At 43.1% G+C, this 144,179-nt stretch overlaps 3 protein-coding genes across 11 annotated transcripts in view; all 3 read left to right on the forward strand.

Annotated features, from left to right (window-relative positions):
- The first annotated feature begins 8,051 nt into the window (after positions 1–8,051).
- gtf2h2 (general transcription factor IIH, polypeptide 2) lies at positions 8,052–96,591 on the forward strand. Of its 5 annotated transcripts, XR_016114779.1 has the most exons (16): positions 8,052–8,132; positions 9,498–9,570; positions 9,652–9,729; positions 14,524–14,560; positions 26,088–26,174; positions 26,258–26,308; positions 34,599–34,653; positions 47,362–47,467; positions 47,567–47,657; positions 53,620–53,818; positions 55,727–55,790; positions 56,124–56,227; positions 57,997–58,099; positions 65,894–66,112; positions 86,248–86,287; positions 93,656–93,740. XR_016114779.1 is itself a non-coding variant. In XM_088995117.1 (15 exons), the coding sequence occupies exons 2-15, from the start codon at positions 9,515–9,517 to the stop codon at positions 93,764–93,766; spliced, it is 1,182 nt and encodes a 393-aa protein (XP_088851243.1). In that variant the 5' UTR covers positions 8,052–8,132; positions 9,498–9,514; the 3' UTR covers positions 93,767–96,591. The 5 variants fall into 5 exon arrangements, 3 of the variants coding, with proteins under 3 accessions (XP_088851243.1, XP_088851246.1, XP_088851245.1); XM_088995117.1 differs by lacking the exon at positions 65,894–66,112 and having other exon boundaries at positions 93,656–96,591; XM_088995120.1 differs by lacking the exons at positions 57,997–58,099; positions 65,894–66,112 and having other exon boundaries at positions 93,656–96,591.
- Positions 96,592–96,739: 148 nt separating this feature from the next.
- On the forward strand, positions 96,740–120,760 carry dhfr (dihydrofolate reductase). The gene is made up of 6 exons (XM_088995129.1): positions 96,740–96,899; positions 103,523–103,572; positions 115,183–115,288; positions 115,725–115,848; positions 117,537–117,652; positions 120,641–120,760. The coding sequence occupies exons 1-6, from the start codon at positions 96,808–96,810 to the stop codon at positions 120,720–120,722; spliced, it is 570 nt and encodes a 189-aa protein (XP_088851255.1). The 5' UTR covers positions 96,740–96,807; the 3' UTR covers positions 120,723–120,760.
- Positions 120,761–129,105: 8,345 nt separating this feature from the next.
- pdzd2 (PDZ domain containing 2) overlaps positions 129,106–144,179 on the forward strand; it is a 107,553-nt gene continuing 92,479 nt past the window's right edge. For all 5 annotated transcript variants that reach the window (XR_016114778.1, XM_088995113.1, XM_088995116.1 and 2 more), the window contains exon 1: positions 129,106–129,459. The gene's annotated coding sequence lies outside the window, so the exon portion shown is untranslated. The remainder of the gene's footprint in view (positions 129,460–144,179) is intronic.

Genomic DNA, 144,179 nt, shown 5'->3' on the forward strand with positions numbered 1-144,179 from the left:
GGTAATGATGGCATCATCATCATCAACAACAATGCCTCATTTGGTATTTAAAAAAACCAAACTAAACAGAAATTGACTTATTCAGGATCTCAAGACATGCAATATGGAAACAAGTTTACAATCGTGTCGTTATGGGCAAATATTTGAGAGCATGAATGCAATTTTTGAAAACCAGGAAGATGCTCGATAAAAAAAATATATAATAATGAAGCCAGCTTGATATATAGCCAGTGTTAAAGGCCAATTTTTAATGGTTGGAGATTGACAAGTGGTAAGATAGACATCAAGTTACATTTTTGTTTTTCAGTTTTACTTTCTACATTATCCAGTAAAATCCAGTTTGTTGTGATGGTTTTTTTCTTGTCCGTATCAAATGATGTACATCTGCTATGCGCTTACTGTGGGCCTTTATTGTTGTCATGATCTGGTTGGCGACCAACGGGTGGCGCTGTCGGCCCCGCCTGCACCTGCACAGGTGCTGGTCGTCCCGATCAGTGGCGGACTGCCACGTTCGGATTGGCGACCAACGGGGAGCGACGTCAGCCCTGCCTGCAGGCTCGCAGGTGCTGGTCGTTTTAATCAGTGACTCAGGCAATAATCAGGACTCCCGGCACGACCATCCGGTGTCGGTTCATTGTTTGCTGCATGCTTTGTCTGCAATTGCATGCATTGTATGCTGTGCATGTGTTTGTTAAACCTTGGCGGACTTTTACACTTGGTTTTCTTTTGATACTTTTTTCTGTTCAGATCATTTTGATGTTTTACATTTTGTTCCTGCTGACCTTTATTTTAATGCAATTTGTCAAACAACCTCTTGCTCCCTCCTGCCTGCTTTTTGGGATCCGCACCCGCCACCACCACCACCTCGCAAAACGTGACAATTGTGCTTTGGTCCTACCATACCATTTTCATCTGCTTATCTGGGAATGTAAACTTACACTTTCCTTTCCCTCGCTACTGCCAGTGCCCCCCCCTCGCCATCCCCAATCCCCGTTAGTATTTCATTCTACTCAGGATTGTTGCTCGTCGCACTTTCGAGTGTTGGTTATTTTATTGTCCGTTTGTGTGGTACGCGGGTCCTTTTTTTGCCCATACTTTCACATCTGTCATATTTATTTTGTATTTATTCTGGTCCGCTTTGGAACCAGCGCCTTCAGTTTGTCTATTAAACAATCTACACTGATCTATTGTCTCTGTCGCTTGCTTTGGATTCCTAAAGCAAGCGACCTTTTCATCGCTGGGGTGCTCTAGTTTCCCCCAGTGTTTATTTGGTCCAGGGATAACGATGGGCAAACCATTAAAATGTCTAATCCCCTCCACTTTTAAATTTAGAGCGCAAAACAAATTAATAACTACTGTAGTCCTTAAATCAGATGTAAAGAATAATAACTTGGTGGTTTGCATGGGAACATGTGAAATTTGGGTTCGGAGTTTAGCAAGCATCATGGTGCTTGATTTGCTTTGGCTGGCTGAATAAAATGATGTGGCGGCCCGGATTTGGCCCCCGGGCCTTGACTTTGACATTGGTGTTTTAATTGTAAAGTGTCCTTGGCTGCTTTGATGACTATGATGACATATTTATGAATATGATGTTTGGCAAGAAAAACTAATAAATTAATAATAAAATATTTATCGTTGGTTTTGTTGTAATATCCAAACAGCATGTCTTTGTAGTGAAATATGAACTGAGAAGTGATTTTACTTTGAACATATTTGACAGTGTTTCCAGAAGCGAGTAGTTTCGGTGTCGTCGACGCCAGGAGCATTCCCCTCCCCTCCTGTCTCTTCCTCCGCTGCTCCTTGGAGCGGGCACCTCCCTTCCTGGCTCTCCTGACTCACGCACCTGTTCCCCATTTCCTTAATTGTGCCTTCTGGCTATAAAAGCCACCCCTACCGTTCAGTTGTTGTCGGTGTATTCCAGGAAGTTCCCTGTCACCCCTCCGCACGCAGGGCTGTTTTTTGTCGTTTCCCTCTACCTTGCCTTATTTTCTGTTCATGCCATATGTGTCTCAGTAAAGACTTTTGGAATCACTGTCTCCACCGTATATTTTGGATCCGACCTTAACCACTTTCCGTCGTCCCTCGAGTCCTGTAACCACTCCTCGAGCGGACGTGACATTCGGGACAAGTCCAGAAGAGGTGAGTTGCAGTTTCAGGCTCAGCTTCACAAAATGTACAAGATATATCCTGTAAAGACCGATTCTTATGTTCAACAGGATAGCAACGGTGCAAAACTTTGTAGGTTATTTCTTTGTTTGTTTGTGATGAAAAAATTATATGGGAGGGTCCAAACCTTTTCCCATGGGATATTTGGGACATACGTTTTCCAGTGATGAACAATGTAAGGAACCGTCACAAAAGATTTTTGAAACAAATGTCTAATTGCACGGTTCCGATTTCGAGCAATTGATGAGAAACAGTTTCCCCAGGGTGGTTTCTGTCACTGGAATTGGCGGTGGTCTGTCAGGCGTAGCGGAGTGACCCTTGAACAGGCTTATGATACCACTTGGGATGGCATCCATAACGATGGCAAAGTCCTTAGGGGTCACAGGGATTTGATGCGTATTGAGAAACTCAGAATAGTTCATTAAATTATTGTTTGTGTTAAAAAGTTGCTTTACATAAATGATACCCAAGTAAATCCATCTCGACAAAAACAGTGATTTGTTTTTGTACAAAATATGATAGTTATTCCAGATCATACATGAATGTGGAGAGAAAGAATGGTTATACATTAGGCACCAGGCTAATAAAACTTTGATATTTATTATAATTATAATAATAATTACATTTCAGCAAGAAAGACAGACCACCAAGTCAGGAAAACATGGATTTTGGAATGAAATTCCACATTGCATCAGGGCTACACAGATAATTAGCAGCCAGTTAATCTTAAACGTATATATATGATAAATGAACCCTCTGCTTTTCGTGTACATATACCATCAAGTCTGCTAACTTGGTGAAGAAAGAAATGGTTATTGGTGTCCTGAGCTGACTCATATGGCTCACTGGAGACTCAGTGAGAGAAATGTTTGAGCCCGCCGCGGAGAGCAGAGTTGGGGGGTGTCATGATCTGGTTGGCGACCAACGGGGGGCGCTGTCGGCCCCGCCTGCACCTGCACAGGTGCTGGTCGTCCCGATCAGATTGGCGACCAGCGGGTAGCGACGTCAGCCCTGCCGGCAGCCTCGCAGGTGCTGGTCGTTATAATCAATGACATTTAAAAGGACACCTGGCACGATCATCCGGTGCCGATTCATTGTTTGTTTGCTGCTTGGTTGCAGCATGCATTGTGTACGTGTTTGTTTAACCTTGGCGGACTTTTACACTTGGTTTTCTTTTGCTACTTTGTATTTTTTCCATTCAGATCATTTTGATGTTTTACATTTTGTTCCTGCTGACTTTATTTTAATACAATTTGTCAAACAACCTCCTGCTCCCTCCTGCCTGCTTTTTGGGATCCGAACCCGCCATCACCACCTCGCAAAACGTGACAGGGGGCAGCGCCGTGGAAAGCAGTAGCAGATAAGTTGTTGCAAGCCGGTAACTCCGCTCCGGAGACATGGGTCGAAAAGCCCCCTGGTGTTCATGATTTGATTAATGATGATGATTTGGTTTTGTCTGGGGCAGTGGTAAAACCAAGTTAAGTGCATGTGGGCATGCGCACAGGCATGGAAAATTCAGACAGAAAAATACACTAGCTTGGAGCATGAAACGTTGAAATTAAGAGGAGAAGTTGATAAAGTTAGAGAATCAGATGTTACAAACCAAAATAACATTGCTGGAGTGCAAAAAGGCTAATTTACAGCAGATGTGTCAGAAGGTTGTTGCCAGCACTAGGCATGTTACTCGAGAAGGCTATTGCTAGCAGGAGGCATGTTACTCGCAAGCAGAGGAAAAATCTCAGGGGCGATGAGGAGAAAATATACAAGGACTGATCACCCTTGTCTCTGTGTGTCGGTGCCTGTGTGAGTCATTGTGTTGGCATGCGGGTCTGTGAGTAAAGCTTCGAGCTTGACTGTCTGTGAGTGAAGCGCCAGTTGTTTTCAGCCGTGAGCGCATCTGAGTGTGATTGGAATTGCGATAACGTGTTGTAATTCATGTAATATACAGTGGGATTCAAACAGCAGACTTTTGTAGATGCAATATGCAAGTTCTCCTCACCCGATCGAGGGTTGAAGAAGGAGAAACCACAAATGTAAATTTGAATTGCTGTCCTACTGAACGAACCCAGTTATAGAGTCCGCCCTATGCGTTGAAGAACTGGACCAAATTCATTGAAGCAATAAAAAAGGGGGGGGGGGTAGCGCGATGCGCGTTTCGGGCCACAGCTTTCAGGCAGTATTTAGGGGCGCCCCGAATGTATAGAAGTTGACAACACGCTTGTTTCTGACGGACGTGTTGGAATGTGGTCAATCCTACTCGGACATTCAAAATCAAACTGCCTTCGATCTGAGGTGCCGAAATAACGTTGATGAATTAATGATATAATTGTGTTTATTAAAAGAGGTGAATAACCTTATTCTGAAAGAGATGCTGGCTGAATTAAAACGTTATTAAAATATAAAGATTGGGCGAAGGGCAAATTTAGCATATTATGGCCATATGGTTGGAAGCAAGAGAAGTGCCGGAAGGCAAGAAAACTGCCAAAATTATTTTGACACGGACCGCATTTTTGTACAGAGGAAAATGCGGGTTGGGTCCGTAAAAAGTCCCAAAGTATCGGTTTTTAGATTTCAGGGTAGGGGTAATGTGAGTTAGAATTTTACAGGAAAGAGAGAGACAAAAATCATATTCGTAATGGATGGCATTCTATTGGAATGTGTGTTGTGTAGAATTGTGATTGATATTGATACATGTAGAAGGATTATGATGGTTCGAGAAAATATGGTCTAAACTGAAGCAAACAATACGATGAATAGTTAGAAATTATTTTTGGGTATGTGGGAAGGTATGTTATTTGTGATTTGCCCTTTTAATCTGGAATGTTTTTGTATATTGTTGATTTTTGACTGCCTCGCTTGGGCAGCTAATATAGCAAAAAAGACAAGGTCTATAATTCATCATTGCCTCAGTGGGAAGAAATGTGAAGACGGGATGCTTTGGTAAAGTTAAAGTGTAAAAACAATGATGTTTTGAGGTTTGAATTAATGTGTTGCATTTGAAAATTGATGATGTGAAAACTGCCATTGAAACGTGTGATAAATGTCAACATCAGAAGATTGAGGGTTCAATTTGTTGGGGAAAAAAACGACTGGTTGATATAGACCAGGGATGTCAAAGATACGACCCGCGGGCCAGAACCGGCCCCCAAGCAGGTTAGATCAGGCCCGCGGGATACTAATTTAGAAGTGGAAAAAATGCACGAACGACATGGAGTTCATATTTTTTAATGAGGTGCAATTCAAGGATTGGCCACTTGAGCCAGAGTGGTGTTTTTTCAACGGCGGTTTCAACACCCTCATTCGCCAAAATGTCATTATCCGAACGGAGAAAAATAGATAAGGAGTGTAGAATTTTCAATGAAAAATGGACCACATCTTTTTTTTTATTGCGTGGGAAACCTTTGTGTTTGCTGTGTCACGCCGGGGAGTGGATGTTGAGGCTGCTGGTGGGACGCCCGGCGGAAGGGGCGTGCCATCTGAACCGTGTTGTTGAGTCTTTACGTAGGGGCATAAAGGTGACAGTTTGTGTCTAGCGTAATTACTCATAAGGGGAAATATTGTAATCTGCTGTGTATTCTATCATTAAACGTATGGGAAATGTTGTGAACTGCTGTGCATTCTATCATTAAACGTCACTGATTATATATATATATATATATATATATATATATATATATATATATATATATATATATATATATATATATATATATATATATATATATAGCGCCATAAGCACCATTTTGATTGGATGATCTTGATTTAGGTCCCGTTGATGCCGAAACATGTAAACGCCCCCTTTTGAATAAGTGGACGAGTAAAAAATCCACTTGAATGGTCAGAAGGATTCGCCTTTGTGGAGAGAACAGGTTCTAATTTGATAGATTTTAATTTGCAATGAAACAAGACCATCAATGTAACAGTCGAAAGTCGAAGTCAGTCGCACTATGACAAGCTCCCCAAGTCATATTTCCTGTTTTTTCATGCGCCAGTTTGAAGCATTTTTGCTCCACCTTTCATCATTAATGTTAAAGGACAACCAAGGTCACTTTTTTGTTTCCTAACTGACATCAGAAAAACGTTTTATAGAATCTAAAATACCCAAAACAGTATGCAACGCAGTATGATATTTTATTCAAATGCAAAACACCAATAAAATGACTTAAAGCACAGGTGTCAAAGTCAAGGCCCGCGGGCCAAATCCGGCCCGCCACATCCTTTTTTTCGGCCCGCGAAAGCAAATCAAATTCCATGATGATTGATAAAATCTGAGCCAAAATTTCATATTTTTGGATGTCAACCACAATAAAACTCATTATTCTCGACTTCAGATTTGAAAACGAGTTATTCGTTAATTTGCTCTGTTGGTAATATTTGAAGGGATTTAAACATTCTAATGGGTTCCCCAAATTCATAACGGCCCTCGAGAGGAAACCACAACTACAATGTCGCCCGCGGCAAAAAATGACTTTGACACCCCTGACTTAAAGTGTCCAAAAATGCAAAAAATTGAGCTGCGAATTGGGCATTTTCAGAAAGTCCCGCCCCCAGTTCTTGCATTGCTGGAGAATCAAAACAATGGCTTCAGATTCGGATAATATGCATTCTTGTTGCAGATCCAGTTATGATAATGATTCACATAATTCTGAAGAAGTCATTTTGAGGCAAACGGGCGGGGGGAATGTCTCACCCAAAAAAAGGCAATAAAATGGCCACTGAGATGTGAGGAATGAATCAGCCCGTTTCCACAGGCTGATATATTCTTTCAATTGAGCTTGCACTCCCTCTGCTGGCGGCTTTTGGATGTAACACACGGTTAAAAAAAAAAAAAAAAAAAACAGTACAGCAAAATACATTGACGTGATGGAAAGACGCGACAATGCGGCTTTTTTACGGTCAGGAGGCAGTCCTTTTCTGACGTCACGTGAGTACTCGTCACCAACTCAAAAACAAGACTTCCTGAATGTTCAGTGCGAGTCTTAAAACGTAAAATATAGCTATATGTGGTGGAAAAAGCCCAGTAGAAGTCATTTGAAGCCATTTTACAAATTATGGACACAACTTGTCTGGAGACGTCGGTTGTCCTTTCATGAAGTTGCACGAGATGAGCAAGGGCACATCCGTAAACAAGTACAGTGTGTCGATGAGAAGGTTTCTTCAGCCGTCATCTATACAAATTTGAAGGTTTCGGACGTTTCGCCTCCTATCCAAGAGGCTTCGTCAGCGAACTAAAATCTGACTGGTCTTATCGGCCCTATTTATATAACCCTAATGTCTAGACATGGCGGCGCCGGACACAGCTATGATAGGTCCCTACTCTCAGGTTGGGGGGAGGAGAGGACCACTTCCTGTGGCCCCACTGATTGTTCCTACATTCCTGACTAACGACTGGCCTATTTACCCCACTCCCACCGGTATCACCTCATCAGCATTATGAATGTTGCCTAACCTGTTTTGCCTAAGCAGGCTAATGTATGAACGATCCAAATTGAACCTCACCCCACCAGACCGGTTTAATGAAGGATTTTGTTGTTTTATAAGAATCGCTTCTTTTACCCCCCTTTCAAACCATCTATGTTCTTTCGCTAAGATTTTAACCTCATTTTCGTCAAATAAGTGGTTGCTAGCACAGTGTACAGTGTAGTAGTACAGTGTGTTTTATCTGATGACTGTGAACCTCATTCAAAAAAGTGGAGCTGTCAAAACATATTGGTACACGTAGCGGGCAAATGAAGTTCTCCTCGCGCGATCAAAAGATATTTCTTTCCATTTTATTTGGTAATTAATAAATGTCTACTTGGTGAACCTGATAGTGCCTTATGAGCGGAGTGGAATCTTTTTTCGCAGTTCACGTTTCGCACGGATTGTAAACGTCAAGCACCATTGTTGAATTGAATGAGCACACTAGATAAATGAACAGGAGATAGAAACAGCCTCTTGGATTTAGGTGCTTTGTTGGACTGGAGGTGCGTTCGGTTTTTTCCCTCTTCACCAGAACGAATTTTATTATACTAGATGGGAAATATGTTGTGTTCGATACCCCTTTAATTACAGAAATCAAAATTTACGATCGCTGTACAAATGACGAAAGATTTAATGACAAAAGGCGTAGTTTTTATTTTGCTCTCTCATGTTAGTGGTGGAGCAGTGCTTGCATTTATAGTTTAGCATCAGTGGCGGTTTACTCTGCACTCTTTGACTTCAGGATATTTCAAACCATCACAACATTGCATTTGTCCAACAGTTTACAAAGATAATGCTCCAGAGATGCATAGGATTATTTTCAATGAGGGAGAAACGAGTACCATCCCGAGAGGTGTTTTTTGAAGCTCTTCTTGGCGAAAAAATATAAAACCCTCGCAAATACACATTGGTTTGTTTTTGTGTGTCCAACCTGCTTTTTTAACTGGGTTGCTGTACATTAGGGGTCTCCAAAGTCGGTCTACGAGGGCCGCTGTCCTGCCTGTTTTCCAGCTCTCCGAGGAGCAACACATCTGATTCAAATGATCAGCTCATCAGGTAGCTCTGAAGCAGCATAAAAATGGTCCTGATGATTTGAATCAGGTGCTTTGCTCCTGGGAGAGCCGGAAAACAGGCAGGACAGCGGCCCTCGAGGACTGACTTTAGAGACCCCTGCTCACATTATACATGTGAGTGTATCTGTGACACCCCATTTAAAATCAGTTGATTGACAGGTAAAATATTCAAACAGACTCAGTTGGGGTGGAAGAGTCAGCCACGAGTAGAAATGTCTCTTCAAAATAAATCGACCGGTTTTACTTAGCAATTTGTATTTCAAGCATTTACAGCAGCACGGACTTTTACTTATTTGCCTAAATTGTTAATTATAATGAAGTTATTCTTCGACAATTGTACAATGAAATTTCCGTTGATTTGATCAATTGTGTCACTCAAGAGTCTGTGCCGCTTATTTTTTTTCAAAAGCATTGAACATTTATTGGAATTGTGGTAATTTCCCTGGATGTCATTACTTTACACACAAGCTGGTAAACAAACACCACAAAAAGCAAAAAAGAAACGATTAAAAATTGAACAAATATGTGACAGCTACCTCTTAGGCATTCAACCACTGGTAACACAAACATTAATTCTTATAACTTAATTAAGCACATTGTATCACATTTTCCCCGTCAGGATGAATAAAGTATATCAGTTTGTCTGTCTGTATATCAGTTTGTCTGTCATTGGTATTATTGCGTTCAATGTTATAAACACTGACGGACAGTCTTCTTAATTTGGGATTCATTGCAAACTAACATACTAATCACAAAAAATGTCAATTTCACAATTGGTAGTCCTTTGTGTTTTAGTGAGAATATCAGTCATAATGGAGGAAGAACCAGAGAGAACTAAACGCTGGGAAGGTGGTTATGAGAGGACATGGTAAGACCTACATTAGGAGACAATTTTTAAATAGTTTTTCATGCATCTTTATTTTTTATCTATTTATTTATTTTAATCCAGGGAAATTTTGAAAGAAGATGAATCAGGATCACTCAAAGCCACAGTTGAAGAGATACTGTTCCAGTCCAAACGAGACCGGTATGTTGTTGAGTGCCACTCACCTACCACAGTTTTATTCCAATATCAAAATGTTTTTTTAACATTTGAGAATGAACTTTTGCATGACTCAGTGTTTCTGTAAATTTTGCTGGGTGGTCATCATTCAGTCCATCATTATGTCATTCTGTCATTGTTCTTTTAACGACTGTTTTGTCATCCCTAATTTACATTTTGTCACCGCTATTTTAAGACTGTCCAAAAAAAAAATCACCTAGGTAGAAACACAATTTCATTAATTTATAAACAATTTTAACACAAAAGAAACAAAAAACACTACTCAATTTCGCTCTCCCATTTGTTCGTTCATTCATCTTCCTGACCGCTTTATCAGAATCAGAATCAGACTCATCTTTATTGCCAAGTATGTAGAACACACAAGGAATTTGTTTCCGGTCGAACACACTGCACTAGTATCATCATCAAAACAAATTGCAAAGAGGCACTATACAGTTCAATTTGGGCTACTGTTCAAAGAGTTAATGGCTTGGGGGAAGCAGGGAGTGCTGGAGTCAATCCCAGCTGTCTTCGGGCACAAGGCAGGGGACACCTTGAATTGGTTGCCAGCCAATCACAGGGTACATAGAGACAAATAAAATGTTGGTGGCATATATATATATATATATATATATATATATATATATATATATATATATATATGTGTATATATATATATATATGTGTATATATGTATATATGTGTATGTATGTATGTGTGTATATATATATTTCTATATATATATATGTGTGTGTATCCCAAATATTAATTTCTGATAGGAAACCATTAAAATGAGAATAATCCGTTCCCAGGTCTCCATAAAATATAATTTTCAACTAAATAAGCCTTAAAATTACACACAATATAACCTATTCTATGTATAATAAATGTGCTACTGTATTGTAATGAAAGAAATGCACTGTATATAATAGTCAAGTCATTCACCTTTGTGATGGTCGATGGCTTAATGGAATGAGGTCGAGGGAATTGCTGTTTGGAAGGAGTCACATTCCATAAGGACTGTAATTTAAGAAATAAACTGTACCGTATAATAAAGTCGTTTTATTTACCTTTGTGATGGTCGCTGATGGCTTGATGGGATGGGGTGGGTGGGAGGCGGGGCCAGGTGGTGGTGGTGGGGGGGGGAGTTACTGTATCAGAATCAGAATCATCTTTATGTGTGTCTGTATGTGTATATGTACTGTTGGTAACTCAACATCCAGTGTGGCTTCTTCTGAAAGTCTTATCATTTTTGCTGACTAAAAACTCGTTCATATTTCTCAATGATCTCCTTCTTCTTCTCGACTATAATTTTGTTTTGTGTCTTCTTCGGCTGAACACGGGCCTGTGGTGGGGTCTTTTTTGGTCCCATAAGAGCAAAAGTATCTGTGATAAATCCTTGAAGACGAACGACGTGTGCACTCAGAGAAAGGGGGTGTGGAAAGGTAGGCCGGCTGTGGCTCTGTTCGGTTGTGGGGTTTGGTGTTCTTCCACCGAAAATTACTCCGCCAGCCATGGTGGGGCAGCGTTCCATGTGTATACCGAAAAGTAGTGCGTATGCCAAGGTTTAATTTTCATAAATTTAATGTTCGTAAACCAAAATGTTCGAAAGGCAAGGTGTTCGTAAACCGAGGTCCCACTGTATATAGCTGTATATGTATACGTTTTTTAGCGATGAAAAGGTTTCTTCAGCCATCATCTTTTATTTACTCACAAGGACATTAAAGAGAAACAACTAGCCTTTTTGAATTGTAAAGTAATTATTAAAGGGGACAGAGCGCTAACAACAGAAGTCTTTCGGAAGGCCACGCACACTGACCAAGACTTACTTTTTGAATCTAACCAGTAGGAGTTATCAGTACAGTCCAACATAGGGCTAAACTAATACCAACAAGCATCAATGGTAGAGAAAAGGAGTCAAAACATGTCAAGAGAGCACTCACAGACTGTGGTTACCTTCAGTGGTCTTTTAACAAATGTCAAAAGAAAAGAATAGGGAATTAAACCAAAAATCCTGAAGATACCAAAAGGAGATGAGTAGCAGTACCTTCCATTTCAAGGGTTTGAAAAACTACTAAGGTTCCTTTGGCAACACAAAATTCCTACTTATTTTAACCGATAAATATCTTAAGACAAAAATGTGTGCATCCAAAAGATAGGCTGCCAAATGAAAAACAAAGTAATGTAGTTTATTCAATACATTGTAAAATGAAGATTGTAAAGAGCAATACATTGGAGAGACTAAACAAATTCTAAATAAAAGACTATCAACGTCGCAGGGATAATACGAGTGGACCTCAAACTGCAGTACACATGCACCTAAAACCTAGCAACCACTCATTTGACGACAATGAGGTTAAAATCTTAGCTAAAGAAAATAGATGGTTTGAAAGAGGAGTAAATGAAGCTACAGCGATACCTTGGGTTCCCAGATCGTGTGTGTGTAAGGCGAAAAGTGTGTATTGCAAACATTAATATCCCATAGGAAACCATTGACCAAATGAGAATAATCCGTTCCCAGGTCCCCATAAAACATTATTTCCTACTAAATAAGCCTTAAAACTACATAAAATATACCTTATTTTATGTATAATAAATATGCTATGGTATTGTAATTAAAGAAATAAACTACTGTATAATCCAAGAAAAGGTTTCTTCAGTCGTAAGCTTTGGCAGCTTTATCGTCACAACTGGCTGCCTCACCATGACGAATGATACTTAAAATCCCTGTACAACGCTTAAAGTTCTCGAACAATCCGTGGCAAGCCTTGGAATCATCAATGGATGACGAACTTCCAGGTTGCCTCTTGACAACGTCCAAGTGAAGTTGCCATGCTTTCTCGGCGATAATTTTACCTAGTTCTTCATCAATTGGGTTCTGTTTAGCTGGGTCTATAGCTTTTTTCATAAATGGACCACTCCTGTGCGACTGAGAACTTACACAGACTTTTTGCATAACGTTTCTCAAGGAACTCTGGGTTGTACATCTTGCAAGTTGTGATATTGCAACAGATGTAGGCAGACACACTAGAAAGTTCATTAATAGCTTGTTCCCTTGCTGGTCTCTTCTCTTCAAATTGTACAGATGGCTTGTGCAGGTTATTTGTGGAGCCTGGTTGATGGGATATTTTCACTTTGCAGTCTACACTCTGCCTTTGAACTATCAAAATATTTGAAACAAGTCCAAATTTGTTTTCTATCCATGTTCTCACCTTTTCACTTTTGTATTTTCTTTGTTCATGTGCTCACTCACTTCCTCCTCCTCACTGCTGCATGTTTCCTGCTGTGTGTCTCCACCCTCCTCTACTACGGATCTTGACCAATCATGTGAGGGTTAAACCGAATACTGGGGGGCGGCGACTAGAGGTCCAAAAAAGTAAGCTGCCATTTCCAGCTTCTTGTTAGCAGCGGGCTCTCTTCATTCACTTCGGAGATCCAGCTCCGAGAACTGGCTCGTTCGCGAATGTCATTGTGACGCTCCATGTGTTTCCCAAAAAATAGTTTGTATGCCAAGATTATATTCTCAAGAATTTGACATTTGTAAGGCGAAAACTCACTAAAGCATTCCTAAGCCAAGGTATCACTGTATTTTTATAAAACAGCAAAACCCTTCACTAAATCGCCATGATGGTGTGAGGTTTCATTTGGATCGTGCTTACAACAGACCTCTTAGATCGTTACCATAACCATAATCAGTCAGGAATAAAAGAAGTAATCGGTGTAGCCTCCGGAAATAGTCCTCTGCTACCCCCAACGTTGGGGCAGGGACCTATCAAAGCAGTGGTCTCACACCTCCACTTTTGGACATTCGGGATATATATATATATATATATATATATATATATATATATATATATATATATATATATATATACACACACACACACATACAGGCCAGTGCTCCCAGCCCAAAAAAGTGTGTGTGTGTGTGAGTGGCAGGGAGTAGTCCTCTGCTCCCCCCAACCTGAGAGCAGGTACCTATCATAGCAAAGTCCGGCACCGCCATGTCTGGACAGTAGGGATAAACTACCAGTGAGACTTTAGTTTTCTGACGAAGTTTCTTGGATGAGAAGCAAAACATCCAACACCTTCAAAGAAGTACAGATGACGGCTGAAGAAACCTTTTCATCGATGGACCACTCCTGTACGACTGAGATCTTACACAGACGTAAAACTTTGTTCATGTCATTCGTTGAAGGTGAGACTTATAGTCAGTTGCACTATATAGTCGTACCATGTGGTACCACGAGGAAAGCGAAACACGACACTCAACACCCTTTTTATTTTCCAGCAGCCTATGCATTTTGTTTTTCTACTTTCATTCCTTTCATCACTTTGCTGCTGTGAAATGTAAATTTCTCCACTGTGAGACTAATAAAGGCAAATCCAATCCAATCCAAAAGCACAGACCCAAATCCAATTTGACAATCATCGATCTGTAACTTGAAAGAACACCAGAGTGCCTCAAAATTCACCTAGCACGGTTTCAACCAGATGAACCCGCGTGAGTCTTTAGGGTTAGTAAGGTTTTGACCAAAAGCACAATGGTATCCTGCACTGCCCAGGATGCGTCCCAGTTCTTTCTTTGTGGATTTTTGCAAAAATTGTCACTCCCTGCATCATTGTAACACTGGACAAAAACCCTGACCTACAAAGTTGCTGCAGAGGCAAAGTTTGGGCTTCCTTGTGAATCGACCCCAGATAAAAGCGTGGGAAAGTGGAAGGATGGATAATTGAAGTGGTATTTATTTTAATTATATCCAATTTCTTTCTTGACAGGGTAATAAAAAGCACTGGCCAAATAAGACTTGGAATGGTGAGTTAACCCCTTCCACAACAATTAAAAAAAGTTCCTTTTTCAGACCATTTTTTAAAAAATTTCGGTTCAATATAGCAGTGATTTGCAACCACTGTGCCGCGGTACACTCGTGTGCCATGAGAGATCGTCAGGTGTGCCGTGAGAAACTATCTAATGCCCCTCTTTCAAATGTAAAATTTTACAAACATTCATAATTTTCTGACAATATTATGTCATTGTCCTGTGTCCGTGCTGAAAAGACTGGGCGGGTAATAATGGGTTTAACGATATCGTACTTCCCTGATTCATGGCTTTTCAGGATGTTGATGGCAGAGGATGGTTAAATCAGCAGGAAGCCAGGTGTTGGACAAAATAAGTTAGTTTAATCTTGAAGACAGCCGGGGCATCGCGGTATAGGAGGAGGAGGAGAAGGAAGGAGAGAGAGAGAGAGAGAGAGATAGAGACGCGGACTGGGAGAGCATTTATATGATGGACGGGGTGCGACGCAAGGGAATGTGACGTAATGGGATGTGACATCATGTAAGGGAAGGCAAGATGTGACTTATCAGGAAGTCCAAAACGTAAACAAAGATTAGAAAGAGGCTTAAAGATGTTCGTATAGCGAATTACCCCAACATATCCCCCTGTCACAAAAATCTAACATTGGTGGAGGTGACCAGAAAGAAGAAAGGAAAAAAAAAAAAAGAAATTCACAATGGAAACAATCTCAAATTAAAGTCATGTCATTCGCTACAACAGTCAAATCTTCATGGTATCCTGGTTGGTGATCACCAAGAGGACGAGGAGTAACGAAATTGTTTGTAGCATTGGTCGCAAGCAGGCCCCAGGGTGAGCTGGTGAATGGGAAAGAGGGTGTGATCTGTCGACGCGGCTTCAGTGACGTGCATCGGGAATATTCTTGACGAACGATGTCCTCGCGAATTCAGACGAAGCTTGTGGCTGCTAAGACTGCTAGCAGCTCCGCAACTGGTCCATCCCACGTTGGTGTGGTCCACGTCATCCTCTTCAGACCACCGTCCTGTGGAGAACAAAAGAAGACTTGTGCCAGGTCACGTTGAAAGGATGGTTTCATTCTACACATCACACTTTCTTGGCGTTTCTTTCCCTATTAAATTCTGTCTCATCGTTTAGGCTCTGCAATGCATTCTCTCACAGAAATGGCAGTAAATCATTGTTAGATGTTAGTTGGTTAGTACATGTTAGTGAGTCTGCATTTCTGGAGGGCACAAATTTCTTGGGGAATGACGTTCCAGCCAACATCACCCATTAGCAAAAGTGAAAATTTTGGTAATGATGATCTGAGCTATCGTCACTCCCCCCTGTTGAGACAAGTCTCCACTTGCCAACTGGTAATGTGTTTGCGTGGAAAACACGATCCATCTTTGACATTGCACAGATTATCAATTTATATAAAACCATTTGTCAATCATTGTTCCAAAATTTTGGAGGCCAAATCTTGGCATGTCTCTCAACACCCGAATGGGAACTAATTCATGTGGCCTGTACCACGAAAATTTTGTATGTCGAGCACAGCTTCTCCTGCTGTTACCCCTCTGCTGGCACCCAAGCAAGTCATATCTGCAAATATTTTTTGGGGGTAGACATGTGCATGTCTCCACATTGTTTGGGTGGAGGACAGCCTTCTACAATTCTTTAGCACAAGTCGACATGGTCAGCAACATTATGGCAATCTGCGTAAATGGTCATCATACTCACATTTTGTCATTCAGTTGGAGGGCACCAGTTAACAGTCAGTTTCGCTTCTGCATAGGAAGGGCATCCTTCCGCGCAACCCAGCTTCATCTCCGGTCACCCTGGCACGGATTCCCCGGGAGTTCTCCCCTTCTGAAGAATCTCCTTCTCCCAATTCTGAAAGAAGCTGGTTAGCGTGGAAGCCCTATACAATATAATATCTGATTCCGCCTGAATCTCTGACTGACATCGGTGCCCACTCAACTCATTTGCCAATTTCACTCTTACCAACCCGAACGGCAAGAAATGAAAAATAAGTCAATTCATAATAATAATAATTCATAATCAAATTAATCTCAACAGGTTACCCTGCCTTTTTTGTCGTAACTATAAACTACTTTTGAACTGACAAATGTCATCACTCTGCGCAAAGGCAGCCAGAAAAAGTCAGTCAAAGTCAGCTTTATTGTCAAATATGCTAATATGCATGACATACAGCACAGATGAAATTAATGTCCTCTCGGACCCAGCGTGCAAGGCATGCAAGGCACTTATAACGTGGCTAAAAAGACATAAAATTGACAACAGACAATACATACAGTAATTTCTGAATGTAAAGTGAGGTAGTGTCGTCGGGAAAGTGAGGTAGTGACATATGTAAAGTGAGGAAGTGACGTATATAAAGTGATGTAATGTAGTAATGCAAAAACAAACAACAAGAAAGGGTTGAAGTGAGGTCTTGCAGAAAAAAATGAGAAAGAACAGAAAAAATAGCGCTCAGGATGATAGTACAGCATGTGGGAAGGGGCAGGCTGTGGTAGGGCTGGGAGGGGGTTGAGTCTCCGGACTGCCTGGTGGCAGAAACTGTCCTTGAGCCTGCTGGTCTTGGCTCGGAGACTCCGCAGTCTCCTACCCGATGGCAGCAGGCTGAAGAGGCTGTGGGAGGGGTGGGTGGGATCGCCAGCGATCCTGATGGCTCTGCGGGTGAGGCGGGTGTTGTAAATGTCCTGAAGGGGGGGGGGGGGGGGCGAGACACCGATGATCTTCTCAGCTGTCCTCACGATGCGCTGCAGGACACTGTGCAGGCGCCGCACCACACAGTGATACAGCTGGTCAGGATGCTCTCGATGGTACCGCGGTAGAAGGAGGTCGTGATGGGGGTCGGGGCTCCAACTCTTTTGAGCTTGCGGAGGGAGTACAGGTGCTGGTGGGATCTCTTGGCCAGTGATGCCGTGTTGTGGCCCCAGGACAGGTCTTCGGATATGTGCACTCCCAGGAACTTGGTGCTGCTCACTCTACTGCAGCACCGTTGATGGTTAGTGGAGCATGCTGGGGGCGCACTCTCCTGAAGTCCACAACAATCTCCTTCGTTTTCTCCACATTCAGACGGAGATTGTTGTCCTTGCACCACGTGGCCAGGCGGGTGACCTCGCCCCTGTAGGCTGTCTCCTCACCGTTGTTGATGAGGCCCACCACAGTCGTGTCATCCGCAAACTTTATGAAGAGGTTGTAGCTGAGTGATGATGGTGAGCAGTCATGCGTGAGAAGAGTGAAGAGTAGGGGGGCCCCTGTGTTCAGCGTGATGGTGCTGGAAGTGTTGTCTCCAACTCTGACTGCCTGCGGTCTCCCCGTCAGGAAGTCCAGCAGCCAGTTGCACAGGGAGGTGCTGATCCCCCCAGTTTGCTCAGTTTGTCGGTGAGCTGTTGGGGGATGATTGTGTTGAAAGCTGAGCTGAAGTCGATGAACAGCATTCTGATGTAGGAGTCTCTGGTCTCCAGGTGGGTGAGCGCTGTGTGGAGAGCAGTGGAGATGGCATCATCGGTCGAGCGGTTGGGCCGACATGCAAACTGGAAAGGGTCATGGTTGGGGGGGAGGGCAGCCTTTATATGTTTCATAACTAGCCACTCGAAGCACTTCATGAGGATGGGAGTGAGTGCGACCGGGCGGTAGTCATTGTGGCAGGTGGGGGATGACTTCTTAGGGACCGGGATAATGGTGGTGGCTTTGAGGCACGTGGCCACAACAGCCTGGCTCAGAGAGGTGTTGAAGATGTCCGTGAAGACATCCGTGAGCTCCTCAGCGCAGTCTCTCAGAACACGGCCAGGAATGCCGTCTGGCTTTTCTTGCGTTGGTCCCTCTGAGGGATCGCCTCGCGCTGTCCTGGGACAGTGTCAGCACCTGTTCGCCGGGAGGTGGTGGGGTCTTCTGTGCTGGAGTGCTGTTGTCTGGCTCGAAGCGGGCGAAGAAGTCATTCAGCTGGTTCAGCAGAGTGATGGTGTTCTCGCAAGTCTGTGGAGAGGGCTTGTAGTCTGTGATTGTCTGTATCCCACGCCACAGGTTCCTGGTGTCTCTGCTGTCCCGGAAGTGGTTGTGATCCTCCTGGAGTGCTGTCTCTTGGCAATCCTGATGCCACGTGACAGGTTGGTCCTGGCTGTCCTCAGGCCCTGCTCATCGCCAGCTTTGTAGGCAGCGTTCCGAGCCCTAAGGAGCCTGTGGACTTCACCCGTCAGCCATGGCTTCTGGTTGCCCCGGATGGTGACAGATCTGGTGACAGTCACGTCATCCATGCACTTCCTCATGTAGGAGATAACAGAGTCTGTGTACTCTTGGAGGTCTGTGGTGTTGTTGTAGGTGGCTGCTTGTCTGAACATGTTCCAGTCTGTGTTGGAGAAGCAGTCTTTGAGTGCCTCTGACAACCCTTCAGGCCACACCCTTATCTGCTTCTTGACTGGTTTGACGACTTTTACAAGTGGCCTGTATGCGGTCATTAACATGATAGTGGAGTGGTCCGAAGCTCCTAGGTGGGGGAGGGGGTAGGCTTTGTAGGCTCCTTTGTGTGTGGTGAAAACATTGTCCAGAATGTTCTTACCTCTTGTCGGAAAGTTAATGTGTCCATGGAGTTATGGATACACGCTTTTCGGGTTGGCATGGTTGAAATCGCCAGCCAGGATAAGGAAAGCATCTGGGTGGGCTGTTTGTTGCTCGCTGATGTGCTGGTAGAGTTCATTCAATGCCGCATTCCTGTTGTTAATTGAGCTCGGGGGGATGTAAACTGCTACCAGTTCAGTTAAAAATACATCTGCTGATGCACAAACTTGGACACATCATCAGTGTTGATTCCTAGAATCACTGGGTGTTTCGGGTCTTTCAACAGACACTCTCCTCCAGGCGATCCGGCCGGGGTTTGCAAGTCCCCGGCCTGTGTCCAAGTGGCATGCTACTGCTCCACTGCCCCCACGGCTCTCCCCTCCTCAACCAGAGCCATCTAGTGGCTCTTTCTGCTGCCTCCACGTTGTTGCCTATGGCTCTTCTGCGGTTTGCACCTGTTATGCCCAGTGTGCCATAGGCTTTGCTCAGGGAGTGGCTGGCAAATCCCCGACTGCCCACCTCCACCGGCATACACCTCGACCTCCACCCGTTTCTCCGACATTCCTCCACCAGCTCCTGGTACTTCTCCCTCTTCCTTTCCTGAGCCTCCTCCATCCTCTCCTCCCAGGGAACCGTCAGCTCCAGCAAGAAGAGTTGCTTTGTGGCCTCAGAGACCAAGATGATGTCAGGTCTCAACCTGGTCTGGGTGATGTGTGCTGGAAACTTCAGTTGCCTTTCCAGGTCAACTGTCATCACCCAGTCTCGGGCCATGGAGAGCAAACCAGCAGAGCGGTTGCTTGATGTATTCAACTTTTGTCCTTCTTTAACAAAGTGAATGGTCTTCGCAGTGGCTCGGGTGTAACGGCTTGCCGCAATCCCCTTGCTGATTGCTTCAGCGATGGATTTGAGGACCTGGTCGTGCCTCCACCGATACCGACCCTCACCCAGGGCCTTGGGGCAGCTGCTCAAGATGTGTTCCAGAGTCCCAACCTTGGAACACAGGGGGCATGCTGGTGTTTCTGTGGTGCCCCAAGTGCAGAGATTAGATGGGCTTGGAAGGACATCGTACACCACCTGAATCAAGAATTTGATCCTCTGTGGGTTCCATGACCAGATGTCCTTCCAGGTGACGCGGCGCTCCATCGCCTGCTCCCACTTCATCCTGGCGCCCTGCTGCCGCATGGCCACTGCTCTGCTGGTTCGTTCTTCCCCGACTGCAGCTTGGACCTCCTCCTGCACCAGCCTCTGCCTCTCCCTCGCGCTGGCAGAGTCATAGCGGGTCGCTGTTCGGCTCCCCAGTCCAGCTCTACCTTGCGCCACTGCTCCAACAATGGTCCTGTGCCTCAGTCGAGTTTCTGCACGATCAACTGCCTCGGCTGCCCTCCAATTCCTCCCAGTCCTCACAACGATCCCTGCCCCGGACACTTTGGCATCTCTGGATCCAGAGTACTGCAGATGTTCCCGTGCCCGTGCTACGATGAATTCCTCCCTGACTGAGCTGAAGGGGAGCCTGAGCTTGTTGGTTTTCCCGTACAGCCCAATGCTACTTAGGCTGCGGGGCAGTCCCAGCCATCTGCGCAGGTAGCTGCTCACTCTTTGCTCAAAACCTTCCACCACGGTCATGGGGACCTCGTAGATTAGCAGCGGCCAGAGGATTCTTGGGAGGATCCCATGCTGGTAGACCCAGGCCTTGAATCTTTCCGGGAGCCCAGACTTGTCCACTGTTTTTAACCAGCCCTCCAGTTCAGCGCTGGTTGCTTTGATGGACTCGCTGTCATTCAAGCTGCAGTTGAAGACCTTGCCAAGGCTCTTCACTGGCTTCTCAGACACTGAGGGGATCTGGTGTTGTACCAGCCTGAAACGGAACTTGTCTGTGACTTTCCCCCTCTTTAGAACCAAGGACCTGGACTTTGCGGGTTTGAAGCTCATGCGTGCCCACGCCATGATACGCTCCAACCCTTGGAGGATCCACCTGGCTCCTGGTACAGCTGTTGTTGTCACTGTGAGGTCGTCCATAAAGGCTCTGATGGGAGGTTGCCTTACTCCAGACTTGCTAAGAGGGCCCCTGCATTCTGGTTCAGCTGCCTTGACCAGCATGCCCATAGCCAGTGCGAATAGGATGACTGAGATGGTGCACCCAGTGATTATGCCTACTTCCAGCTGGTGCCAGTGAGATGTCAGCTGGCTAGTGGAGACTCTCAAGCTGAACTTGCTGTAATAATCCAGGATGAGGTCTTTCACCTTCCGGGGTACATGATACTTCACCAGTGCAACCTCCACCAGTTTGTGGGGTATGGAGCCATAGGCATTGGTGAGGTCCAGCCATAATACTGCCAGGTCACCTCTACTTTCTCTTGTCTCTCTGATGAGCTGGGTTACCACGCCTGTGTGCTCCAGGCAACCAGGAACGCCCGGTACTCCTCCCTTCTGCACTGACGTATCGATGTACTTGTTGCTCAAGAGGAAGCTGGAGAGTCTTTTGGCTACAATGCTGAAGAAGGTCTTGCTCTCCACACTCAGCAGGGAGATGACACGAAACTGGTCGATGTTCTCAGACCTCTCGTCTTTGGGTATGTATACTCCCTCCGCATACCTCCATGTCTGGGGGATCTTTCCTCTCCTCCAGATCACCTTCAGGGCCCTCCAAAGCCGATGTAAGAGCTTTGGGCAGTTTTTATATACCTTGTACGGTACTCCGCTTGGGCCTGGTGCTGAGCTCGACCTTGCTCTCCGCACCACTTCCACCACTTCACTTAGGCAAGGCTCCTTGAGGTTGAAGTCTGATGTAAGCTCTGGTGGTGTTGTCAGTGCATCGCATGGACCAAGCGGTTGTTTCCTGCTAGGGTCACTGTACGTAGCCTTGAGGTGGTTGTTGATGGCCTCCTTAGAGCAGGTAAGGTGACCAGCCCTCTTCTGACCAAGAAGCTGCCTGGTCAACTTGAAAGGATTGGCCAGAAAAGCTGTTCCCTTTCTGGCTCTCTCTTTCCGCCTTCTTCTGTGGAACTCTGCCCTCCTCGAGGTCAAGAGTTGTTTCCTGAGGATTGCTCTCAGGTCCGCTAGGCCAGCTCTCTCAACTTCCCTTGCGATCTTATACTGCCTCTTCAACAGCTTCAACTCTTCCCTCAGGCTCTGGATTTTCCTTGCTCTGCGGCATGGAGCATAGGCCGTTGGCGTGGGCTTTGGTGCCTGAGTTCCAAATCGCTCAGCCGCGATGTTCACTATGAGGGTGGTCATAGTTCTCAGCCGCTGGTCCACATCCCCCTTGGATGTCGCTTCCAGAACCTTGTCCACGTCCTCATCAAACTGCTTCCAATCAGTTCTCTTCGAGGATTGAGGCCACTGGATCCTTGGTTGGGCCGAAGGCGCTCCGCCAGGTGGAACTGTTGAAGCTTGCTGGCTTTGAAGGCTTTGTAGGTTGTTGGGAGGTGATGCAGTCTCTTGGGGGCTTGGGGTGGCATGCGAACTGTTGGCAGCGGGTGTTGATGACACTTGGAGGCTTCGGGCACTGTGGGTTGCCTCCGGGCCTGGCTCCTCCTCCGTCTGACCAGAAGTAACTTCTGTGCGTTGTGTCGTCACTGCCGCGGACAAACATTTCATCCTGCCTTGATGGATTTTCAAACCCTTCTGATTCTTGCAGGTTTTACCGCAGATGCACTGTACTGTCATCGTCGTTAATCCGTTGTCCGGGTTCGTCATTCTTAGATCCGTCCTGTTGGGGTGCTCATACTCCCCCCCTCTCGGGCGCCCCTGGGGGTGTTTTCCTTTATTCATGTCTGTAGCTTGTTTCGGGTTCCTCCTCACGGAAGATAAGGTTTGGGCTGCCAACCCTCCCCTCCCCGGGTTGCCGTCTCTCCGGCTGTCCTCTGTCTCTCCAGATGGCACCACCCTTTCGTGGTCGTCAACCAGCCTATTCCTGGTTGTTAGAGTTCATTCAATGCCGCATTCCTGTTGTTAATTGAGCTCGGGGGGATGTACACTGCTACCAGCAGTATGGTACTAAATTCCCTCGGCAGGTAGAATGGCCGATAAGCTCCATCAGTGATGAACAGTGTTTGCATACCACAACAGCGTTGCGGCACCAGGCATCACTGATGTAAATACAGAGTCCCCCGCCGTGAGTCTTCCACCCCCCCCCTCAATGAGCGCTCTGTCTGAACAAGGCACAACACTCACCCACGGTCTTGGAAGTTGAGCGGATAAGTCTGATGTAGTCCATTTTATTGTGCAGCGAGCGCACGTTAGCCAGCGTGATGGTAGGAATGGTCGGCCGGTGGGGGGTAGCCGCGAGCCTAGTGCGGATACCTCCACGCTTTCCCCTCTTCTGTTTCCTCATACAGCGCTTGTGGCGCCTCCACTCTGGGTTGGGTGCAGGAGTGGGGGTCGGTGGAAGAGTGGGGGTCAATGGACGAGCCGACTCCCTGAGCAATCCATGCTTGCATAGCACTTCTGCTTCAGCTGGTTTTGGTTTTAAAAATGAACTGCCGATGTCGAGCAGAACCTCACGGGAGTAGGTATGCCTCGGGTGTAGCGAGGCAGACGGAGACAAACATTTACACGAGTGAGACAAACATAATAAACACGAAAAAAACAATTTGCCAGGAGAGAGGAGCCGCGACCTCTGCACTGTGAACCCGGTGTGCTAACCACTCGACTACCGAGCCGCCAACACTTTATCCAATCTAACAAAAATACTTTACTTTTACCTTCAAATTTACTCAAGTTCGACTTCTGTTTATTCATTTGTTTGTTGGCTTATTTATTTGTTCACTCAGTCTAATTTGCCTACCTATTTAATTTAGTTTTTGTTTCAAGTGGACGGTATTCATCAAATGGCTATGGGAAAAAGTGTTATGTCATTCATGAAGACTTTAAGGTGGCATGGTTGGACAGGTTTCCCGATGAGAGAGGATGACAGGATAAGATTGCATGGCACCCCCGTCGAGTCCTCTTGTAAGGACAAGGCAGCCTCTCGTTCTGTGAAAGAAGAGAGAACTGGGCGGCAGTATTACAATGCGGCAGGAACAATGTTTTTTTACACAATATGTTCGTGAATGTTAACGCAACCGCCTTATTCATTTTATATCCGTTTATTTACCTATTCGGCGAATGAATCAATTTGCCAATCCTAGAATATGGCTGTGAAACTTCCCCCACCCCTTTAGGGCAGAGAAGTAAGGAGGAGGACTAAATAGGGCCGATACGACCAGTCAGACTTTATTTCGCTGACGAAGCCTCTTGGATAGGAGGCTAAACGTCCGAAACCTTCAAAATTGTACAGATGACAGCTGAAGAAACCTTCTCATCGATGGACCACTCCTGTACGACTTTGAGCTTGCACAGACGTATTAGAAAGAGATGTTTAAACATGTTTGTATAGCGAATTACCCCAACATTGCCTATTTCAGCAAGTAAATGCCAAACCACATTCTGCATGTGATACAACAGGATGCATGTATTAGACTGGCCTGCCTGCAGTCCAGACCTGTCTCCCATTGAATTATTATGGGGTCTTATGAAGCGTAAAATACAACAATGTAGACCCCAGACTGTTGAACAGCTGAATCTGTAAATTGAGCAAGAATGTGACATTTTGCCTTCAAAATTTCAAGAATTCGTATTCTGTTTTCCCAAGTGTTTGTTCAATGTAACACGAAAAGATGAGGTAGTGGTAAACATGAAACTACCAGCTTTTTTAGAAAGTAGTGCAATCATGAATTTATAACTTCATGATTATTTTCAACAATTACATGTCTCCAATAGATTTTGATTTGATTTGCAAATCAAATTATTGTTTTTAATTATATTTAACACAATGTCACAATGATTCATTCGAAGATGTTCAAGACGACCAGGAAAATTTAAGTACTGTATTAGTTCATGTAGCTTGAAATACCTCAGTTGCCTCCTCTAGAATTTTGAAGGAAACAACCCTGATTCAACATTTCACTGTGACCTACCCAATATTATAGGCACGTTTAGCAGCCCGATACCTTAAATACTTTGAGCCCCATTCAAAACCTGAAAGGAAGTTTGACATTTTTCGTTTTGTTTCAAAAATTGACCCGATTTTTAGCTGTTAATAGAGGTAATATTTTAGCAAAAATAGGGTTTAATCGGACATACTTCATTTTCAAAAACATTCCAATCCCAACATGTCAAATGTGTTTTTTTCTTTCTAAAAAAACACTAGTTTTACAAACACGCTCGATGTGCCTGATGCATTATTGTATTTTTTAAGGTTTTCAAAAATAAAACTTGAGAAAAAAAAAAAAATATTCAGAACCAACGTGATTTTCAAGCCTTTGAAGGTTTGGCATACATACACCTTTGAGAAACTCGTTGAAACGTTCACTAACAGTAAAAAGGTCATGAAATTAAGAAAACAAAGTTGGTTCGATTTCAGCGTTTAAGAGATTTAAGAATGCGAATGGGGCGGCCTGGTAGTCGAGTGATTAGCACACCGGCTTCACAGTGCAAAGGTTGCCGGTTCGCGTCCCGGTCTGGCCTCCCTGTGTGGAGTTTGCATGTTCTCCTCGGGCCCGCATGGGTCTTCTCCGGGTCCTCCGGTTTCCGCCCACAATCAAAAAACATGCATGGCAGGCAGATTGACCACTCCAAATTGTCCCTAGGTGTGAGTGTGAGAGTGACTGTTGTATGTCTTTCTGTGCCCTGCGATTGGCTGGCAACCAATTCAGGGTGTCTCCCGCCTCGTGCCCGAAGACAGCTGAGATCGGCTCCAGCACCCCCCGCAACCCTAATGAGGAATAAGCGGTACGGAAAATGAATTGATGGAAGAATGGGAATGAAGAATTATAAGGAATTTAATTCTTTCAAATTCAAATGGTGCCTAAAATTCATGAATGGAAATGAAAGTGTTTTCCCTGAAAATTGTGAAGCAATTCCTCACTGGTTATCGTTTTGGGTTAGCCTGTTTAATTTTATGGTCAAACTGTATCTCTTGTAGATGCGGCATCTTTTTCTGGTGATTGACTGTTCTAGAAGTATGGAGGATCAAGACTTAAAACCAAACCGCCTTAGTTCAACTCTAAAGGTTTGACAAATGGTTATGTTTTTTCATAAATGTCTGCTGTGACTCAAATGACTGTTAACTTCATGCCCTTCTTTTTGCTTCAGCTGATGGAAGCTTTTGTTGAAGAATATTTTGATCAGAATCCCATCAGCCAGGTGAGTGGTGGTGGCAAAAAAGACAACTCTATTAGAATCCCACTAAATTGGGAACGGTAATCATTGCATGACTATTACTACAACTATTGCTTCCAAAATGGCACTGTGAGGAGTAGCACAATGGAAAAATCTGTTCAATGGTTAGATTTAAAAAAATGTACATGTGCACAGAACATTATGGTAATTTGTTCCATGTTCGTATATCACTTGAACATTTGGTAAATTACTTTCTAGCCTTGCACAACTGTTTTACGAGGATTCGCGGCATAGACGCTTCATTCATTCAAGATCAAGTTCAAGGTCATCTTTTGTCAAATATGCCCTGTCCTTAACACACAGCAAGGATTAAATCTATTTCCTCTCAGTCTTCCATGCAAACATGATGTGCCTTAAAACACACAGCTAAGACAAAATAGCAACTAGAAAAGACAAATATATAACCTAAACAATAAACACAGCACTTATGACCACATGATGAAGTCAGGTGGCACATCTGGCAACATGCAGATATCTGAGGCTGGGGGTTGGTCATAGTCTGTGACAGGTGGTCGGGCAGAAGCGGAGGGGGGGTGCAGGCTGAGCAGGGAGGGAGTTGAGTCTTCTGACTGCCTGTTCTCCCCGTCAGGAAGTACAACACACTGGGTGGTCCAGTTTGTCAATGAGCTGCCGTGGCATTATGGCGTTCAATGATGAGATGAAGTCGATGAATAGCATTCTGATGTGTGATTTATTGGTCTTCAGCTGGGTGAAGGCTGAGTGGAGGGCAGTGGAGATGGCATCTGCAGTGAATCTGTTTTTCCGATATACAAACTGGTATGAATTCAGTGTGGGGAAGAGGGCAGATGTTATGTGCTGCATGATTTACCACTTGAACCACTTCAGGAGGATGGGGGTGAGTGCCACCCGGCGGTAGTCATTGTAGGTGGAGGAGGACAACTTCTTGGGACTGGAATCATGGTGGTGGGTTTGCGTCATGTGGGGAGGGGACAACAGCTTTGATCAGTGAGGTGTTAAAGATGTTGGTGATGATGTCTGCGAGATCCTCAGCACAGTTTCTCAAGACATGACCATGAATGTTTTCAGGAATGGCCACTTTCAGTTCATTTTATCTGCTGAGGGAACACCTCACACTATCCTGGGAAAGCGTCAGCACTTTGTCACCAGGAGGAGGTGCGGTATTCTGTGCTCGGTGTTGTTGTAAAGCGTGTGAAGAAGTCGTTCAGGTTGTTCAGCAAAGAGATGGAGCTGTCGCCAGGGTGCGGAGAGGACTTATAGCCCTTGATATTCAGGATCCCCCGTCCCAGGTTCCTGGTGTCTCTGCTGTCCTTGAACCGGTCTGCAATCCTCCTGAATATTGTCTCTTGGCCAATCTGATGCCAAGGTTGGCTTTGTAAGGTCCTCGAATCGTTCTGTCGACGTTATACAGAATATTATTACCTATTGTGGGAAAGTAGATGTGACCATGCAGTTGTGAAATCACGCACTGGGGGTTTGCATGATTTAAATCTCCAGGAAAGATGCCAAAGGCAAAAGTGTCGGCTGATTGCTGCTCACTGATATGCTGATGAATCATAAAACACTGGACATGATGTTATTTTGTCCGTTTGTGCCAATGGATGGTCCACACATGAGATTTAGCCTTGTTGTTGAGAGTGGTGTGGGAGCTGTGTCTCAGGGATGGGAAGGTTGTGAAATTTGGGACACGTCATCAGTAGTGCTCCAAAGAATCATTGGGTGTTTCGGCCTGTAATCACAAGACACCCTCATCGATGGTGGCCAGCGACAGGTTGATCATGCCCACGCTTGTGTCCCATGCCCAATCAGTTGTTCAGAAGCTGGTGGGGGGGGGGGGTCTTAGGTTGCTGACCTATGAGCCCAACAAGGGTCCTTCCTCTTCATCCAGATCCAGTGGATGCTTCTTTCTGCCGCTTCAGAGAGTGACATAACTGTGTGCCGCAGAGCCTGTCCATGGATGCCCAGGTCTGTGATGTAGACAGCCTTGAGTGAAGGGGACCAGAGCACAAAGTCTGGTCTTAGGGTGGTGGCTGCAATGTCCGCTGGAAAAACCATTTGCTGGCCAATGTCATTCCGCATCTTCCAATCCCGGGCCCTGGCCAGCTGTCCAACCTCTAGTTTTGCAGGAGGATGTTTGGGCTTTTTCTCTCCCTCTCGGATAAAAGTCAATGGTGCTGTGCTGGAAGTGGTGTTTCTCGTGGGTAAGGAGTTGATGGTATTCCTATTGCTCTGAAGGACAACTGCCAAACTCTTCAGGACCTGGTTGTGCCTCCAGGTGTAGCGGCCTTGTGTGAGGCTGGTCTTACAACCGGTCAGCATGTGTTTGAGAGTTCCTGGAGTTGGACAGAGGTCACAGGTTGGATCTTCGCCATACCATTGGTGGAGATTTTTTGGAGATGGGAGCACATCATTGATAGCTCTGATGATGAAGCTGATGTTGCTTGCCTCCATTTCCCAGAGATCCCTCCAGCTGAGCTTTCGCTTCTCCAGGCCTTCCCACCTCATCTGTTGTCCCTGCTTGGCAAGAGATACAGCCTTCGCAGTTCTTCCAGCTCCCTCTTCGCTCTTCCATCACCATTTTCCTTCTTTCCAATGTTGAGGCCTTACGCCAAGGCGGTTTGTTTGTAAGGCCGACCCCTCTTCCTAGCTGGACGTGTCCCACGATGTCGCTGTCCCTTAGGGCTGCTGTGGCCTGCTGCACCGCGGTGGATGGCGTCCATTTCCGTCCAGTTGATAGGGGGGGTGCAGCTTGACTGATCTTCCGGTCCCTGGAGTCTGTAAGGGTCATCTGAAGTCTCACTTTAGAGCACTTGCACTCTTCGGTGAGGCTTGTGATTGGAAGCTCGAGGACCCCTTTTCCCATATAGGCTGATGTTTGACAGACAGCGTGGAACACCAAGCCATCTTTTCACATATCTGGTGATGGCTCGCTCCATCTTCTCCACCGTTGAGAGCGGGACCTCATAGACTGTGAGTGGCCACATTACCAGAGGGAGAAGTCCAAACTGCAGACACCAGAGCTTGAGCTTCCCTGGCAGTGGAGTCTTGTTGTTGTTTTCCAGACTTTTGCTGATGTTCTGCATTAGTTGCTGCACTTGATCTTTGTCTCTTAGGCTTGCATTGTACCACCTGCCCAGGTTTTTGACCGGTTTCTCAGACACCGTTGGTATTGGGTCATCACCAATGCAGAACTTCACATTTTTTAGCTCTCCCTTGACTATTGAGATGCTGCGTGACTTGTTTTGATTTTCATCCGGGCCCATTTGATGTTTTCCTGCAGTTTTCCAAGTAGCCGCCTGGTGCAAGCTGCAGTAGTGGTCAAGGTGGTCATGTCATCCATGTATGCCCGGATAGGTGGGAGGTGTATCCCATTCCTAGTTCGCTCACCCCCCACCACCCACCTTGAGAACCTGATGATGACCTCCAGGGCCATTGTGAAGGCCAGGGGTAAAATCGTACAACCTGCCATGATGCCGACTTCGACACGCTGCCATGATGTTATGAAGTCAGGTGTTGTGAAGCACAGTTGCAGGTCTTCGAAGTAGGCTTTTACCAAGGTCGTAATCGGTAATGAAACCTGGAAGAAGTTGAAGGATTCCCAGAGAAGGTTATGGGGAACTGAGCCAAAGGCATTGGCCAGGTCGAGGAAGATGACATGAAGATCTCTCTTGTCTTTCTTTGCCGCTTGGATTTGGAGCCAGATCATACTGGTGTGCTCCAAGCAACCAGAGAACCCAGGGATGCCAGCCTTCTGTACAGAAGTATCAATGTACTTGTTCTTCTCCAGGTAGGTGAAAAGTCTCCGTGCTAACACACTAAAAAAGATTTTCCCCTCAACGTTGACAAGGCTAATTGACCGGAATTGGCTAATGTCTGTGGCATCCTTCTTGGGAATTAGTATGCCTCCGGCCCTTCGCCATGCCTTTGGTATTATCCCTTTCTGCCACACAATCCTCATGAACCTCCAAAGATAGCGCAGAACATCTGGTGCGTTCTTGTAGAGCTTGTACGGAACTCCATTTGGCCCGGGGGCTGATGCTGATCTGGCATGCCGTACTTCAGGCAGAGACAGACTTCTGCTGTTGGTTGAATCAAGTGGGATGTATAATGCTATCAGCAATATACAATATATACAATATATATGCCTGTAATGGGCAGCATCTTCACAGCCCCGCTTTGTTTAACGGAAAGGTCAGTGCTGTTGGACAGTTTGCGGCTGGATGGATGCATGGCTTGAGGAACTCGCAATAAGAAGAAAGGAGCGTCAGCGCAGAGCGCCGATGCGTATGTGGAACTGTTGCGGCTTGGAATTGAAGCAGATTTATGTGGAACAGGAGATGTGAGAGAATCTCTTTTCGTCAATGGATGCTACAGCTGTGTGTTTGCTTTCAACATTTAGCTTGTAGTCGACGTGCACATTCCACCATGATGTCCCTGATCCACTGGTGGAAAGACGCTTTGATCCTCTCCTCTTTCATCTAGAACTGCTTCATGTCATCACAAAGAGGGTACAGCAAGTCCTGAAGAATGAATGTCTCTGTGTCTTTGTTTTGTCATATTGTCTCTATGCTGTCATATTATTTGTTATTTAGTTTTTTTTTTCTTCTTTTGACTTCAAGACGGCGCCGCGAGAGTGGCTGCCTTTCCAGCAGCTCATGTATTTTGTTTTTCTACTTTCATTCCTTTCATCACTTTGCTGCTGTGAAATGTAAATTTCTCCACTGTGAGACTAGTAAAGGCATATCCAATCCAATATGACACTAAATTCCCTTGGCATGTAGACTGTCTCACCTTTGAGAACCATACACTAAACCATTGGTGAGGAGTGTGTGCAAACCACAACAGTGTCCCACCACCATGCATCACTGATATAAATGCAGAATCCACCGGCACGAGTATTCCCCTCCCTTGACGAGTGCTGTCTGTATGTTAGCTGAATAGCCCAGTCCGAGATTCTTTCGTTGAGCCATGTCTACGCAATAACAAAGATGTAACAGTCACTCACACTTTTGGAAGTGTTCTCAAGAATGCAGTTATAGTCCAGTTTGTTCAGAATCAGAATCAGAATCATCTTTATTGCCAAGTATGTAGAACACACAAGGAATTTGTTTCCGGTAGAACACGCTGCACTAGTATCGTCGTCAAAAAAAAAACAAAAAAAACTGCTAAGTGGCACTATACAGTTCCATTTTGGCTACTGTTGAAAGAGTTCAAAGAGTTAATGGCTTGGGGGAAGAAGCTGTTTAAATGTCTGCTGGATTTGGTGCGCATGGATCGGTAGCGCTTGCCTGAGGGGACTAGCTGGAAAAGGTGGTGGGCAGGGTGCGGAGGGTCCAGTAGGATTTTCCGCGCCCTAGTTTGGATTCTTGCAGTGTGCAAGTCATTGAGAGTGGGTAGGGCGGTGCCAATGATTTTTTTCCGCCGCCCTAACTGTCTGTTGAAGTCGGATTTTGTCCATTTTTGTGGCGGCCCCGAACCAAACGGTGATGGAAGAACACAGGATGGATTCGATGACAGCCGTGTAGAAATGTTGCAGCACCTCCTGTGGCAGGCCATTCTTCTTTAGCAGCCTCAGGAAGTACATTCACTGTTGGGCCTTTTTCAGGATAGAGTTGGTGTTGACCTCCCACTTCATGTCCTGGGAGACTGTGATTCCCAGGAACTTGAAGGTCTCAACGGTTAACACCAGGCAGTTGGATAGTGTGAGGGGTAGCTGTGGTGATGGATGTTTCCTGAAGTCCACGATCATCTTAACTGTCTTCAGCGTGTTCAGCTCCAGGTAGTGACGGCTGCACCAGAGCTCCAGCTGATCCACTTGTTGTCGGTACGCAGACTCGTCGCCGTCTTTGATGAGACCGATGACCGTGGTGTCGTCTGCGAACTTTATGAATTTGACAGCTGGGTGCGTTGAGGTGCAGTCGTTCGTGTAGAGAGAGAAGAGCAATGGAGAGAGGACGCATCCCTGCGGGGCTCCAGTGCTAGTGGTTCGTGTTGTGGATGATATATTTCCCAGTCTGACCTGTTGTGTCCGTCCTGTCAGGAAGCTGAGGGTCCACCGGCAGATCGTGGGGGACACACCAAGCTGGAGAAGTTTGGGGATGAGGAGTTCTGGGATGATGGTATTGAACGCAGAGCTGTAGTCCACAAACAGGATCCTTGCGTAGGTTCCTGTGTTGTCAAGGTGGTCGAGGATGTGGTGCAGTCCGATGTTGACTGCATCCTCCACAGACCTGTTTGCCCGGTAGGCAAACTGAAGAGGATCTAGCAGAGGTCCGGTGATGTTCTTTAGGTGGTTCAGCACGAGGCGTTCAAAGGACTTCATGACCACAGACGTCAGAGCAACAGGTCTGTAGTCGTTCAATCCCGAGGGTGCTGGTGTCTTTGGAACTGGGACGATAGTAGACTGTTTGTGCAGTGAACATACGCTAGCCAGTGATGGTTGGGATAGACCGGCGATGTGGGCTAGTCGCTAGCCTGGCCCGGATACCTCCACACTTCTCCTCTTCTGCTTTCTGATGTTTGGTCTTGAACTCAAATAAATTGTCCTTTGGGTACCATTCATTCACCCTCTTCATCGGAATTGGACAATCATTGGAGCTAATAGTCAGATGCTGCTCTTCCTGCTCAGTCACAATTGGACATCCCACCCAAATGCACCATTCAATCATATTGCTGCGGACCAGATGCAGCAGCATCTGGGTTGGATTGGGACGGGGATTGGATTGGATATGCCTTTATTCGTATCACAGATTCGTAGTCAGATTGACTGGAAAACTGAAACCTTCGTCCTTTGGCTCAGCCCCTTCTTCAGCACGACAGAGCAATACCAAGTTTGCATCACAGCAGACACTGCACCAAACCGTGTATCGATCTCTCGCTACTTCCTGCCCTAATTTGTGAACAGTGAGGCATCATGTAGCAATGATGCTTTCCATCCAAATGGATCGATTATGAGTCAAAGCATCATGAGGCCTCATTTGTTCCGTTGCGCCATTACATGTAAAATAAATGTCACGACAGAGAGAGCAATTAAAATGCTACCATGGATTTGATGGGGTCAAAATGTACGGAAGAGGATTAGTGCCAATGAAGAAAAAAAATAATTTGGCATAATTCTCACTTTTATCTCAGAATTCAGACTTGAGAATCCTCACTATATCATCAAAAAATAAGTCAAAATTAAAAGATAAAACTGAGACTCGTACCAGTGTTATTTTTTTGTCTTAGCTCGCCCTAATCCTCTTGTGTAAAAATGCCAGGGAGTGGGTGTGCTACTTGAAAGAATAATTGCTTTACATTAGACATTGACACACAAACAGAACAAGACGCACCTTTTGATGGGTTAAAAGTGATCGTTCGTTAGCAAATTACCCCAACACCTTTCATTCATTTTTACTGAGGGAAAGGTGTCCTGTTGTTCCCCAAATTCTTGAGAACAAGGTTTATACTTCACCTTTTGAAATATCAGCAAGTTGAAGAAAGACATTCAAATGAGGGATACACTACTATTGTAATTTCTACCTTTATAGGAGAGATCTGCTCCTATTGATCCCAGACAGGGGATGTTCTCCTTTTTTTTGTTGTGGACTCTGCGTCTGATCCAGGACAAATGCGATTGAAGATGCGAGTTGGGTCTGTCGGTGTCTGCCGTTAGCTCATTGTCATCTTGGTACACCATTTTCTTTCAAATGACCCGCGAAACTATGAGTTGGCAAAGTATAACTTTTCTACTTGCCATCCACTGTTTAAACCACAGGTTTCAAAGTCAAGGCCCAGGGGCCAGAATTTATGTGGCTCGCAGAAGCAAATTAAACATGGCAACTTCCATGATGCTAAATTATGTACCAAAATGTAAAATTTACCACTAATAAATACCACAAATAAATACAGTAAAGTCTCGTTATATCGATATCGGATATATCGATAGTCCCGGTTATATCGATAATATTTCTATGCACGCACGGAGAAAATTGCATGCAAACAGGGTCGGATATATCGATAGTCCCGGTTATATCGATATTTTTTCGGACTCCCTTGAATATCGATATAACGAGACTTTACTGTAATAGACACTGTACGCATTTTCTTGTTTCCACACACCCAATTTCAGTCACATAAAGAATAAATAAAATAAAGAATCTTCACTTCTTTATATGATTTCAGTCATAATGGTCCTCCAAGGGAAATGGTAACTGAAATGTCGCCCGGGATGAAAATGAAACTTTAAAACGCAACCCACCAATATAGAGTGTTGTTATTTATGTATTATTTCCAGGTGGGAATTATTATTACAAAGAATAAAAGGGCCGAGAAGATCACTGACCTATCAGGTAAGTCCTGAATGTGTTTCGAAGACGTTGGGTGTAGTTTGTTCATTTGATGAACAATTGAGGATTAAAAAAAAAGTGAAGGAAAAATCTTCGCTTGTTTTAAATTATGAATTTCAAATGAAAAACAAATGAAAAACAACAATTTAATTAATGTAATATTTTATGATTCATCTGGTTTTAAAACATTAAAGAGCATCTACCCGTGATATGGCTTGAGTAATCTGAAAGTGATCCGTGCGTTTTTGATAGGAGAGTACATGAGTAGGCCATTCTAAACATTACTCACCAGTGATGAAAAGGTTTCTTCAGCCGTCATCTGTACTTCTTTGAACGTGTCGGACGTTTCACTTCTTATCCAAGAAACTTTGTCAGCAAACTAGTCTTACTGGTAGTTTAGGTCCTATATATATATATATATATATATATATATATATATATATATATACAGAGTGTGTAAGGCGAAAAGTGTGTATCTCAAAAAAAAATCCCATAGGAAACCATTAAAATGGGAATAATCCGTTCCCGGGTTTCCATAAAATATACTTTTTAACTAAATAAGCCTTAAAACTACACACAACCTACCTTATCCTATGTATAATAAATGTGCTGTTGTATTGTAATGAAAGAAATACACTGCACTGTATAATAAAGTCACTTTATTTACATTTGTGATGGTCATTGATGGCTCTTAATTGACACCTGTTGCTTTCTGACTTGTAAGGTCTTATGAAACTGAGGCATCACATTATCATTCATCATGTTGATGATTCTTATAGCCTTTTCTGAATGGAACTGTTCAATAAAAGCCTGCACATCAACTGTTGAATGGCCTGCTTCTGCTTGTCCTCTTGAAGGCAAATCAAATTCTCTGTGTTGATGACCTCATTATGGTCAGCAACAAGCTCCTCGATGTCATCTGCATTAACTTCGAGTCCCGTAGGTGCTGGCAGAGATTTTATGACAACAAAAGGAGCGAGTCCGATGATTCCACGGACGTGGAATAAAACGCGACAAAAGAAGGCGGGCGGGGCGAATAAAATGGCACACTCGCGTCTTACAATCACCTCGTGCAAAGCAAACACTTGGAGCACAAGCAAACATTTGCAGCACAAGACATAGCGATGATCTTTCGTCGTAATCATGTCACTGGTGAGGTGACAGTGACTCGTTGAAATGAAATGAAATTGCAGAACGACAATGAAATGAAGTGTCGCAAACGTAGGCCACGCCCGAGCTGTCAACTCGCACGTGACAATTTAGCGTGACTATTGACACGCTATTCCGGTGTGTGTGAAAACACTACCTCTGATTGGCTTACCATGACACATGACTCTACCGTTTAGCCAATCACAATCATTTCTATCACATCTTGACAGGGGGGTGCATTCAAGTGTAGCAACACAAAATCGTTGGGAAGTGTTTGTCACCGCTCATTCAGTTAGATAATGGTTTCCAAACAGCCTAGAGTCTTAAGAAGTCGTGCGCTATTCTCGAACCTGAACGCACCCCAAGTCTTGGATGACAAATAAACAGAGCAGAGTAGACGTGTACGGCTGGTAGTTTCTTCAATTTATTCATAGTAACGCACCACATTTGAACTGAGGCTGAACACGAGCCTGTGGTGTTTATTTTCCGGTCCCATAATAGTAAAATTATCAGCAAAAAGCTCCAAGTAGGCAATCGACCTGTGCATTCAATGAGAAGGGTAAGGAAAGTAGCGCCGCACTGTTCGGTCGTGCTTCTGCCAAAGATCACTTTGGCCAGATCCGAAGGTCGTGTGCTTGATGGACCGGCCGTGGTGGGTGTGTATTATGAAAATAGTATGTATTATAAGGCTTAATTTTCATAAATTTGACGTTCGTATGATGAAAAGTTCGTATTATAAGGCGTTCGTAAGTTGAGGTCTCACTGTATATATATATACAGTAAAGTCTCGTTATATCGATATTCTCGGGAGTTAGAAAAAATGTCGATATAACTGTACTGTCGATATATCCGTCCTGCGCTGTACTGCATTAACAAAAGCCGCCAAAAGAGGGCATCCAAGCGCCATCTCAGAAACGGAGCTGGCCATGAGCTCGCCATTTTGTGCCTCTTTTTTTAAGGGGGTGAGAGATGTTCCCCGAATGTTGCCTCAAAATGGCACATATAATTCTTTAATCGATTGCAAACATGTATGCTTTCCTCTTCAGTGCTTTCCTCTACAGTCTATTTGAATCATATTAAGAACTGGATGTGTAGCAAGAAAGCATATTATCCGAATCTGAGACCATTGTTTGGATTCACAAGCAATGCAAGACGTCTTGGCGTGAAGTCATTTTTATTGGTGTTTTGCATTTGAATAAAAAGTGACATTGGTTGTCCTTTAATACACAGTATAGAATGTATGGTAATTTTCAAAATCACGCTTCAGCAGAAACAAGAAACATTGTTGCAAAAACGATTGCATTCATATACAGTACAGTGGGCATGTACATAACACAACAGGGAAACTGCAACGCTTACATCTTACTGTATTATGTATGCAATTCAAAAAAGTCATCAATTTTCTTCTGCTTCCCATTTTTACCTTTTAACACAAACACTTCAATCTCGTCTGCTACACACGAGCTAGCGTCTGAAAATGGAAATGGCTCTGCTACGGGAGTAACAAACTCACGTGACCAAGTCGACCAATGGCGAGGCCGATGGCGTGACCAATGGCGTGTATCGATATAAACATAGCAAAATGGCCGGCGGGAGATGAAAAAGAGCACCGTAGTAACCGGATTATCGTAAAAACCACGAATCATTCTAAACGGAAATAATTAGATTGGATTGGATTGGATTGGATTGGATTGGATTGGATATGCCTTTATTAGTCTCACAGTGGAGAAATTTACATTTCACAGCAGCAAAGTGATGAAAGGAATGTAAGTAGACAAACAAAATACATGAGCTGCTGGAAAGGCAGCCACTCTCGCGGCGCCGTCTTGAAGTCAAAATAACAAAAAAAAAAACTAAATAACAAATAATATGACAGCATAAAGACAATATGACAAAACAAAGACACAGAGAGACATTCATTCTTCAGGACTTGCTGTACCCTCTTTGTGATGACATGAAGCAGCATAATTATACATAAAAAGACTAGAAATGTGCAAGGGAAATGAAAATAGTGTTGTAATAAGCAGTATCAACATAAACGATATCGATGTAACGAGACTTTACTGTATGTGTGTGTATATATATATATATATATATATATATATATATATATACAGTAAAGTCTCGTTATATCGATATCGGATATATCGATAGTCCCGGTTATATCGATACTATTTCTATGCACGCACAGAGAAAATTACATGCAAACAGGGTCGGATATATCGATAGTCCCGGTTATATCGATATTTTTTCGGACTTCCTTGAATATCGATATAACGAGACTTTACTGTATATACAAAAATGGAGTTGGGTGAAAGAGGAGTTTGTTAGGAATGTCTTAGAAGTAAAAAGAGTGTCAGATAGAATGATCAGACTGAAGCTAAGGTTGAAATTACAGTTAATCATTAAATCAAAACTTGGTTCAGACAATAGCAAATGTAACCACAAGGGTACACAAGCCAGTGTTTTATTATGCCAGTCCGTATATATATATATACAGTAAAGTCTCGTTATATCGATATTCAAGGGAGTCCGAAAAAATATCGATATAACCGTGACTATCGATATATCCGACCCTGTTTGCATGTAATTTTCTCCGTGCGTGCATAGAAATAGCATCGATATAACCGGGACTATCGATATATCCGATATCGATATAACGAGACTTTACTGTATATACAGTAAAGTCTCGTTATATCAATATTCAAGGGAGTCCGAAAAAAATATCGATATAACCGGGACTATCGATATATCCGACCCTGTTTGCATGTAATTTTCTCCGTGCGTGCATAAAAATAGTATCGATATAACCGGGACTATCAATATATCCGATATCGATATAACGAGACTTTACTGTATATATATATTGCTATGATAGGTCCCTGCTCTCAGGTTGGGGGGAGCAGAGAACTACTCCCTGCAGCTCCATTGATTGTTCTTGTTGTTCTGAGTAACACCTGGCCTGATTGATTCACTTCCTCCGGTATCACCACATCAGTATTACTAATCCTATGTTGCCTAAGCAAGCTGTTGTACGAACGATCCAAATTGAACCTCACCCCACCATATCGGTTTTTATATATATATATATATATATATATATATATATATATATATATATATAAGGCCTAAACTACCAGTAAGACTTTAGTTTACTGCCGACACCTTCAAAGAAGTACATATGACGGCTGAAGAAACCTTTTCATCGATGGACCACTCCTGTACAACTGAGAGCTTACATAGACGTATTACTCACCAGTGATGGAACATTGTGTGAATGGTGTAGAACAGGGGCGTCAAACTAAATTTTGTCGTGGTAGACATTATACTGTAGATACGATTTCCCTTGAGGGGTGACTTGTGTGAATTCATAATAATGTTTGACCACCTATACACATTACATACACAGAGTACAGCAAATAAACGGATAGCTCGTTTTTACTTCAGAAGTCAAGAATCATGGATTGGTCAAAGGTTGAAATCATTACAGTTAATCATTAAATCAAAACTTGGTTCAGACAATAGCAAATGTAACCACAAGGGTACACAAGCCAGTGTTTTATTATGCCAGTCCCATGCCCGGATAAATACCATGGGTTGTGTCAGGAAAGGCATCCAACGTAAAATTTTGGCTAAAACAAACATGCGAATTCATCTCAAGCCGGATCGGTCGAGGCCCGGGTTAACGAGTGTCATCGACGCTGTTGACTTACAGGGAGCCGGTGGAAAATGCACTGTTAGTCGAAGGAGAGGAGGGAGGTGTGCCCGTAGGAAAAGAGAGAAATGAAACATTATAGGACAACCGACACCTCCGGACAAGTTGTGTCCATAATTTGTAAAATCACTTCAAATGACTTCTACTGAGTGTATTTTACAAAGATTCCACTGCATATAGCTATATTTTACCTTTTAGGCAGGCGCTACCGATCCATGCGCACCAAATCCAGCAGACATTTAAACAGCTTCTTCCCCGAAGCCATTAACTCTTTGAACTCTTTCAACAGTAGCCAAATTGGAACTGTATAGTGCCACTTAGTTTTTTTGACGACGATACTAGTGCAGCGTGTTCTACCGGAAACAAATTCCTTGTGTGTTCTACATACTTGGCAATAAAGATGATTCTGATTCTGATTAAGACTTGCACTGAATATTCAGGAAGTCTTGTTTTTGAGTTGGTGACGATACCTACTGTGACGTCATGGTAGGTATTGTCCCTGACCGAGAAAGCGACACACAATCCATTTTGGGTACTTTGTTTGGTCTGAAAACTTCGTGTTGATCCGTTTTGATGGCGAAATTAGAAGGAATACAACTAAATAACGCGATGGTAAATCGTTGTGTGTTTCACCAAGACTACTATTTGATACGAGCTGACACAAATTCCCAGCAGACAAATCAGCCCATTTCCAACGGAGCTTGGGCACCAAATTGTGCAATTTCTGGGACACTACATTTCAGTCCATATGCCTCAAAATGAGACGGAATGACTTCTTTAATCGATTGCGAACATTTATGCTTTCCTCTTCAGAACTATTTGAATCTTATTCATAACTGGATGAGTAACAAGAAAGCATATTCTCCGAATCTGAAGCCATTGTTTTGATTCTCGAGCAAGGCAAGACATCTTGTCGTGACGTCACGAACGGAAACTGGCCATTTCCGGTTTCATTTTGAATTTGTTTTTGGACACTGTCATTTTTATTTGTGTTTTTCATTTGACTAAAAATATCAGCCTCCGTGTTTTGGGTATTTTAGATGCTATAAAACGTTTTTCTGATGTTAGTTAGGAAACAAAAAAAATGGTGTCAGTTGTCCTTAAAGTGTATTGGACTGATAGTAGGGACTTTCAAAGTAGTTACAATGACAGGAAAAGGTAGAGAGTTGGTTGACATGATGCAGAGGAGGAAGTTAGACATACTGTGTGTCCAGGAGACCAGGTGGAAAGTGAGCAAGGCTAGAAACTTACGGTCAGGTTTCACGTTCTATCATGTTGTATACAAAAATAGAAATGGAGTTGGGTGAAAGAGGAGTTTGTTAGGAATGTCTTAGAAGTAAAAAGAGTGTCAGATAGAATGATCAGACTGAAGCTAGAAATTGGAGGTGTGCTGTTCAATGTTGTTCGTGGTTATGCCCCACAAGTAGGATGTGAGTTGCAGGAGAAGGATAATTTTTGGTTGGACTTTGAAGTCATACAGAACTTCCCTAGAAGTGAGAGGGTTGTCATTGGTGGAGACAGTAGTGTGATGGCAAGATGGAAAGCATACTTTGAAGAATTGATGAATGAGAAAAGTGAGAAAGAACAGAGTAGAAGATGTGACTGTTGTGCACCATGATGTAGTAAAGATTAGCAAGAATGAAGTGAGGAGGGCGCTGAAGACGATGAACGGTGGAAAGGCACGTGGGCCTGATGATTTACCAATCAAGGTATTGAAGTGTCTAGGAGAGATGGCAATAGTGTTTATCACTGGGTTGTTTCACAAGACTTAAATCAGGGGTGGGCAAACGTTTTGGCTCAGGAGCCACGTTCATTCCTAAAATTTGACAGGTTAGGAGTGGAAAGAAAACCACCAGATCTCTTACTGATCTCGTTTTGTAGCAAATAGTCCAACTCTGTTATATTCTGTATATGTTTTAAATTTTAAATTGTTTATACACTTGTACTATATGCTGCAGTTTTTGAGCAATATAGCACTTTGTTGCTTGTGTTGCAACATGTATGTTGTTAGGATACATCAGTGGTGGGCCGTCAGGGCCAGCAAGGCCTTCTCTGCTGGCCTAACATAATCAGACAGCATTATCATAATTATAATAAAAGTCAATTTCAGTAAAAAGGTATATTTTTGAAATATATATATCATTATTCTACATACTGTTTTCTTGATGTTATATTGTAATGCATGAGAGGCTAGCTCTCAGCGGGACAGGACAAGGAGCGCAATGGGCGACAGGTTTGAGTACAAACAAAGGTTTTAATAAAGGGTTTCGGGGGGAACTCACAAGTAACAAAGGCAAGAATAGTGTCTCTTCCAATATTTAAATCATAATAAAGTCTCTTCTGAGGTGAAACTGAAGACGGAGTTCTTTTCCATGAGTTTCTAGGCCTCACCCCTCTTGATGTCCTCCTCATGTAGCCTAGCCACCTTTAGCAAGGTCCGAATCCAGTGTCCTGTCGTATGGTCCCAACTGGCAATGAGTTCCACGCAGCAATCAGTTTCTCCACAGAGCACAGTGACAGAGCTTGTTTCCCCCGGGGCTCACACTCAGAGGCTCTGCGCCTTAAAAGCCTTGGATTGGATTGGATTGGATTGGATTTGCCTTTATTCGTCTCGCAGTGGAGAAATTTACATTTCACAGCAGCAAAGTTATGAAGGAAATGAAAGTAGAAAAGCAAAACATAGGAGCTGCTGGAAAGGCAGCCACTCTCGCGGCGCCGTCTTGAAGTCAAAAGAACAAAAAAAACTAAATAACAAATAACTTGACAACACAAAGACACAGAGAGACATTCATTCTTAAGCACTTTCTGTCCCCTCTTTGTTACATAAAGCAGTTCCAGATGAAAGAGGAGAGGATCAAAGCGTCTCTTCACCAGTGGATCAGGGACATCATGGTGGAATGTGCACGTCGACTACAAGCTAAATGTTTAAAGCAAACACGCAGCTGTAGCATCCATTGACGAAAAGAGATCGTCTCACATCTCCTGTCCCCCATAAATCAGCTTCAATTCCATCCCGCGACCGTTGCATATACGCATCGGCGCTCTGCGCTGACACTCCTTCCTTCTTATCGCGGGCTCCTCAAGCCATGTATCCATCCAGCCGCAGACTGTCCAACAGCACCGACCTTCCACTGAACAAACCGGGGCTGTGAAGATGCTGCCCATTACAGGCGCAAAAAAACACAATGGCCCCAGAGCTGTCCAGCGATGACATTCGAATGTCACCGACATTCCTCCCTTTCAAAAACCGTACTGGTATATTCATGCTGCCGAAAAGGCGCAACCGCTCAGCACAGTCTCCTCCTTGATGAATGTCATGGTCAAAAATGCTGAAAAACAATCCGTATCCGTTCCACAAGACGCACAACAACACAAAGTGACAAAAGAAAACACAAAAACAAGACAAAAACAACAAAAAAAGCAAGGCTCATCAGAGCACTTGCTGGCGGCTGCCTACTTGGGCGTCATCTTGAACTCCTGCCAATCAAGCCGTGATCAGCCACAGGTGTGGTGTTTGAATTGCTGTCTTCCACCAGATGGGGCCAAAACACTCTCTGGGTGAAGCCATCTTAGGGGAATGTATTTGCCATCCAGAACCCAGCCTCTCGTGACATCACACATCCCCCCCTTGAGACCGACGTCCTCGGCGGGGTGAAGGATGCGAAACAGGCAAGGAAGGCCTCCCTTCGGGAGAGGGCATCCGCATAGCCTTGGCGCTTGCCAGCCCTGTGGACCACAGAAAAGTTAAAGGCCTGCAGGCTCAAAAACCACCTGGTTATTCTGCTGTTGGCCTCCCTGTTTCTGGCCATCCATTGTAGAGGAGCATGATCAGAGACCACAGTGAAACGTCTACCTAGGAGATAGAAGCGTAATAACTCCAGCGCCCATGTAATGGCAAGACACTCCTTCTCCACTGTGGAATAGTTCTTTTCTCTGGGCAACAGCTTTCGGCTAAGGTAAAGGATGGGATGTTCCTCTCCTCCATGTACTTGCGAGAGTACAGCCCCCAGACCAACTTCTGATGCATCCGCTTGAACAATGAAGTCCTTGCTGAAGTCTGGTGCCACCAGGATCGGACTGGAACACAGCGCCCGTTTTAGACTGATGAAGGCCATTTCGGCCTCTGGGCTCCATTTCACCAATCGGGAGTGTTTTTTGGTCGTCAATTCTGTCATGGGGGCTGCTATAGTAGCAAAGTCAGCGATAAAGCGTCTATAGTAGCCAGCCATGCCTAAGAACGACCTCACCTGCTTCTTGGTAAGGGGTTGGGGCCAATCTTGTATAGCCCGTAGTTTTGCTTCTTGAGCCTTCACCAGCCCCCGTCCTATAGTGTAGCCCAGGTAGTTGGTCTCGCCAAATGCCAACCTGCACTTTTTCGGGTTTGCTGTGAGACATGCTTTTCTGAGGGAGTCAATCACAGCTTGCACTCGGGGTAAGTGACTCTCCCAGTCGGGACTCTGTATGACAACATCATCCAAGTATGCTGCCGCGTACCTCTTGTGGGGGGTGAGAATCCGATCCATTAGGCGCTGAAATGTGGCGGGTGCTCCATGGAGACCAAACGGGAGCCTGGTGTACTGGTAGAGTCCCTCAGGTGTGGCGAAGGCTGTCTTCTCCTTTGATGCTGGGGTCAGGGGCACCTGCCAATAACCCTTTGTGAGGTCGAGAGTGGTGACCTCTGTCCCAGGGCGTCAATAAGATCATCAACACGAGGCATCGGATACGCATCAAATTCAGACACCTCATTCAACTTCCGATAGTCATTACAGAATCGTATTGACCCATCTGGCTTGGGAACCAACACGATCGGACTTGCCCAGGCACTTTGGGACTCCTCAATCACTCCAAGTTCCAGCATTTTCCTTATCTCCTCCTGAATAGCGACCTTACGGGCCTCCGGCACACGGTATGGGCGCTGGTGTACTGTTTTTCCAGGTATGGTGCGTATCTCATGTTGCACCACCTCTGTGTGCCCAGGTATGGAGGAGAAGACGTCTTGGTTACGCTCGACCAATTCGAATGTCAGCTGGCGTTGGTGTGGGGACAAACTTGGACCCATCTGAACTTCTTCTCTTGCCGGTTCCTTAGCTTCGCTGGGGGGAAGACAACTGAACAGCGCCTGTCTCGCATGCCATTTCTTTAGGAGGTTAACGTGGTAAATCTGCTCAGGTTTCCTTTTACCAGGTTGCCTCACCTTGTAGTTTACCTCCCCCATGCGTTCGAGGACCTCAAAGGGCCCCTGCCAGGATGCCAGGAATTTGCACTCCACCGTTGGCACCAAGACCAGCACTCTGTCCCCTGGCTTGAACTCTCGAGGCTGGGCAGGTCTATTGTAGGAGGCTTGCTGCTGTCGTTGGGCTGCGATAAATGCCCTTCATCCTTTCCCTCATGTCCCCCACATGCTCGATGAGGGTACGTTGTCAGCACGGCTGCTCTTCCCAAGCCTCTTTGGCGATATCCAGCAGTCCCCTGGGTCTGTAAGAGTACAACAGCTCAAAGGGTGAAAAACCAGTAGAAGACTGTGACATCACAATACCCATTTGGTTACGCTCCTTTCAGTGTTGTAGTTTTAGGTCAGAGTTTTTAATCCAATCAGAATTCAGCTAGTTTGTGTTGCCAGGCTGTATGAAATCTTACCGACGCCTTCAGAATCAACAGTGAGGGCGTCTGTGCGCTGTACATGAACGGTCACATGTAGTTGATATACAGTTGCGATAGCCAATCAGATCACGAGTTGGCACAGTAAGGCCAGATAGAGGGCCTCGCGTTGAACATGACGTACGCGTCCTGTGATTGGATACTCACTTTACTTCAGCCCTCAGCGGAGGCAGCGCTATGCAAATCAACCAAGCTGACAACAGATCAGACCCGGAAACTTTAGCAGAAAAACCAAGTAAATCTACTCGCTTTTTTAACCCACAATGGCTGAAGGAGAGGACAACTCACTGTCGCATGTAGGTAAGCCTATTCTCAAGAACAAATTAAAAAGATTTGTTTACTTTTATTTTCAACAAATAGTTCATTTTGTGCACGTCTTGTTGTTTTTCTTATATTAAACTGACATTTTGTAATTTAGCGTAAAATCTTGTTAAAGATTGCATATTCTTGGTGGACTTCATAAAACTTTGTGGACAAATGATTTTAAATTTCCTTTTATTTTTAAGTGTTTGCAGTATCACGTATAGTGACAAGTTCTAATTGCTGATGCAGATTTATTGATGTGTAATTGCTCCGGAAAATAGCCTGTGTTGTAGACGATTAAGGTGATGCCACGCCCAGTACTGCGTGCGTGTGCTTTTGTAAATGATATCTCCAGCCGTTGTGTCATAAATTATGGTACGACGAGGGATATTTGTTCAAGTCGGACTAAGCAGGACTTCACTGAAGGCCTAGGTGTGAAATGCACGGACCGCCACTGGGATACATGGATGTTCATACAAGACATAAACTGTACAATTTTGTTGTCTCACTATTCTCATTCGTAAAAATATGTTACTACCTTAGTGGTTATGTTCTGTTGATGCTTGAAATGGACTGAAAAACAGAAGCAGTTTTTTAAATCAGAAAAGTACTATCCAAAGAGATGGTGACCGTAGCTCTTGTCACTAATCTCATAGGCGCCAATTTGAAAATGATTTCATTTAAACGACAACCGACACCATTTTTTTGTTTCCTAATTGACATCAGAAAAAACATTTTATAGCATCTAAAATACCCAAAACGCACAGGCTGATATTTTTGGTCAATTGAAAAACACAGAGACAAATGACTTAGTGTCCAAAAACAACTTCAAAATGAAATCGGAAATGGCCAGTTTCAGAAGGTCCTGCCCCCTTGTTCGTGACGTCACGCCAAGACGTCTTGCCTTGCTCGAGAATAAAAACAATGGCTTCAGATTCGGAGAAGATGCTTTCTTGTTACTCATCCAGTTATGAATATGATTCAAATAGTTCTGAAGAGGAAAGCATAAATGTTTGCAATTGATTAAAGGAGTCCTCACATATCAATTCGAGCCGTCAATGGCATCTGGACTGAAATGTAGTGTCCCAGAAAATGCAAAAGATGGTGCCCAAGCTCCGTTGGAAATGGGCTGATTTGTCTGCTGGGAATTTGTGTCAGCAAATATCAAATACTAGTGTTGGTGCAACACACAACAATTCACCATCGTGTCATTTATGTGTTTTCCTTCTAATTCCGCCATCAACACGGATCAACATGAAGTTTTCAGACCAAACAAAGTACCGCAAAATTCATTGTATGTCTTCTTTCTCGGTCAGGGGCGTTCCCTCCGTGATGTGACGTCAGAAATCGTCACCAACTCAAAAACAAGACTTCCTGAATATTCGGTGCAAGTCTTAAAAAGTAAAATATAGCGATATGCGGTGGAATATTTGTAAAATACACTCAGTGGAAGTCATTTGAAGTGATTTTACAAATTGACACAACTTGTCCGGAGGTGTCGGTTGTCCTTTAAGCATATAAGAACAAGTACCACTATGAAAAGTTGATTTTGTATCCACTTTTTATTTACATACACAATCAAAAGTTCACATTAAAATTTTGTCAGATTATATTTTTCTTCTCTATGTTAAATAAATGAATGAATACACATAGCCAAAGTACGTGTAATTCTACCAACGTTCCTGTGATCTTGCCGTATCTCTGGGAGAGGAGGGGGGGAAGTCCAAAAATGCAGTGCCAATTTTTTTGGACATACTAAAAGGGAAAATATGTCACATGGTGTAAAGCAAAGGGTCTGCTTGATTTGGGCAGAAATTACTTTCCTTTAGGTTGATGTGAATGGACAACTGACTTGCCATAATTGTATCTATTTGGTCAACAAACAGGGAACCCAAAGAAGCATATTGCTGTTTTGAAGAAAGCAGTGGACACTGTGTGTCTCGGAGAACCATCCCTGTACAATTCCCTGAACCTGGCCCTACAAGCCCTGAAGTAGGTTGAGTGAGTGTGTGCATGTGTGTGTGTGCTTGCGTGCATAATAATTAGATCTTGTGATGTAATTTATAAATTACATTTTATTTTAAAACGAAGACACATGCCAGGACACACAAGTCGGGAGATTTTGATCATCCTCAGCAGCCTCACCACGTGCGACCCAGCCAACATCTATGAGATGATTCAGGTGATATCATACTGGACACTTTCCGCTACACTCTCTTTAAGTGTACGTTGATATGCTTAGCTGATGACCACTTTAATTCTGAACCAAATTTACTTTACTTTTCTGCACTATCAGGCACTTTGGATTATAAAGTGCAGCTTCAATGAATTATCTATTTTAAACTGTTTTCATATATAGGCCGCACTAGATTTTAAATTGAATCAGAAAGAAGATACAATAAACGCTGTGGTTTTGCTATGCATCCATTAGATGAGCTACACTAAAGGAATACAATACAGCTTTATTTAAATAATGCGTTCAGAACAGCTGCAGCTGTTACAGTACACACGCATACATAAAACCAATCAATACAATCAATACAAACGACATTAGAGTAAAGTCTGGTTATATCGATATCGTTTATATTGATAATACTGCTTATTACGACACAATTTTCATTTCCCGTTGTAAGGTCATGAGAGGTTAGCTCTCAGCGGGACAGGACAAGAGGCGCAATGGGCGAAAGGGTTGGATACAAACAAAGGTTTTTAATAAAGGGTTTCAGGGGGGAAATTCACAAGTAACAAAGGCAAGAATAGTGTCTCTTTCAATATTTAAATCATAGTAAAGTCTCTTCTGAGGTGAAACTGAAGACGGAGTTCTTTTCCCTGAGTTTCTAGGCCTCACCTATCTGGACATCCTCCTCATGTAGCTTAGCCACCTTTAGCAAGGCCCAAATCCAGTGTCCTGTCGTGTGGTCCCAACTGGCAATGAGTTCCACGCGGCAATCAATTTCTCCACTGAGCACAGCAACAGAGCTTGTCTCCCCCGGGCCCACACTCAGAGGCTCTCTGCCTTAAAAGCCTTGCCTGCCAATCAAGCCGTGATCAGCCGCACGTGTGGTGTTTGAATTGCTGCCTTCCACCATATGGTGCCAAAACTCTCTCTGGGTGAAGCCATCTTAGGGGGATGTATTTGCCCTCCAGAACCCAGCCTCTCATGACATCACACAGTGCACATTTCTAGTTTTTTTATGTATAATTAGTTCAGTTTAGTACGATTCATGGTTTTTACGATAATCCGGTTATTACAGTGCTCTTTTTCATCTCCCGCCGGCCATTTTGCTATGTTTATATCGATACACGCCATCGGTCGCGCCATCGGTAGGTTGAGGAGAGGCAGAAAGGAAGATAGAGATCGACGCGCTGACGAACATATCTAACATCGGTGGAGGGGAATAGAAACAAAAAAGAAAAGAAAATCACAAAACAAAACAATCACAATGGAAACAATATCTAATAAAAGTCATGTCATTCGCTAAAACAGTCAAATCTTCATGGCATCCTTTGTAGCATTTATCGCAAGCAGGCCCCAGGGTGTGATACGGATGAGCGGGTGACTGGGAAAAGGGTGTGATTTGTCGACGCGGCTCCAGTGACATGCTTCGGGAATCTCCTTGACGAACGATGCCCTAGTGAATCCAGACGATGCCTGTGGCTGCTAAGACGTCGTTCTCTTCAGACCGCAGCTTTGTCCTGTGGAGAACAAAAAGAGACTTGTGCCAGGTCACATGTCGACAGAATGGTTTCATTCTACACAACATATTTTCTGGTCGTTTCTTTCCCTGTCAAAGTCTGTCTCATCGTTTAGGCTCTGCAATGCATTCTCTCACAAATGGCAGTAAATCATTATTAGATGTTAGTTGGTTAGTACATATTAGTGGTTAGTGAATGCATTTCTGGAGGGCACAAACTTTCTTGGGGAAGGACTTTGCAGCGAACTGCACTCATTACCGAAAGTAAAAATTTTGGTAATGGGGATTTGAGCTATTTATCCTCACTCCCCCTTGTTGAGACATGAAAAGTCTCAATTCGCCAACTGGGAACGTGTTTGCGTGGAAAACATGACCCGTTTCGCAGATGTATCAATTTGCAAAGCACCATTTGTCAATCACTGCTCTTGAATTTGGAAGCCAAATTTTGGCATGTCTTCACCAACACCTGCATGGGCACCAATTCATGTGGCATTTGGCATGAACATTTTGCACGTTGAACACAGCTTATTTGCTGACGCCCAAGCAAATCATATCTGCAAATTTTGTGTGGGGTACGCATTTGTATGTGGCCACATTCTTTGGGTGGAGGACAGCCTTCTACAGCTCTTTAGCACGAGTTGGCATGGTCAGCAAACATTATGGCAATCTGTATAAATGGTCATCATACTCGCCTTTTGTCATTCATTAGGAGTGCACCGTTGACCGTCAGTCTCGCTTCTGCATAGTACATCCATCCGCGCCAACACAAACCAGTTTCATCTCCGGTCACCCTGGTATGGATGCCCAGGAGTTCTCCCCTTCTGGAGAATCTCCTTCTCCCAATTCTGAAAGAAGATGGTTAGCGCGGAAACCCTATACAATATAATATCTGATTCCGCCTGAATCTCTGACTGACACCGATGCCCACTTAACTTATCTGTCAATTCCACACTTACAGACATTAAAAGGCGAGAAATTCCTCTAATGTGCACTGCATTCAATTACTCTAATGTGCACTGCAGTCAATTCATAATAACTAGTAATGCAATTAATCACAACTGGTTACCCTGCCTTCGATGAGAAGGTTTCTTCAGCCGTCATCTGTACTTTTTGAAGGCGTCGGACGTAACTGTTAACTACTTTTGAACTGACAAATGTCATCACTGCATGCAAAAGGCCAGCCAGAAGATAATTTAGCATTTGCGGCTGACTTAATAAACACTGGATCTCCGCCATCGCATCCCCAACGTTGAATATTTTTCATTTGATCAAGCACGATTGTCACAATTCGTCGCTGGCTAGATGGTTAGATGAGAAATATTTTAACAGCATTCTGAATGTCGACACCTTTGGAAATCAAAACTATTATCAATAGGGGCTTTGTCATTGATCCCAAATCATTAGTTGGGTGTGTTGTCGAAAAATTCCAAATGACAAAATCAAATATGGCGGAACTTAGAACTATTTAACTCTGAGGCGGTTGGATGAGAAATATTCTTACAGCATTTGAAATGCGTCTCATCTTGTCTTCCTAAAAACCTCTAAAGTCGTCCTGCAAATTGAATAATTTCTGAACCACCATCCTGGCTCTGTTTGCGAATTGTTGCGCCTCACATCGTCTGCAGGAAAAGCATAATTACAAAAGTTAGTCATCATATTTTGCAAACCAACCTTGTACTCTTCTAATCAGTTTCTCCGCTGGGATACTAATAAAGGTAAATCCAATCAAATCCATTTTGTTATCGTCATCAAATTCAATATACAGTAAAGTCTCGTTATATCGCTAGTACTGCTTATTACGATACTATTTCTATGAACGCAAGGAGAAAATTTACATGCCGCAGGAGCGGATATATCGATAGTCCGGTTATATCGATATTTTTTACGACTCCCGAGAATATTGATATAACGAGACTTTACTGTATATATATCGCATGTATGAATCAAATCATCTGTCCTTTGACTTCAGGGGGATGACAATTGTCAGGTCAAAAGAAGCGTAATGACCATTTCACGACCATTATTTTAATAAATCTATAAACTTTTATGAAAAGTCCCACGATATCAACTGGTGAATCTCTATTAAGTAATTAATCACCATTTCACAATCACACAGCAACATTTACCATGTCAATTCATTCCAGGTTGATATGAATGTTCATCAATCAGTCTAATTTGCCTGCCTATTTAATTTACTTAGTTTTCGATTCAACTGGGCGGTATTCATCAAAGAGTTATGGGAAAAATAGTGTGATGTCATTCATGAGGACGTCGAGCGGAGACGAAAGTCTCCTTGTTGCATCCGCTGGCATCCTGGCCGCGGTATGTGGCATCGTTGGGCAGGTGTTTCGATGTGACGGGATAGTCATCTGGATGGCCCCCACTAGTCCTCTTGCAATGACATGGCTCTTTCTCCAGGGCACATTCTCTCGTCCTGTGAAAGGAGAAAAGAGAACTGCGTGGCAGATTACATGCAGGCAGGAACAATGTTTTTGCACAATGTGTTTATCAATGTTAACACATCCGCCTTATTCTACCCATTTGGCGAACGAATCATTTAGCTAATACTAGAATGCGGCTGTGAATCTTGAAAACATTTTTCCCAGGTGTCTCCAAAAAATGTTTTCATGTTGATCATAATCACAGGCGTCCCCAGAAGATGATCATATGGATACAATGAAGCGGAAGGTCTTGATTTGCTCCTGGCACTGTGCCCACAGGGGTGCTGCCTGGGGGGAGTGCGGGTGCCTGTGGGTAGGGGCTGCTCCCCCCGCCTACGATTATCTCCCTAACCCACCTGAGCCCAATACCCCAGGCTGGCCTTTTGTCTTTTAAAAAATGGCCTCCCCTCCAGCCATCTGGTCGTTCGCATCACGAACTGTCTGAGGCGTTATCAGTGCAGACGCTCCGCATGGTTCCAGTCATTCAGCCCAACACACACACAAAGCACAGCCACCACACTCTCTTTGTCATTGGCAAGTCACACACACACACATATACATACATAGAGATACATACACATACACACATAGACATACATAGACACACATAGAAACACACAAAGACACACGGCCCCTCCAAAATGGCCCTCCTCCACCGACCCGATCCCACCAACTGTCCTCCCCAGACATTGAAACTCCCTCGGAACCTCTGCACACCACATGGCATGCAATGATGATGAATGTGCTAATGTTGATGAATGCATTAATGTTACATAAAATCCACGATCTAGCGCAGCTGCATTTAAACCAAAAAATAACACATAATCATCCAGTTCGAGAAATTAACCCTCACGCGTACCCCCCGGTTTTATTAACCCTTGTCAGCCAGGCGTACGGAATCCGACTCATAATCCATACAGGCCTTACGAATTTTGCGTAGTAAGTCTACGCCCGCCCGCCTGGTCCACTTTACGACATTCACCTGCCAACAAGCCCACCGATCGTAGATCAACCGTAATTAGAATTCCTTGGCCCAAAAAAATCTTATGCAATCCATTCATTCAACATAGCTGCATGCCGGTAGAACTCACCCGTTAAAGCAATCCTGAGCGGCGAGCATCAAGAAGAGAGGCGGTCCCACTCGAACACACTCGAAGGAAAAAGGCTTCGTCCTCTGGAAGAAATGGAGGCCAACCCTCCCCCTCTCGACCCCGGTCCGCTAGGCCCCAGAGTTTTTTTCGGCACCAATAATGATGGCTTAAAAGTGATCGTTCGTTCCTGGTTCATCGCTCTTGAGAGTGTTAGATGTGGGATGGTGAAATCAGCAGGAAGCCAGGTGTTGAACAGAATTAGTTATTTTAATCTTGTAGACAGCAGGGAAATTGTGAGGTAGGTTGAGGAGAGGCAGAAAGGAAGAGAGAGATCGACACGCTGGGAGAGCATGAGTGGGGGTCGGTGGAGTAGGGATCAATGGACGAGCCGACTCCCTGCGCAATCCATACTTGCGTAGCACTTCTGCTTCAGCTGGTTTTGGTTTTGAAAATGAACTGCCAATGTCGAGCAGAACCTCACGGGAGTAGGTACGCCTCGGGTGTAGCGAGGCAGACAGAGACGAACATTTACACGAGTGAGACAAACATAATAAACACGAAAACACAAATTTGCCGGGAGAGAGAGGAGCCGCTGTGTGTTCACGCGCCGCCATCTTGAACAAAACAACAACAACAAGGGTCTGTAACGCCACATATAAGGTGCATCATATTATGGGGAATACTGTTGGGTTTTGGAAATGGAAAGCTCGTAGGTGTGCCTTAAAATAGGGCACATTTATAGTAAAGGGTTTTGTTTTAATCGACATTCACTTATTGTGACTTAATGCAACACAAAAAAATCATGAGTTAAGTCAGAATTAAATTTGTAAACTGTAAATGTTGAATGCCCGTAAGAACAATTCTTCTCGTTTTTTTTCTCATTGCTGTTTTTAATTGCTATTTCTTGCCATCGTCAGACCATGAAATCATTGAAGGTACGAGTGTCAGTAATTGGCCTTTCTGCGGAGGTTCGGGTGTGTACCATGTTGACCAGGGAGACTGGTGGGTCGTACCATGTCATCTTGGATGAGAACCATTTCAAAGAACTACTGCTGACGCTGTATGTGAAACCTCCGCCTGCCAGCTCCTCATCTGAATGTTCTTTAATGCGTATGGGTTAGTATGTTTATGTTTACTCTAAATTTGTTCATCATCAATCAGTCTTGCCTCTATGTTGCAAATGTCAACATATAGTCCCAGCTAACCTATCATTCATCAGCAGTGAGGACACTTTGTATATCTCAATGGTCACTTACAGCAATGCTTCTCAATTATTTTCTGTTTGATCTGTATTCTGACTGTAAATATCATTTGTCTGTAAAATTGATTTTTGCAGTCAACCCTACAAGGCCGCTGTTTGTGAGCCATCATTTTAACAGTTGAATTGGATTGGATTTGCCTTTATTAGTCTTGCAATGGAGAAATTTACATTTCACAGCAGCAAAGTTATGAAAGGAATGAAAGTAGAAAAACAAAATACAGGAGCTGCTGGAAAGGCAGCCACTCTCGCGGCACCGTCTTGAAGTCAAAAGAACAAAAAAAAAAACCTAAATAACAAAATACATGACAACACAAAGACACAGAGACTTCTCAAGCTTTCATGTATTCTTTCTTACTCTCTTTACATAGATGAATGATGTTCCTGTGATGTTGATAAAATTTTCCTGTCCTGTTTAGTCCTGCTTCAATTCTCAGTGCCGGGACTCCATTCCAAATAGAGTGATACCTTGGCTTATGAACTTAATTGGTTCCCAGGCGAAAAGTGTCTATCCTAAGCATTCATTTCGCATAGTAAACCATTAAAATGAGACGTCTGTGTAAGCTCTCAGTCGTACAGGAGTGGTCCATCGATGAAAAGGTTTCTTCAGCCGTCATCTGTGCTTTTTTTGCAGGTGTCGGTCGTTTCGCTTCTTATCCAAGAAACTTCGTCAGCAAACTAAAGTCTCACTGGTAGTTTATCCCTACTGTCCAGACATGGCGGTACCGGACTCTGCTATGATAGGTCCCTGCTCTCAGGTTGGGGGGAGCAGAGGACTACTCCCTGCCACTCCACTGATTGTTCCTATTGTCCTGACTAACGACTGGCCTGATTGCCCCATCTCGACCGGTATCACCTTCAACAGTAGCCAAAATGGAACTGTATAGTGCCACTTAGCAGTTTTTTTGACAACGATACTAGTGCAGCGTGTTCTACCGGAAACAAATTCCTTGTGTGTCCTACATACTTGGCAATAAAGATGATTCTGATTCTGATTCTGATCAGTATTACTAATCCTATGTTGTCTAAGCAGGCTATTGTATGAACGATCCAAATTGAACCTCACCCCACCAAATCGGTTTAATGAACGATTTAGTTGTTTTATGAAAATTGCTTCTTTTACTCCCCTTTCAAACCATCTATGTTCTTTTTCTAAGATTTTAACCTCATTGTTGTCAAATGAGTGGTTGCTAGCTTTTCGGTGCATATGTACTGCCGATCGAGGCCCACTAGTATTATCCCTGCGATGTTGATAGTCTTTTTTTTGAGAATTTGTTTAGTCTCCCCAATGTGCTGCTCTTTACAATTTTCATTCTGACAATGTATTGAATAAACTACATTACTTTGTCAGCTGTCATTTACTTGTTAGGAGAATGGGCTCGTTCGCGAACGACCTATCACTCATTGTGGCGCTCCGTGTGTATCCCGAAAAATAGTTTATGCCAAGATTAAATTCTCATGAATTTAACGTTCGTAAGCCGTAGAGTTCGTTAGCCAAGGCGTTCGTAAGCCGAGGTATCACTGTACACATAAGCGCATAGTGCCACCTTTCCTCTCTCCTCATCCTCAGTTCTCCCAGCATTCCTCAGGCTCAAAACATGTTGCCATTCAAGTAGAATAGTTCCTCTTTTTTTCTCCCCTCGTATTCACAATTGTTTTTGTTTCACATCAAAGATATCGGGGCACTAAACAGCTGACTGCCAGGCTTGAAGTGAACATTTTTTAATTCTTGTATTACTTTTGTTTTTCTCTTTGTCTTCAATCAGGGTTTCCCCAGCATACCTTCAGCTCTCTGACTGACCAGAACGCCAAACCGTCTTTCAGTATGGCGTAAGTCAACAACTTAAAACAAGAGTGTACAAGAGAGCATGGACTGCACCTCAACATTATGTCCTAATTTCAATGAACTGTTCCTATATGGTCAATGGAGTTAACGCGAAGGTCACATTTAAATATTTGGATCACTTTCCTCCAACGTTGTGACTGCTTCTGTCTTCCTACACTGTCCATGGAATTAGGTCCTAAATGGTGATGTAGCTTACGAGTAAACGTCTGTAAAACGTTATCACCAATACTGTCGTGCCTGAATGTAACTCTACCTGACCTTTGTGTAGTTACCCACCTGAATTGAAAATATTTTAATTTCCATTATTTATCTCAAAGTTTGTTAGATGGCACCAATGATCCTGGTCTCTCGCTGGGAGGATATTTGTGTCCACAGTGCCAATCCAAGTACATGGAGCTTCCCGTGGAATGTAAAGTCTGTGGTATGTATGGCTGGAGGCATGTGATCGACTTTGCATGATATAAACTTTACACTGACAACTCAGTAAGAATGCTAATGTTAAAGCTAAGGCTCTTGATCTAGCATTACAAAATCACAGTGGAATGTCCAAAGTCAAACTCTATAGGGTTGCTAGTATTAATGGGGTTTGCCGTTTGTCTGTGGCAGCCAGCATTGTGACACCTGCTACCCTGGATGATTACCATGACAGCTTTCCTTTCTCGTTGTACTAGGTTCATCCTGTCTACTTGATATTTAATTTAAAGCAGATTCTTTACGTACAGACAGTGTAGATGTTCAAATACCTGACATGTTTCGGCGTCTACTTCCGCCTTCGTCAGAGTGTCACAGATGTTGTTGGCGCACCATTTTCAGCTGGTGTTGCTATAAGGGCGTGACCTACCTGTCAGATCTGACAGGCAAGCCACACCCCCGCTGTCCGCTCGTCCCTCCAGGATACTGCTCCAGGTAGTAGAGAGCATGTAGGCTCCCTCATCCCTGTTGATGGTCCTTGGTCCTCGCTTCCGGATTTCAATGGCCTCCCTGATCCAGCGTTGATGTTTGTTTTCTTCGGTGCGGATGACTCTGGCCTTCTCCCAGTCCATGATGTGATTTTCTCTTTTGCAGTGGTCCGTGATGGCTGATTTATGGTACTCCTGTTGTGCTTGTAAACACACCGGTCAAACCACACACAACTCTCCGACAGATCTTGGGACAAAATACACCCGGAAAATAAATGCAACTCAATATATGAAATCCCATGCAAGTCACGCAATAAATCATACATCAGGGAGACAGGAAGGAGTTTCAATACAAGAAAAAAAGAGCACAAGAAGGAGTGCGAGAAGGTGACAGCAACTATACAAACAAGAGCAATAAAAGAACAAGCACAACAGGAGCACCATAAATCAGCCATCACGGACCACTGCAAAAGAGAAAATCACATCATGGACTGGGAGAAGGCCAGAGTCATCCGCACCGAAGAAAACAAACACCAGCACTGGATTAGGGAGGCCATTGAAATCCGGAAGCGAGGACCAAGGACCATCAACAGGGATGAGGGAACCTACATGCTCTCTACTACCTGGAGCAGTATCCTGGAGGGACGAGCGGACAGCGGGGGGCGTGGCTTGCCGGTCAAATCTGACAGGTAGGTCACGCCCTCAAAGCAACACCAGCTGAAAATGGCGCGTCACAACAACATCCGTGACACTCTGACAAAGGCGGAAGTAGACGCCGAAACATGTCAGGTATTTGAACACCTACACTGTCTGTAAGTAAAGAATCTGCTTTAAATTAGCTTTCCTTTCTGCTATCATTATGTAAACTGTATCAGAAAAGGAAAATGTAGAGTTTGTACCGCTTATGACAGGGGTCTCCAAAGTCGGTCCTCGAGGGCCGCCGTCCTGCCTGTTTTCCAGCTCTCCCAGGAGCAACGCACCGGATTCAAATCATCAGGACCATTTTGATGCTGCTTCAGAGCTGGCTGATGAGCTGATCATTTGAATCAGGTGTGTTGCTCCTGGGTGAGCTGGAAAACAGGCAGGACAGCGGCCCTCGAGGACCGACTTTGGACACCCCTGGCTTATGATGATGATGATCTTGGGAGTATCCAAAATTTTAAATTGCACCACCTTCAGGGTGTTTGACTTGAACGATTTCACTGTAATTCTTGTTTATACAGTATTGCTTGATATATGTTTAGATTTAAAAAAACACAATAATCTCATGCCATGTTATTTTGTCACAAAGGTTTGACTCTTGTGTCGGCCCCACACCTTGCCAGATCCTTTCACCACCTCTTTCCCCTACATATGTTCATTGAAACACCACTTGAAACACACTCAGAAAAAAGGTTAGTTATGAAAATCTCTAATTAATATGTCAATTCATACCCTACAAGAATGTTTGTATGTTGAGGATGTTCTCATTCATTCAGGTCATTTAATTCTATGGGCATTGAATCCATTTCAACGAGACTGCTCTGTCTTTGAAAACATTTCGCCTCCCATCTAAGTAGGCTTCATCAGTTGATTCATGAAACCATGGTTTACACTACCCGACATTACGTCTGTGTAAGATCTATGTCGTACAGGAGTGGTCCATCAATAAAAAGGTTTCTTCAGCCGTCATCTGTACTTTTTTGAAGGTGTCGGACGTTTCACTTCTTATCAAAAATGCTTCTTCAGGGAACTAAAGTCTTACTGGTAGTATCGGCCCTATATATATCAGAATCAGAATCATCTTTATTGCCAAGTATGTAGAACACACAAGGAATTTGTTTCCGGTAGAACACGCTGCACTATATATATCCCTAATGTCCTAATATTGTAATGTGATGAGAGGCTAGCTTTCAGCGGGACAGGACAAGGAGCGCAATGGGCGACAGGTTTGAATACAAACAAACGTTTTAATAAAGGGTTTCAGGGGGGAATTCACAAGTAACAAAGGTAAGAATAGTGTCTCTTCCAATATTTAAATCATAATAAAGTCTCTTCTGAGGTGAAACTGAAGACGGAGTTCTTTTCCATGAGTTTCTAGGCCTCACCCCTCTTGACGTCCTCCACACGTAGCCTAGCCACGTTTAGCAAGGTCCGAATCCAGTGTCCTGTCGTATCGTCCCAACTGGCAATGAGTTCCACGCGGCAATCAGTTTCTCCACAGAGCACAGCAACAGAGCTTGTCTCCCCCGGGCCCACACTCAGAGGCTCTCCGCCTTAAAAGCCTTGCCTGCCAATCAAGCCTTGATCAGCCGCAGGTGTGGTGTTTGAATTGCTGCCTTCCACCAGATGGGGCCAAAACTCTCTGTGTGAAGCCATCTTAGGGGGATGTATTTGCCCTCCAGAACCCAGCCTCTCGTGACATCACAATATATATATATATATATATATATATATATATATATATATATATATATATACAGTAAAGTCTCATATCGATATTCAAGGGAGTCCGAAAAAATATCGATATAACCGGGACTATCGATATATCCGACCCTGTTTGCATGTAATTTTCTCCGTGCGTGCATAGAAATAGTATCGATATAACCGGGACTATCGATATATCCGATATCGATATAACGAGACTTTACTATATATATATATATATATATATATATATATATATATATATATATATATATATATACACACGTCCGACACCTTCAAAAAAGTACAGATGACGGCTGAAGAAACCTTTTCATCGATGGACCACTCTTGTACGACTGACAGTTTACACAGACATATTGCTGCCAACTTTGGGAGAGACGTAACTTAGAAAAGGCCACTTTTAAATGAGCTGACTTAAAGAACCACCTCAGATTCAATCTTAGATGTAGACAGAGCCGGTTAATTCCTAAATGCTTGAAGCAAGCACCCCTGGAACCCGGATACTTAGCCAATAAAATGCAACAAAATTATACTAGGAAAATACTATTTTTTTATGAGACTTAACATAGAGATAATAAACAAACAGTCAGAAATAGAAACTTATTATCAGTGATTACACACTGAATTTACCCACAAAATCTATCAGGAAGTGTGTGAATTTACTAAATCCGGATACATGAGGCACCACAGCAAAACGAGAGAGATAAAAGGGTAAATTTCAAAAATTACTTTTACTGAAACAATCTCAGCTACTGGTAAACACGCGAAAAATTAGGAATGAGCAGATTTCAAGGGAGAATTGGAACAAAAATTTGTCAGACAGAGATCTGTCAGAGACAGAAAAGGCTGTAGTAACCAAAGGTTTAAATTTCTCAGTAACTCCTAAAACAATACCTACAATAGACTACATCACAGCTACTGAATCGGCTATTAAAAATAACAAACTTTCGTATGCAGAGGCAGATGATCTATGCATTAAAATAGCCCTTCTCAGTAGTGCCAAACCACCTCCCTCCAACGTAACATTAGAAGAGAGAAAGGCGTTAACTACTCTACAAAAAGACAAAAATATTACTATTTTGCCAGCAGACAAGGGCAGATGTACAGTGCTTCTTAACACATTGGATTATGAAGACAAAATAAATAGGTTAATCAGTGATTCTAACACTTATGAGCAACTAAAAAGGGACCCTTCCAAAAGATACAAGAAAGAAATGATAGACTGTCTCAAAAGTTAGAGAAAGGAAAACATATAGACAAACACATGTATTTTAGATTATACCTGGCAGTGGCCACGCCATGTATCTATGGCCTGCCTAAAATACATAAAGAAGGGTTGTTTGTAGCATTGACTCCTCTACATACAATGTGGCCAAATATCTAAAAACTATCTTAGCTCCGTTGGTTGGGAACACAGAATATCACGTAGATATTCACATATTGGAACCTGAGGAAACATTGGCATCTTACGATGTGACTTCTCTCTTTACATCTGTCCCCATCCCAGCAGCAGTCTCAGTGGTGAGGACGAGACTGCTGGCGGATGTTTCTTTGCATGAAAGAACCAAACTTAAACCGGACCACATTTGCCAATTATTGGACATCTGCCTTAATACTACATATTTTCAATTTAGGGAAACATTTTACAAACAAATTCATGGTTGTGCTATGGGCTCACCAGTTTCACCCATAGTGGCTAATCTGTACATGGAAGAGATGGAGAAACAGGCCCGGGGACAAAACCTAGACACTGGTTTAGATATGTGGACGATACTTTCGTCATAATTAAAAAAACAAGAAATTCAATCCTTCACTGATCACCTTAGCTCGGTAGACATCAACATTGAATTTACTCGCGAGGACATTAAAGAGAACCAACTAGCCTTTTTGGATTGTAAAGTAATTATAAAAGAGGACAGAGCGCTAAAAACAGAAGTCTTTAGGAAGGTTACACACACTGACCAATACTTACTTTTCAAACCATCCTCTACAACACAAACTAGGAGTTATCAGAACCCTCCAGCCTAGGGCTAGACTAATACCTACAAGCGTCGAAGGCAGAGAAAAAGAGTCAAAACATATCATGAGAGCACTCACGAACTATGGGTACCCTCAGTGGTCGTTTAACAAATGTCAGAAAGAAAGAATAGGGAATGAAACCAAAAATTCTGAAGATACAAAAAGGAGAAGAGTAGCAGTACCTTACGTTGCAGGAGTTTCTGAAAAACTACAAAGAGTACTTTAGCAACACAAAATTCCTTCTTATTTCAAACCGATAAACACTTTAAGGCAAAAATTAGTGCATCCAAAAGGTAGGCTTCCAAATGAAAAACAAAGTCATGTAGTTTATTCCATACATTGTAAGAATGAAAATTGTAAAGAGACTAACCAAATTCTCAAAAAAGACTTTATCAACATTGCAGGGATAATACTAGTGGGCCTCAATCGGCAGTACATATGCACCTAAAAGCTAGCAACCACTCATTTGATGACAATGAGGTTAAAATCTTAGCAAAAGAACATAGATGGTTTGAAAGGGGAGTAAAAGAAGCAATTTTCATAAAAAAGCTAAATCCTTCATTAAACCGATATGGTGGGGTAAGGTTCAATTTGGATCGTTTGTATAATAGCCTGCTTAGGCAACATAGGTTAGGCCACATTAGTAATGCTGATGAGGTGATACCGGAGGGAGTGGGGCAATCAGGCCAGTCGTTAGTCAGGAATGTAGGAAGGGCTTCTGGGAGTGGTCCTCTGCTCCCTCCAACCTAAGAGTAGGGACCTATCATAGCAGTGTCCGGCGCCGCCATGTCTGGATATTAGGGATATACAGTAAAGTCTCGTTATATCGATATCGGATATATCGATAGTCCCGGTTATATCGATGCTATTTCTATGCACGCACTGAGAAAATTACATGCAAACAGGGTCGGATATATCGATAGTCCCGGTTATATCGATATTTTTTCGGATTCCCTTGAATATCGATATAACGAGACTTTACTGTGTGTATATATATAGGGCCGATACTACCAGTAAGACATTAGTTCGCTGAAGAAGCATCTTGGATAAGAAGCGAAACGTCTGACACCTTAAAAAAAAAAAAAAAAAAAAACTACCCGACATTTTATGCGCTCCCGTATCAACATATCATTGAGTCTAAACTCCCTCATTAATAAACTATTAATTTATAAAAGGGCAGGGAGCATCCTCTCCGATCAATATGGACTTTTTATTGCCATATGTTGGATGCAAATCATTGTTGGATGGATGACATTGTATCTCGGAGACTTCTCCCATTGAGACAGCTAATGCGTACCTAAAATCTTCTGAAGCCACCCTAACAGTCTTATTACAGTGGGTACATTGAGAAATATGCTCCAAGCGAGCTTTGCTTCTCTCCGACCATTTGGAAACTTCAAAATGTGTCTTTCAGTTATTCAGTGTGTCGCAAAATAGGACTGTCAGATCACCCTTCACAGCCTCTTTTCCATTGTACCGGTTCTGCCCTGAAACAGACTAATTTCGCCTCGTGTGGTTGCTTTTCCATTACAATTTTCGGGGCCATATGGTGACAGTGGTCCTGTTCCTCAGACCAATATGTACATGAACATATTTTGTTTTCCGATACTTAACAATATTTACACTTCCATAGGTACAGTACCTGTGGATGTAAGAAGTGAAGCTCTTCGTGAGCCATCTGCACATTGCCAGGACCATTCCAGTTTGAATATATACACCAAATACCAGCATTTGAAATTGCGTCTGCCCGGACGCCCGCACCGTCCAACTTTTCGTCGGCCGTACAACTTACAAAACGTCTCAGCCCGGGTGGCCGACAACGTCAAGAAAAAAATACTTTTTTTTTTCAAATCAAACGTTTGCTTTATTTAATAAAGCAAACATTTGAATGAAGATTTTGAAATCAGAATAAATTATTCCAATTTCAAAATCTTCATTCGGTTTGGAAATGTCTGAATTTCGGTTCGTTTGGCAATTTGCATACTTGGCACGGCAGCCAATCAGAAGCCTGCTTTCTGCTTCCGTCTTTCCCGAGCGTTACAAGGTCGTGCATTTGCATGTTATTTTCCAAAGTAGACGCACAGAACCTCAGCCCCAGAAGAAAGATTCAAAAGAAGCTAACAAAATTTATAACGCGACAAAACGTAAACGTACATTATCCTGTGACTGTAAAGTGTACTTGAGAGTTTTGAAAGGCGCTTAGAAATTGAACGTACATTAAAAGCATTGTGGAAAGACGAATTCACGTCGGTTGTAGCAGACAATGCAAGGCAAACATTGCATTGTGCAAAATGACAAACAGTGTATGGGCAAACGACCAACTGGAGCAAAATCATCAGCAAGGGATGTTTACGATAAATTAAGCAAGGGAGCATTTGTGGTAGGTACATCCTTAATAAAAACAATCCTTAATACTTCGCAACAATGTTTTTTTTTGCAATTAGTCGTCTTATTGTGTTTCAAGTTGTGAAAAATGGGGCAGGCAACTTTATGGCCGGGCAGGCAACTTTTCGGAGTTGTCTGCCCTGGTGTCCGGTAACGTTTTGTCATGAGTTTCAGACACTGCAAATACCAATAAAAAATAAGTTAAGATCAAACATAATCAACAAAATTTTGCACTTAAACAGTGCGTGCATGCGTGAAGTTTGAGATCGATTGCTCCCTAACCACCGATTGAATGTCTGACTGTCTTGCTTTGGAGGCTCATGTTGGGCAGCAAACATTTTGCAAAAACTATTGAAATGTATATTCACCATCCTCACTAAGTGATTTTTGTTTTGCAAATGTTTGTGGAGTAAAGGAAAGGACAACTTTTTCTTTATTCGTACAATACTTCTTTTCTATGAAAAGGTTTGTTCAGCCGTCATCGGTAATTCTTTGACCCCAGCCCCGATCTTCGTCAGCAAACTGAGGCAGTTTGCTGACGAAGTTTCTTGGATAAGAAGCGAAACGTCCGACACCTTCAAAGAAGTACAAATGACGGCTGAAGAAACCTTTTCATCGATGGACCACTCCTGTACGACTTAGAGCTTACACAGACGTAATACTTCTTTTCCTCGCAAATTTTTCCTTCAGCGGTCGCAACGGTGAAACAGTGGTTTCCATCTAACGCTGTTTTGTGCATCTTCTTCTTTCACACCAGCTACCTTCATGTCGTATTTCACAACATCTGATCTTCATCTCAGCCTCCTTCTCCCAATATATTCACTCTCTCTCCTCTGTGCATGTTCAAACCATTCAGTCCGGCCTCTCTGACTTTCTCTACAAAATCTCTAATATGAGTTGTTCCTCTGATTTACTAATTTCTGTGTTGGGGCAATTCGCTCCGAACACATTGTAAACATTTTATTTTCACAAACCTCCATTTCATTATACAGCCCGTAAATGACCTCACATCCGCCAGTCTTAATAAAAGCTCTCCCAATCAGCTACGTGCCCCCCACCCACTATCCTGAGGGAGCAAGGCGCGCAGGCCCGTACGGGCTGGTGCCCATATTGTGCCGTACCAAAGATTCAAGAATCTTTTTGTTCTTACTTTTGATTCCTCCTACATCAATAAATGACCCTAACAACTGACCCTATCCAACCTGTTCACTCCCAATTTGTGTTTTAACATTTGTGTTGTCATATTATTTGTTATTTAGTTTTTTCTTGTTCTTTTGACTTCAAGATGGCACCACGAGAGTGGCATTCCTTTCATAACTCTGCTGCTGTGTAATGTAAATTTCTCCACTGCGAGACTAATAAAGGCAAATCCAATCCAATAGAAAACCTCAACATCTTAAGATCTGCTACGTCCAGCTCTGCTTCCTGTCTTTTCTTCAGTGGCACTGTCTCCAGTCCAAACATCATGGCTGGTCTCACCACCGTTTTATACACCTTTCCTTTCATCCTAGCTTTAGCTGAAACTCATCGATCATCCCTGACATTTTCTCCAGCCGTTTCAGCCTGCGTCTTCACATCTTTTTAACACTCTCCATTGCTCTGGACAGTTGACCACAAGTGCGTAAAATCCTCCACCTTCTTTATTTCTTCTCCCTGTAACTTCACTTTTGTACTTGCGTCCCTCTCATTCACACACATGTACTTTATATTGCTCCGGGCGAACCTCCACCTCTCTAGTTTCTCAATCGTCCTTGCTCTCGCTACAGATCACAATGTCATCTGCAGACATCATTGTCCATATGTATTCCTGTCCAACTTGGTCGTTTAGCCTGTCCATTACCATAGCGCAGGGGTCGGGGAACCTTTTCGACTAAGAGACCCATAAAAGTGACATATTTAGAAATGTTTTTCAGTGAGAGCCACGCACACACATTCCCACGCACGTACACACATGCACATGAACACACGCAAACACGCACGCACGCGATGTCAACAAAATGTCAGAATATATTATTTAAAATCGCTTATGATAATACTCACCATCAATATGAATAGTTCCGTTCCTCATCATTGTTGAAAAAAAAATCCAGCCAAACGATCAGATTGAAACTCAACTTGCCGGGTCCATAGGCGAAGCTACTGCTAGCTAGCCTGCACACTGCTCATTAGCTTGTACACTTGCTTTCTGCTGTCTCTCGCAGAAGTATATTTATGCTAACGTAATCTTAACGTCTCTAGCTCATTCAACAAGTCTATGGTAAGCATGTGAACAACAACAAGCTTCTCAACAATTTAATTTATGCCCCTAGATGAGTCGAGGAAACTGAGGCGAGGTAGGTAACCTTCATTCTTTGCAGCTTCCTCCTCCAGAAGAAGGTCTGCAAGCACCTGAAGACGTCGGCTATCTTGGGAGAGATTTTAGGCACATTGTCAAGATGTTTGAAGAGTGAAGCTTCAATCACTTCTGGAGAACCAGAAGCCTTGTCCAATCGTTGCCATAGCCTGTCGAGTCCAGCCGCTGGATCGTTGACATGATCTGCTGGGCATGGTGAAATGACTCCCCATCTAGCCACCTGGTAAGTCCTGCTCCTCACGAGGTTTGAGATCCAAGCCATCTATTGCATTGCAAAAGGCAGATCGCCATGACATATAGTTCTCAGGCCGATTGTCACACACCTTGAACCCTGTTGTGAGAAGGTCATGACGAGTGAGAAAGGCAGCAAAGTCAGAAACATCTGTAGACCTCGGTGTAAGCCTGTTGCTGACTTTACATGGAGAGCTTGCTGCATTGTTGCCCTGTGGTGCGTGGGATCTGAAGGCCGTGTGGCCTGGGGTTGCTCAGAACGCTGGGTTGTACGAGAGGCTACAGGCTGCAACACGCTGGGGCTATTATGTGAAATGTCCTCATAATGGCGCTGTGGAGGGTATACTGATTTCCCTTTGTTATCACCTTTATCATCATTTTGGGGGCTGAAGTATGCATCAATGTAGTCAACAATGCGTTGTTTTGATACTACTTTCACTTTCTGCTGCTGCTTCAAGCATCTTTGCTGCAGCCAGTGCAGCTTCTGCTTCACTCTCTGCTTTAAGAGCATTCAATGTTGCATCAATGCGGGTTCGTTCAACTTCCATGTCAATTATAAGTTTAGCATATTCAGCTCTGTTGCGAGCGGCCTCCGCCTTTGCCCGTGCTGCTGCAGCAACCTGGCTTGAATTTGACTTGGAAGAGCGCGTGCGTGCAAGCTGATGACTGGCTAGCACTTGAGGATTCACATACTGACCTGACCTCCAAGGTTAGACATTTCCTCAGGCTCTGACATTTTGGTTTTGAAGGTGATATAATGTATATCCAATCCACAACTATGCTTTCGACGTATAGGTAATGTTTTTACTCTTCTGCCCTAACCAATAGTTGGTGTGTAGGCAGAGTACTTAACAATCTTGCAATAAAAAAACACGAAGATGAGAATCCACCATTTACTATTTTTATGGAAGTCTTTCTTGTAAAACTGCATACAAAAAGAAAAAAAAACAATAGGAATGTTGTACAGCATCCAATTATACATATAAAATTACATTAATGTAACAGGCCTATTCTCGAGCTCAGGGGTGGTCAACCAGTCAGAGACTAAGAGCCACATTTTTTACTATGTTACTGCAAAGAGCCACATCAAGATGGCGACGCTTGAACACGCAGCGGCTCTTCTCCCTCCCGGCAAATTTGCGTTTTAGTGTTTATTATGTTTGTTCAAGTCATTATAAGTGCCTTGCACGCTGGGTCCGAGAGGACAGTAATTTCATCTGATCTGTGCTGTATGTCATGCATATGAGCATATTTGACAATAACGCTGACTTTGATAAACATGGGCACACATGAACAACCCATCGCCCCATCCCTCACACACAGACCTCTGCTCAGACAGATTTATTATAAGTATCACATTTTAAATACAAAATCAACAAATATATCGGAAATTGCCTCCTAGAGTACTAAAACCACAGGCAACAAACAACAGTCTTGACCCCCACAAACTCAGTTCAACCAAGTCCACAACTTCTGGCATTCTTTGTCTTGGACAATCCTCATTAAATCTGGCTTGCATTCTGTTCTTGCCACTCGAAGCAATTCTTTTGCATGAGTGTCAGTCAGAACCGATCGATGCTTTGATTTCACATATTTTAGGGTAGAAAACACAGACTCACAGACGTATGTTCACCCAAACATTGACAGTATCTTAAGTGCAGCCGGTTTGACATTGTGGTACTTTTCCATTGGCACGCCTTTCCAGAACTCAATGGTCCCTTCCCTTAAAGCAGGTTTCAATTGATCGTCCTCACAAAGATCGATCATCTCTAACTCAGCCGCAGCTTCATCTGTGACTAGCGGGGCTTTCAAACAGTCCGTCTCCGCATTAAACGGGTCGACATGGAACGTAATCTGCGCCCTTTTCAGATGTAGATCACGGAATCGGGTTACAAAGTTTTTGTGCAAGTTTTCAACCAGTGTTGCATACCTGGCTCTTTGCTTATTCAGGGCGGTGCTGGTCACTTGCCCGCTGGCTTTTAACAGAGTGGAAAAAGGTGTTAAATCTCCATTTTGAATATGCACCCTGAACAGCTTCAGTTTGTTGACAAACGCAAAAACACTTTGCACCAAGTCAGGCAGAATTTTCGACTTACCCTGCAGGTAAGGTTCAGTTTGACCAAATGACACAGCATGTCGACCAAAAAAGCCAGATCCATCATCCACTCGTTGTCCGAGAGCACGGGATAGTCCTTGTCTTTCTCTTCCATGAACAGTTTCACGGCAATCAGCAGCTCAAAAAAGCTACAGAGTACTTTCCCTTTTGACAGCCACCTCAGAGTGCACTGCAGTGGCAGGTCACCTGGAGGCCGTTGGTCCAGCTCAGCGATGAGATTCTTGAATTGTATGTGGTGAAGCGCATGAGTGCGGATGTAGTTGACGATTTCCATCACAGGCTTCATGACATTCTCTAAATTCAATGATTTAGACACGAGTTGCTCCCTGTGGATGATGCAGTGGAAATTCCAGAACTCAGGAAATGTTTGGTCAGGTTTGTACTGCCCCACAAGCCCGTTCACAGATCCAATCATGGCAGGTGCTCCATCCGTGGCTATTGCAGTCAATTTCGGTATGGGCAGATTTGCTTTCGCAAATGCAGCCATCATTGTTTTCTTCACATCTACGCCACAGGTTCTATCTTTTAATGGCACAATATCAACGAGTTCTTATTTGGTCGCACTATCCTTTGTCACAGACCGTGCAAATATTGCCAACTGAGGCTTGTCTTGTATGTCACAACTTTCATCCAATACAACACTAAAATACTCACATGCTTGAAGATCAGAGTGCAGCTGTGATTCAATAGCGGTGCTAATGTCTGATATTCTGCGTTCAACAGTGTTATGGGACAGTTGGACATCTGCTACCATTTGTTTTAGTTTGTCGTTTTCAGGAGACAAGATTTCAACAGCGTCACTGAATCATTTCTTAATAAACGCCCCTTCGTTGTATGGCTTTTTAGCCTGTGCAATGTTCCAAGCCAGTTGGTATGATGCAAGCGTTACGGTCTCTGGGTCCTTTGTAAATTTTCGGGAAAGAAAATCTGCTTTTCAGTCAGTATTTAAAGTAACCAACTTGTGCTTGTGAAGTTCAGTCCCGTTGGGGGCTAGCTAGAGTCTATCTCATTCAACAATTCTATGGTAAGCACGTGGAATGCTTAACTTATGACATATTGATGTAGGCTTATAAATAACTTGCACAACAAACAGTAAAATGTATAATGGTGTAAATGTACTTACAGATTGTACCTGAACAAGTCAAAAGAAAAAGGATGGACATGGATGTAATCACATCTCTCCACTGTTCGATTTCAAAATGGGTACTCCAAAACTTTTTGAGCAGTTTTAACTATTTCCACCACTAGGGGGCACTGTGCTGCATTGTAATGGGGGCAGACCAGTGCCATTTAACTGTTTCATTTATGGTATTGTATCATTTCAAATTAGAATCACGGCAGAACTTTTTCTCCAAAAAGGGGAAAGGGGATTTAAAAGTGGGCGTTTACCTTTTTCGACATCAACGGCTCATCCAGTCAGAATTGCGCTTCCCGCGAACTGCCGCCCAAACAGAAAATGAACAATAAAGCGAGAATATGTATTTAGTTTTATCGGCGAGCCAGATGCAATCATCAAAAGAGCCATATATGGCTCGCGAGCCATAGGTTCCCGACACCTGCCATAGTGAATAAGAAAGGGCTCACCTGGTGAATATAATACCACTAGTGGCTAGCATCAGAAGAAAATATTTTTTCTTGCTTGACTAAATACATATAGAAACAGAGATGCATCTGGGCCGCGCCATTTATGCATTTTGACTGCCACTGGTGCAACTTTGTAACTCCACTGCGCCATCACCGGCACAAGTCTATTACAATTAACGCATATTGCTACATGATCTTCGCCACATATGACACACGTCTGTTACAATAACTAAATAAACAAATTTAGTTAAACATCAATTGAAAACTGTTCGTTTTCCTTCAGAGGTTTTAACTTTCATCGTCTGCCAACCTGCCTTACCGATATCGAGCTATAATCACCTTGCATTTGTTTCGTGTGTTCCAAAGTCGTGGTAGAGGATACAGTATCTCAGGCTTTTCCATGATCCGCCGGAAACTGCAGAACGCATGGTGCATTGTATTATAGACATCGGACATGGCGGATGGTTGCAATATGGAGATTTAGTACATGAATACAACTCTAAAAACATTAAAAACAGGCAGTGTGAATAAAGTTGGATTGTATCCTCATTTTGTGAAATGCTGTAATAGTGAGCTGATCTGGCAACCCAGCCACAACGCAACATCACGATCAAAGTCAGTATATGCGTATGTTTGACATCTCGTACGACGCAAAGAGATGTGGTTGCTCGCTGCGCTCCGACAAATAAATATCCTACTAGTATGATCTAAACAAGAAGGACCATCTCGACTCTTTATTCTCCCAAATGCATCGCGAAAGCGCTGAAGATCTCAACAGGTTATGGGCCTAGGAGACGTTTGGGAGATAAAGTGAAGCCAGAAGTTTATCCAGACTTGAAAGAGCGGTGAGCAAACGAGGCTATCGCTATAACAGCGGTCAAGATGCATCGACGACCGGCAAGCAGGCCCCTTTGACTGGCATTCGACAGAGATGAAATGAAGTATGAGATATGGAAAACAAAAAGGCTCAGACATTTTCATTTATTGGGACAAAAGAAGACCGTGCTGGGAGAGCCGGCGGCGACAAGTTCCGAAATGGCTACGGATGCAGAGAAAAATGCAAATGCGTACGCCAAATTGATAAATATGCTTGATGACAAGAGCCTCTCACTAATAATGAGGGATGCACCTGATGATGGAAGAAAGTCTTTGAAGATATTAAGAGAATATTATGCCGGGAAAGGAAAACCACGAATAATAAATCTGGACACCACGCTCAGGTCGCTTCAAAAGAGGAACAACGAAAGTGTTACAGACTATATCATCAAAGCCGAAACCGCCATCAAAGCACTCCGAAATGCGGGTGAAACTATGAGAGATGGACTTGTTGCCATGGTATTAATAGGACTACCAGCAAGTTTCAAGCCATTCGCAATACATGTGGCACATTCAAATGATGAAATGAAGTTTGCAGATTTCAAGATTAAGCTACGGAGTTTTGAAGCAACTGAGAAATTGAAGACCGAGTCAATGGACAGTGTGATGAAGACACAGGGTCATAGTGGACGACACACCTCGAAAACTAACACCCGTGACCTATGCTTTCAAACGTGATGTAGATGTCAGAGACAAATACAAAGCACGATTTGTAGCTAAGGGCTACAGCCAGGTGGAAAACATAGATTATGGAGAGACGTTTTCACCAACAGCCAATCTAACAGGTATAAGAGTGGTGCATCGATGAAAAGGTTTCTTCAGCCGTCATCTGTACTTCTTTGAAGGTGTCGGACGTTTCGCTTCTTATCCAAGAAACTTTGTGAGCAAACTAAATTCTTACTGGTAGTTTAGGCCCTATATATATATCCCTACTGTCCAGACATGATTTGATAGGTCATTAATCAGGTCATTGACAAATTTCTCCCTAAATTGAAAATACATACAGTGAGACCTCAACTTACGAACACATTATATATATATGCAGGTGCTAAAAAATCGCCTCCAAGGAGCTTATTGCAGATAATTTTACTATTATGGGACCGGAAAATAAACACCACAGGCTCGTGTTCAGCCTCAGTTCAAATGGGGTGCGTTACTATGAATAAATTGAAGAAACTACCAGCCGTACACGTCTACTCTGCTCTGTTTATTTGTCATCCAAGACTTGGGGTGCGTTCAGGTTCAAGAATAGCGCACAACTTCTTATGACGCGAGGCTGTTTGGAAAGCATTGTCTAACTGAATGAGCAGGGACAAACACTTGCCAACGTTTTGTGTTGCTACACTTGAACGCACCCCTGTCAAGATGCGATAGAAGTGATTTTGATTGAAAGGGTCATGTGTCATGGTAAGGCAATCATAGCTAGTGTTTTCACACACACCGGAACAGCGTTTCAATAGTCACGCTAAATTGTCACGTGCGAGTTGACAGCTGGGGCCGGGCCACCGCTCGCGAGACTTCAATTGGATTTCAACAAGTCACTGTCACCTCACCAGTGACATGATTACGACGTAAGTGAATCGCTGTGTCTTGTGCTGCCAAATCCAACAGTTTGCTTTGCACGAGCTGATTGTTAGACGCGATCACGTAAGTTTGTTGCTTTCTGGTTTCCAATCGGGGGTGTGCCATTTTATTCGCCCCGCCCGCCTTCTTTTGTCGCGTTTTATTCCGCGTCCGTGAAATCATCGGACTCGCGCCTTTTGTTGTCATAAAATCTCTGCCAGCACCTACGGGACTCGAAGTGAATGCAGATGACATCGAGGAGCTTGTTGCTGACCATAATGAGGTCATCAACACAGAGAATTTGATTTGCCTTCAAGAGGACAACCAGAAGCAGGCCATTCAGATGTTGATGTGCAGGCTTTTATTGAACAGTTCCATCCAGAAAAGGCTATGAGAATCATCAACATGATGAATGATAATGTGATGCCTCAGTTTTTGTAAGACCTTACAAGTCAGAAAGCAACAGGTGTCAATTAAGAGCCATCAATGACCATCACAAATGTAAATAAAGTGACTTTATTATACAGTGCAGTGTATTTATTTCATTACAATACAATAGCACATTTATTATACATAGGATGAGGTAGGTTGTGTGTAGTTTTAAGGCTTATTTAGTTAAAGTATATTTTATGGAAACCCGGGAACGGATTATTCCCATTTTAATGGTTTCCTATGGAAAACTTTTTTTGAGATAGACACTTTTCGCCTTGCACACTCTGTCTGGGAACCAATTAAGTTCGTAAATTGAGGTCTCACTGTAGTATTAAGGCAGATTTCCAATAATTGGCAGATGTGGTCCGGTTTAAGTTTGGTTCTTTCATGCAGAGAAACGTCCACCAGCATCGTCCTCACCACTGAGACTGCTGCTGGGGTTGGGACCGATGTAAAGAGTGAAGTCACATCGTAAGATGTCAATGTTTCCTCAGGTTCCAATATGAGGTCTTTGATACTCTACAAACCCTGTGGTGTTCTCTACATTATTTTATGTTACCAACCAACGGAGCTAAGAGAGTTTTTCAATATTTGGCTACATTGTATGTAGAGGGGTCAATGTTACAAACAATGGGTCTGAGGGGGAAGCCTTCTTTATGTATTTTTGGCAGGCCATAGATAGAGTAGTCTCGTTATATCGATATTCTCGGGAGTCGGAAAAAATGTCGATATAACCGTACTATCGATATATCCTTCCTGCGCCGAACTGCATTAAAAGGGGGCGTGGGGGCAATATGTAAAATGCGGATCTTTGACATGGCATGTAATTTTATCATTGGATTCATGGATTGCGTATCTAGCATGCTTTTTGTATAGTAGTGAAGTGAAAAATAAACTCATTCATAAAATAAAAACATCTTTACACTTTTTAAATGACTATTTCCTTTCAAAAATGCAACCAATGCAAAATCCTCACATTGTTCTTTTCACACGAAACCACGAACGCCAGCATGTACAAACATGAAAAACAGTAATTGTTTTAGGCGATAAATATATCAGAATGAAACACAATTAAATACATGGATGGAAAACAAAAACTGCAACGTTAACATTGCTTACGTTGATGAAGTATTCTGCTTCACGTCGAACTCTTTCGCGATGAAGGACTTGCTTGTTGGATTGTCCTCCACAGCCACGATTGCCTTGTACGTTGTTCGGATATAACAATTCTTACATTTCCCCATGCTTGAAATTGTTGTCAACAGTACTGTATATAAGCTCTGCTATGCTTTTTTTATTGTACTCGGTAAGACAGGTCAAAACACGGAAGCTGGTCACGTGACTGCGGCTTGGGAGGACCCAACAACGGGGTTCGAGAGAGTGCCTGAATAGAATGACTGAGCTGTGGCGTAACAACAGCTCCTGTTTGTATCTGTATGTGATAGCTGCTACGTTTTGTTATTAAAAAGACCGACCCGCTATAGCAGCGACTGTGCGCAACATTTGCCATGCTGAGGGGCATTACAGTATGTTTCAGACACTATTGCAGCAGTAATGAAAGACGTGAGCTCTGCTACGATTTTTTTTTTTTATTGTGCTCGCGTATGACAGGTCAAAACACGGAAGCCGGTTACGTGACTGGGGGATCTTTAATACAGTATGGCATGTCCAGTAATTTTCAAAATCATCACGCTTCAGCAGACAAAACAATACACATTGTTGAAAAAAAACATTGCATTCATATACAGGAGGTGGTTTGGTACTTCTAAGAAGGGCTGATATTCTAATGCGTAGATAATTTGCCTCTGCATAGGAAAGTTTGTTATTTTTAATAGCCGATTCAGTAGCTGTGATGTAGTCTATTGTAGGTATCGTTTTAGGAGTTACTGAGAAATTTAAACCTTTGGTTAGTATAGCCTTTTCTGTCTCTGAGAGATATCTGTCTGACACATTTTTGATCTAATTCTGTCTTGAAATCTGCTCATACCTAATTTTTCCCATGTTTACCAGTAGCTGTGATTGTTTCGGTTAAAGTAATTTTTGAAATTTACCCTTTTGTCTCTCTTTGGTTTTGCTGTGGTGCCTCATGTATCCGGATTTAGAAAATTCACACACTTCCTGATAGATATTGTGGTTAAGTTAAGTTTGTAATGATTGCTAATAAGTTTCTATTTCTGACTGTTTGTTTTTTATCTCTATGTTAAGTCTCCTAATTCGCAAATTTAGTATTTTCCTAGTATAATTTTGTTGCATTTTATCGGCTAAGTATCCGGGTTCCAGGGGTGCTTGCTTCAAGCATTTTGGAATCAACCGGCTCTGTCTACATCTAAGATTGAATCTGAGGTGGTTCTTTAAGTCAACTAATTTAAAAGTGGCCTTTTCTAAGTTATGCTTCAAAAAGAGTGGTTGCTAGGTGCATATGTACTGCCGATTGAGGCCTACTCGTATTATCCCTGCGATGTTGATAGTCTTTTTTTGAGAATTTGTTTAGTCTCCCCAATCTATTGCTCTTTACAATCGGCAGTTCATATGCACCTAAAAGCTAGCAACCACTCATTTGATGACAATGAGGTTAAAAACTTAGCAAAAGAAAATAGATGGTTTGAAGGGGGAGTAATAGAAGCCATTTTCATAAAACAGCAGAATCCTTCACTAAACTGACATAGTGATGTGAGGTTCAATTTGTATCGTTCGTACAATAGACTGCTTAGGCAACATAGGCTTAGTTATGCTGATGAGATGATACCAGAGCAAATAGGGCAATCAGGCCAGTCGTCAGTCTTCACAATAGAAGTAATCAGTGGAGCCGCAGGAAGTAGTCCTCTTCTCCCCCCAACCTGAGAGCAGGGACCAATCATAGCAGAGTCCGGCACCGCTACTTCTGAACAGTAGGGATATCTATAGGGCCGAAACTACCAGCTAAACTTTAGTTCGCTGAAGAAGCATCTTGGATAAGAAGCGAAACGTCCGACACCTTCAAAGAAGTACAGATGACGGTCGAAGAAACATTTTCATCAATAATAATACTACATTGCATCTACAAGCGCCCCTCAAAACTCTCAAGGACAGCTAATATATAGCCCTATAGCTAATAGCTACCTAGCGAGATAGCAAATAGGTAGCTAGCTCGGTAGTCTTTGTCTTCTCTGTAATACCATCGAATATCAAAATAGCACAGGATTGATTGTGCAGTAACTAAAGAAAATAGAAAATGTATGTTTATTCTATGAATCACTCCATTTTTTTACTTGAATTAAAGTTGTTGATATAATAGATGTTAGTCACAGAAGTATCATGCTCCAGTGAATGTATTTTGGTTTATTTCAATCAGTTTTGTATACTTTGGCAATATAGTTCAATCGGGCCTGTCAATTTTAGAATGTGGCCCCTTCTTCAAACAGAGGTGTGCCAACTGGCCCCCTTTTTTAATTTCCCAAATGCATACCTGAAGAAATCCATGATGCGTGAGAATCCATGTGGAACATATTTGTCTGATGCCTATTTCTTTTGCTTGACATAGCCTACATTAAAACATTTTTTTTAAATCACACAATGTACCAGTACGATAGTCACACATTGACTACTGACCGGACTAAATTTCCCACAGTACTGATTGGACAAGCAATGTAATGTGATCATCTCTAGCCAGTGATGGCCAAGTGGGCATGTCATAACTAATTGGTATGTTGAGTTGGATGAAACTGTGATTGGTAGGCAACCGGTTCCGGGTGTCTCCCGTCTACTGCCCAAAGACAGCTGGGATAGGCTCCAGCACCCCAGCCCCCCCTTCCCGACCCTTGTGAGATTAAAGTGGATTGGAAGATGAATTAGTCTGGTATGTCTTAAAGGACAACCGACGTCCCCGGACAAGTTGTGTCCATAATTTGTAAAATCACTTCAAATGACTTCTACTGAGCGTATTTTTATAAGATGCCACCGCATATAGCTATATTTTACGTTTTAAGACTTGTGCTGAATATTCAGGAAGTCTTGTTTTTGAGTTGGTGACGAGTCTGTACGTGACATCACGAAAGGACCACTCACTGACCGTGAAAAGGACGCATTGTCGCATTGTCCTTCCATCACGTCAATGCATTTTGCTGTACTGTTTTTTTGAAAACCTTGTGTTACACCCAAAAGCCGCCAGAGGGGGTCCAAGCGCCATTTAAGAATTTGTCAGCCTGTGGAAACGGAGGTGGCCACAGGATGTCGCCATTTTGTGCTTCTTTTTTTGTAAGAGATTGTCCCCCAATGTTGCCTCAAAATGGGCCAAATAAATTCTTTAATCGATTGCAAACATGTATGCTTTGCTCATCAGGACTATTTGAATCCTATTCATAACTGGATGTGTAACAAAAAAAAAGCATATTCTCCGAATCTGAAGCCATTGTTTTGATTCACAAGCAATGCAAGACGTCTTGGCGTGACGTCACGAACTGGCGGCGGGACTTTCTGAAAATGCCCAGTTCGCAGCTCAATTTTTTGCAGATTTTGGGCACTTTAAGTCATTTTTGTTGGTGTTTGCATTTGACTAAAAATATCATACTGCATGTTTTGGGTATTTTAGATGCTATAAAACGTTTTTCTGGTGTCAGTTAAAAAACAAAAAAGTGACGTCGGTTGTCCTCTAACCGGTGTCTGAAACTCATGACAAAAAGTTACCGGACACCAGGGCAGAGAACTCTGAAAAGTTGCCTGCCCTGCCATAAAGTTGCCCGTGTTGCGCTCTCCACTATAGTAAGGGAGATACGGTGTTGTGGGATCCAGAAAAAAATCACAAGACAAGCAATGTGATACGTCTTGACTCAACAGTGGTTTACTTCGAATGCCCCGATCTAATGCAAACGTATGCGCACAACAATTTCCGGTCCAACGATCTAAATCGGTCCGACACGAAACACTAACCGAAGCAGGCGTTGCATGTTTAAATAAACATTTTCGATATATATCATTTGTAAACCAATAGAACTACGCGAATGTAACCAAAATAGGAAATAAGATAATTTACAACCTGTCGCATACTCCCCCTCAAAATAGATGTTGTCCCCAACATATGTACTAGTAAATACATAAATGCGCTGGACGACGTGCCCAAAACAATGACGCACAGTATTATGAACTGCATCCAAATATGAACTATAATAATGAACAGTTTACAGACTGGAACTCTTTTCATACATTCTGTTTACATTATAACAATCAACAATTCACAGACTGGAACTCTTTTCATGCATTCCGTTTTACTTATACAGGGCTCATCGGGGTCTTCTTGTTTCCATCTCACTGTTCTATTAAACAGAAGTGTCGATTAACCATTTCTGTAGTATTTCGTGGCATAATAGGGGTGTGCGCCATACATCCAAGGCATTGTCTGTTCACCATGATATGATACTGTCCCTACATTGTAACAAGATGGCGAACCAAGGCGATCATACGTGAATACCTTGGGTCTCCTATGTTCTCGTCGTGGCCGTTGATTTCCCCCAATATCAGGATTACTGGGGGTTGGCTGGGGAAAAGGGGGACACATTGTCACAGGTGGATCATTTTCCGGACCAATGTTGCCCTCCTGAGATTGGTCAACTTCCGCAGCTCCCGGCTCTGTCCCGGGCAGTTCATTCCCCAGTTGATTGTCATCATGGTGGGTTGTCTCCACAAAGCTCACGTCCCGCAGTTCTGGTGAGTCTGGTCGGGTGCTCTGGCGATGCAACACTGGATAATACTCATCCTCCTCATCATCCTCTTCCGGATCCATTTCCGGCATCTTGTTCGGTCGTTGCCGAGTGGACTTTTCCTTGGACTGGGACTGTAGTGAAGTCTCTAATGGCAAATGATCACATGGCAGCAAGAGATTGCGGTGGAGTATCCTAGATCTGCCCTTCCCCCTCTCAGGTTTCAGCTCATAAACTGGAATGTCTTGGCTGACTTGACGAACCACTGTATGAACAACATCCTCCCAGTGGTTTCTCAGTTTGCCTGAACCTCCGCGTGGGGTTAAGTTTCGAACCAGAACACGATCACCGGGCAACAGGGTAGAATACTTTAGTTTACTGTCATATAGTCTCTTACTCCTGGCAGCAGCTTTGTTGTTATTTTCTTGCGTGATCGCATACGCTTCCTCCATGCCCTGTTTCCACTTCTTCACATAGTCCTTCTGGTTGGTGTCACCCTGGTTAGAGTCTGGATTCAAACTAAACAACATATCAACTGGCAAACGTGGTGAACGTCCATAAAGTAAGTAAAAAGGTGAAAACCCTGTCACCTCACTTTTGGTACAGTTGTAAGCATAAACGAGTTTGTTTAGTGAGTCTTTCCAGTTACTCTTTTGTTTCTCTGTCAGTGTCTTTAACATCTGGATCAGTGTTCGATTAAATCGTTCAACCTGTCCATTTCCCTGTGGATGGTAGGGGGTTGTCCTTGAACCCCACAATATTCCTTCAGTTGAGCAAAAAGTTTATTTTCAAATTCACCACCCTGATCATGGTGAATTCGAAGGGGGAACCCAAACTTTAAAGCATAGTCATTAAAGATTTTGTTTGCCGCTGTTTTGCCAGATTTGGACGTTGTAGCATAAACTTGAGCGAAACGTGTAAAATGGTCTACTAGCACAAGCACGTATTCATAACCACCCTTACATTTGTCAAGATGCAAAAAGTCAACGGAGACAAGTTCAAAAGGCTGAGTAGTCACAATATTAGTGAGAGGGGCTCTGGTCTCACGGTTGGGCTTTTTGTGTTTTAGGCACACACACTCTCTCAGTACATAGTCCTCTATTTCTTTTTGCATAAAGGGCCAGTAAAAACGATCCCTTACAAGGGAAAGAGTCCTTTCCACACCATGGTGGCCCATTTCATCATGCAGCTCTTTTAACACTGTCACCTTGTGTTTTTCAGGAAGCAGTAGTTGGGTTCTGTTTGCCGTTTTTCTGTACAAAACACCTCTGTCATTAAAGTGTAGCTTGTCCCATTCCCTCACAAGACAAACAACTTTAGGACAATGCTTTCTTAGTTCAGTACCTAGCGGTTTCGTCTCCGCCAGTTTGTATCTAATAATATGTCCTATAATGGGGTCAGTCTCTTGATCTAGCTTGATCTGTCCAACAGTCAATGGGGCTATCGGTGTGTTTAGTGACACCTCGGCACACGTAGCTGAGATTACCATAGACCAAGCTGCACTAGACTCGTTCTGTTGGTCAACCGCTTGTACGGCAGCACTCACAGCATCATATGACATTTCTTTTGTACATCCTTCCATATATGTTACCATATCAAGGGGCATCCTAGATAAACTGTCTGCATCAACATTTTCCTTACCGGGACGATATTTAACAGTAAAATTAAAATCAGAAAGTTCTGCGACCCACCTGCACCCAGTTGCATTTAACTTAGCAGTCGACAGTACATAAGTGAGTGGATTATTGTCACTATACACAGTGAAGAATGGTGCATAGTACAAATAATCACGAAACTTGTCTGTGATCGCCCACTTAAGCGCCAAAAATTCCAACTTGCCCGAGTGTAAGTTATAATTCTTCTCAGCTGCAGTTAATGTCCGAGAGCCATAGGCTATCACGGGAAGTTTGCCATTTTGTCTTTGGTACAACACAGCACCTAAACCCCGGTTAGAGGCATCTGTATGCAAAATGAAAGGATGCGCGAAGTCAGGAAAACCTAAAACTGGTGGTTGAACTAAACAGTCTATTAGCTGCTCTAACACTGACTGATGCTCATCACTCCACTCAATATGTGTGTTGGAAGACACACTGTTATGTCTCACTTTCCATTTTTTTCTTTGATGCTGCTGAGTCTCAACATTCAGAGGGGCTTTAATCAAAGCATACAAGGGACTAGCGATACAAGAGAAATCTTTGATGTATTGCCTATAATAGCTTAATAGTCCCAAAATGGCTCAAAGCTCACCGACAGTGCCTGGCTGCTTGTTTTTCAGGGCACGCACTGCTGCTGTATCTGCCGGGTCCATTCGGCTCCCCTCAGCAGAGACAATCATGCCGAGGTACCTCACTTCCGGCTTGAAGAGGTCACACTTTCGGGCTTTGAGTTTTATTCCATTTTCCCTGAGACGTTGCAACACTCGTCTGACGTCCTCAACGTGGTTGTCAAATGTCCCGCTGAAAACAAGAATGTCATCAAGATAGGGGACACATATTTCGTCCCGTAACCCCTCCAGACATTGTTCCATACAACGCTGGAACGCTGCTGGTGCATTCATGAGTCCAAACGGATTTGAATCCATTCATAAAGGCCCCAAGGGGTCACGAAAGCGGTCAGGTGTCGGCTCCCTTTGGACATGAACCCCTGGTGGTATGCTTTGCCTTGGTCCAGCAGCGAGAAGATGGTGTTACCCCCAAGGCTATCCACCACGTCCTGTACCCGTGGGATGGGGTGCCGGTCAGGGTGTGTTTTCCGATTCAGCTCTCTGTAATCAATACATAAGCGCAGTGTACCATCTTTTTTCCTGACACAGATGACAGGGGATGAGTAGGAGGAAGTGGACTTTTCCACCCACCCCTGCGCTATCAAGTCCTGTAAATAGTCTTTCACCTCTCTGTACATTGGCTTTGGGACAGACATATATGTATTTGAAACGGGCTCAGTGTCTTTCAACAAAATGTCCATTTGTAGGTTTTCCACACACCCTATGTCGTCGTCCGATTTTGAAAATGATGCCGATTCCTCTCTCAAAATGAGAAAGGTCAATTGGGGGGTCCCACTGCTCACTGAGAGCGATGGTGGTATTCTGGACATGGACCTCATTGACAACCGCTGAAGGAAGGTCCCTTTTAAATATGTTAGCTGGGTAGACAGACCCTACTAACTGCACTGTACCAATAATAGCCTTTACTGGAAACCTAATATCATGATTAGTAGGGTTCTGGACACTAACAACTATCCTAGGGATGGAACCTGCCTTTACTGAGACCAACGAGTCACAAAGCTCGAGGCCATCTGGCCACTGTGGGTTTTCACTTGGCTCAAAAACCAATGTAACATCTTCCATAAAGGGCTTAGCCTGTACTTTGCATGGAATAATAAGTGAGCTATGCCTGGCTATAGTGAATCTCTCATTTGTTGTTTTTACACGGTACTCATGTGCTTGTCCCAGACTAACTGCTTTTATGAAAGTGGCAGCTTTATTGCGCTTAAGGTGGGGAAAAGCTAGTCTAACCGACTTCAAGAGCTTTTCTGTATCCCCTGTTTGTGACTCATTAGAGAGGCTATCTAACACAAGACGCTCAATGACATTAAACCCTATGATAGGACACTGTTGCTGGTCACCTTTTAGTACTAATACTGGTACAAGTAGCCCTGGATCATTAGCACCAAGTTTAAATGGTATCTCAAGCCATCCTACATAAGGCATATCCGTTCCATTCGCTGCCACAATATTGAGAGTGTTATCAGGGTCAATAAGCTCATTCACATTTTTCAATGACACGTCAGGTAAGTTTGTTTGTTTCAATAACTCATCTACAGCACACACCTGGGACCCCGAGTCCCAGAGTGCTTCAACCCTTTTGTTACCCAAAAAGCACCGAATCAGACATTTCTTTCCCACTAACTCCCTGACCGGAGGTAATTTGCCACACTGTTTCTTATCTGTACGCTCGACAAATGACTGCTTATGTCTCTTCTGAACGGGGCCACATGTGTGGCGCTTACATTCCATTTTCATAGCACCACTGTAACACTGGGACCTTTCCGTCTCTGTGGTCACACCATGTCCCATTGGGGTAACCCTTTCTAGTTTAAAGCATGGTTCCTAGCTGAGTTCTGTGCTTTGCAGCCTGCTCTGAAATGTTCACTACTTCCACATTTAAAACAGTGCTGACAATATTCTTCACCTGTCTGAATACAAGAATAACACCTGGGCGGAGGGCGACGGGGCATGTAGTACTGCTGAGGGGCGAACCGCTTCTGGAACTGTGCTGCCCCCCTCATCGGCCTGGGGCCTGGTGCTGGGTGGTACTGCCGAAGAGCTGATGGGGAGTGCTGGGTGTAGTAGTGCCTGGTTGGTGGATCTACCTGATATTGTGAAGGTGGAGTGAAGGCGACCTGTTCAGGGTAGTGGTCAGGCAGGCGTTCAGGTCCTCCGCTGGTGGGCTGAGAAGTGGCTGTTGGTTTCTGAATAGTCTCTTTGATCTGGGACACTTCTGCACGCAGCTCTTTTAACAGCATCATCTCTGACCTCATCTCTTTGATCTCTGAAAGGAGTTCATTCGGCACAGTAACAGTATTCTGCTTTAAGACTGTCTTCTTCCCAATCGGGACTGGTGTGTCATCTAACTGGACAGTGTTCAGCGTTGTCACCCGTGCAGCAGCATTTTTCTTTTTTTCCTGTCGCTCTTTTTCATTTGCACATGCCATGTTTAATTTTTCTAACAGTACTTCATCTGATGTGGTGGTTAGCAGGAGGAAAGGTTGCATGTCATTCTTTACATTGTCACTCTGTAACCCAGAACTGTGTGCAGGAATAAACTCTGGACCAACGTGGGATCATACTTCACCCCTGATTCGGCCTCTTGAGATGCAAAAAGAATCCTTTGACGAAGATCCATTGCACGCAGTAGAAATTTATGTGGGGACACTTTATTAGTCTGCACTTCCGATGAGAGCTGCTTGTACAATTCAGTGGCTCCTCTCTCTTGATAGTGAGATCGGAGAATCCTTCGTAAAGAAGGTAGGGTGAGATTTTCTTTCCCTTCGAGGTAGCTTCTCGAATGCAGACCTGGTGTTATGGCACGAACCACTGCATCGATGATCTCATCCCCCTGGTAGCCTTTACTGAGCCCACTTTCTATCTGTCTGACCAAATTAGGAAATGTGAGTTTATCTTTTTGTCCGAGTTCACCTATGAACCAGATATTTTGAAATCTTTGCGCCAGGGGGCAGTGTCTGGGGGCACTATGCTTCTCTTTCGCACTGCATCCCGACCTTTTTCACTTGGTTTGGCTATTCCTAGTTCAAAATCTTTTATACTTTCAATCAAGTCCTTTACACGTAGCAAATCTGACATTCCTCCATCTTCTAGCTCTAATTCAGCTCTTTCAATGTAGGTTGACACAATATTAATTAGTTGGCCTCGAGTCTTTCCTGTAAGTTGCTCTCTTTCCAGTCCAGATATTTGGATTTCAGCACATAACTCTGACAACTGTTGAAAATTCAGTCCAAATAACTTGCCTTTGATGTCCAACTGTAATTCCTCTAACGCCATTTTCGAGAGGGTAGACGCAGTTCAACTGGCCGGATTCACTTCAAAGTCTTCCAGTGCCCTCTAGTGGTGGCTGTACGCACAGAGATGCAACCAGAGCACATGTAGAAACAAACCAGTAAACGGCGACGCCACTCCGACTGGGTTGATTGGGGATATTCGGCGCGAGCTTCTACCCACGGCGAGTAGACAACACTCGAACACAAATATCCCAGCGGTGCCTCCAAAATGTTGCGCTCTCCACTATAATAAGGGAGATACGGTGTTGTGGGATCCAGAAAAACACCACAAGACAAGCAATGTGATACGTCTTGACTCAACAGTGGTTTACTTCGAATGCCCCGATCTAATGCAAACGTATGCGCACAACAATTTCCGGTCCAACGATCTAAATCGGTCCGACACGAAACACTAACCGAAGCAGGCGTTCCATGTTTAAATAAACATTTTCGATATATATCATTTGTAAACCAATAGAACTACGCGAATGTAACCAAAATAGGAAATAAGATAATTTATAACCTGTCACACCTGCCCCATTTTTCACAACTTCAAACACAATAAGACGGCTAATCGAAAAAAAACAACAACATTGTTGCAAAGTATTAAAGGACAACCGACATCTTCGGACAAGTTGTATCCATAATTTGTAAAAAGGCCTCAAATGACTTCTACTGAGCGTATTTTACAAAGATTCCACCGCATATAGCTATATTTTACGTTTTAAGACTCGCACTGAATATTCCGGAAGTCTTCTTTTTGAGTTGGTGACGAGTCGTCACGTTACGTCACTGAAGGAACGCCCATGACCGAAAAAAGGACGCATTGTACCAGTCATTCCATCACGTCAATGCATTTTGCTGTACTTGTTTGGTCTGAAAACTTCATGTTGCATCAAAAAGAGGCAGAAGAGGGCGACAAAGCTCCGTGTAAGGAATTAATCCGCCTGTGGAAACGGGCTGATTAATTCCTTACACGGAGCTTTGTCGCCATTTTCTGCCTCTTTTTTTTGGTGCTACATCCCCCCCCCCATTGCCTCAAAATGGCACGGAATAAATTCTTTAATCGATTGCAAACATGTATGCTTTCCTCTTCAGAACTATTTGAATCATATTCATAACTGGATGAGTAACAAGAAAGCATATTCTCTGAATCTGAAGCCATTGTTTAGATTCTCCAGCAAGGCAGGACATCTTGGGGTGACACCACGAATAAGGGAGCGGGACCTTCGAAAACTGGCCACGTCCGGGTTAATTTTTTTTTTTTTGCACATTTTGGACACTATAAAACGTTTTTCTGATGTCAGTTGTCCTTTAATGATTGTTTATATTAAGGATGTACCTACCACAAATGCTCCCTTGCTTTATTTATCGTAAATATCCCTTGCTGATGATTTTGCTCCAGGTGGTCGTTTGTCCATACACTCTTCGTCATTTTCCTCAATGCAATGTCTTCGTTGCGTCGTCTCCTACAAGCCACGTGAATTCCTATTTCCACGATGCTTTTAATGTGCATTCAATTTCTAAGCGCCTTTCAAAACTCTCAAGTACACGTTACAGTCACAGGATAATGTACGTTTAGGTTTTGTAGCGTCGTAAATTTTGTTAGGTTCTTTTGAATATTTCTTCTGGGGCTGGGGTTCTGTGCATCTACTTTGGAAAAGGATATGCAAATTCACGACCTTATAACGCTCGAGAATGACGGAAGCACGAAGCAGGCTTCTGATTGGCTGCCGTGCCGACTATGCAACTTGCCAAACGAACCGAAATTCAGAAATGTCCAAACTGAATGAAGATTTCTAAATCAAATAATTTATTCTGATTTTGAAATCTTCGTTGATTTAAAAATAATCTTTTTTTTCTTGAAGAAGTTGTCGGCCACCCGGGCGGAGATGTTTTGTAAGTTGTATGCCCGGCGGAAAACTTGCACGCCCCGGGCGTCCGGGCAAGCGCTATTTCAGACACTGGTCTTAACCGACGCGGCAGAGGCAATGTCAAACTCTTGAAACCCGAGGGTAACAGAGAATCTCGTAATTTTTCAAAATAAAACATCTTTCAGGTTCCAAAATGAATACAACGGAAGTAATGAAAGTTAGGCACCAAAATTGTCTGGAAACCTGTCACAGAAGCGGTGAAGTTGTTCTTGCAAAAGAAAGACCTAATTCACCCCCAGCCCAATTTCAGTTTCTATGAATGTCACAGTATTGTATGTGTTCTTCTATCTTCTAAAATTTGTGCTGTTCTTACTTTTTCAATCTTCTATGGAGGATTATGTTCTTACGCAATAATGTTCCAATGTATTTCACATCCTGCTGTGGTCGATTTCAGGTTCTGTGTGTCTTGTCAAGGAGAATTAAAAGATAAGACGGTAAGTGTGGCTTCTCTATCTTATTATCAGGCCTTGTTCCACTATATTGATTAAGTTGTCTTTGGAAAATAACCTAATTCAACTTCAATATAAAGGTCTCAATATCAGGGTTTTTCCTGGCTCAAATTAAGGCAGAGGTGGTACCATCCTGACTATGTGCCATGGCATGCATGTTTTCTATTATTATTTCTATTCTTTTACAGGTAAAAAACTAAGAATTCCAATAAGAGAATGACTATAATCATGTTAAAGCATTCATTTATTCAAACTCGCACAGGAAAATGATGGACTCATGGCTTGTGTGATGGGGCCACTCAGAGATTATTTTGAAGCAGCCTTCATGCTCTCTGTGGCACCTTACACTCCCATAAATATCCTTAGCAATATCCTAAGCAACGATCTCAGGCAATAGATGAGGTTGAAAAACTTCTGTTGATTTGGATTAACGAAAAGCAGCTAAAGTAGTGGACAGTGTATAAGGGTATTATCACCGAGAAAGCATGTCAAACCTCACTTGGATATCATCAAGAGGCAACTACATCAACTACCATTACAAACCTAAATAAAACGACTTTATTATACATAACAGTTTCTTTCTTTAATTACAATACAATAGCACATTTATTATACATAAAATAAGGTAAGGTATATTTTATGTAGTTTTAAGGCTTATTTAGTAGAAAATTATGTTTTTTGGGGACCTGGAAACGGATTATTGTCATTTTAATGGTTTCCCACAGGAAATGAATGTTTGGAAGACACACTTTTCGCCTTACACACACTTTCTGGGAGCCAATTAAGTTTGTAAGCTGAGATATCACTATATATGTGTATGTATGTATGTATGTATGTATGTATGTATGTATGTATGTATGTATGTATGTATGTATGTGTGTGTGTGTGTGTGTGTGTGTGTGTGTGTGTGTGTGTGTGTGTGTGTGTGTGTGTGTGTGTGTGTGTGTGAGTGTGTGTATGTATGTATGTATGTATGTATATTTCAGTCCATTTCAAGCATCAACAGAACATAACCACTAAGGTATTAACATATTTTTATGAATGAGAGTAATGAGACAAAAATTGTACAGTTTATGTCTTGTATGAACATCCATGTATCCCAGTGGCGGTCCGTGCATTTCACACCTAGGCCTTCAGTGAAGTCCTGCTTAGACACAACGGCTGGAGATATCATTTACAAAAGCACACGCACGCAGTACCGGGCGTGGCATCACCTTAATCGTCTACAACACAGGCTATTTTCCGGAGCAATTACACATCAATAAATCTGCATCAGCAATTAGAACTTGTCACTATACGTGATACTGCAAACACTTAAAAATAAAAGGAAATTTAAAATCATTTGTCCACAAAGTTTTATTAAGTCCACCAAGAATCTTTAACAAGATTTTACGCTAAATTACAAAATGTCAGTTTAATATAAAAAAAACAACAAGACGTTCACAAAACGAACTATTTGTTGAAAATAAAAGTAAACAAATCTTTTTCATTTGTTCTTGAGAATAGGCTTACCTACATGCGACAGCGAGTTGTCCTCTCCTTCAGCCATTGTGGGTTAAAAAAGCGAGGAGATATACTTGGTTTTTCTGCTAAAGTTTACTGGTCTGATCTGTTGTAGCTTGGTTGATTTGCATAGCGCTGCCTCCGCTGAGGTAAAGTGAGTATCCAATCACAGGACGCATACATGTCGTGTTCAACGCGAGGCCCTCTCGCTAGCCTTACTGTGCCAACTCGTGATCTGATTGGCTATCGCAACTATATATCAACTACATGTGCCCGTTCATGTACAGTGCACAGACGCCCTCACTGTTGATTCTGAAGGCGTCGGTCAGATTTCATACAGCCTGGCGACACAAGATAGTTGAATTCTGATTGGATTAAAAACTCTGACCTAAAATTACAACACTGAAAGGAGCATAACCAAATGGATATAATATAACATCAAGAAAACAGTATGTAGAATAATTATATATATATATATATATATACAGTAAAGTCTCGTTATATCGATATTCAAGGGAGTCCGAAAAAATATCGATATAACCGGGACTATCGATATATCCGACCCTGTTTGCATGTAACTTTCTCCGTGCGTGCATAGAAATAGTATCGATATAACCGGGACTATCGATATATCTGATATCGATATAACGAGACTTTACTGTGTATATATATATATATATATATATATATATATATATTTAGAAAAAATACTTTTTTAATGAAATTGACTTTTATTATAATTATGATAATGATGTCTGATTATGTTAGGCTAGCAGAGAAGGCCTTGCTGGCTCTGACGGCCCACCACTGATATATATATATATATGTACATGTATATATATATATATATATATATATATATATATATACAGTAAAGTCTCGTTATATCGATATTCAAGGGAGAGAGGACGCATCCCTGCGGGGCTCCAGTGCTCGTGGTTATTCAGAATCAGAATCAGAATACCTTTTCGTCCCGCAATGGGGAAATTTGCAGTCCACAGCAGCAATTGAAGAGGGATGGGGTTGGGGTGGGAGTTAAAGGATAGAAAACAAGATATTCTAAGCATAACAAAATAAAAATGTCAACTGTATACTGTGCAAATGTAGATGTGCAAAAAGCGTTCTATAAAAGACTGTACATAGTGCAGAATCAAGAAATGCATTTAGATATATTGCAACAACCCATATTTACAAGTGTCCATTTTTTTTTTTTTTTTTTTTTTTTTTTTTTTTTTCACATGTGATCATTGGGAATTGTGAAGCCTGACAGCAGTCGGTAGGAACGAGCGGCGGTACCTCTCCTTCTTGCAGCGCGGGTGTAATAGTCTCTGGCTAAAGGAGCTACCCAGAGCTGTCAGGATGGGCAGGAGGGGGTGGGAGGGGCTGTCCGTCATAGCTTTTAGTTTAGCTAGCGTCCGTCTGTTGCCCACCTCCTCTAGAGAATCCAGCGAGCAGCCCACGACAGAACTGGCCCGCTTGACAAAGCGCTCCAGTCTTTTTCTGTCCCGGGTGGTGATGCTTCCTGACCAGCAGACAATGCCATAGTGGATGGCTGATACCACCACAGAGTCATAGAAAGTCTTTAGGAGTGACCCCTGAACTCCAAAAGACATCAGTTTCCTGAGGAGGAAGAGGCGACTCTGTCCCTTTTTGATTAGGGCAGCCGTGTTTGTAGACCAGTCCAGTTTATTGTTGAGAGTAACACCCAGGTACTTGAGGTATGTGTAGAAGGTGAAGAGGAATGGAGCCAGGACTGTTCCCTGCGGCGCTCCAGTGCTGCAGAGAAGCCTGCCCGACTCACAGTTCTTTACTCTCATGTACTGTGGCCTGTTTGTGAGGTAATCTGTAATCCAGGATGTGAGGTGATGGTCGACTCCGGCATGCCGCAGCTTGTCCCCCAGTAGACTTGGCTGGATGGTGTTGAAGGCACTGGAGAAATCGAAGAATGTGATCCTCACCGTGCTCCCAGCATTCTCCAGGTGCAGCAACGCCGTATGGAGGAGGTAGATGATGGCATCCTCCACACCGATGCTGGGCTGGTAGGCAAACTGTAGCGGGTCCAGCGATGAGCTTGCCAGCGGTCGCAGGTGGGCGAGGACGAGTCTCTCCAGCGTCTTCATCAGGTGAGACGTCAGCGCCACCGGTCTGTAGCTGTTGAGCTCTTTGGGGTTGGCAATCTTGGGCACTGGGACCAGGCATGACGTTTTCCACAGCTGTGGAACTCTGCCCAGCTTCAGGCTCAGGTTGAACAAGTGCTGGACAATGACACACAGCTGGTCGGAGCAGGTCTTGAGGAGTCGGGAACTGATATCATCCGGACCTGCTGCCTTCCTCACCTGCATCCACCTCAGTTGGTTCCTCACCTGCGCAGTTGTGACAGACAGGCAGGAACCAGCAGGCAGAGTGGCGGCTGAGGGGGTGGCAACGGTTGGGAGGGCAGATGTTGGTTGTGGAAAGCTGGTCGTGAGAGGGGGCAGGGAGGGTAAGGCCACAGTGAGAGTTGGTGCAGGTGCAGCTACAGGTGAAGTTGACGGTGGGCCGGGGGCGGCTGGCGTCTTGTCAAACCGATTGAAAAAGCGGTTGAGTTCATCTGCCCAGTCCTTGTCTTTTTCGTTCAATGTCACTGGGCTTTTGTGGCCTGAGATGTTTTTCAGGCCCTTCCAGACACCAGCGACATTGCTGGCTTGCAGCTGCTCCTCCATTTTCATCCTGTAGGCCTTCTTGCCCTCTCTGATCTTCCTCCTCAGTTGGATCTGCACGGCCTTCAGTTCCTCTCTGTTGCCCGACACAAAAGCCCTTTTCTTCTCCTTCAGGAGGACTTTTATGTCGGGATTAATCCATGGTTTGTTGTTGGCAAAACACAGCACAGTCCTGGTGGGTACGGTGTTTTGTTCACAAAAGTTAATGTAGTCTGTGATGGTGTTGGTGAGTGAGTCAATGTCCTCCCCATGAATCTTAGTAAAGAGCTCCCACCTGGTTGAATCAAAACAGTCCCGCAGAGCTTCTTCAGCTTCTGTGGACCATCTTTTGATCGTGCGGGTCACAGCTGGTTGCCTCTGGACAAGGGGTTTGTACACAGGCTGGAGATAAACCATATTGTGGTCTGCTCTTCCGAGGGGGGAGGGTTTGTATGCATCCTTGGCGTTTGAATAAAATAGGTCCAATATGTTATTGTCTCTGGTGGCACAAGTTACATACTGTGTGAATGTTGGGAGGGAGATTTCAGGGAAACGTGTTTGAAGTCCCCCGAGATGATGAACAAGGCGTTGGGGGACTGGGTTTGCAGCTTGTTTACAACAGATATGAGGGCATCGGAGGCAGCGCCGCCATTTGCCGTAGGGGGAATGTATGCCGTCACGGCTATGACGTGTGAGAATTCCCGTGGCAGGTAATGCGGCCGGAGGCTAACGGCTAGTAGCTCGATGTCCCGAGTGCAAAGTTTTTCCTTCACCGTGATGTGCCCAGGGTTGCACCATTTGTCATTCACAAATACAGCAATCCCCCCTCCTTTCTGCTTACCGCTGCCTTCATTTCTGTCCGCTCGTACGAGTTGGAAGCCCTCCAACTCTGCGTGGGCGTCCGGAGTGATTGCCGAAAGCCATGTCTCCGTGACGAGTAGCAAGCTGGCTTCCCGGTACTCCCTCTGGTGCCGCGTTAGCGCCGCCAGCTCGTCCATTTTATTCGGGAGCGATCTCACATTCCCCATGATGACGGACGGGAGAACGTGTCGGTATTTCCTCGTTCTTTTGCGGCGATCTTTCCCGGCCCGACATCCTCGTTTCCTCCTCTTCAGTTCATCGGGGATGTCTGGTGCGGCGGCCGCTAGTCCGCTATTAGCCCGCCACGCTAGTAGCTGGTCTCGACTGTAAACAATGGGATTCCGCGTGCGCGTGGATTCCCCGTTCACAGGAGCGATGAAAAAGTAAAAAATAACGGCGATGAGCAAAAGAAAAGATCCCCATCTCCTCTCCGTAGGTTTATGGAACGAGATTAGGCAAAGCAAAAACGGAAAAGTAAAAAAGTGAAAAAGTAGACAAGAAAGGGAAAGAGCTGCTGTGGAGGCAGCCACACAGGGGGGCGCCATCTTGGTTCCAATTGTCCATTGTTGTTATTGTTGTGGATGATATATTTCCCAGTCTGACCTGTTGTGTCCGTCCTGTCAGGAAGCTGAGGGTCCACTGGCAGATCGTGGGGGACACACCAAGCTGGAGAAGTTTGGGGATGAGGAGTTCTGGGATGATGGTATTGAACGCAGAGCTGTAGTCCACAAATAGGATCCTTGCGTAGGTTCCTGTGTTGTCAAGGTGGTCGAGGATGTGGTGCAGTCCGATGTTGACTTCATCCTCCACAGACCTGTTTGCCCGGTAGGCAAACTGAAGAGGATCTAGCAGAGGTCCGGTGATGTTCTTTAGGTGGTTCAGCACGAGGCGTTCAAAGGACTTAATGACCACAGATGTCAGAGCGACAGGTCTATAGTCGTTCAATCCCGAGGGTGCTGGTTTCTTTGGAACTGGGACGATAGTAGACTGTTTGAAGCAGGATGGGACTTCACACTGCTCCAAGGATCTGTTGAAGATTTGTGTGAAGACCGGAGCCAGCTGGTCAGCGCAGACTTTCAGGCAGGAGGGGGACACTCTGTCAGGTCCCGCAGCTTTCTTGATCTTCTGCTGCTTGAAGACCCGTCTAACGTCCAGTTCGTGGATCTGTAGGGCAGAGGGCGGAGATACGGTAGTTTCTGGTAATGGTGGGCAGACCCGGGAAATGGGGGTGTCCTTTTCAAATCGGCAAAAGTATGTATTTAACTCATCAGCCATACCATTGTTGTGCACTGCTTGGGGAGGATGTTAAACGATAATTTGTTATTGCTTTCAGGCCATTCCACACCAATGCAGAGTCGTTAGCGGAGAACTGTTTGTTAAGCCTCTCCGCATAACTTTTCTTTGCGACCCTTCGTCAGCCTGTTTCGGGCGAGTTTGTAAACTGCTCAATCGCCGCTTTTAAATGCGGACTCTTTCTCTTTCCTAAGCTGCCTGAGTTTGGGAGTGAACCATGGCTTGTTGTTGAATGAGCGGAAGGTCTTTGTTGGTACACACATGTCCTCACAGAAACTGATGTATGATGTTACAGTGTCTGTGTATTCATCCAATGTGCCCGTTGAAGTTTCAAAGACGCTCCAATCAGTGCAGTCTGAGCATTCTTGTAGCGCTAACTTTGCTTCATCTGTCCATTTTTTAACTTTCTTGACTACCGGTTTTACACATTTGAGTTTCTGTTTGTATGTGGGAATTAAGTGGATTAAATAGTGGTCAGAAAGACCCAAAGCTGCATGCGCAACAGACCGGTATGCGCCTTTGAGTGCTGTGTAACAATGATCTAGAATGTTTTCTCCTCTGGTGAAACAGTCAATATGCTGCTTATATTTGGGAAGTTCACGGTTTAAACGTGTTTGATTAAAATCGCCCAAAATGATCAGGGGTGATTCTGGATATTTTAGTTCGAGTTGGTTTACATGGTCCGCTAGCGTTTGTATACACGCGTTAGCATTAGCTTGTGGCGCGATGTACACGGCGACGAGAATAAAGGAAGCGAACTCACGTGGCGAGTAGAATGGCTTGCAGTTGAGAGACAGCGATTCCAAACCAGGGCTGCAGTGTGCGTCGAGCATCGTGACATCGGTGCACCATGTGTGTGTGTGTGTGTGTGTGTGTGTGTGTGTGTGTGTGTGTGTGTGTGTGTGTGTGTGTGTATATGTGTGTGTATGAAAAACATTTCTCGTCAAACTTTCTGAATATTTGGTGCCAAACATATCCACCAGTATTTTGAATGTACTTGTCTCTTTTCTGTTTCTAGATGTTCACCTGCCCGTCCTGTCACTGTGTATTTTGTGTCGAGTGTGATCACTTCATTCATGACACACTACACTGCTGCCCTGGGTGTGTTCACAGTCAGTGTTCCCCTTAAAGCTGTAGCCATACAAGAGCAGTAATCATTTTCCCCCCAAATATTTTTTTAAATCTCTCTCATCGCCCCAAACACACCCATTCACATAGTTTGATTAGTTTGTCCATCAAACCATTTTTATTATTTTATGTCAATTGAGGAGTACTTTTAATACAGTAGATCTGGCGCAAAAATTGTACAAAAAATATGAGTGATGTGCTATGGTGACTCCAAGCAGGGAACAGCTGAAAACCACTTCTTCTACTGAATGACTTCTGTAACATATTCAAATTTTAAAAATGATCTATTAATTTTGCTGGGCCTTGTTGGTGATGTGACGACAATTTGACTTCCGAGTCATATTTTTTCAATGGCTGACTCATTCACGAACACTTATGGTATCTCATCTTCTGAGCTTCCATACAACAGCTGAGCTTCCATACAACAGTAGATTGAAGAACCAGCCCAACTCCGACTACTAGACCAACTGTTATTGTGTTGTGTGACATCAATAAAAAAGTCATTTCTCAGAATTCCTTGTAAAACGTTTTTTTCAGTCTCTGACCAGTCTGAAACTCATGACAAAAAGTTAGCAGACACCACAAATGCTCCCTATTTAATTTATGGTAAATATCCCTTGCTGAAGATTTTACTCCAGTTGTCATTTGTCATCATGGTACACAATGCAATGTTTGCGTTGCGTTGTCTGCTTAAAGTCACATGAGTCCACTTTCTAAGCAGCTTTCAAAACTCTGAAATACACTTTTCAGTCACGGTGTGGTCCAAAGCTCAAAACAGGCTTCTGATTGGCTGTCAGTGACGAGTATGCAAATGATTTGCATACTTGGCACCGGCAGCCATTCAGTATCCTGTTCCTCACTAACGGAGCGTGTTCTACCGGAGACAAATTCCTTGTGTGTTCGACATACTTGGCCAATAAAGATTATTCTGATTCGGATGGCATTAAATGTCCCTTTCACATGGTTTTGGTTTATTAATTCAATAAAAGGCACATTTCAACCTTAATAGTCCAATATATCACTTAATACATCAGCTGGAGTCTCGTGATGTGCACTCACTGAGTGAGTGCACACACCGACTTAGACGCAGGAGTCACGTGGTTGTTCTGTGAGCTTGTAAACATGCACACAACCTCATAAAACAAACCATACCTGGCAAAATCAATACTTTCTGAACCGGTTCATTCTCACAAGGGTCGTGGCCGTGCTGGATATTCTCTGCTGTCTTCAGGCAGTAAGCGGGGGACACGCTGAACAGGTCACCAGCCAATCGCAGAACATTAAGATATTGTTCAAGATGACGTCTGAGTAGGCGGCTGTCGGCATGTGCTCTTATGAACCTTTTTTTGTTGTAGGAGTATTTATTTTTGTCACTTTATGTTGTTGCGTTATGTGGACCGCAAATTATTCTAAGCATTACGTCCGTGTAAGCTCTCAGTCGTACAGGAGTGGTCCATCGATGAGAAGGTTTCTTCAGCCGTCATCTGTACTTTTTGAAGGTGTCAGGCATTTCGCCTCCTATCCAAGAGGGATACAAAAAGGAGAGGAGTAGCTGTACCTTACATAGCAGGAGTTTCGGAAAAAACTACAGTCCATTGGCGACACAAAATTCCTACTTATTTCAAACCGATAAACACTTTAAGGCAAAAATTAGTACAAAGATTAGTACAAAGATAGGCTGCCAAATGAAAAACAAAGTAATGTAGTTTATTCAATACATTGTAAGAATCTCTCTCATCTCTCATCTCATTTTCCGTACCGCTTATTCCTCATTAGGGTCGCGGGGGTTGCTGGAGCCTATCTCAGCTGTCTTCGGGCACGAGGCGGGGGACACCCTGAATTCGTTACCAGCCAATCGCAGGGCGCACAAAGACGTACAACAGTCACTCTCACACCTAGGGACAATTTGGAGTGGTCAATCTGCCTGCCATGCATGTTTTTTGAGTGTGGGAGGAAACCGGAGGACCCGGAGAAAACCCACGCGGGTCCGGGGAGAACATGCAAACTCCACACAGGGAGGCCGGACCGGGACGCGAACCGACGACCTCCGCACTGTGAAGCCGGTGTGCTAACCACTCGACTACCGGGCCGCCCCCATTGTAAGAATGATAATTGTAAAGAGCAGTACATTGGGGAAACTAAACAAATTCTCCCAAAAAGACTATCATCATCGCAGGGATAATACTAGTGGGCCTCAATCGGCAGTACATATGCACCTAAAAGCTAGTAACCACTCATTTGACGACACTGAGGTTAAAATCTTAGCGAAAGAACATAGATGGTTTGAAAGAGGGGTAAAAGAAGCGATTCTCATAAAACAACTAAATCCTTCATTAAACCGGTCTGGTGGGGTGAGGTTCAATTTGGATCGTTCATACAATAGCCTGCTTAAGCAACACAGGTTAGGCAACATTCGTAATGCTGATGAGGTGATACCGGTGGGAGTGGGGCAAATAGGCCAGTTGGTAGTCAGGAATGTAGGAACAATCAGTGGGGCCACAGGGAGTGGTCATCTGCTCCCCCCAACCTGAGAGTAGGGACCTATCATAGCTGTGTCCGCCATGTCTGGACAATAGGGATATTTAAATAGGGCCGATACGACCAGTCAGACTTTAGTTCGCTGACGAAGCCTCTTGGATAGGAGGTGAAACGTCCGACACCTTCAAAAAGTACAGATGACGGCTGAAGAAACCTTCTCATCGTTATCCTAAGCATGTATTTTGAATATATGTCAACATTTAAAATGAATTGTCTGGTCCCACGCGGGACTCCAGAAACACTGCTGAAAAAAATGTGGCTGCCCCATCATTTAAGTGACCTATCCCTGTTACAGTTCTGGTTTATGAAATGAAACAAATGCTGATAATGACATGAGCTAGCTTGTGGTGACGCCCAATGGCACCTCGATCACCAATAACCCCCCAATCCTCATGGTGGCGGTGATGCGCCGAAATGTTGTTTGCGCTGTGTTGGATTTCAAAAGAAGACGAGACCAGAAGTGTAAAAGCAATCTAAGAACACGAGAACTACTAATGCAGAGAAATGCCTCGAGTTTTGAACGGTATCGTTGCAATGTGTCCCGATTTGGGAATAGGCAGAGACGGAAATCTCCCATGGCACCCCACGAGACTAAAGTAGGTGAATAGCGAATATCTTTGCAGTGTTAAACGTGTTCATAGATCTGTATGATCATGATGCATTTGTGCTTTAATTAAAAAAAGGAACAACGTGATCATTTTAATGAGTCTTTACAAACAAGCGAACTGGCCGTTCAAAAACATTTGTTTTTGCAAGCTTGGTGCACTTTGATCCCATAGACACTGATTCGCACTTTGCAATACTGTACTGTGCTGTGTATGACAATTCAAACTTAATGAAGGCAGACCAACAGTTGGAAAACGTTGTGTTCCCGATGGTGGGAGCATAACGTCTTATATGATTTTTAGTAAGAGAAAAAATAAACTATATAGTCTGCTTGCTTGTGTGTGTGTATTCTATCTATCTATCTATCTATCTATCTATCTATCTATCTATCTATCTATCTATCTATCTATCTATCTATCTGTCTGTCTGTCTGTCTGTCTGTCTGTCTGTCTGTGTATATATATACAGTAAAGTCTCGTTATATCGATATTCAAGGGAGTACGAAAAAATATCGATATAACCGGGACTATCGATATATCCGACCCTGTTTGCATGTAATTTTCTCCGTGCGTGCATAGAAATAGTATCGATATAACCGGGACTATCAATATATCCGATATCGATATAACGAGACTTTACTGTATATATATATATATATATATATATATATATATATATATATATATATATATATATATATACACACACACACACACACACACACACACACACACACACACACACACACACACACACACACACACACACACACAGTAAAGTCTCGTTATATCGATATCATTTATCAGAATCATAATCATCTTTATTGCCAAGTATGTCGAACACACAAGGAATTTGTTTCCGGTAGAACACGCTGCACTAGTATCGTCGTCAAAAAAAACTGCTAAGTGGCACTATACAGTTCCATTTTTATATTGATAATACTGCTTATTACGACACTATTTTCATTTCCTGTGCACATTTCTAGTCATTTTATGTATGATTAGTTCCGTTTAGTACGATTCGTTGTTTTTACGATAATCCGGTTACTACGGTGCTCTTTTTCATCTCCCGCCGGCCATTTTGCTATGTTTATATCAATACACACCATCGGTCACGCCATTGGTCGACTTAGTCACGTGACTTGGTCACGTGAGTTTGTTACGTGATCATTTTCATTTTCAGACGCTAGCTCGTGTGTAGCAGATGAGATTGAAGTGTTTGTGTTAAAAGCTAAAAATGGGAATCAATTGATTTTTGCAACAATGTTTCTTGTTTTGTCTGCTGAAGCGTGATGATTTTGAAAATTACCGTACATTCCATACTGTGTATTAAAGGACAACCTATGTCACTTTTTATTCAAATGCAAAACACCAATAAAAATGATTTCACGCCAAGACGTCTTGCATTGCTTGTGAATCCAAACAATGGCTTCAGATTCGGATAATATGCTTTCTTGTTACACATCCAGTTATGAATATGATTCAAATAGTTCTGTAGAGGAAAGCAGACATGTTTGCAATCGATTAAAGAATTATATGTGCCATTTTGAGGCAACATTGGGGGAACATCTCTCACCCCCCAAAAAAAGAGGCACAAAATGGCGAGCTCATGGGCAGCTCTGTTTCTTATATGGCGCTTGGATGCCCTCTTTTGGCAGCTTTTGTTAATGCAGTTCGGCGCAGGACGGATATATCGACAGTACGGTTATATCGACATTTTTTCTAACTCCCGAGAATATCGATATAACGAGACTTTACTGTGTGTGTGTGTGTGTGTGTATATATATATATATATATATATATATATATATATATATATATATATATATATATATATATATATATATATAGTGAGACCTCAACTTACAAACACCTTAACATACAAACTTTTCGTCTTACAAACGTTAAATTTATGACAATTAAACCTTATAATAAGCACTATCTTCATAATACACACCCACCACGGCTGGCGGAGTGATCTTCGGCTGAAGCACACGACCGAACAGCACCAGAGGTTAAGTTACCAACAGTCTTATGGAAGGTGACTCTCCTTCCATAAACCATCCAAATGGCGCTTTCGGCCATTCTAGGTCAGTGTCATCCAATCAAAATTGCGCTTTCCGCCAACTGCAGCCCCAACGGGAAATGAACGGCGAAAAAAATGACAATATGTATTTAGTTTTATCGGCGAGCCATATGTAATCATCAAAATAGCCTTATATGGCTCGCGAGCCATAGGTTCCCGACCCCTGATGTATATCTTCCTTTTGCTAGGGCAACTTTACACGCTAATAGGACACGATCCAGAGTCTGAGTACCTCCACAAAGAAGACATACTGGATCTTCAGACTGGTACCACTTGGCCAGATTTGCTCCTGTAGGCAGCTGGTCATAGATTGATCTTACAAGGAAGCTGATGCGAAGGGGTGACATATGCCACAGATCTGACCATCCTATTGATCATTGTAGGGCACCTTCCCATGAGCTCCACCGACCTTGTTGCCCCTGCTGTACTGCTGTCTGTACTCGTAGTTCATCTTGTTGCCTGATCTCAGACAGCACCAGTTTCCTTTTTACTACAATGGAGGCTTTGGACCACCGTATCCTTTCCTCTGCCTTGTAACCCACACCTTCCTTGCTTGTCTGAGGTGCACCCATGATCTCTTTTAAGTGCAAACTTGCCTCAGCCTGTTCAACAGCATCACCAGCTTTCCATTTTTTTCCAGTTCTCAGGGTTACATTGGAGGTAGTTCCTGCATAATCTCCAGAGTTGCTCGACATCATCTGGAGTTTGCACTTGCCGATCTTGTATTCTTCTACCAAGGACTTCAGTGGCAACCTATGTTTAGCTTTCTTGCAGTGCAAGGCAACTGAGGTGAGCCCTGCAGGCATCCCTAGCCGTTTCCTGGTGTACTGTTGATCTTCCTTTCTATTCTTTCTATTGTACTGCAACTTACTTAAGAGATCAGCAGAGGCCAGAGGAGTTTTGGAATGAGCAGGAATTGCAGAATCCACAATTTAAACCTTCCTTGCAAAAAAAACAAGAGTGTGAGAATAGTGAGAAAATGGATAGAAAACAGTTAAAATATCCCATATATTTTAACTCTACTGAGGTGAGCCTTGCAGGCATCCCTGGCCGTTTCCTGGTGTACTTGTTGATCTTCCTTTGTATTCTTTCTACTGTACTGCGACTTACTTAAGAGATCAGCAGAGGCCAGAGGAGTTTTGGAATGAGCAGGAATTGCAGAATTCACAATTTAAACCTTCCTTGCAAAAAAACAGATGTGTGAGAGTGTGAGAATAGTGAGAAAATGGATAGAAAACAGTTAAAATATCCCATATATTTTATCTGTTTTCTATCCATTTTCTCACTATTCTCACACTCTCACACTTTTGATTTTTTTGTTTCAACCTCTGTCATCTCCCTGTGTGTTTTCACACTCTGTATGTCTGCCTGTCTCTCTAATGTTTAACCTCCCGCCCCCCTCCCCTCCACTGCTGCGTTCTTGACCAATTACGTGGCTTTAACCGCAGGCGCCATTTTATTTTTTGGAGAACTGCCTCACTCTCTGTCTATAACCCGATCCCCCACTGCTGCGTTCTTGACCGATCACGTGGCTTTAACCGAAGACTGGGGGCGGGAAATAGAGGACAAACACGGTGGCCACCATTTTGTTGTGAGGAGAACGGGCTCGTTCGTGAAGGACACAACACTTATTGTGGCAGCTCTGTGTGTATCCCGAAAAAATAGTTTGTCTGCCAAGGTAAAATTTTCATAACCGAAAAGTTCGTAAGCCAAGGAGTTCCGAGGTCTCACTGTATATATATTGTGATGTCACGAGAGGCTGGGTTCTGGAGAACCCAGCCTCTCGCAAATACATCCCCCTAAGATGGCTTCACCCAGAGAGAGTTTTGGCCCCATCTGGTGGAAGGCAGCAATTCAAACACACCTGTGGCTGATCATGGCTTGATTGGCAGGCAAGGCTTTTAAGGCGGAGAGCCTCTGGGTGTGAGCCCGGGAGAGACAAGCTCTGTCGCTGTGCTCTGTGGAGAAACTGATTGCTGCGTGGAACTCATTGCCAGTTGGGACCATACAACACGACACTGGATCCGGACCTTGCTAAAATCCACAATTTTCATGAAGGATTCCTCAAAGGGTGCAGTTCCTTCCAACTGTCGGCCAATAACCTGTCTCTCCACAACATGGAAGCTCATGTCAGGCATCATTGCAGCTAAGATAAGTGGACACATGGATCAATACATGAGCAAAGCACAGAAAGGCATTAGTAGAGATACTAGAGGTGCCAAACATCAGCTGCTGGTTGACAGAACAGTCGCTCAAGACTGCAGGTCCCGACATACCAACCTGTGCACAGCCTGGATTGATTACAAGAAAGCATATGACTCGATGCCACACACATGGATCACTGAATGCTTGGAGTTGTATAAGGTCAACAGGACCCTGAGAGCCTTCGTTGCAAACTCGATGAGGATGTGGAAAACCACACTTGAAGCCAATGGCAAGCCACTAACGCAAGTGTCCATCAAATGTGGCATATATCAAGGTGATGCACTCTCCCCACTGCTGTTCTGCATAGGACTGAACCCCCTCAGCCAGATAATCACCAAGACAGGCTATGGATACCGCCTCAGAAATGGAGCTACGATCAGTCACCTCCTCTACATGGATGACATAAAGCTGTATGCTAAGAGCGAAAGGGACATAGACTCCCTGATCCACACAACCAGGATCTACAGCAGTGACATCGGAATGTCATTCGGGCTGGAGAAATGTAGTCGGATGGTGACTAAGAGGGGCAAGGTAGTCCACATTGAAGGGGTTTCACTCCCTGAAGGAACAATAGCAGACATTGAAAACAGCTACAAGTAGCTTGGTGTACCACAGGCCAATGGCAACCTCGAACTAGCAACAAGGAAAGCGGCGACGACCAAATACCTCCAGCGAGTGAGGCAAGTCCTCAGAAGCCAGCTCAATGGCAAGAACAAGACCCGGGCAATACACAGCTATGCCCTGCCAGTGATCAGATACACTGCAGGAATAATAAGGTGGCCAAAGGAAGAGATTCAGACCACGGATGTTAAGACCCGAAAACTCCTCACCATGCATGGAGGGTTCCATCCCAAGTCCAGCACCCTGAGACTGTACACAAGCCGTAAGGAAGGAGGCCGGGGACTAGTGAGTGTGAGAGCCACTGTCCAGGATGAAACATCCAAGCTCCATGAATACATCAAAGAGAAGGCTCCAACGGATGATGTACTCAGAGAATGTCTCAGACAATGGGGAACAGAGGATGAGGTGATGGAAGAGGGACAATCATGGGAGGAAAAGCCCCTACACGGGATATACCACCGAACCATAGCAGAAGTGGCTGATCTCAATAAGTCCTATCAGTGGCGAGAGAAAGCTGGCCTAAAGGACAGCACAGAGGCACTCATCCTGGCTGTCCAAGAGCAAGCCCTGAACACCAGAGCCATAGAGGCAGGGATATACCACACCAGACAAGACCCAAGGTGTAGGTTGTGCAAAGAGGCACCTGAGACAATCCAACACATAACTGCAGGGTGTAAGATGCTGGCAGGGAAAGCCTACATGGAGCGCCATAACCAGGTGGCTGGCATAGTCTACCGAAACATCTGTGCGGAGTATGGACTGGAAACCCCAAGGTCAAAATGGGAAACACCTCCCAAGGTGGTGGAGAATGACCGAGCAAAGATCATGTGGGACTTCCAGATACAGACCGACAAGATGGTAATGGCCAACCAACCAGATATCGTGGTCATAGATAAAGGGGAAAAGAAAGCCGTTGTCGTGGATCTAGCGGTCCCGAGTGATGGAAACATCAGAAAGAAGGAACATGAGAAAATGGAGAAATACCAAGGGCTCAGAGAGGAGCTGGAGAGAGCCTGGAAGGTAAAGGTGACAGTCGTGCCTGTGGTGGTCGGAACACTCGGGGCAGTGACCCCCAAACTCGACGAGTGGTTGCAACAGATCCCGGGAACAACATTGAATATCTCGGTCCAGAAAAGCGCAGTGCTGGGAACAGCATGGATACTGCGCAGAACCCTCAAGCTTCCTGGCCTCTGGTAGAGGACCCGAGCTAAAATGGGGGACAGACACCACCCATGGTGGGTGAGACGCAGATTTTTATATATATATATATATATATATGTATATATATGTATATATATATATGTATATATATATATATATATATATATATGTATATATGTATGTGTATGTATGTATATATGTATGTGTATGTATGTATGTATATATATAATACAGTAAAGTCTCGTTATGGCGATATTCTCGGGAGTCTGAAAAAATATCGATATAACCGGACTATCGATATATCCGATCCTGCGGCATGTAAATTTTCTCCTTGCGTTCATAGAAATAGTATCGTAATAAGCAGTACTATCGATATAACCGATATCGATATAACGAAACTTTACTGTATATATATATATATATATATATATATACACACATATATAGAGGGAAATCTGGGCTTCCCTATTGAAGCTGGTGCCCCCGCGACCTGACCTCGGATAAGTGGCAGATACAACTCATAAATATTTTTCTCTTCCAGTGAAGAATTTAAATACTTCCGGATGATGACTACCACAGCATCTGTAGAAGGTAACTGTTCATATGTGCATGTTTTACAGAGATAACCCGAGGCACGCAAATACGTAGAAACAGAGACAAAAAAATGAATGAGGCAGTCGGTATATTTTAGCATTAAATTATTAAATTATATCAGCATATTTTCAAAATCTGGCCGAAGAGACAGTAGAAGTAACTTGCCCTGCACATATAATATCAGAGGTGTTCATTTTACAAAATGTTGCCATTCAGTCATTTGTCATCTGCCAGCCGCTTCATCATCAATCCGTCAATATCGGGCCGCACTTTTTCATGTTGAACAAAACTATAATGATCAGTCTGTCAATGCTACATGTTATTTCAATTGCATTCCGAACTCAAAAAAATGTGCGTCATTCCATCCAAAACAAATATACTTTTTAAAATCAATATATACAAGACTATAGAAACAGACTAAAAATCCCATGTGTATAAATGATAAGTGGATTGCCAATGAATGTATCTGTATCATATGGTAACTGGCCAAACGCAATAACACACATAAAATTCTTTGCAATCCACTGAACCGACAGCTTTAATTCCTAAAACTCTTAAAAGGTCTGAAGTGTCTATTTTTTAGCTCTGATGCTGCGCAGTATCCATGCTTTTCCCAGCACTGCATTTTTCTGGACCGAGATATCCGATGTTGTTCCGGGATCTCTTGCAACCACTCACTGCCCCGAGTGCTCCGACCACCGTGCCTGTGTGTGGACTGTCACCTTTACCATCCAGGCTCTCTCCAGCTCCTCTCTGACCCCTTGGTATTTCTCAAGTTTCTCATGTTCCTTCTTTATAATGTTTCCATCACTCGGGACCTTTATCTATGTTGGTTTGCCATTAACTTGTCAGTATGTATCTGGAAGTCCCACAGGATCTTTGCTCGGTCATTAACTACTACATTGGGAGGTGTTTCCCATTTTGACCTTGGGATTTCCAGTCCATTGTCTCAGGTGCCTCTTTGCACAACCTAAACTTTGGGTCTTGCCTGGTGTGGTATATCCGTGCTTCTATGGCTCCGGTTCTCAGGGACTGCTCTTGAGCCACCAGGATGAGTGCCTCTGTGCTGTCCTTTAGGCCAGCTCTCCTTAGCCACTGATAGGACTTCTTGAGATCAGTCACTTCAGTTATAGTTTGGTGGTACATCCCGTGTATTGGTTTTCTTCCCATGATGATCCCTCTTCCAGCACCTCATCGTCTGTTCCCCATTGTCTGAGACATTCTCCGAGTACATCATCCGTTGGATTCCCCGACCTCCTTCCTTACGGCTTGTGTACAGTCTCAGGATGCGGAATTTGGGATGGAAACCTCCCTGCATGGTGAGGAGCTTTCGGGTGTTCGGTTAAAACTTCGTTTGTCTTTCCTGGTTCGCGCATTGTCTGGAGTTCACTTGATAAAAATATCAGCAAGTACAATAGATGGTGAACAAAAAACTACTTTATTCTAATGAGACAGAGAAAGCACTTCTCGTCTCGGTGGGACGAAGACATGAGCACAGAGAACAAAGAGACAAAGAGCAAAAGAAAAACCGAGCTCCCGCTCTGACAAGTTTTTAAACATACAGAGTGGCGATCTGTTGTCCAATCAGTTGCGAACAAGTCGACCTTTCCCGTCCAATCGGTTACGAACAACTCAGTGTTGGGCGGGTCTCAGATTGAAGTTGGAGCCGCTGCCTTTTCCTTCCAACGGCTATTGAACTAATAAGACTGATAGAAGTGCCATACATGTTATTTGGAATGTGGGAGGAAACTGGAGTACCCAAAGAAAACCCACATAGGCATGGAAACTTGACACAAGACCTTTGCGCTGCGTGCCAAATGAGTTGACCACCGTGCCGCCCAGAAATGTATTAATAATTAAGAAATTATTTCTATTTGAATTTAGATTAAGATGTTGCTACTTTATTTATTTAAATTTAATGTAAGATTTTAAATTTAGTATTCTGTTTTTTAGGGTTGCACGTATTTGTCCAAGTTATATATATTATTTTATTTTATAAATCTTACTTTTTGATTAATTGTTGTTTCACACAAGTAATATTTGTAATTTCATTTCAATGTTTTTTCTTAGGTTAGTATTATTCTTTTTCTTTTTCAGTTTGATGTATAATTTTTTAGTTGTAGTATAGTAGTATTCTGTTTATATTAGGGTTGTTCGTGTTTGTGCAAGAAATTATAATTTATTTATTATTAGTCTCAGTAATTTTATTTCGGTATGTATTTAATTTATTTTACTGTGGTTTTTATTACATTTGTTACGATAATTTGTATTTTATAAATCTTACTTTTATATTAATTGTTGTTTAACATAAGAAATAAAAAACATTGAAATTAAATTATAAAATATTACTTAAGTTAGTATTATTGTTTTTCTATTTAAGTTTAATGTATTTTTTTTTAATTTAGTATTATGTTTTTTTTTGGTTGCTCGTGTTTGCGCAAGAAATCATAATTCATTTCTTGTCTCAGTATTATATATTACTTAAACTAAATTAGACTGAAATTAAACGTGCACAATTCATAATATATACTAAGCTAAACATGAAAAAACATATGTTTACTTAATCTAAACATGAAATAACGTAATATGTTTACTAATGTGCATAAACACTCTATCATTCCCTCCTGTTGTACATTTAAACATCAGTTCATACATTTCCAAAAGATTTCATGCATGCACGTCATACTAATTGCACAGGGAACCATTCTAATCTCATCTATCCAACGTCTAATATTATTTAACTTACCATGGAGAAGGCGAAAAACCTCTATCACAATTTTGCTGCTGTGATATATAACCTCTCCATTTTTGAGGGTTTTTAATGAGGAAAACTCCTTCTCGGCTCTCCGTTTTCTTTTTTTTGCTTTTGTTCTTTGGAGCAACCACTCTCTGGCCATGGTGTACTATCCCTAGCTACAACACTGGGTCCCCTTCACGCATTTGTTGATACAAAACCTTTGCGTAATTCACCTGGGAATTAGTTATCATATTCATTAGCATTGTTCTTAAGCATGGAATAATACAACCAATGACTAAGAAAATAAGTACAATCACAATTGCGAATGGGATAAACATTCTGAGCAAAGTCTTATACCAAGAGCCCCCAAAGAGCCCGTCAAAGATCCACGGTTGATCAGGCCGGTGATCTTTGGCCATGGCATCTCTGAGATCCCTGACAACAGACAGAGCATCAGTCATGTTTATGGAATTCGCTTCTTCGGGTATGTACATACAACAAGTATCACCCACCATAGCACATACGCCCCCTTGTGGGGCTGTCAAAAGGTCCAAAACCATTCTATTTTGCAGCACCATTTGTCTAATTGCTGCAATTTCAGTGTTTTGCATTTCATCTACTTCCAAACTGGCGTTTACAAACACTTGAAACCTGTAGTCAATTGTTTCAATTCGTAGCATGTTTTTAGCTACTCCAATTTGTGGAAAAAGAGCTAACATTACCTTACTTCCCGTGCTATGGTGTTTGAATTGTTCTGGAACATCAGTTCCCCAGATCGAATCGTGGGGCTTAAACGACACTCTTCTTTTCACATGATGGTGTGCTGGACGACTGGTAACGATGAAAGTATTGTCAGTCACAGTAACAGGTGCGCACATACCGTAGGCTTTCGGAGGAATAAAAGAATATACTTTCCAACCACATAACCACCAAAGATGTGAAGATACAGGTAAAATGGTGACATTGGTGTTTAACGGTAGCACGTATAAACATCTATTCTCATCTATAAAACCTAGATTTTGACCTGTACCGTACATTGCAACGCATACTGGTAATCGCATTCCGCTCTCGGTCATAACCTGATTTTCAGTTTCCAAAATGGTATCCAAACTTGGAACAATCTCTCCTCTCGAAGCATTGCGAACAACTGGAAAATGGTGATCAGGTTTATGCGAAGATATTAACATATACGCAGCTCGAGCCATTTTATCTCCAAATACCTTTGAATGCACTCTTTGTTGCGTTACAGAATGTGGCATAAAAGAACAAACAAAGCAATTACTTTTCCTATTTTGTTTAGCAATTAATGTAGCATAACGATACCACGTGTTTGATAACAACGGATTCCAGTCATGTTTTTCTCCTGCAAATGGTTGATATAATGCGTCCATGACATCTGAATTTTGGGCTTTTTTGTCAGGTGTTTCCATCCAGGCTGTCGGTTTGATGTGTGGTTTATTTTTGAACGGCGATGTCACGACTGGTGTTGTCAAAGATGACATCATGCATATAGTTACAGGAAAACCAGTGTGATGTTCACGAAAATCAGGACAGAGTCTCAAGTCCATGCATCCTGCAACCTTGTGGGTTACGATAACTAGTTGAATATCTGTCATTGTGCCAGTCCCAGTTCCTAACCAGTTCCCTCGAGTTATCTTTCTGACAATTCGTTTTGCTTCTTGGGCACAGCTATTTTGGACCCATTTTGTTTTGGGCTCAGAATGGACCACAACGGAGTCCCAACCAGTGGTCCAAGTCTTCCCTGACTTGATACGAGCGTACCAAGAACCATGAGGGTAATCACTTCCAGTTTGTCGTGCTTCGTTCATGAGGATGTTAAGAGGAAATGAGATGATTCCTGCATCTTGTAGTGGCAAGCAGGCTACAGGATGTGCCATGCTAGGGCACTTTTCTGTCATCGTTGGTTGCAATGGTGGAGTTTGGCAGGCTGATGGAATGGGAGGCTTTACGTGCGTCATCTGGATTGCCTCCACTAATTCATACAGCAAGATGATGTGGACCAAACCCATGGCTATTGAGTGGTTTGGCTCCGTCTCTCTTCCACCTGCTCCGGATCTGGTTGGTGAACGATTTTGCAGTGGCTTTGATGCACCCAGGTGGACCTCTCGGCGATTTTGATGGCAGTTGGCGTTGTTATCAGCACGGTGAATGGCCCCTCCGACTTTGGTGCAGACCTTGATCAGCGCCTTCGGGGAGCCCAGCAGCCTCTCTGTTCCTGTAAAGGGAACACAGGACTGCGGCAGTACACGTGCTGTGGACCTCTTTGTTGTTGTAAAAATTTTTACACAATTTTGCCAACAAAATGCTTGGATCCGATTCATTCTTTTAGAATAAAATGCAACTGGTCTCAGCTTTTGTCCATGCTTTTGTAACAGGACTGAAGTCATGTATTTGTCTTTGCAGTCAACTGTTTGAACAAAAGGTTTGTCATAGTCAGGTAAAGCTAAGACGCTAGTGTTTGCTATCAAATTTTTTAATTCTGTAAATGCTTTACTGCCCTCTTCGGTCCACTGAATAGAGTCTTTCAGTGCCATTTCGTCTTGGTATATAAGTGTCAATAATGGTTGGGTTACTTGTGCATAATGCGGAATCCAAGTTCTGCAATAATTGCACAGTCCCAAAAACGTCATCATCTGTTTTTTCGTCTTAGGTCGAGGAACCTGCAAAATTGTCTGTTTTCTCTTAGTTGTCAACTCTCTTCCCTTTCTTGACAAAAGATGTCCTAAGAAAACTACTTCTTCTTGACAGAACTGCAATTTATCCAAAGAAGCTTTGTTACCTGTATTCGCTAAATATTGGAACAAAGCTATTGATACAGTCTTGTTCTCATCTTCAGTCGGTGAAGCAATTAAGATGTCGTCAACATACAAAAGAATCTGAGAATATTCAGGATGTTTAAAATCAGCAATACACGAAGACATTTCCTGTGAAAAAATTGTAGGACTATCTGTAAACCCTTGTGGTAATCTTGTATATGTATATTTTTTTCCATTAAATGTAAATCCGAACCAATGACGTGAATTTTTGTGTAACGGAATGGAGAAAAAGGCATTGCTCAAATCAATCACTGTAAACCATTTTTTGTCAGGTTTTAAACTGTTCAATAATGTGTGCGGGTCTGGCACACACGGAGCACGTGATTGTATGGATTTATTTACCTGTCGTAAATCATGCACCATTCTCCAAACTCCAGATTCCACTTTTTTAACAGGAAATATCGGTGTATTACATTCACAAGTTGGGTCTTCAATCAAAATACCAGCTTTCACCATATCCCGTATTACAGGGGTGATGCCAATAATAGCGTCCTGTTTTAATGGATATTGTTTAAGTCTTGGTCGATAAGTCGTTTTAGGCAATACTTCAACTGGTTTCGCTGTTTTAAGTAAGCCCACATCAGTTTTTCCCGATGACCAAAGGGTGGCAGGGACGTCTGGAAAGTCCTCCGCCCCTAAAGTGGCCATCAGTCATAATTCTAATGAATCGACCTTTACTGGGTCCCCCATAGCGTCAACTACGAAGGACTCCAGAAAATTCACTTTTTTTGGGTTTATACCCTTCTTCTGTTGGTATTAAAGCTATTTGCAATTTTTGTAACAGGTCTCTCCCCAACAAATTTATAGGACACTCTCCACTCAAGACCATAGTGACCTTGTATGGAGTTAGTCCCTCATCTAAAATTTTTATTGGTTTGGAAATCGGTAACAATGTCACTTTCCCATCTGCAGATACCACAGAAATTTGTTGTCGACTCGGAGTGACACCTGGAATGGTGTCTCTTAACACTGATCTGCATGCACCACTATCGCAAAGAAATTTGACATCCTTTTTCCCAATTTTTAGCCAATAATAAGGTTTTTCGTTTTCCGGTAAGGTTAAGGCAAACACATTAGTCAAATCCAAGATTTCAACTGGTTTTATTGATTCCCATTCCTCACTGTTGTGACTGTTGTCATCAGTGTTGAAATGGGGTTCCTCACGTCAATCTGAATGTTTTGTTTTCTGTCCTTCACCATATCGCGTATTATATGGTGGAGGTCTGTAAGATTTCCCATGTTTCCTTTTCGGTATAGGTTTCTTTTTGCAGTGGCGAGCAATATGCCCTACACTGCCACAATTGTAGCATCGATCATTGTGCGGCATCCGTCTCTTCATCCGATCCTGGTATAACACTTTCTCCATTATGTTACCCATGGTAGATGCCATCACATGTTCCATCGGCGAATTCGCACCATTTCCCCACTTTTTTCTCACCACTTCTTGGGCGTGTATTGCCCACTCCATGAGATCAACCAACCTTCCAGTCCGGTGTTGGACATAATGTTTGCGAATGAAATCTCCAATTTCCGGCGTCAAATTCTGCAAAAATGTTTGCTTGAATTGGTTGACATATATGGAATTCTCATCAGCAGATTCAGGAATACAGCAGTGGTTTCGAAAAACATTTTCCAAGCGTCCCCGAAAAATGTTAATATCTTCCCCACGTAACTGTCTACAATTCTGAATCAAGCCAAAGTTTGGTGTTTTTTTCCATAATGTTCGGATGTTTTCACAAATCAATCTTCGTTGGGTTGTTGCTTCCTCGTACGACATGTTTGTTCCCATCGATGTTTTCCCAGTAAAGTCACCTTTCACCCGATTCCAATGGTGTCCCAAGCATCTCCTGAGAACCTTAAGTGTTTCTTGTCCATTCAACTGATAAGAAGCACATAATTCCTCAAAATTCTCAGTCCAACTTTCTGCATTTTCAACAACATTACCTAGTCCTTTACACGCCCCATGGCCGATAAACCAAGATAGTTTGATCATGTATGCTTGAAGAATTAGGATTTGCTACCTGAATGAGTGGCAAAGCGTCACAGTCGCTTCCATTATTCATTTTAATTCCATTCAACTCTTCAAACGGATACAATTGTCCAGAACAATTTGCTTTGCTCCTTGTACGCGAAGAGACACAATCAGCAGCAATCTGATTTGCCATATCAGGTTGTAATCCTCGTATTCCTCCAGTAGGGGTCATAAGCGCTCCATTCTGCTGGTCTGCCCAACAGACATTTGGAGTCATCACCGGGGGGGCCCACGGGGGGGACCACCCGCCCCACAGGGGTTGAACAAATGGCGTCCTCCCCTTTCTTCAGCCCTGCGGAGGAGGGGTAGAAGGAGGAGGGGGAAGAGAAGGAGTGGTAGGAGGGGGGTCGTGGCGCCTGCCCGGCGGCGCAGCCCCCCGCCTCTCCTCCTCGCCTCCCGTGGGGGAGCTCTGGGGATTGAAACAATGGCTGCTTTCCATTTTCCACCAACTTTTCATTGGGACGTGCAACAGACGAAGCCACAGTCTCATCGTCAGAGCCCACTTTGGAAGACATTGCAACTATCGCTTTCTCCTCTTTTTTCATTCGTTTGGCTTCCATTTCCCTCTCCCTGATTTTTGCTTGCGCAATCCAAGCTTCGCAGGCGATTATCTCGGCATGTATCTTTCCAAGGCATTTTTTCATCGCGGATGCTTCCTGAAGTTTCAATCGAAACATGATTTCCTTCAAAGGTTGTAGTTGCAACGCACCAGAGAACGTACTACAGTCCATCCACTTCTTGCAATAAAGTTCGCTACCTGGGAACTTTTTGGACATAAACTCTACGTCCCTATGAATTGGGGTCTTTTTAGAAAAAATAGCACCCATTTTCACGATTGCAACAACAAATTCCTTCTTTAACTATCACCAGAAAGGAAGCACACCTCGCGATGTTGATTCAAACCCAAGAACAAAGGGCGTGATTCGCGCCAATCCTCAGCCAGGATGCGCGTTCACGCACACACACAAGGAATGCTCTTACGCACACACGCACACACACACACACTAACGGCTCAAATGACTTCGCCCCCACCCTTTTTTCTCTCCGAGACAAAGAATTTTTGCTTGCGCAATCCAAGCTTCGCAGGCGATTATCTCGGCATGTATCTTTCCAAGGCATTTTTTCATCGCGGATGCTTCCTGAAGTTTCAATCGAAACATGATTTCCTTCAAAGGTTGTAGTTGCAACGCACCAGAGAACGTACTACAGTCCATCCACTTCTTGCAATAAAGTTCGCTACCTGGGAACTTTTTGGACATAAACTCTACGTCCCTATGAATTGGGGTCTTTTTAGAAAAAATAGCACCCATTTTCACGATTGCAACAACAAATTCCTTCTTTAACTATCACCAGAAAGGAAGCACACCTCGCGATGTTGATTCAAACCCAAGAACAAAGGGCGTGATTCGCGCCAATCCTCAGCCAGGATGCGCGTTCACGCACACACACAAGGAATGCTCTTACGCACACACGCACACACACACACACTAACGGCTCAAATGACTTCGCCCCCACCCTTTTTTCTCTCCGAGACAAAGAACTTTCTCTGTGCCACTATGCTAGCATAGACAAACCAAGTTAAGAATGTATTTTTGATCTTATTTCTTTCCTCTCGACTCAGTACTATAGCAGCTGCCCTAAAACACTTCCGCTTGTCAGAATAAAAGCGGTCCACCACACAAACTGAATCCCAGCTATCACCACCTTGTGAACAATATTCTTTCACTGGAAAACTTCCGATTCACAATTCGGCGTGTGGATATTTCGTGCACATTAATATGCACTCCTCCGCCGGCATACGTATTCTCATTTGGCCACCTTGCCTAACGAAAATCGCTTCACACCGGTTCGTACGTGAGTCAAGTGGAAAAGGACCGTCTCTGGCCAGGAGAGGTCTCACAATGCATTCAAACAATGGCTGCTAGCTAGCGCGCTACTTACTTAGTGAACTTTTGAATGCTGCCGTGTAGTCGTTCAGCCAGAACGCGAGGAGCCACAACGCCACCAGAAAGGAGTGATTCTTTCCGTCTCTCGCGCGGAGGATTGCACGAGCAGGCTTCAGTGAAGAACGAAAAAAATCTTCGTTTCTTCCGTAGGTCGCAGCCAACAAAGAGCAGGTTCGACGCGCATCTCAAAGCGTGTCTCTCCCGTCAAAATCATAAAACGGGTCAACCACCAGGAGCTTCTTTAGTTCCCGTCTCGCCTTGACTGGGTCGCCCAGGTGTAGTCCTCACGCTAAGGCTGGTTGACTGGCACGGGTTTCTTGGCACCAATTAATGTTCGGTTAAAACTTCGTTTGTCTTTCCTGGTTCGCGCATTGTCTGGAGTTCACTTGATAAAAATATCAGCAAGTACAATAGATGGTGAACAAAAAACTACTTTATTTTAATGAGACAGAGAAAGCACTTCTCGTCTCGGTGGGACGAAGACATGAGCACAGAGAACAAAGAGACAAAGAGCAAAAGAAAAACCGAGCTCCCGCTCTGACAAGTTTTTAAACATACAGAGTGGCGATCTGTTGTTCAATCAGTTGCGAACAAGTCGACCTTTCCCGTCCAATCGGTTACGAACAACTCAGTGTTGGGCGGGTCTCAGATTGAAGTTGGAGCCGCTGCCTTTTCCTTCCAACGGCTATTGAACTAATAAGACTGATTTATTTTTTTTAACTAAATTAGACTGAAATTAAACGTGCACAATTCATAATATATACTAAGCTAAACATGAAAAAACATATGTTTACTTAATCTAAACATGAAATAACGTAATATGTTTACTAATGTGCATAAACACTCTATCACGGGTCTTCACATCTGTGGTCTGAATCTCTTCCTTTGGCCACCTTATATTTCCTGCTGGGTATCTGATCACTGGCAGGGCATAGCTGTTTATTGCCCCGGTCTTGTTCTTGCCATTGAGCTGGCTTCTGAGGATTTGCCTCACCCGCTGGAGGTATTTGGTCGTAGCCACTTTCCTCGTTGCAAGTTCGAGGTTGCCATTGGCATGTGGTATACCGAGATACTTCTAGCTGTTTTCAATATCTGCTAGTGTTCCTTCAGGGAGTGAGACCCCTTCAGTGTAGACTACCTTGCCCCTCTTAGTCACCATCCAACTACATTTCTCCAGCCCGAATGACACCCCGATGTCACTGCTGTAGATCCTGGTTGTGTGGATCAGGGAGACTATGTCCATTTCGCTCTCTTAGCATACAGCTTTATGTCATGTAGAGGAGGTGACTGATCGTAGCTCCATTTCTGAGGTGGTATCTGTAGCCTGTCCTGGCGATACTTGGCTCAAGGGGTTCAGTCCAATGCAGAAGAACAGCAGTGCCTAACTGAACATAACTACAGTAAAGTCTCGTTATATCGGTATCGGATATATCGATAGTCCCGGTTATATCGATACTATTTCTATGCGCGCACTGAGAAAATTACATGCAAACAGGGTCGGATATATCGATAGTCCCGGTTACATCGATATTTTTTCGGACTCCCTTGAGTATCGATATAACGAGACTTTACTGTATTTGACTGTGCACTTTTTTGTTTTAAAAACACGTTTAAATTGGTCGAATGAAATATTATTTTTTTTAATTGGGATTTTTTTTTTTTTTTTTTTTTTTTTTTTTTTTTGCCAAGCAAACATCAACATCCAAACAATAAAAGGCCTGACCTCCTTCACTTGTGTATAATGAATCTCAAATATATGAAAGTCGAATGTTTATCAGTGCATTGAAGAAAATAATGAACTTTATCACAATCTGCACATTTTTGTGCATATTGTGTGTGTGTGTGTGTGTGTGTGTGTGTGTGTGTGTGTGTGTGTGTGTGTGTGTGTGTGTGTGTGTGTGTGTGTGTGTGTGTGTGTGTGTGCGCGCGCGCGCGTGAGTGTAACATCGATCAATAGATCTACAGTATTTACGGTATATAGTTCCATCAATCCATTGATATACATAGATATGACGGCCGTTGCTGTCCTGAAGTATGATCTGTTGTTTCTTGCAGGTAAGCAGAATGTTGTGATCATGGGCAGGAAGACTTGGTTTTCCATCCCAGAAAAAAACAGGCCTTTAAACAATCGGATAAACATCGTCCTAAGTCGACAACTGAGGTATGTGTTAGGTTGGACACACACACACACACACACACACACACACACACACACACACACACACACACACACACACACACACACACACAGCTAGGTTTAGCTATGTTTTTCTACAACGTTGCCACAATCAGTGTCCCTTTATTAGTATAGGTTGTTAGGGTCCTCCGGGTGTGCAGTTGGGGGAACATGCTTTGTGGCATTTGGACTGCCTGGTGCCTGCAGCCTTGTTCGTGACCCCTGCATTAGAGGGTTAGACATAGGTACTGTCACTGATGCAAGAATGCAACAAAGAATTACATTAGTTGAGTTTAAAGTCAAAGTCAGCTTTACTGTCAAATATGCTAATATGCATGACGTAGAGCGCAGATGAATTTAATACCATACATTTAAACGTGAAAGTTTCTGTTGTTTAACAATTATTTTGCTTGACTGACAGAATGGCCCCAGCTGGCGCTCACCATTTGGCTCGAGATTTTTGCTCTGCTCTCAGGCTGATTGACACTGAGCTGTCAGACCAGGCTGATCAGGTCTGGGTTATAGGAGGTAGCTCACTCTACAAGGTAACTACGTTTATTTGTTGGGTTTGAAAAATTACGAGGCAGTCATAGAGCCACAGGTTATGCTGTAATGTGGGTCCAAACTTTGTTGTTTCAAACTCTTCTGCTTTATAAACTTTTTTGGGGGTGGGGGTCTGATAAGCCAATTAGGGTACCTTGACTTCATAAAGGAAGGATATCACATTTTGAGACCTCTCCATCATTGTTTGACTAACTTCCAAGTGATGCTAATAATTGTATTAAAATGTAAATGTGAAATGTAAATGTCTCCACTGCGAGACTAATAAAGGCTAATCCAAAACCGTGTCATTATAATAATGTCTTGATATAAAATATCATATAGATTGATTTATATAGCGCTTTAAAAACACCTTAAACTCCAGTAAAGCGCTTAACATGGACAGATATTATATACAGGGAATAAAGCATTGACAAAGATAGTCATAGTACCAGGGAGTAAAACGAAGATCAAGCCGGAATCATGCTGAATCAAATGCCAAAGAGTACAAGTGAGTTTTGAGACGGGTTTTAAAGATCGTCAGCGAGGGGGCTTTCCGAATGTACAGTAGCAGGTAATTCCAGAAGGTGGGACCAGGAACGAAAAAGGCTTGATCCCTTCTGAGCCCCCCTTTAGTTTTTGGCACATCTAATAATGTCTGGTCAGCAGACCTGAGGCGTCTGGAAGGTGTGCAGTGGATGAGCTCGGAGAGGTAAGGAGGAGCGAGGCTATTATAAGATTTGAATAAAATAATATCTTCAAAAAAACTCTAAAATGTATATGGAGCCAATGAAAGGTTGCCAGAGTAGGAGTGACGTACTCCCTCTTCGGAGTACCATTCAAGAGGCAAGCAGCATTCTGGACCAGCTGGAAAGACTTCATGATTGACTGACTCCAAAGTCAAGCACAATACAGTAATCGAGCAGGGATGTGACAAAGGCATTTGCAAAGGCGTAGTTAACGTTCTACAATTGGTGTAATAAAAACTATCGTCTCACAAATGAAAAAGATAACCAGGTAACTAGCATTTCCCCTCTGACATTATATAAATGTACAGTAGCTACTTATTTTCTGAAAAATGATGACTTTTGAATTCCAATTTATTTATTTTTTCGGAAAAGGGACATTATTTTCCTTTTGCTCTTCCTAACTTTCTTATGCCATGTCTTAATTGGAAAAAAGTTTTGGGTATTTACAGAAACATTTTTGAGTAATACATTTTAGAGCCATATTTGGATGCCATGAAATCACAATACAGTAAAGTCTCGTTATATCGATATTCAAGGGAGTCCGAAAAAATATCGATATAACCGGGACTATCGATATATCCGACCCTGTTTGCATGTAATTTTCTCCGTGCGTGCATAGAAATAGTATCGATATAACCGGGACTATCGATATATCCGATATCGATATAACGAGACTTTACTGTATTCTGATACGCACTTATGCCAACATAATTTAATAATTCTGGCAAAGATTTCGTGGTAGTCCACTTAGCAATGCAACCATGTTATTTTTTTATTCTTTGAAAGTTGTATGAGGCGGTCAGCATATTAAAAGTGAAATAAGTTGCTTTATGCTGTTCAGCTTTAAATAACATTTTTGGCAGTGCAATGTGAAATGTACTTCTACTATAAAATGTTGACTTCATGTGAATTGTTGCGTTTTGTAAAGTTGTTGATGTTTGCAGGAGTTGATGCATACCCAAGGCTCCACAAGATTATTTGTCACCCAAGTCCAAAAACAATTTCCATGTGACACATTCTTCCCTGAATTATGCCCAGACAAGTACAATCTACTACCTGGGTAAGAACGGCATGGTTGTAATTCTGACTGTAAATGATGGCGTTGGTAAGGGGGATATATATATATATATATATATATGCATGTTTTTGGAGTGTGGGAGGAAACCGGAGGACCTGGAGAAAACCCACGCGGGTCCGGGGAGAACATGCAAACTCCACACAGGGAGGCCGGACCGGGACGCGAACCGGCGACCTCTGCACTGTGAAGCCGGTGTGCTAACCATTTGACTACCGGGCCGCCCCGGTAGTCAAGTGGTTAGCACACATATATATATATATATATATATATATATATATATATATATATATATATATATATATATATATATATATATATATATATATATATATATATATATATATATATGTGTGTGTGTGTGCCCTTTTCTGCCTGAATTATTGTTGGCGTCTTTAGTTTTTATGGTCACTGATGGTTATAATAACATACTCGTAGCTTCAAGACCTATATTGAGTGGGTGCCTTTTTTTTAACAAAAACCTCCAAAAGAGGGCATCCAAGCGCCATATCAGAAACGGAGCTGGCTATGACCTCGCCATTTTGTGCCTCTTTTTTTTTTGGGTGAGAGATGTTCCCCCAATGTTGCCTCAAAAAACGACTGTCACCTTTACCTTCCAGGCTCTCTCCAGCTCCTCTCTGAGCCCTTGGTATTTCTCGATTTTCTCATGTTCCTTCTTTCTGATGTTTCCATCACTCGGGACCGCTACATCCACGACAACGGCTTTCCTTTGCCCTTTATCTATGACCACGATATCTGGTTGGTTGTCCATTACCATATTGTCAGTCTGTATCTGGAAGTCCCACAGGATCTTTGCTCGGTCATTCTCTACTACCTTTGGAGGTGTTTCCCATTTGACCTTGGGGTTTCCAGTCCATACGCATAGATGTTTCGTTAGACTATGCCAGCCACCTGGTTATGGCGCTCCATGTAGGCTTTCCCTGCGAGCATCTTACACCCTGCAGTTATGTGTTGGATTGTCTCAGGCGCCTCTTTGCACAACCTACACCTTGGGTCTTTCCTGGTGTGGTATATCCCTGCCTCTATGGTTCTGGTGTTCAGGGCCTGCTCTTGAGCAGCCAGGATGAGTGCCTCTGTGCTGTCCTTTCGGCCAGCCCTCTCTAGCCACTGATAGGACTTCTTGACTTCTTGAGATCAGCCGCTTCTGTTATGGTTCATAGGGGCTTTTCCTCCCATGACTGTCCCTCTTCCAGCACCTCATCCTCTGTTCCCCATTGTCTGAGACATTCTCTGAGTACGTCATCCGTTGGAGCCTTCTCTTTGATGTATTCATGGAGCTTGGATTCATCCTGGACAGTGGCTCTCCCACTCACTAGTCCCCGGCCTCCTTCCTTACGGCTTGTGTACAGTCTCAGGGTGCTGGGATGGAACCCTCCATGCATGCTGAGGAGTTTTCGGGTCTTAACATCCGAGGTCTGATATATATATATATATATATATATATATATATCCATTGTCAGAGGATTTGGTCCAAGAGTTTGACCTGACCTGACCCAAAATATTTGTTTTCAAAACGAGCTAAAATTTTGATGTTTGAAATCAAACTTCCTTCAATGTCCTATGGTTACACAAACAGTTCAGTGAGCCTACTGTTCATAGGAGATTGTTGAATGTCACAATGTTTTCCGTTGCTTCATATTGGAGCACTTGTTAAATGATTCAGAATAATATTGAGAGATTTGGAATAGTATTTAATTACATGGAATGAGCAGGGATAAGAATAATATGTTGAACGTGAAGTTGTTTGATTTCATTAAAAAAGTTTGAAAAAGCAAGTGTTTGCAAAGAAGAAAGAAGAAATGAATGATTCCAAAAGGGACTCAGAATTCAACCATACAGATGGACCACACTTTCTGAGAACCATTCGAATACACCCCCTCGCACCAATTAATTCAGCATAATTTTGTCGAACAGTAAATTTTTCTTTTATTTATCTAAACCCTCTATAAGCAAAGGGAATTTTTGTTAGGTTCCAAATTATTAATCTGAATTTGTGATTTTTAAACCACCAATATTTGTATGCTCCACATATCCTGTACAGTACCTTGGCTTACGAACTTAATTGGTTCCCACCAGAGTGTTTAAGGCAAAAAGTGTGTATCCCAAAACATAATTTCCCATAGAAAACCATTAAAATTAGAATAATCCGTTCCCAGGTCCCCATAAAACATTATTTACTTTCTAATTTTCTAAGCCTTAAAACCTAACAAACCTATACCTTATTGTATGTATAATAAATGTGATATGGTATTATAATTAAAAAAATAAACTGTACTGTAATAAAGTCATTTTATTTACCTTTGTGATGGTCGTTGATGGCTTGATAGAATGGAGTGGCCGATTTCATCAGCATTAAATACTTGATGAGGAACATAACCTTATTTCAACATATTGAGGAATGATCCCTTGTAGGTGCTTTCTCTGTGATAATTGTATCTAGTTCCTCATCAATTGTGTTTTGTTTCGCTGGGTTGATAGCTTTTTGCATCATGTGTACAGATGGCTTGTGCGGGTGGTTTGTGGAGCTTGATTGATGGGATATTTTAACCTTGCAGTGTACACTGCCTTAGAACTATCAAAGTTGGAAGTCTTTCACTGTCGTCTGCCTGTCTCTTTAATGTTTTAACCATCCCCCTCACTGTTGCGTTCTTGACCAATCACGTGGCTTTAACCGAAGACTGGGCGTGGGAAATAGAGGACAATAACAGTCGGCTGCTATTTTGTTGAACGGGCTCGTTCTCGAATGGCACATCACTCATTGAGGCAGCTCAGTGGACGAAAAAAGTTCGTACGCCAAGGTAAAGTTTGTATGCCAAGGTAAAATTTTCATAAACGTAACGTTCGTAAACCGAAAAGTTCGTAAGCCAAGGGGTTCGTAAACTGGGGTATCACTGTACAAAGTTTTGTTTTGACAGTGCGTATGAAATCTAAAGTTTACGTGTTTTTTTACAGGTTTCCAGGAGTTCCACAAGGCCTGCATGAGGAAAATGGTATTCACTACCGATTCAGAGTATATGAGAGCATTGCTCATTGAGGTCAATTATATAATAAATGGAACCTTGAAAAGCTGAACATTTGTCATGTTCATCATTTTTAAATTAAATCCACAACACACAAAAGTTTTCATGTTTTCCAAATGATGGCAATTTATGATGAGGTATTTGGTACTGAGAGTTTATTCTTCCACTTTAATCACTTATTTTCAACTGAACTCACTAATATTCATTTCCTTGCTGATATTTGTCGGGCGATGGTTTGTGACCATGGACCAGAGCCACAAGTTGCTGCTGCTGCTGGAGTCCGGCCCCAAAGCTTCCAGACTGCCGCTGGTTGGCATGTAAGTTGCGGCGGCCGCAATGAACCAATGGACGGGAGGGTGCGGCCAGAGCGGCTTTGGCCTCCCATCCGGTGCGTGCGGGGGCCGCTCCCATCGCTTGACGTTGTTCCCAGATAGCCAGCCAGATAGCTACCTAATAGACATCAAATAGATAGCCAGCCGGGTAGCCAGCCGGGTAGCCAGTTGAGCAGAACTTTTTTAAAGTGGTGTGGCCTAATTGCAATTCCTCTTTGTCGACAAACATTTGCCACTTGTCAGAGAACGCCATTATGAAAACTGATCGTTTGGCCATGGAGAAGAAAGCAGGCTGTCTATTTCCTATCTATTTGCTGTCTATTGGCTATCTGGCTGGCTATCTATTAGCTATCTAGCTAGCTAGGTATCTATTGAATATCTCGCTAGCTATCTAACTGGCTTTCAATCTTTTAGAGTTATTCTGGGTTGAGTGAACGCTGGCGCGTGTGGCTGCCACTGCTCACCCGCAGAAAAAAAATGGGTCCTGTGACTGTAAAGTGACCTTGAGAGTTTTGAAAGGCGCTTAGAAATCAAATGTATTATTATTGTTTTTTTTTATTATTATTATTATTTATTTACGATGGCTAATTGCATTTATCCTTTGTTTTGTGTGTTCAATTCGACATCATGTCATATTTCTCTCTCCATGCCTTTCATAAAGTCACACAAATGTATATCTTTCATTAAATTGTTAATTGAAATTCCAGTAGCTTTGTAAATAATTTTGTTTTCTATTAACTGTCATTTGAATGGAAAATTAAAATTAATTGATTATCAGATAAAAGGAGCATAACCGTGTGAACAATCTGAAACAGAAGTAGAAGCAGATCTATTTGCATTACACCAATTGAACTCTTTCTTCTCACAGTATAAAAACGTCAATACATTTATGACTGACTTGATGGCAAGTATAGGCAGTGTTGAAACTTTTGTATGAATTTAAGCCAATTAAACCATTAAATCATCTGGGGCATCATTAAAATTCGACACAATTTAATTGTATTCAACATCGGTCAGTGTCATGCAAATATTTATAAACATGAATCTTGATTGAGCAACATTTTTCTGACTAAAGATTACAGTTTATGAAAAAAGTTTCATTTTGTCTCCAATAAACTTGTTAAATTAAATACTGCCCCCTGTTGACTGGGATCAGCTACGACTGAAGTAACATTTGTCTACCCATTGAGCTTTCCAAAGTTTCACACAATTTTGAGTGGGTCTCTTTCATAATAATAATAATGTTTTCCATTCGTCTGAACCACATAAAAATAGATTTTCTCTGGATCAGCTCAGAGTCCATCGTGTCATGATTCACGGCACAACAATTCCTCTTCTACCATGTTAAAAGTATGTATTGGGCTTGATCCTTCAGTTTGACAGCAGTGGGTTATGGTCACAGGGTTGCGTGCTGTTGCTAGACGCATGGCTTAGAAATAATTAAACTAGCCGTTGAGGAAGGAGCACACACGACTGAATGTGGCTAACAAGTGGATCTGGTTCAAACAGAAAATGCAGTGAAATATATGTAACATAAAACCGCCCCTTCCCGTGCACCTGCTGGGTGAGATGCCTGGTCCTAGTGCCCGCTACACAGCCCCCCCAGAACACCCAAAAGGAAGGTCAAGGTGAAAATTTTGCAGGGGACTTGACCAGCCTGCCACAACGACTACGCAGTCCGTCGTTCGGTGGTGAAGGTGAACGCATTCGGGCAGGTGATCCGGGTGAGACCTGAGTGGGGGAACGACACTCAACATGGCATGGCGTGGAGAGGCTGGAGGTTTTAGAGGGCGTCCGCTATGTGGGACCTCGGCCGGCAAAATGTCCTCGCTAAATGAGCCGGTTTGAGCCTGTCTACTGAAATGCCCACCCATATCGAGCACAAAAGTCTTTTCACATGTCCGAGCACTCTAAACAGGCCATCGTACGGCGGCTGGAGGGGAGAGTGATGGGCATCGTGACGCGTAAAGACAAACCGGGCTGACTTCAGAGCAGATGGAACAAATACTTTGGGGACACAGTGGTGAAATGGTGCTGGAGTTAGGGGCTCTCCTGGCAAAAAGAGGAAAGAAGTTGCATCCGAAGCTTCATGCAGAAATTCACCAGGGACGCGGAGCAGCTGGCCGAGCACAAACTCTGCTGGAGCGGCGTCAAGGTCTTCTTTTGGAGCCGAACGTAACCCGGGCAGGACCCACGGAAGCCGGTCGACCCAGTTACCGTTCGATAGTGCGGCCCGTAACGTGGCCCGTAGCGCGGCTTTAAGTGACCGGTGGAAACGTTCACACATCCCGTTAGCCTGCGGGTGGTAGGCCATAGTGCCGGAGCTCGGACACAAACTGGGGCCCCCTGTCCGAAGTGATATCGGATGGCATGCCGAAACGTGCGACCCAGGACGACAGAAATGCACGGGCAATATCTGCTGAGGTCGTGGAGGACAGGGGGACTGCTTCCGGCCACCTAGTGGTCCGATGGACCATAGTGAGGAGATGTGTGCAACCCTTCGAAGGAGGGAGGGGCCCGACCAGATCCACATGGACATGGTCAAATCTCCTGGCCGGAATTGGAAAAGTTTCCAGGCTTGCCCGGGTGTTCCTGTAGACTTTGGCACACTGACATGCCACACATGCAGCTTCCCACTTCCTGATGTCCTTTCGTAACCCAGGCTAGACAAACTTGGCCTCAAGTACTTTGACTGATGCCCAGACGCCAGGGTGTGAGAGGGAATGAATAGAATCAAAAATTCGCCGACGCCACACCTGCGGAACCATGGGACAAGTGCGACCCGTAGACACATCGCAGAGGAGAGGGGGACCCCTTCACACAGTGCCACCTCCTCAAGTTTCAGGGCCGTGCCTGGTGCCTTGAGTTCGTGGGTGTCCTGATCCTCAGATTGGGTGGTGGCCATCTCTGAAAAATCCACCCCGAGCTGGAATGGACACACAATCGCGCGTGACAAGCAGTCGGCCACAGGGTTACATTTGCCGGCCACGTGCTGATTGTCTGTTGTGAATTCCGAAATGGCAGCTAAATGCCGTTGCTGTCAGGCCGACCACGGTTCAGTCACCTTCGACATAGCGAATGTGAGTGGTTTGTGATCCACATATGCGGTTAACTGGCGCCCCTCGAGGAGGAAACGAAAATGGCGCGTCACAAGATCGAGTGCTAACAACTCTCTGTCAAACACTATACTTGCGTTCGTTATTTTGCAGCTTCCGACTGAAAAATGCAAGGGGCTGCCATTCGTTCTCCACAAGCTGCTCAACCACCGCCCCTACAGCAACATCAGACGCATCGGTATTCAAGGCTACTTGTGCGGTTGACATCGGGATGACCAGAAGAGTTGCACTCGCGAAAGCGTTCTCTGCTCGTTGAAAGTACTGTGCTTGTTGCGGGGCCCACTCGACGGGGTCATTACCTTCTTTTTTCTCAAGGTGCCGTAGAGGGGTTGTAGGCAGTCGGCTGCATGAGGAAGAAACCGGTTGTAAAAGTGGATCATGCCCAAAAACTCCTGCAGAGCCTTTACTGTGGCCGGGCGAGGGAAATCCACCACTGCCTGCACTTTGGCGCAGGGGATGGCGACCTGCGGAGAAATACGGTGCCCCAAAAAATCGATCTTGGACAGACCAAATTGGCACTTCACAGGGTTAACGATAAGGCTGAGCGAATCAAGACACTTGAAAACCTTAGTTAAGTGCGACAAGTGTTCCTCCGGTGAAGGACTGACCACAATTATGTCATCTAGATAGACAAATACAAAATCAAGGCCTCACAAGACTGAGTCCATCAGTCTTTGAAAGGTCTGTGCCGCCCCCTTCAGGCCAAAAGGCTTGCGGAGAAATTCAAAGAGGCCAAAGGAGGTAACCACCGCAGTTTTTGGCACAACCTCTGCCCATACTGGCACCTGGTGATAACCGTGAACAAGATCTACTTTAGAAAAGATCACGGCGCCGGCCAAACGTGCGGAAAAATCTTGAATGTGCGGGAGGGGTGACAGTCATGTGTAGATATGTTATTAAGCTGACGTCAATCACCGCACGGCCGCCAGGGACCGGCACTTTTGGGCACCGTGTGATGGTGAGGCCTCACAATGCCCAAGCGCTCCAACGTCGCGAACTCCCCTTTCGCCATTGCCAATTTTGCTGCGTCGAGGCGACAAGCGCGGGCAAAAACTGGCAGGCCGACCGTGGGGATGAAATACTCTACCCCGTGTTTCGTATCGTAATTGGAAAAGGCTGGGGTAGTTAACGACGGGAAATCGGTCACCAGACGTTCGTAAATGTTACCGCGTTAAATAATTTGCGTGTGTTAATGCTCCGAGCCCTCCAGCCTGAGACGGGAAAGTCCCGAACGATATGGCGTCAATCAAATGACAGTTAGCAATGTCCACAAGTAGTCCGTGAGCACGCAGAAAATCTGCGCTGATTATCCAGACTGTGATCAAGGCAACAATAAAGTTCCACTTCATTTCCTGTCCGTGGAAGCGCACAGTCACCGACATGGAGCCAAAGTTGGCCAAAATGGGCGAGCCGTTAGCTGCGCACAAGGGAGGCCTGCACCCACTTGCCGTCTTGTTCATGGCGGTGGGCATCAGCAGGCTTACTTGTGACCCGCTGTCCACAAGAAAACGTCTTCCTGACGAGGAGTCCGTAATGAAAAGCAGCTCGCTTTCGTTGCCGGCGCCCACGGCTGCTACTGGGTGCCGCCGTTGGGAGTTTCCCAGAGCCTCGTGGCAGCAGAGGGGAACTCAGCGTCGAGCTGTTGCACCAAACCGCTGATGGAAAAAACAGGTGGTCTTCCCGCACCGCTTCTCCGATACCACTCCTGCCACGATGGTCGGATCGATGCTCGATGCCCCTTCACCGAGGGGTTCTGCAGTCACGCTTTGCACGGCGAACCGCCGTGTCGCCAGAAGCACTCGATCCGCTTCTTCAGCCAAACCTTGATAGTCGCCGGTGGCTGAGCACGTTGAGTTAGCTAGCACGGTGCGCGCTGAGGCCGGTAGTTGACTGATGAATATATGGGGAAATAAGAATCCAGCCTCATCCGAACTTAAGAGCGACAGCATATTGTCCATGAGATCCACTGCTGTTCCGTCGCCGAGTTCGGGATGGGAAAGAAGCCTGTCTGCTCTCTCAGAGGCCGATAACGTGATCCGTCTGAGAAGCAGGTGTTTGAGCGCCGCGTATTTCTTGCTCTGTGGAGGCGCGCATAATAGCGGCAGCACACGACGAGTAGTCTGCTCATTGAGAGACGCCACGACCAGGTAATGTTTTGGCTCATCCATCGTGATGCCTCGGAGGTGGAAAAGCGCTTCCAAATGCTGGAACCATAAAGCCGGATTGCTGTGCCTGAATTCAGGCAGATTTGCGCCGTCAGCGGCAGCTGCGAATTGGGGTGCCAGTCGTGGCGACATGGCCGTAGAAGACACATCTTTGTCTGTTGCCATGAACAGTTCCAACGTCGGGGTAACCTGTGTAGCCGTTGAGGAAGGAGCACACACGACTGAATGTGGAGATGTGTTTATTCCAACGACTAACAAGTGGATCTGGTTCAAACAGAAAATGCAGTGAAATAAATATAAACCCGCCCCCTGCCGTGCACCTGCTGGGTGCGGGTCCTCGTGCCCGCCACAAAACAAATATATTTAAAATATTGTGTTTGTTCAAACAATGTTTGTCCAGTTGGAATAAACACAAATGAAACAAATAATACAAAAATGACGTTTAATTTATTTTAACTGCTGTATTTGAGATCCAACTTGGTAATGGGTGGATATTTTAAAACATTTCAAGCATTCATTTCGCTTCACTTTTTTTTTCGATTTGGCCTCAGAAAATAATATATACTCTGATACTGCATCTTTTCGTGTTTTGTGTGTGGATATTTCATATTTGATTGGTGAGAAGTAACATGTTTACGCTTCATTTTACCATTTGTATCAATCCTCGGGAGTGTTCTAGCGTAACGTAAAAGGAAACTGTCTAGGACAGACATGGGCAAACTACGGCCCACGGGCCACATACATCGACTTTTTAATCCCACCGAACTTGTCCAAATTATAGTAAAAACAGTGTCTGATAGTCCGAAAATGTTAGCGGGCATGTCAGACAATTCTGAAAAGTTGCCTGCCCGGCCATAAATAAAGACACAAAGTATATAGGTTTTTCTTAAATTAAGGCTGTACCTACCACAAACGCTACGTTGCTTAATTTACGGAAAATATCAGTGGCCGAAGCTTTTATTGCAGTTGTCTTTTGCCGTCTAAGCGTTGTGTTGTCTCCTACGGGCCACTGAGCCTTTCGTAACTCACAAGTACAATTTACAGTCACGGTTTAATGTAAATTTACTTTTTATAGCGACACAAATTTTGTTAACTTCTTTTGAATCTTTCTTCTGGGGCTAAGGTTCTGTGCATCTACTTTGGAAAATGATATGCAAACGCACGACTTTGCTTCGGACTTTCCCAAGCGTTCTTGGGAAAGTCCGAAGCAGGAAGTAAGCTTCTGATTGGCTGCTGTGCCGACTATGCAAATTTCAACTGTAGGTAACCTATGTTTGTGTGCTTGGCAACGATACACGTATACTGTTTGCGCATGAAGGCGAGCGAGGGCGTCCGTGGCGAGTTTGTCGAGTGCGCGGTCAGGACAATCCATCCATGATTTTGCGGAGTTTAACACAAGTAGATATTATTGAGTTGAGTATTTCGTTGTGTAACAATATGTATTGAATGTTGAATGTGATTCCTTTTTTCAATAAATGTTGATTTCTTTAACTTTCCACTTTGGATTGAAACTTATTAAAAACAGACGCAATCTTGATAAATCACAATGCGTATGTTATTTTAATCTATTTACATTTCCTCCTCCAGTATCTGCAAAATAGTATGTAAATGCCATATCTTGCATATTCCTTGAGACAAATTTATGAACTGATAAGGGCTTTTTTCACATTTGAAAGACTGTTAATCAATCAAAAACATCCCTTTTCTTCCCTTTGCTGGTGTGAAATGTAAATTTCTCCACTGCGAGACTAATAAAGGCAAATCCAATCCAAATTGGGTTGTAGTGTTCTTACTGTGCTATGAGGTTTGCACACACTAGATTTAAAGGACAACCGATATCACTTTTTTGTTTCCTAACTGACATCAGAAAAATGTTTTATAGCACCTAAAATACCCAAAACATGCAGTATGATATTTTTTTGTCAAATGAAAAACACCAATAAAAATGACTTTAAAAAAATCGAAGCCAGAAGTGGCCAGTTTCAGAAGGTCCCGCCCCCTTGTTCGTGACGTCACACCAGGACGTCTTGCCTTGCTCGAGAATCAAAACAAAGGCTTCAGATTCAGAGAAGATGCTTTCTTGTTACTCATCCAGTTATGAATATGATTGAAATAGTTCTGAAGAGGAAAGCATACATGTTTGCAATCGATTAAAGAATGTATTCTGTGTCATTTTGAGGCATCAGGGGGGGGGGGGGGTGAATGTCGCACCCAAAAAAGGCAGAAAATGGCGACAATCTTCCGTGTGGAAATGGCTCAACATTTTTGTCACAACACACAAGGATTCACCATCGCGTTATTTATGTGTTTTCCTTCTAATTTTGCCAACAACACGGATCAACACGAAGTTTTCAGACCAAATAAAGTACTGCAAAATACATTGCGTGATCAACGGACTGCTACAGTGTGTCCTTTCTCGGTCAGGGGCGTTCCTTCAGTGACGTGACGTGAGGACTCGTCACCAACTCAAAAACAAGTCTTCCGGAATATTCAGCGACAGTCTTAAAAGGTAAAATATAGCTATATGCGGTGGAATTTTTGTAAAATACACTCAATAGAAGTCATTTGAAGTGATTGGACAAATTATGGACACAACTTGTCCGGAGACGTCGGTTGTCCTTTAATGCTTTAGTATATCCGGCCCAAACATTCCCTCCAAATGCTCCTGGCCCGGCCCCTCCGTCAAATTTTAGAACCCATTTGGCCCGCGAGTCAAAAAGTTTGCCCACCCCTAGACTCTAGGAGGAGTCCGTGATAATTACTGGTAGCAGTCAGCTTGTTTTGGCCCCGCCTGCAGCAGACAGTAAGGCTGCCAAAAGTCGCATGATTCCCGAAAGTATTTTAATTGTACACTTTGGATAAAGCAACGCACAAAACCCCAAGAATAACCCGAATCCTACAGGTTTGCTTTTTTTTTTGCGAGAATGGTCGTTTACGTCTGCCATGTTTAATTTTTACGAAGATCTTCGTGTCTGTTTCCATTTTCTACCACTGTATGAATTCGGCATTTATAGCTCGGTAATTAAGTTTGACTCGAAAATTGTATATATTTTCCTTTCTACGCGAACATGAGCTTTCTTCGACCTTTTACACACCTATGGACACCGAACATCGAAATTCATCGCCATGCAGCCCAAGGTATTGTGAAAATACTTTTTTCTCCCCCCTTTTCTTTGCTTTTCACTGCTGTGTGCTGTGTTGCTACTCAATAAGTCATACAAAAGCACGTTAGCTGTGACAGTCTGTTCTTGGAAAACGATTAAGACTAAAAATGTATTTTTAGTCCCAAAAGCAGTCAGTCTGCGGCGTGCTAACACCCTGTCTTCACATGCTTCATTCTTTTAAATGGGATTTGACTCGCTGTAATATGAAAAAGACCAATTTAAGTCATTTGTATTTATAAAAAATACAGATACAGATAAATTATACTATAATTACTCCTCCTCCTCCTCCTCCTCCTCCTCCTCCTCCTCCTCCTCCTCCTCCTCCTCCTCCTCATACTACTACTACTACTAATGATAATAATAATAATCATAATTATTATCCTACATTTATACTAAAAATAGTTGTTGTTGCTGCTGCTGTTGTTATTGTCATGACAGCCTGCCAGATTTATATTCGTTTGCTCACCAATAATGAGCCTATTGTGTTTGGATGGATATTGTTGAAAACACGTGTGATAAATAAACTCGGTTAAAAAAAGGCACAAAAAAGAATGCAAGCAATGTTTACAACTAATAACAAGCACCTACAGCCCTGTAATTATTATTAGTGTTAGTAGTTTTACCCAGACATTCCAAAATGTACCTTATCCTATCAAACCCAGGAACTACATGTTGGCAATTTCAAACCAACACAGATGTTTTCTATTTCATATACTGTATTATAGTCTACAAAGAGGACATGAAAGTAGCTGATGTGAGAGAAGAGGATGCACAAAACCTGGTTAGATGTAGGACACTGATTCGCTGTGAAGGGAAAAGTCGAAAGGAAAAGAAGATTATAGTCTACATAAATATGACTGGACATTACATTAACTGTGTTGTTACTGAACATCTATCATATACATCTATCTAGATAGATATTTAATATCCATCCATCCATCCATCCATCCATCCATCCATCCATATATAGTCTGCTCTCTTGTGTGTGTGTATCTATCTATCTATCTATCTATCTATCTATCTATCTATCTATCTATCTATCTATCTATCTATCTATCTATCTATCTATCTATCTATCTATCTATCTATCTATCTATCTATCTATCTGTCTATCTGTCTGTCTGTCTGTCTGTCTGTCTGTCCATGCGCACCAAATCCAGCAGACATTTAAACAGCTTCTTCCCCCAAGCCATTAACTCTTTGAACTCTTTCAACAGCAGCCAAAATGGAACTGTATAGTGCCACTTAGCAGTTTTTTTGACGACGATACTAGTGCAGCGTGTTCTACCGGAAACAAATTCCTTGTGTGTTCTACATACTTGGCAATAAAGATGATTCTGATTCTGATTCTGTCTGTCTGAGTCTCTCTCTGTGTGTCTCTCTCTGACTCTCTCTCACACTGTCTCTCAATCCGATTTTGTATTTTTGACACTTTTGAGAAAAACAAACTGATGTGCCATTGATTTTAGAATCATTCTGAAACTTGATCATCAAATATTACTGAGACCACACTTGAATATTGTAACCTCGACTGGATATGAGCCATGGAAAGTGTGCATAACCATCTGTTGTTTCCATCCATCCATTTTCAAAGATGCTGAACCCAACAGGGTCTGGGTGGTTCTGCAAAGAGATAAGTAATTTCCATTGATGTTAATAATTATGAACCCCAAAAAGGAGTTTTTATTTACATTTCAATACAACTCGTTATATCGATATTCTCGGGAGTCGGAAAAAATATCGATATAACCGGACTATCGATATATCCGATCTTGTGGCATGTAAATTTTCTCCTTGCGTTCATAGAAATAGTATAATAAGCAGTACTATCGATATAACCGATATCGATATAACGAGACTTTACTGTATTTTATTTTAATGGCAGATAATATGCTTAAGTGAAATGAAATACATATACATTAGCAACAACAGAATAACTTCTAATAAATTACAAAATTTCAAAAATAATATACCTAACCACGTCCTCCCTCATGTCGCCTGGGGAGGAACTATTTTAAAATAGCTTCATTTTCGAATGTCATGGCTGCCCATCAAACTGCACTTTTACCTGTAGATGTACGCTTGAGACAATTTGCTGCTATTACTTATTTACAAATTATTCTTTTATATATTGGACCTTTCTATTTGTTTCAAATCGCAAATCCATGTTTGAAGAGGAAAAACACACATTTTGAATGACAATATGTGCATGTGAATATGGTGTAAATATACTCACAGCTGGTCACATAATATGATTCTCAATCATATAATCAAACAGCCCTATTTATATTTGCCTTTGAAAGGAGTTGTGCAGTGACCGGCACTCAGCATCTTAAAAAAAATCTAAACAGCACACTACTAACACACTAACACACTACTAACACAGCAAAATTTGTCTGGCCCAGCTATGGATGACACACGGCAGTGCACTCCGCCCACATAACTCAATGAATGATGGTCCTGAAGTGGCCCACAACCGGCATCCACAATGTGGCCCACATCCAGGGATGCAGCTGGGCCGTGCTCTTGCTCCATTTACGCATTTTGACTGCCACTGGAGCAACTTTGTTACTCCACTGCGCCATCACCGACACACGTCTATTATGATGAAGAAAATGTCATCATTGTGGGACGATTAGGCTTTCTGATTCTGATGAGCACATACTGCTACATGATCTGCACCACTCATGACATACTTATGTTAAATTACCGAAAGAAACCAATTTAGTTAAACAGCGATTGTTCCTTTTCTTTTAGGGGTGTTAACTTTCGTTGTCTGCCATCTTGCCTTATCGAACCACAATAACCTTGCATTTGTTTTGGTGCATTCCAAAGTCATATTAGAGGATCTCGGCTTTTCCGAAAACTAGTCGTTTTCCTTCAGAGGTTTTAACTTTCATCATCTGCCATCTTGCTTTACCAATATCTTGCCATAATCACCTTGCATTTGTTTCGGGACGTTCCATCGTCGTAGTAGAGGATATCTCAGGCTTTTCCGCAATCTGCTGGAAACTGCCAAAGGGCTACCGTCATCACCAGAACCTCATCCTTTCACCACATCGCCCCCGTCCTCCAAGAGCTCCACTGGCTCCCGGTCAAATATAGAATCAACTTTAACATTCTTTATACATTTAGAGCTATCCATAACCTTGCCCCTCATACCGATCTGACCTTCTTCAAATTTGTATTCCCTCTTGTTCCCTCAGATCCTCTTCCTCCCTCCACCTCTGTGTGTCCCCTGCCCCTCTCAGCACGATGGGGGACAGAGCTTTCAGCTGCTCTGCCCCCAAACTCTGGAACTACTCACTTTCTCCCAACATTCGTCATGTTCGTCATCAATTCTCTTCCCACCTTCAAATCCCATCTCAAAACGCACCTTTTTAAAATTGCATTTTCTGTGTGACTCCATCTCTCGTTTCTATTTATAATTGTATTTTAATAATTGTATTCTATTTATAATTGTATTTTATTTATTATTGTATTTATGCTTGTCTGTGACTGTAAAGTGTCCTTGAGAGCTTTGAAAGGCGCTTGAAATAAAATGTATCATTATTATTATTATTATTATTATTATTATTATTATTATTATTATTATAAATAACCCTTAAATTGGGCAGCCCGGTAGCACACCGGCTTCACAGTGCAGAGGTCGTGAGTTCAAGACCCGGCATCCCTGTAGGGAGTTTGCATGTTCATCCCGGGCCCGCGTGTTGTTCTGGTTTTGGTGTTTCTTGCGGGATGGGGTAATGCTGATAAAGCGCTGGCCAGACCTCTGGCAATGTTTTCCCTTCTGCGAGGGGGCATCATTGCCTTTTGTACAGCCGCCCCCACTTCCAAATCAGTTAACTCCAGACCCATTTAACCTATGAATCAGTGACGTGCGGTGAGGTTCATGGCTGGTGAGGCACTGACGTCATCACAGTCAGATTTACAAATATATGAACTCCACAGAGTAGCTTATTCACCATTTGATTGGCAACAGTTAACGTGTTTTGTTTAAAATGTCATGTCAGCATTCTTTATATACTATATACAAACTGTAGCATAGAAAAAAAAGAATAAAAAAACATTATCGTGTTACCTTTACTTATAAATGAAGTCCAAGTCTCTGTCTCAATGGAGATCACTGCCAGTGAAGAAAGTCGTCCTTGATCAGTCCTGTCTACATGTTTTCAGTCTTTTGTGCTGAGAATGACTGTTCCACTGATGTTGTAGTAGCTGGAACAGCGAGCACGATCTGGAGCTACTTTGTCGCTTCAGGAATAGTTTCAATGAGATCCTTCTTGGCCAAAATGCTGAGAAGCTGTCCAGGAGATTTACATTCATCACTCAGCGTTTGTGAGCTATACAGTCCGGTGTTGGTCTTCCTTTAATTATTATCGCCTGCTTCGATTGAAAGTCCAGTTTAGTAAATTATTTCAATTTAGATATATAATCCACCGTTCTGAAAATAAGGCCAAGCAACATGAAAAAATGACTGGATGGTTGCACTTAACTTGCTAACTGTTTACTGTAGCTTGCTGTCACTAATTCTATTATTCTGCAGCCGAGGAGTTGCGAGAAGAATTTGTGTTTATAATGTACAGTGACTGTACATTATATACACCAGCTAAACTGTAGAAATTTAGTTCATATACTAAAAGCTTTTGAAATCTTTAATAGCCATATGCAGAGGGACAGCAATGCGGTCTCACTGCAGAGCAAGCCAGCACAGTTAGCATAGTGATTGCTTAACCCATGGCCTCACCGCTCGTCTCCACTTAGTATTTTGAACGGTAAATGTGAAAATTCAGCGGTTAAAAAAAAAAATCCAAAAATGGTGAAGTTAAATGGAAAAGAACGTTAAAGTACAAATGACTAAATAAATATAACTGTTTGAGTACTTTGAATAATTGATGAATGAGGAAAATGAGAAGGAACAAAGAGTAGAAGACGTGACTGTTGCGGACCAAGACGTAGCAAGCATTAGCAAGGATGAAGTGAGGAGGGCGCTGAAGAGGATGAAGGGGGGAAAGGCACTCGGGCCTGATGATTTACCAATCGAGGTATGGAAGTGTCTTGGAGAGGTGGCGGTGACTTGGTTATTTAACAAGATCTTAGATGGTGAACAGATGCCTGAAGAATGGAGACAAAGTGTACTTGTGCCCATTTTTAAGAACAAAGGAAATGTGCAGAGTTGTACTAACTACAGATGAATAAAGTTGATGAGCCATACAATGAAACTATGGGAAAGAGTAGTTGAAGCAAGACTAAGAGCTGAAGTGAACATTTGTGAGCAGTAGTATGGCTTCATGCCAAAAAAGCGTATGGCAGATGCAGTGTTTGCTTTAAGAATGCTGATAGAGAAGTACAGAGAAGGTCAGAAGGAATTGCATTGTGTCTTTCTAGATCTGGAGAAAGCGTATGACAGGGTGCCCAGAGAAGAGCTGTGGTAATGCATTAGGAAGTCTGGAGTGACAGAAAAGTATGTCAGAGCGGTACAAGACATATATCATGACTGTAGGACAGTTGTGAGGTGTGCTCTCGGTGTGACGGGAGAATTCAAGGTGGAGGTGGGACTTCACCAGGGGTCAACTCTGAGCCCCTTCTTGTTTGCTATGGTGATGGACAGGCTGACAGACGATGTTAGACAAGAATCTCCTTGGACCATGATGTTTGCAGATGACATTGTGATCTGTAGCGAGAACAGGGAACAGGTGGCGGAGAAACTAGAGATGTGGAGATATGCCCTGGAAAGGGGAGGAATGACGGAATATATTTGTGTGAATGAGAGGGATCCAAGTGCAAAAGTGATGCTACAGGGAGAAGAGATAAAGAAGGTGGAGGATTTTAAGTACTTGGGGTCAACTGTCCAGAGCAATGGAGAGTTTGGAAAAGAGGTGAAGCGTGTCCAGGCAGGTTGGAGCGGCTGGAGAAAAATGTCAGGTGTGATGTGTGATAGAAGGGTTTCAGCTAGGATGAAAGGAAAAGTGTATAACACAGTGGTGAGACCAACTATGATGTTTGGACTGGAGACTGTGCCACTGAAGAAAAGACAGGAAGCAGAGCTGGAGGTAGCAGAGCTGAAGATGTGGAGGTTTTCTTTGGGAGTGACCGGGTTAGATAGGATCAGGAATGAGTATATTAGAGGGACAACTCATGTTAGAGGCTTTGCAGAGAAAGTCAGAGAGTCCAGACTGAAATGGTTTGGACATGTCCAGAGGAGAGAGAGTGACTATATCGGGAGAAGGATGCTGAGCCTTGCACTGCCAGGCAGGAGACCGAAAGGAAGACCCAAGAGGAGGTTTATGGATGTGGTCAAAGAGGACATGAAGGTAGCTGGTGTGAGGGAAGAGGATGCACAAAACCAGGATAGATGGAGGACATTGATTCGCTGTGGCGACCCCTGAGGGGAAAAGCCGAAAGGAAAAGAAGAAGAAATATAACTGTTTAATTTATTTTGTCATTTGATATTTCCATGATGACAGGTGAGGCAAAGCCTCACCTGCCTCCCCTGACTGCACGTCACTGTTTCTGATGAAAGAAGAGTCTAAGGTTTCATACGCTGCATTGAATGTTTATTTAGTCCTAAAACTCAATATCCTGCAATTTGAGTGAAAATGACAAAAACGCTGGCACTCGAGTGGACACATTTTTGCACATCGTCTGGCAGTGAATGAGTTAATAATTTACATAGCATCAAATAGCTGTGTTTCACTCATACTAAAATCCTGGTCGAGGTAGTTTGGGTCACAACACACTTTGACCAACAATTCTGTCACTACATTGCATTTGGAACATACAAACATGCGAATCAATGCTGCGAAAATGGAGGACAGTGATTCACTCTGGTGAGCCCTAGAATGGAAAAGCCGAAAGGAAAAGAAGACATTGCATTTGGAACAAACAAAAGGGGCTTTTTCTAATCTTTGGCCATATGGTCACAACCAAAAAGGGAGGGGAGGCCTGGATGGGATAACAAATATAGGTCAATCTGAAACATGAAACAAAGACTGGTTTATGCGTTGCAATTTTAACTCAACTGAATTGTATTTATGGAGCACTTTACAACAGCCAACACTGCATACAAACTGATGTGCATGGAGCTACTATGATATACACAACAATAAAGCAATAAATAAGGCACAAAGACAGTTGAGAGAACTAAAAAGTAAAACTAAGTCTGAATCATGCTGAGTCAAATGCCAAAGAGTACAGTTATATGTGAGTTTTGATGTGGGTTTTAAAGGTGGACAGCGAAGGGGCTTGTTGAATGTTTAGTGGGAGTTAATTCCAAAGAGAGGGTCCAGCAACGGAAAAGGTTTGATCCCCTCTGATCCTCTGTTTAGATCTTGGTACTTCTAATAATGACTGGTCCGCAGAAGTGTGGTCCCGGGAAGGTGCGTAGGGGTGGTTGAGCTCAGAGAGATAAGGTGACGCGAGGTCTTTTTAAGATTAGAAAACAAAAACGGTAATAGGATCTTAAAAATAACTCAAAAATGTATCAAGAGCCAGTGAAGGGATGCCAGAGTCGGAGTTATCTGCTCCGTCTTGAGTTTTAAAACCGGTTAGAGGTGGGCAAACTTTTTGGCTCTGGGGCCACATTGACTTTGAAAAAATTGACAGACTGGTCGGGTCAGCACAAGATACAATACACATAAAAACTGCATTTGTTTAACAGTGCATGTAAATCATAAACAGAAAAAAACATTGACGTAATATACATTTTAATGAGAACAGTGTTGTTCACCCATTTAGCCAGTGCATCAAAGTCTGGTGGTATTTCTGTCGTGGCAATTCTCAGAGCGGATATGAGGTATTCATCACTCATCTGGGATCTGTGGGATGTTGGTGTTCATCACACTAAAAGTCTGTTCACACTCATATGTACAGCCAAATATACCAGCATCCTCTGTGCCATCTTCTGGATGTTTGGAAATTTGGCTGCACTTAATGAAGCATAAAACTCATCCAGTTTCAGGTAGTTGAACTTGTCCTTTAAAGAACAACCGACACCATTTTTTCCTAACTGACATCAGTTTCCTAACTGACATCAGAAAAATGTTTTATAGCATCTAAAATACCCAAAACATACAGGCTGATATGTTTAGTCAAATGAAAAACACCAATAAAAATGGCTTAAAGTCTCCCAAAACTACATCAACATGATCTGAGAAAGTTTCAGTTTCCCCCTTGTTCGTGACGTCACGCCAAGACGTCTTGCCTTGCTTGAGAATCAAAAAATTGGCTTCAGATTCGGAGAAGATACTTTCTGGTAACTCATCCAGTTATGAATATGATTCAAATAGTTCTGAAGAGGAAAGCATAAATGTTTGCAATCAATTATAGAAGTCCTTCCAGATCAATTTGAGCCGTCAGGACTGATGTGTAGTAATGGGTTTATCGTGATCGTTCGTCCCTGGCTCATCGCTTCTACGTGTGGTAATGGATGAATCAGCAGGAAGCCAGCAGTTGTTGGACAGAGAGTTAGTTTAATCTTGAAGACAGCAGAGTCACTGTGGGAGGTCGGACGAGGAGGACGCAGGAAGAGAGAGAGAGGGAGAGAAAGAGAGAGAGACGGACTGGGAGAGCATTTATATGACAGACAGGGTGCGACGCAATAGGATGTGATGTAATGGGATGTGACATCATGTAAAGGAAGGCAGGATGACGTCCAAAATAAAACGAAATGATGCAAAAATATGTTTAAAGATGTTTGTATAGCGAATTACCCCAACATCTCCCTCCTTTCGAACATATCTAACATCGGTGGAGGTGAACAGAAAGAGGGAAGCAAAAAAGAAAATCAATTCCCAAAATAAAACAATCAAATGGAAACAATCTCAAATTAAGTCATGTCATTCACTACAACAGTCAAATCTTTATGGCATCCTGGATGGTGATCACCAGGACGACGAGGGGGAACAAAATTGTAGCATTTGTGGCAAGCAAGCCCCAGGGTGTGATACGGATGAGCTGGTGACTGGGAAAGAGGGTGTGATCTGTCGACGCGGCTCCAGTGACGTGCATCGGAAATCTTCTTGACGAACGATGTCTTCGCGAATCCAGATGAAGCTTGTGGCTGCTAAGATAGCTAGCAGCTCCGCAACCGGTCCATCCCATGTTGGTGTGGCCCACGTCATTCCCTTCAGACCGCAGCTCCGTCCTGTGGAGAACAAAAGAAGACTTGTGCCAGGTCGCATGTCGACAGGGTGGTTTCATTCTACACATCACACTTTATTGGTGTTTCTTTCCCTATCAAAGTCTGTCTCATCGTTTAGGCTCTGCAATGCATTCTGTCACAGAAATGTCAGTAAGTCATTGTTAGATGTTAGTTGATTAGTACATGTTAGTGGTTAGTGAGTCTGCATTTCTGGAGGGCACAACTTTCTTGGGGAATGACGTTGCAGCCAACATCACTCATTACCAAAAGTGAAAATTTTGGTAATGGGGATCTGAGCTATCGTCACTCCCCCCTGTTGAGACATAAAAAGTCTCTTTGCCAACTGGGAACGTGTTTGCGTGGCATCAGAGCTATCAATGACGTGCTCCCATCTCCAAAAAACCTCCACCAATGGTATGGCGAAGATCCAACCTGTGACCTCTGTCGAACGCCAGGAACTCTCAAACACATCCTGACCGGTTGTAAGACCAGCCTCACACAAGGCCGCTACACCTGGAGGCACAACCAGCTCCTAAAGAGTTTGGCAGTTCTCCTTGAGAGCAAGAGGAATACCATCAAATCCTTGCCAATGCGAGCCACCACGTCCAGCACAGCACCATTGACCTTCATCCGAGAGGGACAGGAAAAGCCCAACCATCCTACTGCCAAACCAGAAGTTGGACAGCTATCCGGGGCCCGCGATTGGGAGATGTGGGTTGACATTGGCCAGCAATTGGTTTTCCCAGCGGATATTGCAACCACCACCCTCAGACCAGACTTGGTGCTCTGGTCCCCTTCACTCAAGGCTGTCTACATCGCAGAACTCAGTCCCGTGGGAAAACTCTGTTGAAGAGGCCTATGAGCGCAAGAAGCTGTGCGACACAGAACTCACAGTGGATGCGCAACAGCGGGGATGGAAAGCTAAGGTATATCCAATTGAAGTTGGATGCAGAGGGTTTGTAGCTTCCTCCACCATCAGGCTGCTAAAAGACCTGGGTATCCACGGACAGGCTGTGCGGCACAGACATCAGTCTCTGAAGCCGCAGAAAGTAGCAGCCAGTGGATCTGGATGAAGAGGAAGGGCCCTTGTTGGGCTCATAGAACAGCAACCTAAGACACAACACCCCTCCCCCCACCAGCTTCTCAACATCTGATTGGGCATGGGACACAAGCACGGGCGTGATCAACCTGTCGCTGGCCACCATCGATGAGGGTGTCTAGTGATTAAAAGGCTGAAACACTCAATGATTCTTTGGCACACTACTGACAATGTGCCCCAAATTCACAACCTCCCATCCCTGAGGCACAGCTCCCACACCACTCTCAACATCAAGGCTAATCTCATGTGAGGACCATCCATTGGCACAAATGGACAGAATGACATCACGTCAAGTGTTTCATGATTCTCCAAAAGAAATAAAAGTCTCGTTATATCGATATTCAAGGGAGGCCGAAAAATATCGATATAACCGGGACTATCGATATATCCGACCCTGTTTGCATGTAATTTTCTCCGTGCGTGCATAGAAATAGTATCGATATAACCGGGACTATCGATATATCCGATATCGATATAACGAGACTTTACTGTAATAGAAAATGTATCTAAAAAGACAAATACTGTTTCCTGTCAATATACAGCAAAATGACGTACCCCAAGACAAATCTCAAATGAGAACCAGACTCTGACATCGACCGCTGAGAAAATTTCTAACCATTTTGAAAAGGCCTCAAGTAATACCATTAGGTGAAATCAAAATGTACTTCGGAGTAAAACAGTATTTAAATTCATTCCTCAATACAAGACAAAATCATAGGTTGTAAAATGTTTTTGAACCAGACACACCATTCATTTTGCCGAGTCTTTCGATAATCCATGACTTAAAATAATTTTTGGGCAAAACGGGTTTACTGTCAATCCTGACAGACATATCTTTCGCAGTTTAGTCCCCCAATTCGGCAATTATGCTTTGTTTGTTGATTGGAATTTGTTGCTGGATTTTATTCAATCTGCAAAATGTCACCTTTAGAAGTTGCATTTTTTTACTGCATTGTCATCAGTGCTTATTGTGTGCGCCGCACGCACACTTGCGTATGCCAAATTGATGTGGTAACTGAAAAGTGTTTGTCCTCTAGATTTGCGATTCCCTCATTGTTTTCACAGCCAATTCCTCAAAATCGTGTTGGCCTCTACTCCATAAACCAGATACAAGCCAATAAATGGAATGGCTCATCTATTTTGAGTAAGAGAGTAAGAAAAGTGATATACTGTATAAAAATCCAAGCGTATATGTCCAAAGTCAGGGGCCAAATGCAGCCCGTGGTCAATTTTCATCCGGCCCGCAGCCTCTTTCATAAAATAAAGAACATCTGGCCCACATGTATCATGAATACATTGAGCAATAGCATGTTTATATGTGTGTACTCAGTGCTGTTATCTAGAGGGTCATTGAGGAACAGCAGATGAGTAATAGCCCGGATGAGCCGACCTTTTTCTAAAATTGCATTTTTCTTTCTAAAATAGTGACAATCAACAAAAGAGCAATTACGTCTGTCCAACTGTAGCAAAAATGTTACTGTTAAAAAAGTGAATATTCAATTTATATTTTCAATGTAAATTACATTTTGGTATGCATATTTCAAATGAACAAACAATGAATATAGCTGAAATTAAACCAGAATGGCTCGCTGAAATTCATTTAAATAAATTGTATTTATATGTAAAGAACGTCTGCCAAGGTTGCCCCCCCCCTACATTTTTAACACACCAAATCTGGCCTCCTTTTACCAATGTTTGGATGCCCCTATTTTAGCATGTGTTTAAATAGTCGGTACATAAACTGAAAGTTGTACAAATAGCATGCCTAAATGCAAAAGCATTTGTTTATATCTAGACTGCTTCCTTCATCTGGCAGATTGGAACATATTAAAGAAATGATCCATTACTACATTACAAAATAAATAATTAAAACAACTACAGAATGAGGTAAAATCAATTCTACTTTTTCATACTTCCTTTCAAATCACTATCTGTTTACAGACAGGCATAACGCTAACCCAACTGCTGGCACTAATAATGTAGGATTTTTAAATACTGCACATCTTCTCAGTGTTAGATAGAATAGAGATTGTGACATCTCCATGCAAGATAAATGTACAACAGCTCATTAATTCATTTTTTTTCTTTTTTAGCATTCTTTCAGCATGTACTGTTCAAGGCTACCAGGTTGACTTATCTACGCATTATCTAACCATGCATCGTGCAACAGAATCATACTTACTTTGTTCTTACTGTCCTTGGTAAACACCATCTTGGGCAGGGTTTTCAAAAATGCCTGCTAACCTTAACACACACTTTTACTTTAAATTAATGAAGTCAATTTCACACTATCACAACTATCCACACATCAATAAAGCTGGAATATTCTGCTCTTGTGTTCAGCTAAATAAAGTATCTTTCCCTCTTATTTTTTTCCAACACACTAAACTTCCCATCCCACTGGTTGAAAAACTAAGCTTAATTGGTGGTTGTAAGTCTCTCAGTGAGAAAAGAAAAACTTGATGCCATAAGTCTAGCCAAGAGTTACGCTTATCAATACACATGCAAAGTAACATTAGTAAACTTTGTATCCTAAAGTTAGTAAAACATTTGTTCTCATCGTAGATTTAAAATATTTTCGTTATCACTTTCAACAAAGCTAAATATCTCCAAAGTTTGTATCTAGTTATATGAAAACCCACTTGACCTCATCCAACAACGCATCCACACACTGGCACATTAGGGGTGTTCAGGCCAACATGGTTAATAGAATGTCCTCTTCTTGTCAACAATAACACCTCCGCCCTTTCATTCTCAAGCCTTCACTCTATGTCCTCCTCTTACACACATACACACAGGACATGTTTTGAAACTGCATCATCTCTCTCTCTCGCGTGCACATACACAGGACACATACACAGCACACATACACAGGACACATTTTGATCACCCATGCAGTTCAGTTGACAGAGGCTCCCAATGTCTAGTAATGCACATTCAAATTCACATCATGAGCTGCAGGAAATAACGCTAAACACTATTAAGATATACACACATATGCACACACACACCATCAACCTACTGTCGAAAAAGCCCCTTCCTCTTCATTCTTTCAAAAATTGACTTCCCCCAACAGGAAGCCAACAATAAAATACCCACTATCCTGACAATTAAGTAGAATTTCATACAGTTCCTATATAATCCTTCAGGTGCATTTATGTGTTTTTCAAAACTGTCGTAACTTTTCATCCGTGGTTCAGTTTTTTTCTGATTAGTATCCCCATTTTTCACAACAAATTCTCTGTTCGGATTAGGTAGCGAGCCCCCATTCATACAGTTTACATTCTTTTTTTTACCTGTTGTCTCTCAGTCTCTCATTCGCTCTCTCATAATCGCCCCACACACATCACACGCATTCCTCACTTTTTCACCAAGCACAGCAAAACTCATTCTGAATGGTTCGGTCACGTATTTGCCCCATATTGAACCATTCACTTTCCATATTGAACTTTCCCTCCATACCACTTTTTGGTTTTCAAATTCCTTGTCAGTCTTTAAAGTACTTGATACAACCCGATCAAAAGTACCGATCCTTAATTTATCAGAAGCGCTTGATCCCTTCAAAAATACTTCCAACAATTTCAGTAAAAGTACTCTAACCTCTATCTCACAAAAGTGCTCAAAAGCTCAATTCTCGTTCAAAAGTACAAAAAAAAACAATCCTAAAGTACTCGATCCTTAATTTAGCAAAAGCACTGGATCCTCCTCACAAAAGTACTTGGTCCTGATTGTAGACCAGTGTACTCAAATCTCTACTTCAAAGGGCTTTGATTATTTTTGCAAAAACACCAAGTCCTTTTTACTCTTTGTTAGGGATTATAGTTTCTATGATTCTTTGACAGAACAAAACAACAACAACAATAATAATAAACAAAAATAAATAAAAAACACATTGCATTTTCCACTCTTCATCCAGCCACAATGTATCTTTTTAGAATATCAATTCACGACGTACATCTAACCTTAATTTCAGCCAACAGAGAGAAGATCAATTTGGAGGATAATTGTCCTCTTACCTAGTCAAATATGTTGACCGCCCGCTGTTCTGTCCGTTGACCAAAACCTCAGTCGGATTTCAAGTCAGGGTTACCATTTGTTGGAGGAGAGTGACCTTCTTTCCTCTGTGTGTTTGTTAACATCGGATGATGAGGACTTTGGTTATCCAAACACACGCTGGAGTCGATGAAATGTACCTTTGAAGAGTTGATTTGCTAATATTCCGGACACACATGATTTACAGACAATGGCTTCTTGATCACAAGTGTGTCCACACACACCATGGACGCACAACATATTTATTTCATCAGAATGACGGTATCAAGACTATGGCGCGACAACGAGGCGGAATTGTTCCAAAACAATTCTCAGCTTTTATCAGTCTGTCTCCAGAAAGTCTCCAATAACCAGTGTATCAAGGTTAATAGATGGCTCCAAGAATTAAATTGGTTCACTC

This window comes from Hippocampus bargibanti, linkage group LG04, assembly GCF_051943395.1.
Source record: "Hippocampus bargibanti isolate YZ-2025 linkage group LG04, ASM5194339v1, whole genome shotgun sequence".
NCBI classification, from domain to species: domain Eukaryota; kingdom Metazoa; phylum Chordata; class Actinopteri; order Syngnathiformes; family Syngnathidae; genus Hippocampus; species Hippocampus bargibanti.

Coding starts and splice junctions, on each gene's coding strand:
- gtf2h2 (XM_088995117.1), top strand. CDS start 9,515: ATGGAGGAAGAACCAGAGAGAACTAAACGCTGGGAAGGTGGTTATGAG. Junction 47,658..53,619: donor ACATCTATGAGATGATTCAG/GTGATATCATAC, acceptor TGCCATCGTCAG/ACCATGAAATCATTGAAGGT. Junction 86,288..93,655: donor GAGAATTAAAAGATAAGACG/GTAAGTGTGGCT, acceptor TTCTGTTTCTAG/ATGTTCACCTGCCCGTCCTG.
- dhfr (XM_088995129.1), top strand. CDS start 96,808: ATGCCTCGAGTTTTGAACGGTATCGTTGCAATGTGTCCCGATTTGGGA. Junction 103,573..115,182: donor TACCACAGCATCTGTAGAAG/GTAACTGTTCAT, acceptor TGTTTCTTGCAG/GTAAGCAGAATGTTGTGATC. Junction 115,849..117,536: donor GAGGTAGCTCACTCTACAAG/GTAACTACGTTT, acceptor TGATGTTTGCAG/GAGTTGATGCATACCCAAGG.